This window comes from Amblyomma mixtum, chromosome 3, assembly GCF_055824585.1.
Source record: "Amblyomma mixtum isolate Tamu chromosome 3, ASM5582458v1, whole genome shotgun sequence".
Classification (NCBI taxonomy): Eukaryota; Metazoa; Arthropoda; class Arachnida; order Ixodida; family Ixodidae; genus Amblyomma; species Amblyomma mixtum.
In genome coordinates this window covers 219111772-219216730 of record NC_143014.1, presented here as the reverse complement: position 1 = coordinate 219216730, position 104959 = coordinate 219111772, and the positions used below count along the sequence as shown (strand labels likewise).

Genomic DNA, 104959 nt, shown 5'->3' with positions numbered 1-104959 from the left:
TTACGACGCACAAAGTAGAAACAAAGTGGACAGATTCTGGCCTGGCATAGTAAGATACTCGCGTAGTTTTTCGAAAGCACAAAAAACAAATGTTGAACAGGCCTACTCTGCGTAGCGCATGTAGAGGGCGGAAGTAAACATGCATGTTAACCTCGTGCATTGGCACGAAGCTTATTTGCTTGATAGCGTTCCTTTACACGCGTGCACATAATTTGCCGTGAAAATGCTTCGGCCGGTGACAGGAAAATTGGAGCGACAAACAAAAAGTACTAAACAGGAGTTTTACGCGGAAACTAAACGATCAAATGCTTCCCACAGTGCTGTTAAAGCAGGGCCGCTATAAACGTTGGAAAGCAACTGCGGTGATCAAGTCATGTCGCTAAACTTATCTCGAAAAGGTCTTGCTTTTCGGAGCAGTAAAGTTGTGACAGAAAGTCTACGAAGGCAACAGAAGGTTGACGATCGAACGACCACACCAGCCACACTTCAGCGGCTCGTCTCCTCCGTCCTACTATGTGGTTACTGATTTTAAAACCAGATGGCGCTGGGTGTCAGATTTAGGAAGGCCCCGTGGGCAGCGCAGGTTCCCTATACAGCTTAGAAGCGGTGCACAATTCTATTTCTACAGATGCGCGTTTACCAAACGGTATTAACAACTTCGCCTCGCTTCCCTTCAGTTCCAGTGCGTACGATGCAATCACGGAAGGGAAAAATATTCATAATAGTCATTGAGAACGACGGCTATCGTTGGAGAAACAAAGAGACGCAAAAAAAGCAGAGAAAATAATCGCCTACTAATACATAATAAAATCCACGAGGGTGCACTTAAAAAATCTTTACTGCGAGCTACCTGTTCGAATCATAGACTTACGAAATGGCGCACAAAGGAGACCCATTTTCCACATACAGGTGGCTCTATCCTTGAACTTAGAATCCGCGCTGTTTTAGCATGGTGCGAACACTGCAACGGAAACACGAAAAAATGGGAATATCAAGCATTACGTATCTTTCTTTAAAAAGAACACACCGAGGAGTTTTTTTGGAGCGGTGATATTTGGATTGACTGCCGCACTGTGAAATGCTGGAATACACAAGCAAGAGATGTTTAGATAATGAAAGGCGTATGTGGAAGCATCCTCTATCATAAACCTTCGGTCTGCCCACTTTGGCTATCGCCTTTCTCACCCTACACCCCAAATCAAAGGCAGAATGGCATGCTGTCAGTTTTTAAACGCTGGCTAAATTACCTGCAGCTTTAATAAAAAGTCCTCCTCTCTGTAGCTTACTCTCTGTATATACGCAGGAGCAGTATCCAACGTCAGCTTCGCCGCAGTGGCTCAGTGGTTACGGCACTCGGCTGCTGACCCGAAAGACGCGAGCTCAATCCCGGCCGCGGCGGCCGAATTTCGATGGAGGCGAAACTCTAGAGGCCGATGTGCTGTGCGATGTGAGTGCTCGTGAAATAACCCCAGGTGGTCGAAACTTCCGGAGCCCTCGACTACGGCGTTCCTCATAGCCTGAGTTGCTTTGGGACGTTAAACCCCAACAACCAAATTAGTATCCAACGTCAGACTTTTTTGAAATGCCAATGGCGGGTTACTAAGCGCTATCCGCCGTGAGCTCCCGCTGTCTTTTTATCAGTTTCTTTAGAAAGATGGGATGCGCGCATTGAACAATCACAAAAAAGAAGACGGGACGGGCGCAAAATTGCGCCCGTCCCGTCTTCTTTTTCGTGATTGTTCAATGCGCGCATCCCATCTTTCTAAAGCAATATGAACCAACTTGTCCAACAACGCATCCTGATGAATTACATTTCTATCAGTTGTTTTCTAAGTTCTAAGGGCCATGTGAGATGAGGGTGAAATGGGAAATTATTCTTTTTTTTTCCCGGGTGTTGTAATAGCTGCTGCCATTGACAAGCCGTTACAGCAGCTGGGAGTAAGCGGTGTGAGGCTGCCGAGAGCTGGCTGAAAGAAGTTTCTATTCCGCCATTCCAGCTGGTTTATTCGCTTCCTCTCCTCACAACTGCACGGGCCCTTATGAAATTATGTGCTGTGTTTCTAATTTATAGTCTATTTTTCCTAAGGGTACTTCCACGAGAATTCGAAACAGCCGAAATATTTAACATTTTTAATTTTGTAGGTCATTTTTTATATTAATTTTGCACGCAGTGTTCAGAACGCCAAAATGGTGTTTTTTTTTTGTGGGAACTCGAACATTTCGGTAGAAACACAGTGGGGATGAAGTCATGGCAGAAGCCGCGATATCGCGTAAAGTTCGCCGTATCGCAAGTTAGTAGTGACGTGCAAATTATCACATACAAGCCATGATGTATGAATTTTGAGGGCTAAAAGCAACGGCGAGAAACGCTACGCAAGGTTCGTTTCCGCAGTTTGGAGGAAGTTACTGCTTCGTCGATGAAATTTCCAAAAAAGCCACAAACCTTAAGTGAAGATGAATTTAAGCATATTTTTTCTCCGCGACTACGAGGAAGACATGCTTAAAACTTGCAGAGTCGATAACCATTTACTGGACAAAAGAAAGTACGCCAGCTTTCACTGTGTTATTCGCCGTCATCAGTGAATATTCCTTTGTTTTAAAAGTGTCAGAAACACTCAAAGTTTAATACACAGTCGTTTCAGCACTACTAAACGACCGAAATGCAGAAGCTGCGGCCGGGTTCGAAGCACCGAATTTGGTAGCAGACGCCGAATGGCATAGCCAGAGAGGCATAAGTGCCATTTCTAGTATAATAATTGCACTTAGGTAATATTATTCACTGATGAGTAAAGGCAGCACCGGTAACCTCGATGTCCGTTAAATATTTTTTTAACTGCTTTATGTCCAACACCTGCGAAATCATTGACCTTCACTCTGTTCATGTTTGTCAAAAAAAAGTCTATTCGCATGATTCTTCGAAGCCACGCAAGGGAAGCAACAGCATTTATTCCGATTCTAACTTATACGCATATTGCGCACTCCACTTAACATCAAGTTTTACACAGCGAAGAAAAACGTCTGAAACAACTCACCAGTTTCAAGAAACTAATTGACTTTTCGGGCTCAGAACACAGCTTCCGGAAACCTGTATTCCACAATTCAACCGACGCCGACCAAAAGTAAATTATATTCCTTTAAGAAATTCTGCAGTGACAGACCTCCAACACTAAAGCTTGTATTTTCCACTATCTCATTTTCTGCAGCCGACTAAGCTTTTTACATGTTATTGTCGTGTTTTTTTTGGTCTATAAGGGGTAATTTTTCTCAAACATACGCTGCTGCGAAATACAAAGCATATAGCTTTGAGAGGGCATTTTTGAATGTTGTTCGTTAACTACGTGACATGAGCTAAAATTTTGCGCTACGTTTTTCTCGTGTCCTTCTGAAGGGATCTTGGCACTTTTCCGGCAGGGTGATAAAAAACGTAGAGAAGCCAACATGCTGGCGCGAGTCCTCTGTCTGCAATTGGCTTTGATTCGTCGCCAGACTTGACGACTAACCAGAGAAGGAAAACCATAAAGCTGCCAGGCTAAACACGTGTTTTCACATGTCTATTCGGTTTAACTGCGTTAACACACTACGACTTGTTTCTTTTGCCTTTGGTGTCACTGCTGCCTTATAGTGCGCCTAGGGTGTTTCATCTAGAGTGTGAAATGTCGAAGGAACTTGCACAGGCTGCGAAAGAGCTGAGGAAAGAACGTAAATCGGAAGTTCAGGCATTGAAGGTGGTAACAGAAGGAAGCCTTCGAACAGAAGACCGCAGTTTTTATGCCGAACTGATCACCTGACAGATGGCTTATGGTTTTATGTGCGAAAGCTTAGAAGAAGCAAGTAAACTGCTCGAAGCCATATTCAACGAAAGCAAGACATTACAAAAAGAAAATGAACTACGGCAACAGGACCGCACGCTCAAAAAAGACATCGCAGAATGCCAAAACAAACTCGTCAAATCAGAGCAGTACCACAAGAACAAAAAGTTTGAAATCAAAAGTATCTGTGAAAAGCCAAATGAAAGCCTTCCTGTTATTCTAGAGAAGACTGGCAATCTATCGGCGAGCCCAAATCACAGAGGGATGCCGACATGTGTCACCGAGTGCGAAAAAATAAAGAGAAGAAAGAAACAAATATAATAGTCCAGTTCCATCGACAAAAGAAACGCGACAAGGCTTCGGATAAGGCGCGAAAAGAAAAGGCTCAGGACATCGGTTGTAACGACACAATCAGAACCAGATCCTGAGAAGGATAAACCTGTCTGCATCAATGGACACCTTTTCCGCTTTGTGAGTACGTTGCTGGAAAAGGCCGCGACGCAGGAGCACGAATTTGGCTGGCGGTTTGTGTCGACTAAAAATGGTAACATTTTCTCGCTCCTGAGAATGTTATTCCCCGTGATGCCGATCAATAAAGAATTCGATTTAATGAAGAACTGTGAAGGCGGTTGAAAGAGATGTGAGCGTAGTCTCTCTGGGTGCGAATGCCGAATTGCAGTGGCAGTTCCGGATCAAGTTTTTTTCGCTCTGTTTGGTGCAGTCATATTCCAAAGCAGATTGGTAGCGCGAGTTGCCATTTGCAATCGCAGTCACCATCCGGCGTCGATCCCGGATCGCTCCGCGGAACAACGATATTTGCAGATTTTACCGAAATCGGGAGATTTTACCGGAACCCCGCGTGTCGTATTCCTTTCCTTGCCCCGCCGTGGTGGCTCCGTAGTTACGGCACTCGACTGATGACCTGAAAGACGCTGGTTCTCTCCTTTTTGTCGTCGTTACGCCACTACGCGGTGGCCCGGGCAACATGGAAGGAATGTTTTTTACCTTTCTTTTTGGCATTCTAGGCCACGTGCAGGGCCTTCTCAAACGAAACGCGCATTGGTAACTTTCCCTCTAAATGTAATTATTTTTCATGTTGTTCGCGTCTGAATCAAAAATAATTATTGCATAAATAAAAACAAATAACACATGTCTATTCATTGTGAACGCTCTTTTGACCAAAAATGTTAACCTGTTTTGAATCTCTGGGCCTTTCCGATGTGAAACGACACGTTCTCATTAAGCCTAGCAATTCTGTAACTACGGAAGCAATCTGATAATTTGGCGCAATTAATTGCTGATAATTTGTGGCGCAGGCATCTTCAGACGAAGCGAAAGCTTCATGCATCTCTTGTTTGCCTTCAGCGTGAAAGACATAGTCGCGGCAAGGACGAATCGGTGCTGAAGCGGCAGGCCCCGCCTCGACGGGCGCCGCCACGTTGCTTGAATGTGCAGGTTTTCTTGCACCAAGCGTCCCCGTGGGGAAACACCCATTCCATTCGCAGAATGGGAGGCAGCGATCTCCACCGGAGCTACGCACTCCGTTCGTGATCCGGCGAAGCGCTCGCGATCTGCACTGGAATTCAACATTAGATTCATTTTGAACGGTGGCCGCCTAGAGCATTTCCCCGAAACTACTGCTAGCCCTTTCAGTGCAACTAAAGCACAGAAATGGTTTAAAATGTTTTATTTCCAGTTCGGCTAGTGTAGCTAATCAGTGCAGGTCATCAGTTGCTAAACCATTTGTATCTGCTATACTTAAACCATAAGCTACAGTTCTCGCTGGAATTTGTGCGCAAGCAAAACCAGTGCTTACCCAATCTTTTACTTTATGCGAAGCCTTACTCGTGTTTTTGTTAATGAAAAGCATAACGTGTACCTTTACCTGCAGAGACTTGTCATTCGCTGCTCCGATAAGCGGATCAAAGCTGGCTTTATATTTTCATGCTATAATGTGGTAATAATGGTGTAGTATGATATCGTAGCGAAGAATGAGACCCTTTTCATTCGATCTGTTCGTAACAGATCGAACAGCAAAATGCATCTCTGGAGACGACAAAACCGTACAGAGCATTTGTGGTTGTGCGCTTGTCGTTCGATGGCCTCTGCGTGAACTCAGTCCACGTGTGCTGACAGTACAGAAATATCTGTACGCCAGACATTTCGGAGGCGCACTCTGCGACACCAGCGTCGGCGACGACAGCGAACATGACAACAAGGCATGGCATTTATTTCAAGCGGGTTTTCCGAGAAGTCATGCCCCAGAGTTTCATCCATGTACCCGCTTCACTGAAAGGGAAGCTGCTGGGGGCCATTGTGATGTATGGGTTTCTAAGTGGACACAGGCCACCACCCACCGCGGGTTCGAGCTTCGCGCGAGCCAAGGGCCCCGATCAGCCGTCACCACACACGCACTGGGACACCGATGCGGTTCACTCAACCTCCGCTAGGAGGAGAGCGATTCGCCGCAAAGAAATAGGCCTCCAAGTTCACCAAGGAGACGTTTATTCACGTCGTCCTTAAGCAGTACACACACACTCAACCGTCCCCCCGTCCCGGGGGCGCGCGAGGAGCAAGGCTCCGCTGCGCGCACGAAGCGACTCGAGCAGTGCGCGCCGCTAGCACGCCGCTGCAGGAGAATGTCCCCGCGGCAGTGCTGTGATCTCTCTCTCGTGTCGACCGTTGGGCCGGTTGCGAGAGAGAGTGGGCAATAAACGCAAGGTACGCCTGTCGGAGGTCGCTGGACCCCGCTGGACAGGCTCGAGCCGCTGCAGGTCAGAGGACACGTGCGGGCGAGCTCGAGTATATGCACTGGTCCGAGCGGCAAAGGCCGGCACGGACAAACAGTAGCGTACGCACCTTACGCTGTCTCGGAGGGATCTCTCTCTGTGGGCCCCGCTCGGACGGTCGCGCGGCGCGCGGCCGCCCAAAGCGGGGTCCCGAATTCCCGCCAAAAGGCGCCAATGGCAAAGGCCCTTGGGGAGCCGGGGCGGAGCTGTGGCTAAATGACAGTGATTAGTCACCCAGCCGCCTCTCCACCGCCTGAGGCGGGAGCAAGGGAAAGAGGAGAAACAACGCGGGAGGCCGGCACAGCCGCGCAAAGGCGACGGCGGAAAGCCAGGATTCCCACATCCCCCTCTCCCCATTGGCAAAGCACGCGGCCAAAATAAAGAAATCAATACACAAAAAATAAGCTACACTTCAGTTCCGAAATAAAGAAATGAATACACAAAAAAAAACTAGCTACACTTCAGTTCCAGCCAGAACAACGTAAGAAAACAAAGGAAAAACAAGGCAAACAAACAAACACTGGCATACGCTTCAGTAAATCAAAACAGCTTGCAGATTATATACACGGTACACAAGAAGATGTGAATACAACTGTACAGCTATGTGACAGGTGGATGTCAGCCTCAAAGTTCGATGGCACGGCCCAGTGGGCTGGTCGGCGACTCACCGCTCGCAGACTTCAAGTTGAACGGGTTGGGAGGGCCGACGACTGATGGCGGTCTTCTTTCCGTTGATGTAGGGTGCGTTGATGACGACGGGGCCGCGGCAGAGCACTGACCTCGCGCCCTTGGACACGACATCACGTTCGGGCACAAGACAGTTAGTGCACCCCCTTCACGCCGGCTCAAACGGGCGAGGACGTTCGGCGGCGTCCTGATGTGTAACCTTGGCCACAGCGAGGGGTCCTTCTCATCCCCGCGCCCACTCAGAAGCACAGCGGCACAACTGACAGGCGTCGCCTTGGCTCATGGTTACGCGCGCTCACAGCCACAGTCACAAACACGCATACACCGGCAAGTGTGCGGACGCTGGTCGGCGACAACGATCCCCTCATCAGAAGCGTCCAAAGGCGCCGCGGCGAGGGTCAAAGGGTGCACTTTCCGCCCCCCATCGCCCCAAATGGCCCGCCAACTTCCCCTCCATACGGGCCGCACAAAACTCGCGCACCGCGACACACGGCTCCTTAACGAGCCAACCACCCACAGTCGGGCCGGAAATGAGAAAAGGCGCGCTGTACAAATGACACCTAATCCCATCTATTCCTTCTAGAAGATAAGAGCAAGCACGAGCGGGCTGAAGTTTGCCTATGTACATCTCGGTACGTTAGAACAAAAACAGACGAGCAAGCAGGAAACGACACTGGCTAGAAACTGACTAAAAACAAAACAAATAAATAAACTGATAAACCCACAAGGCTGGAACTGAGCATGCTGCAAAAACAAACAAAAAAAATAACACACTGTGCTTCACCTGGGTAGGGCCTGACGAGAAAGCTCGCCAGCTAGCTGAGGCTGCGTGCCTTCGGCTGCGGAAAAGTCCGCCGTCCGGCATCAATCACACCGGCGACCGTCGCCTCAGATTGTACCGGTGCTCCGTACGCTTGCGTTCCGCAGCACCAGTTGTGCCTTTGCGTTCGCCTTTGATACCAATGGGTACCGGCGCAAGCTCGTCAGACCGTGACGCGTAGGCCTTCAGGTCTGCGATGTGGGCACGGCTGGTTTTCCCCGTAAGGGGATCCTCCAGCAGGTACGCGAGTGGCGACCAGACTCTGACCACTCGGTACGGACCAAGCCACTTAGGAGCGAGCGAGGCTGAGAACCCCTTGCTCGCATCGCTAAGAACGTGGTTGCGCTTCAGGACAAGATGACCCACCTGAAAATTCAGACGGCGGTGCTTGCGGTCATGTTGAGCCTTCTGTTGGGCTCTGTCTGCCGCCAAACTCTGCCTTGCTCTGTTGAGAGCCCGATCAAGCCGGTCCCGAAGCGTCGACGCATAAGCAGAGCAGTCTGCCCGCGTCTACTCATCCCCGAGCTGGCTCTGCACGACGTTTGACATCGGATTCGCCAGCTCCCTCCCGAAATTGAGGAAGGCGGGAGAGAAACCAGTTGAGCGATTCTCAGCTGTTCGGATGGCGAACGCAAACTCGCTCAAATGGTCTTCCCAATCCTTTTGACACTCGGCAAAGGCCGCAAGCATTGGCTTGAGCGTTCGGTTGATTCGATCGGTCAAATTGGACTGGGGGTGGTTGGGTGAAGTGGTGTAGTGCTCGATTCTGAGGGAACAGCACGTGTTACCGAACACCCCAGCGGTGAAATAGGACGCATTGTCCGTGATCAGTCTTTCCGGAAAGCCGAACCGACAGAACACTTCCTGGAGTTTATCCAGCACCGCTCGCGCTGACACTTTCCGAAGGGGGTACAACTCAACCCATTTGGAAAAGTGGTCAGCGGCTACCATGAGGTAAATGAACCCCTGCTTGCTCCTGGGGAAAGGCCCCATCAAATCGCAGGTGGCCATCTGCCACAGACGCACACTGTCAATTGGTTTCATCATTCCAGGCGGCTTGCCGCCCCGTGACTTCACCGCTTGACAGACATGGCAGGAACGGCAATAGCGGAAAATGTCACGCTTCATGCCGGGCCACGTCACCGATTGACTCAGTTTTGCAAAAACTTTGGAGCCACTCAGATGACCGGCCAGTGGTTCGTCATGAGAGAATCGCAAAAGTGCGCCTCTTAGACTTTTGGGGATAACCACCTTGAACGGGTAGATGGACTCGTCATCGGTGGTTATGTACAGTCGGGGACAAAAGTCTCCGGACCACGTGTTTCTCTAACGAAGCCGATGGCTCTGCTATTAGTCGGTGGCTGGAGAGCACACTTGTGGAGGTAAGAGGTAAATTTTTGTCCTTTCATCTGCACAAGTGCGGTCTCCAGCCGCTGTCTAATAGTAGAGCTATAAGCCTCGTTTGAGGAACACGTGGTCCGGAGACTTTTGTCCCCGACTGTACTTCAGCACGAGCCCGTCATTGTCCAGCAAATATGAATCCCCAGGGTTCGCCGCGACACACGCTGGCTTCTTTCCCCCTGCGCCCGCTACAATACCAGTAGCGTCACGGCGCTCCGTCTCCCTGAGACCGTCGCTCACCTCGCGACAAAAGGGGTCATTTTGCTGGGCTTTCAGTAGCTCTTTACGGCTGAAAACGATTCCAGTCATCCCAGAGGGGAGCCTGGTCTCGTCCCCACTCAGGTTTGCAGTCAAAATTTCCGTTCGCGTCGGCAACTCCGAGGCGCTCACGAAGAGCTTTGCTTCTCGTCCGCTTTGCGAAGCGCTGCTTGCCTGGTTAGCGGAATGGGTTAACCTGTTTGCGGGCTCCCCCTCCTTGCCGCCCGGCGGCTCGTCCGCTGTTTCGCCCCCTCCGCCTACAGGCGTCAAGGCGCCGCTGGCGAGTGGGGCACGGGATAGCGCGTCAGCTACCACGTTTGTGCTCCCCTTTCGATACTGCACCGAAAAGTCGTAATGCTGTATCAAGAGAGCCCAGCGCGCCAGCCGACCCGCAGGCTCGTGGAGCCGCATCAGCCAACTGAGCGCACTGTGGTCTGTCTGCACCACGAATTGCGTTCCATCAAGGTAGACGTCGAATTTGCGCAGTGCAAACACGATGGCGAGGCACTCCTTCTCGGTCACGGAATAATTCCTCTCCGAGGGCAGCAAGGAGCGGCTGGCAAAGGCCAGCGGTTGCAGCACGCCATCGAATTCCTGTAGGAGAACTGCTCCTAAACCCAGATCGCTCGCGTCAGTCTGGACTACGAACTGTCTGGTCAGGTCGGGTAGCCTGAGCTGCGCTGTCTCGGCAATGGCACTAGACAGGAGGCGAAAGGATCGCTCTTGCTCGGGCCCCCATCGCCACGCTGCAGTCTTTCCCAAGAGCTTGGTCAAGGGTGCCTGCACGCGGGCACAGGACGGGATGAACGACCGATAAAAATTGGCCATTCCCAGAAAGCGGCGGAGGCCGCGTACGTCCTTGGGCGCGAGAAATTCGAGTATGGCTCGAAGTTTCTCCGCATCAGGCTCAATGGAGCCCTCGCCCAGCGTGAACCCTAGTAACTGAACCCGGGTCCGCGCTATTTGGGCTTTCGCAGGATTCAAAGTCATCCCAGCAGCCCGTACCCTCTCGAGCACGTCGGCAATGTGGCCTAAGTGCTCATCGAAGGTTCGTGAATAAATCACGATATCGTCCAGGTAGCACATGGCGTGGGACCATTTCGCTTCCCCCAGGACGCGGTCCATGAGCCTCTGAAAAGTCGCAGGACCATTGCAGAGACCAAAGGGCATACGAGTGAACTCAAAGAGCCCTCTGTGACACGTGAACGCGGTCTTAGACCGGTCAGTGTCAGCCATCTGGACCTGTAGGTAACCTTTGGAGGCATCTAGCGTGGAAAAGTACCGCGCGCTGCCCAGGTTTCCTACGATTGAGCTGATCGTAGGGAGCGGATAGGCATCCTTGCGAGTCAGCGCATTTAGACGGCGATAATCCACACACAAACGGTGGCTGCCATCTTTCTTAGGCACCAACACCACCGGAGACGCCCAGGCGCTGGACGAGCGGCGGATAATGTCCGCCGACAGCATCTCATCCAGCAACCCATCAATAACCTGCCTTTTCGCAAGGCTGACGGGTCTAGGGTTGCACTTCAAAGGAAGCGCGTCTCCAGTGTGGATCTTGTGGCTCACTAAAGTGGTACAGCCAGGTTGATCCGTGAAAAGCTCATCGTACTGACGCAATAGCGCTGTCAAACGAGCCTTCTGTGTGTCATCCAATGTTACCGCACAGGCGGCCAGCGGATGTGGTGCCTGGTCGTGCCGCGCCGCTCGGTCCCAAAGGGGAGGCTGAACGACGGAACGCTCGACACAAGGGCGTGGCCCTCTCCGCTGAGCGTGGCACTCTCCGAACGCCTACACTGAGCAGGCAGATACTAACGCCGATGGGCTAATGAACGGCTTAAGCTGGGAAAATGGTCCGTCGCGATAGCCGCCAATCGCAATGTCCACCACGATCCCGGTTTTCAGGAGAAAGTCCCGTCCGAGAATCATGGGCACTCTGAGCCCTGGGAGATGGATGAAACGCGTGCGTCTCGTCCGCTCTCCCCACCTGACAGTCAGCTTCGCGGCGCCAGCCGAATGGGCCACGCCTTTCGCAAGGTTGAATGCCGTACGGCAGTCCCACAAGCGCACAGAGTGCTTCTGCAAGTAGGACAACACCTCTTCACCGAACAAGGAAGCGCTGGCTCCCGTATCCAGTAACGCCGAAAATTCGCGGCCAGCAATGGTGACCGGAATAAACGGCGCGTGCGCATTAGCAAGGCAGCTTGCTCTGTACGCAGAGGGAATTAGCAGAGATTGGGCCGGTGGTCCCTTTACGATCGACCCCCGCCGCCGTTTCCCTGCCCCGCAGGAGGCCTGGCTACGGTGCATTCTCTTGCTAAGTGGCCCCTCTCTTGGCAGCGGAAACAGCGCACACCGCCGCGAGCTTGGTCGCGGGACAATGGCGCCTCTCCCTGCCTGGGTCCGCCCGCTGCACGACCAAAGGGTCGGCCGAGTCGGGTTTCCCCCTCCGCTGTGCGTTGGAGCGCTTGGCGCCCCTCAGCACGCGCTTCAGAAAACGGTGCAGCGCAGGCTGCCCGTCTCCCGTACGAGTAGGGATCGAGAGCTCTGTCGCTCAACTCCCATGAATCGTTTTGCCCGCTAACAGCTGCAAAGGCAGGTTGTGCGGGTGGTCGCCGGTTGGGTAAGGGCAAGGCCCCTCTCCATGCACAGCGTGGCTCAAGGGCCTCGCTTGCCGGCGGTGGCGGACGATAGGCGCGCGCGGCGAGAATGTCGCCTTGAATGCGCTTTGCCTCGGCGGCCAGCTCCTCCAAATCTCGGAATCGGCCGCCGCGCAGGTAAGCCGAAAAGGTCGGATGTGCCTGCCTGATCGTCCTTTCGACACGCTCCTCGTTCGAGGCTCTGGGCTCGGCGATTGAGAAAAGGTCTTCCATCGCACGAACATACTCTTGCAGCGACTCATCCGGAGCCTGAGTACGGAGCTCCAGCTCTCGCCGCATCCTACGCTCGTAGTCAGCGGGCAGGAATTCGCGCAGGAATGCTGCACGGAACTCCTCGAGAGTCGCTGCCCGGTGGCTAGAAAGCCGATGCCACCGAGCTGCCGTGTCAGTCAGCGCTGCGGGGATGATGTGTGCAAGCACCACCTGCTCAGTGAGACCCATAGTTCTCTGATAATGGGTGAGGGACTCAAGGAAATCCCGGGCACTGAGTAGGTCATCATACCCGCGGTATGTTGGCATGGGCAACTTGACCGCGGGGTGAGACAACTTCGACATGGCCAAAAGCGTCCCAACAGCCCCTGACAGCGAATGGATCATCTGGGCAGCACTGGCTAGCAGCGCCTGCGCCCCGGCCTCAGTGGAGGCTTGGGCGGGCTGCACGAACGAGGGAGGCAAGGCTCCTAGTTCGATGAGCGGCGCGGTTTCCACAGGGAACCGGGCCAGCGCCTCGCCGTTCCCAGAGCAGAATTGACTGCTCGCGGGGCACGGCTGCTGCTGTTCGAAACTGCCGTTTGCGGCAGCGTGACACGAACTGCTTTCGCACGGGGCGGAAAGCGTGCACAGCTGAGGCATGTGACCAGCGGATGCACCGCAGGGTGCTTCCGATACAGCTGCAATGGGAGCCGCGTGATGGACATTTTGGGTTGTGTCGCCGTAAACCCCAATGGGGGCCGCGGCCAACCACGGTGTCTGGCTATTCGAAGGAACAGCAGCCAGCGGATCAAACGACGCTACAACTCCGTAGGGAGCCGACATGTAGCTGCCGAGTGCCCCGCTGGGGGTGCGCAAGCGTGATCGGCAAGGCGACCTGCTCGGCTAATGTGCCATCAAAGGCGTAAGCGCCAATGACTTATCACGTTGGGCGCCAGTTGTGGGTTTCTACGTAGACACAGGCCACCACCCACCGCGGGTTCGAGCTTCGCGCGAGCCAAGGGCCCCGATCAGCCGTCACCACACACCACTGGGACACCGATGCGGTGCACTCAACCTCCGCTGGGAGGAGAGCGATTCGCCGCAAAGAAATAGGCCTCCAAGTTCACAAAGGAGACGTTTATTCACGTCGTCCTCCAGCTGATACACACACACTCAATAGTCACCCCGTCCCGGGGGCGCGCGAGGAGCAAGGCTCCGCTGCGCGCACGAAGCGACTCGAGCAATGCGCGCCGCTAGCACGCCGCTGCAGGAGAATGTCCCCGCGGCAGTGCTGTGATCTCTCTCTCGTGTCGACCGTTGGGCCGGTTGCGAGAGAGAGTGGGCAATAAACGCAAGGTACGCCTGTCGGAGGTCGCTGGACCCCGCTGGACAGGCTCGAGCCGCTGCAGGTCAGAGGACACGTGCGGGCGAGCTCGAGTATATGCACTGGTCCGAGCGGCAAAGGCCGGCACGGACAAACAGTAGCGTACGCACCTTACGCTGTCTCGGAGGGATCTCTCTCTGTGGGCCCCGCTCGGACGGTCGCGCGGCGCGCGGCCGCCCAAAGCGGGGTCCCGAATTCCCGCCAAAAGGCGCCAATGGCAAAGGCCGTTGGGGAGCCGGGGCGGAGCTGTGGCCAAATGACAGTGATTAGTCACCTAGCCGCCTCTCCACCGCCTGAGGCGGGAGCAAGGGAAAGAGGAGAAACAACGCGGGAAGCCGGCATGCCGCGCAGAGGCAACGGCGGAAAGCCAGGATTCCCACAGATGCCCGTGTGCAAAGTAGCGCTACACAAGGCATTCCGCGCATTCGAGAACACGGAGCCATGGGCCTTGATACGTGAGTGACGGCACACTTCTGCATGTTCACGGAATTTCCTGGGAGAGAAATTCTGGGGGAGGAATGAAAAAATGCAGAATCATAAAAATTGCGTATATCATTCTGACACCATATGTTCCACTCAATGACATGAAAGGCATAGAGCAATACAAAATATCACCACTAGAAGAAATTCTATGATACCCTAATGGGAATAAGTGGCATAAATGCGCAACTGGACGCGTAAAGAGTGCGTGAGGCTTCTAATTTCAATATTATGTCTCACAAATTTTAGAAGTGCATCGTACTGATAGCGCGGCCACACAACTGCTTCTAAAATTAGCCCGAAAAGGCCAGTAGAATAAGCCTTGACAGGTGCTACTTGGAACATTATTCTTAAGTACCCATGTGCAAATGTAGTCTAGCTAAATACGCAGGTCAGATTAGTGCACCGAAATTCCCAAACTTGGTCATCGCAGCACGCTTCGAGCCACGACAAGCCATCCCCGCCGCCATTCACAGAGGCTAGTGCTCCAGGCTCTTATTTTGAGTTTTTTTTTCACTGAAATAATACTGCAACCTAGAAAGATCAAGCAGGAGAGCAAAACTGTATAGAATCGGAGACAACGTGCAACACAATACCGCTAATAGGAAGGTACACATTTCAGTGACAGCGAGAAACTTAAGAAGGTAAACACACATGCTACATAAGAAAGAAAGAAAATTGATAAAGTGTGACAAGGTCTCGGTTTATTTATTAGGGTTTAACGTCCCAAAGCGACTCAGGATATGAGGGACGCTGTAATGAAGGACTCCGGAAACTGCCATGCGGTAATGCAAAGGCATACATATGCTTGCAAGCATCTTACTGGCCTTCACTGGTGCCTGCAAGTGGGTGCAACGACCACTGGAAAACGAAGCACGGGTGAAGGTCATTGGCGCTGGCACCGCTTACATGGTGACGGCATGTGCAGAGATCGAGTGGTACATTTTAAATACCCAGTTGGGCAAAGTACACAACATGTCCGGCTGATAGGGCAAATCGGAAATCCCTACTGTACGGCCACAGTCGCTTTGACAATCAGTGTCGCTTGATAATGCGCTAAGTCATTTAGCCCAGTTGCTGAGCTAGGCAAGCGATTAATTTCACTTAGTAATGCTGTAACGGCGAGTTTTCTGTTCTCGCAGGACTTTTCGGGCGGTTTCTGTCACCGAATATGTTCGTGCCGCTGAGCAAGCTTTCATGCGGCGTTTACCTCATTCACTTCTCTTTCATCATGCTCATGCTGCATGTGTACAGGGAATGTCTCCACCTTTTGCACTTCACTCAGGTGACCGCCTGTGGCCACGTTGGCTCTGCTGAACGTTATAATGAAAAAAAAACATTATTGTTTAGAAACGGCAGATTCTGCAGAAAACGTATCAGCACAAAGTTCTATGGACTGTTATGAAACGTACTGAACTTACGAAGACTTACGAAATAGAGCACGAAGGTGACTCATATATAACATGCAGGGAACTCTACCCTTCAAAATTACGATACGTGTTTTTTATTAGGGTGCTAACACTGCAGCCTATAACTCAGGGGCAATCGGAATACGATGCATTGGTACATGTCTTTAAAAAACGCACACCCAAAGAAATTTCGTGAGCGGGGATACGGGAATTGGGTGCCACACCCTGTAATGCTGTAAACAGGCCTTTTCAGGCCTGTTTGTGCAGGGGTACTGTGCCTAGAGCACCTCTATGTGAGACAGTTGGTTGCCCGTTTCATCTTTTTTCGTGAATGTTCCCACCCAATTATTGCAGCATTCTTTCATGTTAACTTCATGACTCTACTTCCGAACTTAGTCGGTTCTTCCAATTTTACTGAATGCCCCTGTTTACTAGGCTTTATGCAGGAAGTTTATGCCTCCGTGTGGTTTTTGACAGTTTATGCCTCCGTGCGGTTTTTGACAGATTGGTTTTCAAATGAGTACTGATATGGTAAATGAAAGGGGCTACTGCGCGCAAAAAGACACGGACAAGAAGGTTGCACAACAAGCGCAGACTCGCGACTAACTTTTTTTGAAAAACGACACTCCTTTTATAGCTTAAAACTGTCACATCGCACAAACGCGCAAACCAAAAACCTGTCTTCATTCTGATAAAGTTTGATCTAAGGTTCACTCACACAATATTTACCTTTCTGTTTCATATAAAAGGTCTCAGCCAACTCACGCTCCACCTGGTCACGGCTACTCCTCCTCAAAATTTTGGTGTCTGCCAGCAAAGACAGGCGTGGCATAACGCGCGTAGCATCCGGGCACGCGCCACAGTGCAGGGGTAAATTCGACCCTGTTCCTGATTTCATCGAAAGGTATACATCGGCCTGTCTGACCGATGTATACCCTGCCACAGGTGAGGAGAATTTGGTATACGACACCCGTCTGGCAACTGACGAAACGAGTGCCATGTCGCTTCACGCGGTCAGCCTTCCTCTTCCCTCCGGACATGAGCTGAGGGCACAATGAGGCCAACTTGCACGGGGCGGTAAAAACTACCGGCACACCGTAGCGTTTTGCCACATTCTTCAGGTTGTGGGAAGAGTATTTAGGTATATTCTGTTTCGCACAAAAATCTGTACAGGGATTAGATAACGCCGCTCTTCCCGCCCACACTGCATCATTCTGTCTACTTTGAGCTCACGGGTCATGATGTTTTAAAGCGAGTGCGTAAAATGCCAATTTCTCCTTGCACCAAAACATTTTTCTATAAATTACACACCGAAACTCTACCTGTCAACATGTGGCGCGATAGGAAAAACCTTTTTGTGTCTTCTGTAAACTGCCACTTCTACAATGTGTCTGAATCAATTGAACATTGTTTTATAGACTGCAAAAACGCGATTTTGTTTAGAGATGTGCTTCATAAGGGCACTACAGTAAGATTTTCTCCTAAATTCCTACAATGTGCGCTGCCTTGTTCTTTCTCAACCTGACTCGAAACCCTAAGATATGATTCTACTGATTGGACTTCATAGCCTTTGGAAAACGTGCATGCAAGAGCGCAACACTGAACCTGTTGTTTCGTCCAGAATTCATTTTAGCCAAATGTTGCTGCAGGTAACGGACATTGACGAGGGATTGAGCTTTTTACCGGATTGGTTTTCTCTCTTGAAGCGCTGTATATCCTTACCGATTTTAGTTCCGTTATGTTTTCTATCAAATATATGCCACCTACGGCTATCTTGGTGCTCTGCAACTAGTTTTTTTGTGTGTATATACACTCACATTATATATATAGCAAACAAGGGAAGAGGAATGAGGGGCTCGTTACAAATATGAGAGAAGCCAGCAGCCACAGAAACCAAGGGGCGGGGGGATTGTTAATTTATTTGTTTATTTTGTGGTGTTGATCAATTTAGAATATTACTGAATATGTTATCGGTTAAAGGCAATTGATTAGAAAAGCAGAAGAAAAAACAACATGCCGCCGGTGGGAACCGAACTCACGACCTCCGAATTACGCGTCCGGTGCTCTACCGCTGAGCTACGGTGACGGCTGTAAAATCTTCTGCATTCGGGGGTATTTATGTTTACAAGTAACCTAACCTTGAGAGTGTTCATCAGCGCCACCCACGTTCGTAAGCGGCAGACGTAGTACGTCCTGAGTTACCGCTGGTGTGACGTGGAACGTCATCAAATGGTTTGGTTTGGTTCATGGGGTTTAGCGTCCCAAAGCGACTCAGGCTATGAGAGACGTCGTAGTGAAGGGCTCCGGAAATTTCGACCACCTGGGGTTCTTTAACGTGTAACTGATATCGCACAGTACACGGGCCTCTAGAATTTCTCCTTCAAAGAAATTCTAGCCGCCGCAGCCGGGATCGAACCCGCGTCTTTTGTGTCAGCAGCCGAGCACCCCGTCATCGAACGACGAGGGTGGAAGCTGTTTGAGAACCCTCTTATGCTTCCTTTTGCGTCAAGGCTGGCAGAACCAAGGCCCTCGCTAAGCAATTAAGCAAAGATGGGAAGGGAATGAGGGGCTCGTTATAAATATGAGAGAAGCCAGCAGCCACAGAACCTAAGGGGCACAGGGGATTATGAATTAATCAACTTATTTTTGTGGTGTTGATCAAGTTAGAATATTACTGATTATGTTATCGCTTAAAGCTAATTGATTAGAAACGCAGAAGAAAAAACAACCACATGCCACTGGTGGCACATATATATATATATATATTTCCTCTCTCTAGTAGGTAGGCTGCCCACGCGGCCAACACACCTCGTGTTAAACTGCACCAAACTCTCGCGCTCTGCATTTTAGAGCGTCTTTTTCACCAAACTCCATCTGCTCCGTTCCGAGCAACTGCCTGCTCCCAGTCGTCTTTTACGTAGCACAAATCCGTGCTTTCGCTCCTTTTCGAATGTAGTAAGCATTCTCTGCAACTTTTTTTTAACGCTGGGTAAATTATCTGCAACTTTTATTGAAAAATCTCTCGCCCACCCCCTCTTTCTTTCTCTCGTATGAGCAGCAGCAGTGTCCAACGTCAAACTTTTTTTTTAGATCGGCAATGTCCAGTTACGAAACGCTGTCCGCCGCAAGCCCATGTTGCTTCTTTCTCTATTGTTTTCAACGTTCACAACGCCTGTCAGAAACGCCCGTGAAACAGAGCACTATTCTTTTAGTTCTCGAGTGTGTAACAGCTGCTGCCATTGAAAAGCCGGTATGGCACCTGAATGAATGCTGTATGAGACTGCGGACCGCTGTCTGATGGAAATTAAGACTCCGCAATACCTGCATGTTTATTGTCTCCTTCCAGAACTGCATGAGCCGATGTAAAATCCTTAAGTTTCTTATTTGAAGTCAATTTTTCCTTATTGGTATAACGAGAAGTTTAAACGCATTACTAGTTAATATTTATTTTTAATTTTCTTGCTTATTTATTGCTCACTGCTTCCTAGATGAAATTTCCAAAATGCCATAAGACACAAATGAAGATGTCTTTTTCAGGATATTTTTCTCCGCGAATATTAGTAACACGTCCTTAAAACTTGCCGAGTCGATAACCGTCTATGGAATAAAAAAGTATGCCGGCTTTCACTGCTTTATTCACTGGCGTCGATGAATGTTTCTTTAAGTGTCAGAAACTCTAGAATACTGATAGATAGTCGTTTCAGTATTACTTCACGGTCGAAATGCAGCCACTGCGACCGGGTTAGAAGCCTTGAATTTGGACTCGGTCACCGAATGCAATCGCCACAGAGCGATCACTGCGAGTTCTCCTATAATAATGTACTTTGGCAGTAAACTTGACTGTTCAGTAAAGGCGGCACTAGTAACCTTGACTTCGTCTTCAGGTATTTTTTTTTAACTGTTTTGTCTCAACCACTGGCGAAATCATTCACATTTACCTTGTTCGTGTCTTGCAGAAAAGAGCGTCTTCTGCATGATTCTTCAAGTCTCGCAAAGAAAACAACTGTGTTTAAGCGATTCCTGTTTCTACGTATTTTGCTCAATTATGTTGTCATCAAGTTTTACACAGCGAAAAAAACACCAGCAGACCAGACGCTAGGGGCGGGGCGAATTGCACAAAATGGTGTTTTTTCTACTTCATTGAGGACTTGGAGGACATTGAGACCCAGAAACTCTATTTAAAAATGGGAGTTATAAGGAGCAATATCCTCCTTTATACATTATTACTTAGTGCAGGGAGTAAAATCGGTCATTTAGCACTTTTTTACTCCATATTGGAGGAGTAAATGTTTCAGCATGGGGAGTTTAAAAGTGGACGCCAACCATTTAAACTCCCATTTGGGTTCATTTTTTTACAGTGTGCTGCACAGGTAGTGGCGTGATATGAATGTAGGGAAATATAGTCATTTTTAGCACCCCATTGCTCGCAGAGTTATATTATGGCATTCCATTGCCCGTTCGCCGTGTGATTAGTTATAAACTCTAAGTATAGTGGTGTCTCATCCTCAGTCAAGCTGCAAGCTAGGAAAACCCGTCGTCAAGCCCTTCCTTTGTGTTTACATTTCATCTGTGTTACTCTGAATAGTTGTTTTAAGCGCAGGAAACTGAAGACGTACCGCCTGAAAGCCATTGACGCAGCATATCTCTAGCAAATGTCGCCGATGCGGTTCAATTTCGTGTCACAGATATTTTTTCTTTTTTAGTAGGTAGAATTGTAGATGTTATGTGTTCTGAGAGCTTGCCCAGCCCAAGGAAAATATTCAGTGAGGCTTCTTCCCAGTGGACAGCTGTATGATGTCACTTTCTGGTTACATATCAAGTCACAGCGTAGTGGAGTGGCTGTGAAATAAGCGGCAGGAGTTGGAATTTGCTAAGCCTAGCTGCCGTGGACCAACACCACACCCTCCCCCCCCCCTCCAAAAAAAAACTTTTTAGGATCAATCCAGACATCTCGGCACCGCTAATGTCGTCCCGCATGCCGTCACGTGGAAACAGATGGATGCTTGTGAAACACCGATAACGTTGCAAACGCAGACAATAGCTGACAGAAGCGGCAGCAGCAGCCGGCAAACTCTACGTTAAACAAGGCCGTGCCACTTGGAAAGAAGGGCGAACGAATTTGAACAGGAGATACGAGGCCACCCGTTCAGCGAGTGTAGCAGATCTACTACAGCTAAACCATTTATATCCGGTACCTAAACCATAAGCTACAGCTCTCGCTAGAATTCAAGCTCACGCAAAACATGAGCTTAGCCAATCTTTCAGCTCATGCTAAGCCTTACTTGTGTTGTTGTTAATGCACAGCATAACGTGTACGTGTACATGTAGCGACTTCTCATTCAATGCTTTGACAAGAGCATGCAAGCAGGGTATATATATATATATATATATCTTTTGATGCTGTAATAAAGTTGTACTATTATATTCGTAGCGCCGAACGACAGCCCTTTCATTCGGGTGGTGTTTAACAGCCTAACAATAAAATGCACTTCTAGAGACGTCAAAAGTGTGCAGATCCATTGCGGCTGGCCACTGGCCGTTCGATGGCGTCTGCGGGAGCTCATTAACGTAGTAGTTGCCTGTAGGCATCTAAAGTCAGCTGCGAGCTTCCACCGGGTTAATTTATGCATTCATTTGACAGCCGTCCTTTAAAAGGAATTGCCTCATAACCGTTATCGGCGCTCTGTGTCCTCAGAAATAAATTACGTGCATACTTTTTTTTTCTCTCTTTTTTAAGGGAGGCTTCTGCGTCGAAAGAGTTCTAGTCCTGCGAGTATGAATGAAGCAGAAGCGGTTGAGCTCTCTACACTGGATTTTAAAAGGTGCTCAAAAGGTGTGCGTAGTTTGTTCTGTGCATAAGACAGTGCTCTCTCCGTTCATACGCAGTCAGTTTCAATAGAGAGAAAGGTAGACTGCACTGCATTGATTCACCTAGTTTCAGCTATTCTCTGAGACGTTCTCTGTAAGAATGTTTTCTCCAAACCTGGCAGGTAACGGCCAAGGCAGTTGCCCATTAACGGCAGCAAGTCTGTTGACCACATGCCTCCTGCTTTTGCTGATAACTCAGAGTTCGTGTGCTGACAGTACGCCAGATATTTTGAAGGTGCAGTTTGCGACACCAGAGTCGGCGACGACAATAGACATGATAGCAAGAGGCAAGAGTTTCATCCAAGTACCCGCTTCCCTAAAAGGCAAGCTGCTGGGGGCCGCCGTGCGGCCCGTGTGCAAAGCAGCGCTACGCAGGACATTCCGTGCGTTCGAGAACATGGAGCCGTGGGCTTTGAGACGTGAGTGAACGCTGACTTTGCTTGTCCGGTGAATGTCCGTGGGCAGAAATGCTCCGGGCGAGAATGAAAAAATGTAAACTCATAAAAATTGCATCATATCACGGTGACGCATATGTTCAACTCGATGGCATGAAATCCATGCAGCAGTATAAAATATTGCAAGAGACGAATTCTGTGTGTGTGTGTGTGTGTGTGTGTGTGTGTGTGTGTGTGTGTGTGTGTGTGTGTGTGTGTGTGTGTGTGTGTGTGTGTGTGTGTGAGAGTGAGTGTGTGTGTTACAATGCGACGAATGAGGAACTTGAATCACAAAGACTGCTTCTAATACTTGCAAGGTACATTAATGTAATTGCAGTTGTATCATACAGCGACTCCAATCGCACAATACATTTTAAATTGGCCCGAAGAGGCAAGGAGAAGTAAGCTTTGACAGGTGGTACTAAATAGAACTTTTTTTCAGGTAGCCATAGACAAGTATATTCTATCAGAATGCTTAGATCAAATTAACAAAGTCAAAATGAAATTCCGAAGCACGCTTATAGCCAAGAAAAACAATCGGCGTCGCCGTTATCAGAACCTACCTCTCCAGACTCGTGTTTTTATTTTTTTCTTTGCATTCATACATTAGCCTAGAAAGGCCAAGCAGGCGCTCAAAAGTGCATCGAAACGAAGATAACGTACAACGCAAAACAGGTAATCTGAAGGCATACATTGCAATGACAGCAAGAAACTTAATTGAAATCGAGTTCCAAAATTTGGCTGTACAGCAGTAGCAATAAAACCTATGGTCATAAAATTTGAGAGGAATATTAAAGATAGACGCAGCATTCAGTAGAGTAAAAAAAAAAGTTTTAAATTTTGAAGCAGTTTTTTTATTTTTGTTTTTTAATTTTTATACGTTTGTACCTTTTATTTAAGATCTACTACCCACAGAGTGTTCCAATTTTGTACAAAGGTAGCAACAAATGCTTCACAGAAGTGGAACTAGAATTATGTTCCTGCAAAGAAAACTAGATTTGTTACGTCTTTTTGCTTTTGCCGATGCATGAAAATTGCCACTTATGACCGGTCTTTTTATGCTAGAAAGAAATAAAAATGCACCTAGGCGATTGATTCTAATTCCAGTTATGTAACTGCCACCAATTAACACCTCAGGGAAATTTTGTTTGCTTGTGGCCAATAGTTTCCGAGAAAAAGGTACGAAAACTTCCTAAAATGTTGTTTTGAGAAAAACGCCGGTAAAGTCTTTGAAAACATTTTTATTCTTCAAAAATTCCCTAGGCTGTAGTCTTTTGAAGTGGAAGCACCGCCATATCTTTTCTCTTTGTTTCTTCGGTCCTTTCTTTCCTGTTCCGCTTCAGATCTCAGCACAGAGAGGCCCACAGAGAAACACACAGAGAGGCCCAGGGGTGGCTCCCAAATGTTTCAGCTCCCTTACTCGCGCTCCATTTCCATCATTAAAGCATGTAATTGCATCATCTACAGCTGTCTCAACTGTTTTGAGACTGGCAAAGATGGTTTTAGGACACCTCACCCAGATTAACTGTTAGTACATCGACAGCACAAGGGTACAGCGTCAAAGCTTAGCGTGGAGCCATAAACAGAAGGAGCCCTAGTGGCTTAAAAATGTACTACTCACAAGAATAAATTCAAAACCGAAACCTTCTTAGCATTGACTTTCTGCACGTATCGGAAACGAAGAGATTGCACCATTGCATCACGATCACAGAGCAGATGAGTGGTCGAGATACACCCACTTTTCCTGTCAACGTGTCGAAAAAAAAGGACAAAAAATATTTTTGAAACAGCGAATACCCAAGTGTAATATATTTTCTGAAAGATAAAGAAATCCTATATTAGATGATTTAAAAATCTCAAAACTGAATTTGTTGACCAAACAAAGTCTCACCCCACCTTGAGCAGGCAAACACACGTGCTACAAAGCAAACAAAAAGTTCATAAAGGGTGACAAGATCAGCCAAAATTCTGGGACGAAAGTTTTGAACATTAGAATATTATATGGTATCAATTCTTCTGATACGTAGTAAAAACTTTCTTTTGAAGTGTTTCCATCGATCAGATCGAACAGCTAAGACTTGATGTCTAGTGTCTGACCGAAACCGGAGTGGTCGGAATGCTACATGACGATTTGATGGCGCCGACCAAAAGAAAGGATGGAATGACGTTTCGGTTCCCCACGGGAGCCTTGTTCGCAATGAGGCATAACGTAGCTGCGTCGTTTATTTATACAAGCCGCATGAGCGAACCCAGGCACCTGGCGTAGGTTGGGGGGCAAGTTTCCGTCATTCCGGTTAAGCGCAGGCGCTGTCGTTTGAATAATCAGCGATTCCAGATAGAGCCGTGATTTCTTGTCCCTTTCTTTTGCGATCACACGTGCTTCTGCCCAGTTTATGTGTTGTGCGGCGGACACCGAATGCTCGGCGGGCCGGCCAGCTTTTGGCGCCAGATTGTAATCACGGTGGAGTGCGGTAACCCAAGTGAGACCCTTGGAGTCGTGGAAGGGACGTGGCGTTTCTTCTGAGCCAGCAAGTCTGCGTTGGCCCGGGTGCCTTATCTCTGCGGAACCAGTCAACTCAGCTTCTTGTAAAGACTTTAGCGCCGAATGCCACCATTTGTCGAAATAATGTGCAGTAGCATTTTTAGATGAAGTTAACGAGCCAGTGAGCGATATTTGTTGTGGCTGTTTATTCACACATATCCAGATACTTCAGAGACCATTTGTCTGATAGTCACAGCTGACGTGAATCCTGTCCTAACCTCTGATTAGAAACTAGGCCCGCAAACCATCCTTGTCTACTTCCAAGACATGCTCTGTAACCTCCTGAAAGGTCAGGCAGACATCGCTAACCAAACGTCGCTCAACGACATAGAAACGACGTTGAAGTGCAACCTCTCATAGGCTATCTCGAATGACGCGCCTCATCGCCATTCGGTGTCTGCAGGCGCCGGCTATCGCTGTTCTGCTTGCGGGATGGAGTCCTTTATACGAGGAAAATCTACGGGCCCGCAGACACGATATACCTTTAAATGGTTTCGACAGCACTCAGCGACAACTTTTTGCAAGCATGTCACGACGAGCTTCTTTCCAAGCACCTCGGCTTCGCTCAAACGTTGGCACAAGTACGTCGAATATACTAATGACCCAGGATTGCTGCAGTTGTGCAGCGATACGTTAAGATGTGGCGCCAGCGCAAACGTTGGAACACACCACCTGTCAAGCCAGCCGGACTGCTGAAGCTCATTGATGCGCCGCGAGGCCCCTTCCAGCGGGTGTGCATGGACTTACTCGGCCTATTTCAGCTGCCCTCTCGGGTAACAGGTAGATTGTTGACGGCACCGAATGCCTCACTCGGTATTATGAGACGAAGAAATTTCCTTGCGGCACCAATGCACAAATTTTCAACTTCATAATCTTGAGCATCTCCTCCTTCACGTTGCCTCTGCACTCGTTTTAAAAAAATTGGAGGCTTATCAAGGTTAAGCCCAGTGGATGCGAAGCATGTCCTTAGCGCAAAGACGCTGGCGCGGTTGCGGGCACAAAGACTGACGCGACGGCGGGCGCGCGCCGCCTCATCCCTGGCGTGACGTCACATATCACGTGATGCAGCGATGGTGGCGCCGCCGCCGCGTCGCGCGCGACGGCGCGAACCGAAGCGTGGAGGCCTCCGCCGGGCGACGACCGACGGCGCGATATGGAGGCCCCATCTGCAGCCGGTGTGATGTCATCAGGTGACGTCACATCATGTGATCTCACTTCAAGGTCAATGGTGACCACTGCCGGGAGGCGACCGACGGCGCGATATGAGGCCCCATCTGCAGCCGGTGTGACGTCATCACGTGACGTAATGTGACGTGACCTACTTGAAGGTCACTTGAAGGTCAATGGTGGCCACCGCCGGGCGTCGCGCGAAGGCCCGAAACCTACGTTAATATGCTTCGCATAAAACATGGGTAAAGTATTTACACAAACACTTGGGAAGCTATGCGGCGCAGTGGCGCAAGTGACCACAAAGTCTATACCTCCCGCCCTCAAACAAATGGAGTCACTGAGGGCCTCAATAAGGCCATTGTTTGTTTTTTTAGGACAGGAAATGACGCATTAACTGTGTCACAGATCTCTGTGGACACCCGTACCGCGCTGTAAGGGAAGCGATAAAAGAGCAAGTCAAAGAAGAAAGGAGGAAAGAGGTGCCGTAATGGAGGTCCCCGGAGTAATTGCGACCACCAGGGGATCTCTAACGTGCTCTGACATCGCACAGCACAAAGGCGCCTTTTGTGTTTCGCTCCCACCAAAACGCGGCAGCCACGGTTGGGTTCGAACGGCTTTTTTTCCACGTCGACGCTGAGCAAAGGGTTTGGGACTTTGTATAATACTTTACGTAATACTTGCCTAAAACACAGCGCTTTACGCCGTTCCGTTTGGCACGTGGTGGCGTAGCCATGAATATCTTGGACGCAGTGTTGGTGCATGATGTTTCACTCGTCTCTGTCGCTGATGCTGCAGTAATTCGTTCGGCACGCAGCGGCTGCCCTCCGGCTTGCTAGACAGAACCAGTGTGCAGCAAGAAAGGAATGCTCAGCGCTACAACCTTCGTCGAAGAGAAGTAATTTACTAGTCTTGCGATTAAGTTTCGCTCCTGCGAGATTCTGCGCTGCTCCTTCGGCTTATACGATGTACTGCACAAACTCAGTGACTTTAATTACAAAGTGCTCCCGAGAGGGAATGTGCTCTCCAGGCGACAGGAGTGTCCGAAATCGCACACCTCGCCAGAAGGACGCCCTCTAAGAGTTCTCCGTCCACGCCCGGCGCCAGGGACTCTGCTCGAGGATGCCGTGATTACGTACCTCCATGCCTCTCCTCGCGACAACGCGTCGATACCTTTTCATAGGAGAGGGAGAACGCCGTACTCCTAGTATCTGTGAATAGAATTGCGATTTCACCTTGTGCTGCCCGCATGCGGTGTGTTCTCAAACCCGCAATTCTTTTCTCGCACATTTTTCAGAGGTTCAAGCGGTCATAGTAACGCCGCTGAAAATCACTGTCATAGCAATGTTATGAATGTCGTCGTCATTACGTAAATCATTCCTTAAACCCGGAAGCGCTCAGCCCTATTGTCGGACCCTGAAGGTATGCGCCTGTTGTGGTTTTTGTATATAAACACTTTTCTCTGCGTCAAATGACATCTGTTCATTGATCAAAACTTTTTTGAAATATTTCGTTAATATTTAAAGAAATAACCATGAATTAAAAATATTATATAACAAAGTCAATCTCAAGTCAAGTCAAGTTATATAACAAAGCTCAAGCTAGGACAGCTGAGGAGAAAATAGCGGCGGCAGAACAGGGATGCGCGTGTCCTGTCGTAGAAAATAAGCAACGATATAAACACGGTAGAACTCAATATCTGAAGGCGGGATTTTCAGTCACATTTTATTTCTGCTTGCGTTCTTCATACTTCTCGAACTCATAAGGCCTGCACTTGCCGCCTCCCCCCCCCCCCTCCCACGCTCGACAAGATCTGCGTGTGGGCGTGTAAGTGACATGTCTTCACGCGCATAGAAGGCTGCAAGAAACCGCAGCTCTGAAGTCCTAATGCCTGCGGACACAAGGCTTCACTGCATTAACGGAAATACGCCTATTGCTATCGTTTGCCCTTTAGGTCAAGACATCGCAAATACCTGCACGCACTTCACTGAGAGCTGCAGCGACATGTCGCGCAGTGCCTCAGTGACTCTTACAGTATCTGTTTTAGTCTTCAGTTGCTTATGAGAGCGTGCTGAGTGCATTCGTTTAGTGTCTAGCAATTTTCGAATTGCAAGTTTTCGAGTTCGCTGTTTTCTGAAGGATCATTGCTTCCTGCAGTGACCAGAAGCAGTTATGAGTAATATATGAACTTGTAGAATGGAAGTCCGCAGTTGCTTCGCATGTATATTGCTAAGCGATTTATGCAGACGCAGCTTTTCTGAAGCTAACGCTAACAAGACACCCTCGCTTTGTAAGCTGATAATTGCCCACAAAGAATGAACACGAAGGATGTTTAGGTATAATAATCCACGCAATTCTGAAACGACATTTTTGAGTCCTCATAAATGCATCATAGAAATTATATCCTCCTACATGTGAACAGGCTAGCTCTTCGCTTCAATCATGTTTGTAAACCTGTCGCATACACTTTCAGAGTTCAAAACCGGGCCGTAAAGTCAGCTATTTGTTTACAATGTGCATTCTTAGTAGCTATATTGTTATATATGCATCAGGGGAAGGCATAACTTCAGCCATATATTGACAGACAGAATATAATGTCTTAAAATAAAAATCTTGATAAAAACAAAACGGATCTGAAAAGCTAAAGTGTTTACTTGGTGCTTCCTGTACAGATAGTACTCAGCCAAAAATACTTAACGTGTGAAAAAATACGGCGAATGTTTACTACATTAGAATCATTGCGAAAGCAGGGATTTTTGCTATACAAGACGACGATGAGCGGGCAGTTCCGGTTGACGGGTTGGTACACATCGGATTAGTGTTTACGAACAAAAACAGTTGAGTCACACAGTTCTCAACACTTTTTACAACTCTCAGGTTTCAGTTGCGTCTGTTTAATAAGCACTTCAATAACAATAAAAAACCTGTCATGGGCTTCCTACTCATATCAAAAGATTCTTGATAGCATTATTAGCATTTAGTCCTCGGTAAATGTACTGTCATATATTTGACACACTGAGCTGCGACTACCGCTGTAACAAAACTCAGGTCAAAACGAAAAATACTGCCTTTCCTGTTAAAGAAAATGTGTTTGAATAGCATAAAATAGACCAATGACAATTTAAATGCACACTGGTGCCTTGAGAGCACAACTGAGGCTTCCTGTTTGTAACTGTCAGTAATATCCTCTTGTTCCACTTGTTCACAAGTTTAGTGTTCAATCCCAATAGGCCAGTACGAAATAAAAAAATGCTGTATGTTCAAGGTTATCTGAAAAAATATTGCCTTGGCTCCTCCGAGCAAAAAAATACTACGGATGTTATCGCGGCGACAACTACCGTTCACTACATTGTACAATGACCAGCTTGGGCCTCGTAAAAGAAAACACACCTATTGTGCTCTTCCCCATAGCTAGTGCTTCCAGAAAAGGGCCCGAAAGGTAGCAGCGATTCGCTTTTCTCAAAACTGACTAACTTTGGAGTACTTGGCTCGAGATTATTCCTGAATTCATACCTGACCTGACGGCTCAGCCATCTCTTATAGAATGACAAGCAGCTGTCTCAGTTGCGTGTATGAAGCTGATCCATTCCAATGGACAGGAAATTAAAAAAAAGTTATTGTAAGATTTCATCGCAAGTTCAAAGACTAGTGAAGGTTTAAAGCGATCTGCAGCCGCGAGCCAGTGCATTACACATATTAGGTTGCGGAGCTCGAGAGTTTGAAAAATATTGCGAGTCGATTCCAGCGTATTAGCATCTGAACAGCCATCGGAAAACTGTGGATATTATTTCTGCTTTGCTCCGCCAGGTCATCTCGCTATTGCTACCTTTGTCATTACATTATAATATATTTTATTTTATGTGATATGAGCATGAGAATGTATTGAATTCAAGCTGAGTGCCCTTTATTGCTGTAGCATTTCAGCGGCGGTTACGTGTCCATGCAGTGTTTGATGCAAGTGGGAAGTACCCAACGGGCGTCTTCCAACTAAACCGCGGAGAGCTCGGAGCATTCGACTCGTGCATCGAAACGGAGGTACGCGGCCCATGGAGAAATGAGCTGTCAAGGGGCCAGTATTGCAACCTTGAGCTCAATTTCAACAACTTTACCACATGGGAGAGATTTCTGACATACATCTCGGCCGCCACGGAACCCTGGGTAAGTGAAACCGGCCTGTCTCTGGCGTGTCATAAAATCAGTGAACCTGCACCAAGGAAACACAAGTTTAGACCCTGCTTTTGGTTAGCGACCGCCATAGGTGGCTCTTTCTCTGAAGGGCGTTGAATTAATTTGCGGCTGTGGTGCTAGGTGAGGCTCAAGAGGTATAGTGGGTGCATATTTTTCATGCTTGGAATCAGCAATGTTGTAATGACATATTATGGATGCATCACCAAGTAGTGCAGTCAGTGTTGCGGTTGCGTCGCCCTCAAGATAGCGCATGATGTTCGTGGACGCCTGTTTTTCATAACAAGCATGTCTTGAGAAAGGTCTTCTCTAGGAAGTGCAGGGAAATTTCTTAAAGTGTATTTTATCCTAAAAACAGAAGGTGCTAAGTGTCTCAACTCGCCGTCCTCGGCGCTGTTTATTAAAAAGATGCAATATCCACTGCCTAATTACAGACGGCGAAGTCTGTTACACGCCACCATAGGAAGTTAATAGAGTGTTAGTGAGCCTGAAGGTTTGTATAGGATCTTAGGGCGTCTTTAGCCCTTACTGTGCGTTGAACATTACGTTATAATCGGCACCTTGTCTCGTCTGTGACATTTACATCTTTGCCAAACGTTTTTTTTTTGCTGTGTTTCTACTACCCCGTATACTTTGCAACCGGGACCGCCAGTCTCAGTGGTCAACTTTGCAACACTGTAATTGAATCAACAGTCCACTGCGCAGTTGCAGTACAGCCTGCCTATGTAAAACGTGGACTTACACTGTCACCGAACACTTTTTATCCAAAAGCATAAGCGGTACACTAGCAGTTCCTCTTCGAAATATCTTTTTCTTGATCCCCTTTAACTTTTTTTTCTTGCCAAAATATATTTCCTTGAATACTGCTCCAAGAGTCAAAGGCAAAAATTGACTGCAGTAAGAAATTTACTAATGGTGCTCGCCATTGATTCCTGAGAGAGCATATGTGTTAACAAAGCAATCATTACGTTGCCGCTGTGCCTAGACGAGTATACACAACTGGAAAGGACCCTGCGTAGAGCCATTCACTTGCGTTCATTTTACTCTGTCATGCTGATGGATGTATACGAGCGTCAGGCAGTAGAGTCACCACCATTTGTTTGTATTGAAGAAAAGTGAACGCAGTGGCAATCCTACTTCGAAAACTTAGTTAAGCAGCTCTGTATTGGCTTAGCAAATAGATGAAAATTTTCGATGTGCCTGAAAGATTTGATTAACTTCGGGTACAATTCTGCATTTTTATTCTCCAACCATATGGCATCGTGATTGGTATACGTTAAGCGGAAGCGCTAGAAAATACGCTTGACGGAAAACAGTCGAAACGGCTGAAGAAAGGGAACACCACAGACGCTTATTATTAACACTTTTTATATCCCCTGGACAAAAGTGACATTCAACTGTCCCCGAATCTTCTTCCTCTAGATTTGCTTTCTTGCTGTTATCGAAGTCTAGGGAAGGAAGTATACCAAGAACAACACGAACTAATATAACTCTTGTCGGCATGAAGAATATGCTTACCGACAGGCCCGCAACAGTTTTTTTTTTCAGCAAAAATTCTAAAGGAATAACGGCTCAGCCTGCGACAATCTTATTGACTAAGTTTTTAACAGTCTACGAAAAAATACCGTCAACTTTTGGCTGTCAATTAGTCCTGCCCTGTCCTGTCAGTTAGTGAAAGAAAATTGGATTCACGTTTCGGAGATCATACGGACTCCTTGCCCAGAAAGCAGAGGAGATATGGTATTCAGCTCTTCCAATGTGGAAGATTTTATAGTGAGAGTGCGCATATCCCTGCTGAAAAAAAGTTCTATGATGCAATAACCTCATAGATCATTCATCATAGAATATCATACAATCTGTATGACATATCATACGATCTGTATGATTATATGATACAATTCGTATGATATGTCATACAGATTGTATGATATTCTATGATGAATGATCTATGAGGTTATTGCATGATAGAACTTTTTTTCAGCAGGGATGGCTGGCATGTTTCTGGTGACAGTGAGAGGTGTAGTGTGAATTAGCAGCGACTCGTGAAGGCGCGTCGTCAGGTTTCTGTCGTTATCCAAATCAGTTCCACTGCATTTCTTCGTTTTCATTGCGATACCTAAGCGGATTAAATTTCATTATCATACCAATGTCGTACCATTTATGCCGTACCAACTACACAATTTGTACGCATGCACAGTTCAAAATATGTAGCTTGCGCATCACCCTTCACGAGAAAGCAAGAGTACGAATTTAGAAAGAGATTGACAGCAGGACAGGACGTTTCTTTGGCATTGTTTGAGAGGTAGGGCCTTTGGAGTGCCTGACTCTATCAGGTCTCCAGGTTCCATGTCTATTGGCTTGATAAGGACTAACCAGAGCCTGAGTACTGATAAGACGGCTTTACAGATCATTTTAATATTTGCAGATGCTAGAATGAACATGTGGCAGCATGCCATCCAGCTGGTTTTATAAGATTTGTTCTACGGCTTTACAGTTCATTTTAATATTTGCAGATATTAGAATTAACATGTGGCAGCATGCCATCCAGCTGGTTTTATAAGATTTGTTCTGCCCAGTATCTCAACTGGGGAGCTATGCTCATTAAGAAAGCTCCAATCGGCGGATCGCTCTTGATCTCGTGGGTAGCCACCCACCGCGGTATGCGTTACTGGTGTTCTTTTCTCAGATGTGCTGGTCGCGGTGGCAGCTTTTGGGTAGCGAACACTGCTCTGTCACAGTCGGCCAGCTTCTCCGTTAGCGATAGAGATTCTCCCACCGCTCCCAGATAGGTCACCGCCTTCGTACTCGGGCGCTCTGTTGCAACGGCATGGGGCCCCCGCCATCATTAATCAGGAAAAAGAAGAGGGGAGGCTCGGCTTCCCAAAAGATGCGCCGTGGGAAAGTGGATCCTTTCCCCATGCTGCCGGCGTTCCGTACAAGGGAGAAGAGACGCATTGCCCCTGTAGCGGCGAGATTAGCCTGAGTGGTAACGCGGTTGTGTCCGTCCCCGACGAAGCTGCTGGTCAGCGAGCACTTTTCCCGCAATGGAGAGACGCCGACTGTTCAAAGTCAAGTCCATCGTGTACTAAAATATCAACACATGGTTGATGTTTTTAGTTGATTTAGAGACGAGAGTCACCTACGCATATACATCTCTAATTCGTTATTTAATTTTGTATTTTCAAAGACATCGTAAGCAACCACTGAGGCACTTTGATAATAGCTCATTGACTACATGGTGTGTTCCCGCAATCGTCGAAGGAGAAAATTAAGATGGAGTGACCCTATGATATTTACTCTGTATGACGGCAGAAGGAGGAATAGGTAGGCATGCAGCTAGCCGAAATATGTTTCATTCTAATACTGAAAAAAAGACAATTTTTGTATCAAAGAAAAATAATTGGAATTGGTAAACATGCGCGATGCCCAACGTCAGAAGGACAAAGTCGTTTTAGATAATAGATCCTACTGGCAAGCTCTGCGGTTTTCCGATGTCCGCATCGTAGTCTGAATCGGCGCGTCCGTCATTACGTGAACCACTGCGCAGTTTTGTGAAGAAGAAGAACGGGAGAAGCGGAAGAGGAGGCGCCCCTCTATAGCGCGCATCAGAGGCGGATGAACAGGGTGCGACGTAACGATGCGTCATACGCGTGCCACAGTTGACGACACCGAATAACAGAAGTGCAGCGCCGGCGCAAAACACGGCGTTTGCGCGGCGCACGGCGTTTCAGGACAGTCGAACCGGATTCAGAGGCTCAGTGGGCCCACGTGAGAGACTAGTCGCGGTGGAAGCACTGTGGGGAGCAGCGTCATGAAGAAACCTGTATTACGGGATACGGCACGTGTGTTATAATACACCAGTATATGGAAGCACTGCATCTGGAAGGCGGGGGAAGCAACTGGTGCCAGCTGGTCCGTAATCGCGTTTTAGCCTTGCAGCGTTAAAAGTGCGGATGGCAAGAACGCGGCCTCCATCGGAAACTGTGTGTATTTACAGGACTACGGAGTTCACGCCCGCAAAACGAATTACTGTGCGAAGTGCACGAGGGCCACACAGTGCGGGCGTGGGAAGCTGATTCAATTATAACTATTAAGCATCTCGCACGGCCAGTGAGGGTTGAGACTCGCCGCATTAAGGAATGAACGCTGGGCATCTTTAATTTCTTTTTCAAAAAAATCTTGTAAGCAATGTGAAGGTGAATAAAGTAATGCCGTGCAAGCTCAGATGCTACAAAGTTCAAAGCGCAGTTTCAGCAGTTGCTGCTAACTGTTAACTAAAAGGGCTGCTGCTGACTCATTTTTTTTCTTTTTTAAATTTCTGCCCTTGCTTGCTTGCATGCACCTTCTCAAGCACATTGCCACATTGAAGCCTTTGCAAAAGCACACGACGCTTAATTTTGATTTATTTATTTATTGACAGTGCGGTCTTGTTTCCAATACCTTAAGAGGGTGTTTACAAAATCAAATGAATAACTAAATGTACAAAATAGAGCGGCACATCACTGAAGACACATGAGGTCACTCGCCGCGCGCAGACGCAATGAATAGCTGAAATGCGACAACACACAAAAGGCAAGGATGATGAGAGCACACAATAAAATCACTCGCTAGATAAAGACAAATGCGACTCAAATAATGCCAATGAACTTTAGTCCACAATGTCTTTAGTAAGATTATTGCATTCATTATTATTTACAGGAAAAAACGAGGCAAATCTCTCTCAGTAAGTTGTGTTATTGCAGGCGAGTGTCGTCTTGTGGCATAACTAGCGGAAAAAGTGAGGATGCACGATATCTCAATGTTATAGTGTCTCTTTGTAAGCTGAACAAAAACTTTTAAGCGGCATGTGCTGTTCATTTGTGTCAGAGACGGCAACCCGCTTGAGGAGCTCGGTGACAGAAGTGCACCCGTATGAGTTCTAATAAATATTGCTACTGTTTTTTAACGCTTGCCAATTTTATAACAATTCTTTTAGTAAAGGGATCCCATAGAGGTATCGCATGCTCTAACATTGAACGAATTATCGCACTGTTGGCAAGAAAACGCCGACATTTGTAGCAAGTTCTAGAGAGTGTCTTAAGAAGTATAGTTTCCGTAGGCAGTTACCTCTGACAACATCGACATGTTTGTTCCACGAGAGGGGGTTAGTAATCTAGAGGCCAAGGTATTTGTATACGCTTATCTCTGAGAGAACAACCCTGTCAGCATTGTTGCCGTTCAGTGGAGGGTTACTTTCGAATTATATTCTCATAAAGGCGGTTTTAAAAAAGGTAATTTTCAAATTGAAAATAATTACAGCAAGTTTTTACCTTTCAAATGTCATGATTAAACCAAACTTCATTGTCAAAAAAAGAAATTTTTTTCATAGAGCACTCAGCCGTCAGCGTAGAGCCTGGTACCAACAAAAGTATGATCGACAATATCATTTGTATCAAGTAAAAACAAAAAATGGGCCTAAGACCGATCCCTGAAGGACGCCAGAATAAATGGGCACCTTGTCTGTACAGGCTCATTTCTATGCTACAAATTGATGTCGGTTAAATAGCCTCTTATCCAGGGTATTTTGCAAAATGCAGCCTAGCTGATAAAGCATTTATGTGAAGACAGCGCGAAACACAAGCGGCAAAAAAGAAGACTGGCTGAGCTTCAGGCGTGTTTCGTCCTACCAAAATGTCCAAAATGTCCTACCATAATGTCCTACCATCCAGCTCGGCTTTCAGTGTTGATAAAGCAATTTGTTATATGAGACTTTGTGAAATGTCAAACGTCTTAGTGAGGTATTCTTCCTTCAATGCCTCTACAACTGCACCAACACCTACATAAGCTAGTGCTATCTAACGTTTGGTTGGTGTATGGTGGTTTAACTTCCCAAATCAACTCAGGCTATGAGGGACGCCGTAGTGGAGGGTTCAGGAAATTTTGACCACCTGGGGTTCTTTATTATGAAAAAACAGTGCGAAGAAGACGCGGACAACACTGAAAACGACCAAACGACAAAATTGTGGTCCTACTCTTCTCCGCGCTCTTGTTTCATACTGAACCTGTACCAACGCGCCCAACTCACTCTTCTTCTACTGGGGTTGTTTAACATGCACTGAAATTGCACAATACACGGGCCTCTAGAATTTTGCCTATATTGTAAATTCGACCGCCGCGGCCGGGATCGATCTCGCGTCTTTGCGGTCAGCAGCCGAGCACCATAAGGACTGAGCCACCGCGGCTCCCTGTCCTATCTTACATTCTGACTGCTTTGTTTCTGAGACGGAAAGAAATAAGAAAAGCTTTCATTTAAAAAAAAATTGTTCAATTGTGGTTTGAGCTGACCCTTTACAGCTGAAAATTAAAAATCTTTGTATACTGGAGTTTAAATTCTTCAATGTGTAAAGTCAACGGGGACATCAGCCAGCCTCCTAAACAAGCAGCTCGCCTGTTAAAATGCCCAAAAACGCTTCAGTTTCGTATAGCGCATGGCCTCATCTTATTAATTAATTATTGCTTGCATGAAACCCAGGTGGCATGCAGCATTCAAAGGCACTCAAAATGCGCTCCTGCAACAAATCGACATTGTGTTTCTTTTATCAAGTTGACTGTGACCAATGCTCAAATAAATATAATAAATCTGCAGGCAGAGTGCCTGTCGTTTAGATATTTCATTCCTAACCAGTAGGAAGAGTCTCGAAATTAAACAGAATGCTACGCCAGAGCTACACCCAAACTCAACCTGAAAGGCCTAAAACTGAACTCGGATGCAGCTCGGCAAAATATTGCTTCGATGCCTTGGTCCCTGTTGACCCGTTTGTACAGTGCTTGTATTCTAAAGACATTACGCCCCGTATGTTTCTCCCCGTACAATCAACTTTAGCTGAATGATTCCTGTTAAAACAAACCTCCTTCTCAGTACCCGCCCTTAGAGATCTGTCTCGACCTTAGCTTTGAAGATATGTATCTTCTTCTCTTTCTTTCAGTTGCTTGACTACAAGGACGTGCTATTTCATGTTGATACGCACTACTTTCGCTTTGGGATCTGCATTCTCGACGACTGCTCCAAGCAGGACGTACAAACTATCTTAGACTCAGGTACTTGTGACAGGTTTCTTCCTCGAAACACGATGACAAGGGGATAGAACAGTGACTACTTGAGCAATTTGTTGTATTTGGTAGCTCAGGCTTAGAGCACTGGAAATTCAAATGAGAAAAATTGTGAACAAGAAGAGGTAAAAATGTAGCCGTTAATGCATTCCTGCATTAAAGTGCGCCTTCTTAAGCGCTTCCAAGGACGAGAAATAGTGTAAGCCTTGAGTTGTAGCCTTCCTGCCAATTTTTCCTTTAGAATTCGAGGTCTGTGGCTAATCATTGATAGGAGCGTAGTAAATTATAGCTGGAGTAGTAAAAAACTGGCTAGTCTAGTTTCAGCTAAAGATATTGCACGGACAATATGTTTGAGCTTTCATAATACGCAACAATATCGAAATTTACGTAGTAATAAAGTCGGTAAATAGTTCCAGTGGCCATTAAACTCCTGCCGTAATTTGGTTCAGGGACAAAAGCGTTTTCTAGGAGTGCCACCGCCCTTCAGGCAGCAGTGAACAGTAGACTGCGCCGGCGGCATATGGTGAGTTGCAGAAAAAAAAAAGTTTCTTCCGCGCTAATGCAATAGTTTCTCCTTTTTTAATATTGTATGCTAAATTAAAGCAGAATTCCTGTATCCGCTGCAGTTTTGTAATGCTAGCCCGCTTGACACTTATTTGGAGAACGAGCACTGCTTGCATTTCTGAAACGTGCGGTGGGCTCACTAACCTATAATGTACACGTGACCGCAATGCAGTGCGTGAATACACGAAACGTCGCGTTAGCAGACGACACTCGCTAGATTTGTACTACGGCTGTGTCACTCACCTTTCTTCAGTCTACAGGACTACATGCTTAACAGTACGTTGTGTTATGCTGTGGTTCGTTGAGCCGTAGCCGGCTTGGGATTCTGATGGAGTGTTTAATGCATGGCTAAGCACCTGTGACTGTAGGGGACGAATTTGTAAAACCATCGCGCTGGCTGTTGCTACGCGCGGCACCACAGCGTTCTAATTCGCTCGCGGTACTTGCGCAGCAGATGGTACTTTCACTTTTTCATTTTTTTAGCTTAAAAAAGGTGCATTTCGGCGCGCAGAACTTCGCCATTTTGCGAGAAGGGTGGCGCTATTTGTAAACTGATGATGCTACGCATGGCGCCGTTAACTGCCCCGATCAACATCACCTAGACTACTCTAGTCATTCTAGGTGATGTTGCCCCGATCCAGATCGAATAACACCGTTCTGAACTCGGACACGCTTAGGTACGTAGCACATCACTGCATCCAAGTGTTATTTAGCACAGCAATGCATATAGTTTTCGCAAAATACCCGTCGGCGTCTTCGGCGCGGACAGAGGTAAACGCAGCGCGCCGAACAGGAAAGAACTGCGTGTCCGCGCCGCCTAGCCGAACCACACAAAAGCTCAAAATCGCCGCGCGCATGTGCACACCCCCTCCCAGCGCGACCCTCTCATTGCTCCGCTTGCCTCGCATTCCGCCCGCGTCTTTTGGATTTTGGATTGGATTCGATTTGGGGCTTCTCCCTTTGTAACGGGCGGACATTACACGAACGTCCTAGCCAACTTTGTGACGCTACGGCGAAGTCTGTCCCGCCGTGTCGTCACCACCACCTAACGCTTCAGTCCACTCCAATTTTCAAGGCGGCGCTTTGTTGTTTCGACCGCCCTGGCCTTGGTAATGGCTTCCTGGTTGTTCATTTCACTGTCGCTCGCACTGCCCTCTGCCGGTTGCTCTGTGCCAAAACCTAGCGCCTGCGGAAGGGTACATCCACTCGGTTGGCAGGGGCGGAGCGATCGACATGACAGCACCACATGCTGGATCGTCTCCTCTTCCTGTCCACACACCGTGCACAAGAAGACCGCATTGTCCTGGCCGGCAATCCGGGCTTGCCACTTCTTCGTGCGCAGCATTCCCGCCCGAGCCTCGAAGAGTAGGGCACTGCCAAGGGAGTTGTCGTAGAAGCGCTCCTGCGCAATCTCTCGTTTGTGCGCCGAATACAATCAGAGAGCTGGCTTGGCTTCTGCGTTGGTCTTCCACAGCGCTGTCTCCGTCGCCACTACACGCTGCCGCACCTTCCCTTTTCTCCAGCAGGTGCCCTCGGTGTCGGTGATCGTAGGTAGTGGCACACCGTATTTGCTCCCCAACGCTCGTACCCTCCTCTTCCAGCGCGTGCACATACCAGAGTACAGCAGACAACGCTGTACTTTATGGGCCCAGCGTTCTTCCCCAAGTGTCCACGAGCGCATCTCGAAATTGAGCTTCGCCGTCGCCTCCCGTGCCTCGAAGGTGGACCACCCCACGTCTCCCTGCACGGCCTCGTTTGGGGACGTACGGTAGGCACCCAGAGCCCGCCGTCCCACCTCTCTCTGTCGTCGCTCCAGAAATTCACGGGTCCCCGATGAGACACATAGCACCACGTTCGCATAAGTCAGTCCCGGCACCATCACCGCCTTCCAAATGGTGCGCAGTATTTCCAGTCTGTTGAATGACCATAGCGCCTTGGCTCTCAGGACACATTGGTTCCGAAGCGCCTTCGCGCGGAGGCCACTCTCATATAGCTCCAGGTATGCCCGCTGTGTCGTGAGCTCTATTCCAAGGTATCTGTAGGAATGCGCCCACGGTAGCTCACGTCCTTGTAGCAGCAGCTTCGGCTCCACGCCCGTCGGGGCACGGGACCAGCACAGCACTGCGCTCTTCCGTGCGCTGAATTGGAGACCCAGCTGCCCTGCATGTGCGGTGCAAATATCCAGCAGCTTCTGGAGGCCTGGTTCCGAGCCCGCCACCAGCACGATGTCGTCAGCGTACAACAGGACTGGGAGGACCTGTCGCACCACCAGCCCATCGTTCATGTAGGTTAGGTCGAAACCTGCACCACACCGCTCCAGTTCACCTTCCAGGTCGCTCAGCAGCAGCATGAACAGCAGAGGGGAGAGTGGGCATCCTTGACGAAGGCCCCGTTGTACCTCAATCGGACGAGACCGGAGGCCCTGCCACTCCACAACAACTTTAGTGTCTGTGTAGAGCGCGCGCAGCCGGGAGACTACCTCTTCGGGCAGTCCTTTGAGACGTAGCCTATTCCAAAGGATCCCGTGGTCCACGCAGTCATAGGCCTTTTCCACATCCAAGAAGGCCGCCCACAACTCTCTACCCTGACCTGCCGCGAGTTCTATGCACTGGGTCAGGATGAACAGGTTGTCCTCCAACCGCCGTCCCTGGCGAAAGCCCTGCTGCAACTCGCCCAGCACCTTTTCTCGCTCCGCCCATGCTTGAATCCGTCTGCGCAGGACTTGAGCGAACAGCCTGTATAAAACAGGATTCACCGTGATCGGTCTATAGGCCGCATAGCTACTGCGGTCGCCGGAGCCCTTGTACAGGAACAACATTCTTCCCAGTATCTAGCCCGAAGGTATTTCTCCGGACTCCAGGCAGGTACTCAGGGTTTCTTTCAGTGCCTGTCGCTGAACCGGGCCTAACTTCTTGAGAAGCGACGCTGGGACGTCATCGGTGCCAGGTGCAGAATCAGTTGAAAGTCGCCCGATAACGTTCTTCAGCTCCTGATCCCCGACTTGTCCCAACCATTCTCGTACGTCCGGCCCCGGTCCAATTTCCGGACCCGGCCCCTCTTCCGGTAATCCACTGCTGCTGCTGAACTTTGCTGTTACCTGCGTTGCCACCAGCTCCATGCTGTCCTCAGGTGAGAGCAGTTGAAGTGATTGGGGGTCGCGTAACTGCTTCTTCGGTGTTGTACGGCCGTACAACTTTCTCACATGCCGCCAGAATGTACGAGGCGCGTTCCGCCCGCTTCTCTTTATTTCATCCAAAAACTTCCTGTCCGATGTACGGATCTTCTGCTGTATTAGCCTAGCTGCTTTCCCCTTCTTCTCTCTATATTCCTCCCATAGGTGCAGGATTGCTTGCTCAGGCTGTTTTGTTCTCAGTGCCTGTCGATGCTTCCGGCACGCCTCCTTCCTTTCCCTGATTGCCCTTTGAGCCTCACCGTCCCACCAACGCTTGGGAGTGTGCCTGCCACGTTTATTACCCCTACGCCGCTTGTTACGAAGCACTGTCTGCACCCGTTCCACCAATCTTTCATAGTCTTCTGCTGGTGTAGTTTCCAACTCGTCCGCCAGCTGTTCGGCGTCTCGGTCAGACAGGAAAAGCCGTCTCTCCTCCACAGGCCTTAGCGTCCGGGCGTTCTCACCAAACTCCAGCTTTATTCTGTTATGGTCGCTTCCACAGCTAAACGCCCCATCCTCGTCGATAGCCATTCGCGTCAGGCATCCGTACAGGCCCGGCGACATCAGTGTGAAGTCTATTGAGGACCTCCGGTCCCTTGAAGCCCAGGTGGTCCGGCCCTCACACTTCGACAGCAGGTTTCCAATAACCAAGTCAAATTCTTCGGCAGCGCTGAGCAGCTCTCGACCGTTCGCATCCGTCGCACCGTCCAGTTCCTCCAGGTGGCCGTTAAAATCTCCCATTATCAGTACCTGGTGGTCTCGTTGAAAACTACCAATGTCATGTCTCAGACATTGCCATAGGTCTTCGTTCTTCTCCTTGCTCGAACTTCCAGTCCACATATACACTATGCCCACTGCTGTCCTCTTTCCACATAGCATCCCGGTGATCCACGTGTGTTCCTGGCACTCAGGCTTTGCCCTCGTCCACCCTCGGGCTGGGTGTAGAAGGACCCCGACTCCTCCCCCTTTCCTCTCTCCTGCCTTCCTGTTACAGCCCTCCCAGCACAGTTTGGGGTGACTTGGCCGTTCCTCCTCGTCACGCAGATGGGTCTCCACCACTGCACACAACTCTAACCCTTCCGCTTGTATTGCCTGGAACAGCTCTTCCCACTTGTGCTGGGTCCTGCCTCCCTGCAGGTTTAGAAAAGCAATGCTCACTCCCTTCCTCCTCCGTCGTCTTTTCCTCCTCTCCCTTTGTGATGTTTCTGTTGTCGCTGCACCTTTGAACGATACGTCCCGCCTAGCGTCTGGAGCAGCAACCGCCTCAGTGATACCATGAGATGATCGGTTGAGGCCTTGGGGGGGCCCTGTCCGTGTCTGCTGCGGGACGATCCTAGCGGTGCCAACCCTAAAAAAATACATAGCCGGCGACCCAATCGTTGCCCAAACACGTCAGCTGTATGCTCGGCGTAGGGCCTGCACTGCTCATTAGGTAGTACTACCCAGTTCGTGGCAACAAATTCCACCATTTGCCCCAACTCCATGCAGGTGTTCTTCATGTCGGAATTCCACTTCTCATATTTTGCACGGATGTCCTCTTCCGCAACTGCTCTCTCCGGAATAGCATAAATGACAAAGTGGTGCCTGCTGGCTCGCTCTTTCCCCTTAACGAGCGCCGCGCGCAGCTCCTGGGCCGATAGGCTAGGCTCGGCACTCTTGTGTATCATGTCGTTCAGGCCCGCGTGAACTACAACAATGGCCTCTGGCACAGCCCACAACTCCGCGTCCCCTTCAACGGCTGCTATTACATGTTGTAATGTAGCCTCTGTCTCCGTCCTGAATTACACGCACTTGTTCCACCTGGTCACCCGGAGTACCGGTTGTTTCAGGCCGCACGCATCCCGGTCCCCGTAGACGAAGGCCGACGGGCCCTGCTTTGCTCGTTTCCTTATATCACCTTCCTGCGGTCCCACCTGCGCATCCGGAGCCAGGCTGGAAAGTGGAGGCTGCATAACGCCCCCCGTTTTCCCTGCCTGCCTCTGCGATTCGCACGGAGCTGTGGTCATTGGCCGGCTAGCCACCTGCAGTCTCTTTTTTCGGTGCTTGCGACTCTCCACTGGCCGATAGCCAGCTAAATCATCTGGCAGGGGTGTAGGGCAGGCTCCCTCTCAACCGCCCCGGCTCTCTCGGCGCTCTGGGCGACGTCAACCTCGGATGTGACACCAGCCGGCAGGGGCGATTCGGACAGCCCGGTTTTCACTGCCGTGCTGTTCTGCTCCTCCTTCGATTCCTCTCCCTGCGTAATGTCGGATAGCGGCCGTTCATGCGTCGGGCCATCCCACCAGTCCCTGCCGGCCCCGCGCAGTTCCACAACCTCCGCCTGTAGCGCTTCTCGCAGTCGGCGCTCATCCTGAAGCCTCTCTTCAAGACTTTTCCTTGCGGCTGTCTCTGCCTCCAAAAGGGCCGTCAGGTTAGCTACTGCCAGCTTGTATTCCTCCGTCACTTGTTTCACCTGTAGCGTGACCTCCGATCGTAGGACGCTGATCCTTTCACACGTACGGCAAACAAAGGACGTCGACGCCTCCGCCTCGACCACGGACTCGAAGGGGGTGTCACACAACTTTACCCACGACGTGCACACTGTGCACATGACCCAGTCGTCGACGGCCTCACCGTCGCTCGCCGTCTTGCTGCCGGCTTTCCCACGCTGTGATCGCGTCATACTGTAGCTCCCCGCGCGATGACGATGGTTGCGTAACCACTGACACCGAACACACGGTCACATTTACACGCGTAATTACGGCCCGCGGCCTCAACACGACCAACACGTGCGCGTGATGCTTCTGTGCAATTTATGATGATCTATATCATGCTGATAATGATCGCGATTGGATGGCCGCTCCCTGTGTAGCGAGCGGGAATGCGCGCGGCGATTTTGAGCTTTTGTCTCGTTTGGCTAGGCGGCGCTGACACGCAGTTCTTTCCTGTGCTGCGCGCTCCGTTTACTTCTGTCCGCGCCTGTACATGTACAAAATGAAAAAGCGAATGCCTTTTACAGAATGAACAATTTATTCGCATGTACAACGAAGTGTACAACAAGAAAGTTCCAGCAGCGGTTAGTGGCTGCAGTTTTTGCCTCTACCAGCTAATCATTTGTATGTGTACGTACGCAGTTGAAATCGACACAGAAAAAATGCCGTCAATAAAATTGAGTCCGAATTTCTCCTTTGCTGTCAGAAACGCGCAGTAAGTGACGTCGTAGGCCTGTAGTCTCCTGACGATTAAATGTTACGATATCTATTAAGAAATACTGGTTGTGGCTCTTGAAGCTCCTACTAAAGTGAATCCATCGCAAGTGGTGATAAACAGGATGTTTGACATGAAGCGCATCGTCGCGTTCTTGGGTGTTAATACTGTATGTATTCATGTCAGTGGTGTCCCAATAAGGAGTCCATTTTATGCATTGTCAATACTAGAAAATTTAAACACTTGAAAACCAGCGCGCGGCTACTAGACTTACTTCGAAGCACGCCTTAACTTGTGATTACAAAGTTTTAAGCAGCATGTTCAGTCAAATCAATGTAGGAACTTAAATACACCTTTAGAACGAAAGTGGCCGCCCTTGTATATGTAAGTTTGCAATCTTGTTTTATTTTTTTCAAGAACGAACCGCACCTGTTAGGCATATGAATTGACGATGCAGTCGTCCTTCAGCGAAAATAAAAAAAAAAATCAACCCAATTTCCGTCAAAGCAGCCCCGGCAGATGGGCAGCATATTTTATAGCCTATTAATAGCTCGAATCGTCCTCTTTTTTTCCAGTGACGCCTGCAGTCATCACCGCTGAAGTGTCGGACTGCACCACAGCTGAGCCTCAACCATGGGACAAAACACAAATAGCAGTCATGTAAGTTGCTTGTGTGGAACAAGAATATCTCTGTGAAAGAGCGCCGAAGTTACACAGTTATCAAAGGTTCTCAATTTTGATCCAGGAGAGGAAACACCCGGTACAGCCTCTCTACCATGTTACAATCGCACCGTTCCGTCAAAATCTTGCATCAACTCCCCTGTAGGAGGATACTTTCATTACTTTTAAGGCCACGTTTTGCAAGTTTTTCTTGATCAAGACTCGTTAAGAAAGCATCGAAAAGGTATAAAAGAACTGACAAGCCACGGAAGCCTGCAATTCAAATGTGATTGAAAGGAAAACGCATTTTCTTTTATTTTGATAAAGCATTACTTGGGGCATGAGGAACTTTATTTCAGAACAAAATCGCATAAAACTAATCGAAGTTTCGCACCGCTGCGAAACTTTGGTAATATCTGTGTAACCCATCACAGGGCAGCAAGTCAGTAAAAAAACCGAAAGCGTTGTTCAGTGTAGCATACCTGTTAACTGTTTTGTGCACTCTTTGCTTAGTTTCATTAACATTTACACCTACATCGTTATTTTCGAGAAGCGTACACTGATATTTTATTAGCACGGAGGCTCTGTTCCGGGCACCTTCATGCCACAAAATTTAATGTAGGAAAGCTTCGTGCTCATCGACTTGACGAGTAGAATGGTGGCGGCTTGATGATAAGGCGTCGCCACGGCTCGGAGAGGTTACTGCGTTGAGCGACTTATTACGCAATGGTGAAGGTACTTAACGTTCAAGAAGCTATTCCGAAGAAAATTTGCTGCTTTTCTCATGTAATAATTGCAGAAAGATGGCATGTTTTTGCTGTGTCAAAACGAAAAAAAAAGATCTCGACCTCAAAAATTTGTTCTTTGTCATTTTAAGCGTACGTTCGGTTATAGGAACGCTGCTGAGTGGCTGCCTTTTGTGGTTCCTTTGCTGCGCCGTCCAAGACGTTCTGAAACTTACCAGGAAATACATTACCGAATTTCTCGTTTATTTCCCTTGATGACTTTCCCGCGGGGTATGTTTGCATGCTCTGGATAATCATCACCAAACATGACATAACTTGAATTTCGTGCCGTACTGTACTAAATTTCTGTCACAAAATAATCTGCGCCCAAATTAAATGAACATAGTTGACTGCCAAAAACTAAGCACCGAAGGCCGAAACTGAAAAAAAATATGACAAGTCCGCAAGTCTGAGATACAAGCTGATCAAAACTAAGATCTGAGAGTATTTTAAATTCCAAGAATGAGCCTTACACGAAAGCCATATTTTTGAGTGTAGCTGTCGCGACCTGAAGGGCAGAAATCGACAGATAATTGTCACCGTAAACGTGCTAAATACTTCAAATAAAAAAATAACCTTTTCAATCACTTCTATTAGCGCGCATGTTAATATAGCAAACTTAAGGGCGACCGAATTCACAGGCTCTTCCATTTGTAGAACTCTCTAACCATGCCCTGGTTACGACACATATGCTTCCAAATCTTTAACTCAATTCACTGAATGATGCATGCAAAGCGATGACGATGGCTACAAGACTACCTCCTATGTCACCAAGCTGCTCCTGGTGGAGTGTCATCTGTCAATGGCGTGCAGCAACAGCTGAAGCTCATAAATGTTCTCCTTTCAGTTTTAACGCCTGTGCTCAAAGAAACAATATCAGGAGCAGCTGTTTTTCACTAAACTCCGACCTGCAAAGACCGAAAAACCTGCGATTAACGCGAGAACACGGCTGCCTCAACCCTATGCGCGCGGTGTGAAAACCAAATGTTTGCCATAAAATACTTGGGTGAACTATTTTCGCCTGGCGTCCACCTCTTGCCGGCGCGGCGGTGGACAACAGCCTATCGGCGCACATAACTGGCTCTTGTTGATCGTCCTCCTGTTGTCGACCTGTCCGATGTTATTATCCGCCAGTGACCCAGGCTTTAATGCAAAAAGAATGGTTTCACGACCCTCCTAATGAACACTGTGCAAACAACTGTTTGGTTTGGTACGACTAATGTTTCTTTTCAAATATAACCAACTATCAGATGCTAGCTATCACATGTATTCGCAGAGTCAAAGGCGTCACCTGAAAAAGGTGCGAGACTTAGCGCAGCGCGGCGGATTCTCAAGTATTGTGAATGAGAGAGTTTCCTCTCTGCAAGCATTCATAGGCACGCTCAGTTATTTTCTGCAAGCATTGCTGTGACGCTGGCACCATCTACGTTGCCGTGGTTTGTTGTCAGGTTTCGAATCGCGTGCAATAATGACGATTATGCTTGCTGCCGCCGGAGTTTGTATGAACTGCGTTGGCCATAATTCCAGGTGTACGACTCAGGTGAAATGATGCCTCAAAAAGCCGACGTAAAGTTAAAGCTTATGATGGATATTCTAGATACTTCACGCAAGCCCGCCACTAACGTTTAAAAGTAGCCTTTTTAAGACAAAAATATTTGCAGATACTGCAGACCATACATATACATGGCCCAGGCAGGAGGGGCATCCGCGGCAAAAACATGAGTACACATATATCAAGCATACAGCTGTTCAGATGTATGGCTGTTCAGATGTAAAATATGGCTTTTGCGGCATTGTAAACCAGTGTTTGCGAACGTGAGAAACTAGCTGAGTTGTGTCTACTAGTTTTCCAGTCACCTAAACAACAATAGTTAACTTTAGAGCTAATAACACAGAGACTTCTAGTTGCGATTATATATTAGTAACTGGACAATACCAATGACCGTATAGGTTTTTAGAATTCAGAAAGCGTGGTTACTACCGGCGTGCTGGCTGAACAAATTTCGTCAATTTGTTGCTTGATTCGTGAGTCACGCGCCCGCGTTGCGGGCAAAGCGTCGACCACGAGAGAACGTCACATCTGCAGTGAGGTCAGTGTGGAGCGGCAAGCAGCACAGAACGGGTAGCGGGAGCGGGAAGAGGTCATGTAGCACATGCGCACACCGCGACGACGCGCGATTTTCGAACTGAGTGAGAAATAACTGAAACTTGTTGAGTCCCAGCGCCAAGAGCAATTGTGTTTTCGAAATTAGAAAAAAAAAAAGATATAACTAATTGCAAAATCTAGTTGTAACCATGTGCATATCTGCAATAGTTCCAAAGTTAAGTATTAGAGTTTTGTAAGTCAGCTTAATAGGTCCAGCAAAGCGGAAAGTTGGGCAAGTTGGATAACGTTCATGATGTAACATCATGAGCTTAATAGGTAACATGATTCACCTGTTTCCTGACGCCGACCAGCGGTGGTATTGCTTTAAAGAACAAACCATCTTCATAGCTCGGAAAGCCTATTTTTAAAAATCAATGGCCGGCTCTCCCGAAATACATTAACAGACACCTGGTACAGCGGTTAAAAGTCGTAGATCCCAGTAAAAGCAGTACTTTTTGCCCACTGCTGCTCAAACAGAGGGTACGATGCTTTTTTCTTTCTTTACGCTATTTTGCATTTTTGCATACTCTTTGCTCGTATTCTTGGGCACCTCATTTCGGCCCGCAGCCATTGCGAGTAATGGTAGCGTCCCTGCAACGGTCACGCAGTGTGCCTGGCCGCATGGCGATGTGTGCGAAGGCGTTCGTTCCTTCCTCGCATGAAGGATCGTGCGACGAATTCGAGGCTGCGCACAGATCAATGTCTTTCGCCGCGACAGTTTCTTAATGAAAGATCACCCCATGGAGGCTGGCCTTTAAGTCGTTAATCAACGAAGTCATGGGCGAGGAGTAGCAGTGTTTAAGTCGCAATTCGTAAGGCGTATATCGCGGAATGATCTCATGCTATGAGAATTCGAGCAGATGGAATAGTAGAAGAATATGATGCCCTGTGCGTTTTCAACATAAAGATGCATGCTAACTGCAGTGAAGAAAAGTGTACTAACCGATTTTAGTGTTCTAGGAAACTGGCGATCGCAAATATCCCTCTACATTGGCCTGCCTGGTCCCACCAACTACTTGCGCAGGCCACTTTCGTGCTCTGCTTATCGTTTGTATTAAAAAATGCATGGAAATAAAATGATGAGTTCCAGTCGCAGTGTCCAGCGCGGTCCGCCCGTTTCGCGACAGAGCGCAAAGACAGGCGAAGAGTACTCGGCCCAAATCTATGGTTGGACCACTGGAACTCAGGCCGCGCCAAGTCGTGGAAGGGCTGCCGCCGCTTACGAAGAAAGTACCCGGTAATCCTTGCGCTTTCACGCGCATGCACCGTCTGCTCCAAAGCGGGAGGCTGCCATTAGGAAGGCGTCTGCTCCCACTCTATGGCATTGGAAAGAGCGACTCGCAATCCCAATCTGCGATTTTTGCACGGTTGTTTCCAAAAGAGCCAAAATAGTAGATCCAGAAGTGCTCCGAATCTGTAATTGGAATTCATCATAATTCTAGTAGCGGCAGCCTTCCTGTGTGTACGTGCCACCTCAGTGCGTAGGATAAAGCTCCATAAACGGAGGGACTATACGTGGCCGTTGCCGGGTAGACGGCCTACCAACCTTTAGTCCCCTACCGCGAACGTCTACTTTGTCTGCTTTTGGAACTAGAGTTCCCCTTTGTTTGCTCGAGCGCTGGTTGCGATGGACGCATTTCGGTGGAAGCGGAATCGTAAAGCAGTCATGTATAGCGGTGCACTTTAAGAATTCCACGCGATCAAATTAAATCTGGAGTCTTCCGCCGCAGTGTTTACCGTATGCCATCAGCGGCTTTTTGACGTTATGCCCCAGATACTAACTTTCATGGTCGACTCATAAAAAATTATGTAGTCGCTTTGCACCTAACAGATTTTCCCCAATATGACACATTTCCTCCGTTTGTCTTCGTTATTCTTTCCTTCTTTTGCTTTATTGCCCCTTCCACATTTTCCTTCTGCCTGTTCTACAAATTAGGTCCAGTTAGTTACAGACTTCCGTTTTATTTCACCAGGCGTCGCACGAAAGGCGACGGCACAGAGGTATGAATTATTTTTTTTTTTCATTTTCAACCATTCACCAATTGCCCGGACCACGAATATGTGGGGGTAGGTATAAAGTGGCACCCAGTCATGCAGAGAAATAACCGAAAGACAACACCGCAATACGGGAATATCATGATTCGTGTGCACAGATGCCAGGCCAGTACCAAGCATGTTATGCATCCTAATGACTCTGGTTTGTTTTGCAGCGCATTCTTGGGATTCCTTGCCGTCATTGTAATTGGCGCCACGTCGATCGAGCTCGCCATGCAGTCCAAACAAGAACACCCCGTTAAAAATGGTCAGTGCCCATTCAACGGATGCAGTTTCTGCTAACTGCCGTTTGCCTTCCGATGAGTTTTTTTAAACACCCGCCAGTCTTTTACTGTGACGGCAAGAAATACACAGTTCTAGTATTACCTACTTACATAGGCGCCGTGAACAATTTACACCACCAATGCGAGTAAGAATTGTAACTTCAAGTTAGATGGACATCAAGAGAGCCTTCACCACGAGATTTTTTTCGTAAGATGTTCAAATAAATGTCGCAACGAACCGAAAATATTACAATTTTCAAAGGCACAGGTAGTATTATACTGAATATTTCTGGAGGCGCGCAAAACATGCATGGATAAAAATTATGCGGTCGTTTCCCTCTTGAAAGCGTCTGCAGCGCTGCTAACCCATGGGCGCTAATTCTACGGCTAGTATAAGGAGCCCGGGATGTTCAAAACACATGCTGCTGCAGTTAAAATTTAAAATTTTGTCTGCATGTGGCCAGTTCAAAAAGCTATGTAACATCTACATTTGTGCCGTCTGTGGGTTGCCTATATCTTTCAACCTCCTTGAACTGTATGAAAATTTAAAGGTTGTTCTTTTTTCTAGTTACCTAAGCTAGTAAATAATAAAAAGGCGCTCTTGCCCAGACGACTGTCAGCAGTGCTGCTCCGGTGCCATTTCTACAACGCACTTACCCCCGCGCTAATGCAGGAAACCAACTGTGTTCCAGGTTTGGTCCACGGTTTTTTGACAGCGTTCTCAGCGGCGGCGAATACGCGGACATTATTGCGTACGGCTGGAAAAACTGACTCCAGTCACCGTCTTCAGTTTCTGCACGGTATACGATTCTTCAGCATCTCCTGTGCCGTACTTGGACATACATACGGCATCGTGTCTGACGTTTCTGGTGAGTCCGTTATGATTTCCGAGGAATTGGATACGTAGAGGCCGCGCTCTGCTTATACTCAGGAGCGCGTTCAGGAGATCAAACAGAATTCGACGAAACAAGCAAAAAATTTGGCGCTGTCTGCTGACGCTATTCCAGATGGAGATGAAATGTGACAGCATAGATAAGCTCACTACGACGCTTCCAGCAATCTCAAATCGACAGGCGGACGCTGAGTGCACCACGGCTCGCTACAACGCACGCAGCAGGCTTGGCAAGGCACGCTGTGGCCAGGCAACATCGTCGGGGCACCAGCAACGTAATGCTCGCGTTCGGTCTCTCGACAGCGCGGAGGGGAGTGGTTGTCCGTGGAAGGCGCTGAGCTGCTGCATTCGCGATTGTGTGAATGGTCAGCGAGGTACTTAACTTTGAAAAAACCCCTAAATTTGGCGTTTATAATTAAACCTGCCGTACTTAAGCTATAGTTCCCACCCTAAATATTAGAGCAGCTTAGCAGTATGTTTATTTCCATCGCTTCCATCTGCGCGAGTTAGCCACCAACTACCCATATTCATAGGTTGCTCTTGACTTGAACGCCAAAGGTCCCATTTCCGGCGATACTTGTCTAGTGGTGGGTGTCTAGGGCGGACAGTTGGTGCAGATTTTGAGATATAACAACGGGCTGCTTTCTGGTTAAGTGGTCTAAAAATCCATGCCGCTTAACAAATTACGGTTTACCTCCGTATTTTCGTGCGTGTCCGATGCGCGTTACTTCTTGACTGGGTAACTCACTTCCACAAATTTGTCAACACCTGTGGAATAGCCATACACCTCAAATCGTAGGCGGGTCATGCCTTGCAGCCTTGCTTGCCAACCGTTGTGATTGCAGAGCGGGAACTTCTACACTCAGGTGAAACGGTTAGTTGAAGCCACTTGAAGAAATCAAGGGCACGACGCTTATGTCCGTGGCGTGCTTAGACGAGTGCCAGCCATGGTTTTCCCACCACACTTCCATGCTCACCTCATCTCAACCACCTCAGGACGTTGACACGGCCGCTTCGCTGTGCTTTCCGTCCATTCTTGAGAAAGGAAATCGGAGATTGATGGGTAGCCATAGTCTTGTGACGTTCTGAGCGTTGGCAGGAGGGCGTAACTTAAAGCACCTTTAAAAAAACTGTCTAGAGCAAGGTTGTGGGTCAGATGACTGCTACACCTTTCAAGATTCTTACATTCGGTGGCTGTGATGCCAGTCTAGAGTCAATACCTCCGGTGAGTTTGTTTATGGTGGTTTAATGTCCCAAAGCGGATGAGGCTATGAGGGAGGCCGTAGTGAACGGCTTCGGAAATTTTGACCACCTTGGGTTATTTAACGTACACTGACATCGCAGAGTACACGGGCCTCTAGAATTTCACCTCCATCGAAATTCGACCGCCGCGGCCAGGATCGAACCCGCGTCTTTCGGGTCAGCAGCCGAGCGCCTAACCACTGAGCCACCGCGGCGGCACTTCTGGTCAGGGCGTGTCTTTGGCTTTCATTGATATTCGCTGGTATGAAATGTATTCAATGTATTCAATGTATTTAATATTTAGGGTACTCCTGTAAACAGGGCTTGCCTCTTCTCTGCCAGAGTGACAGCGTCCTGCGGTGTCAATATGGTTTCGTTAACGCTCCGACTTAAAAAAAGGCATGGAAGTATGGACAGCTAAGAAGTATTGGCTGTTGATGCTCCTTTGGAAAATGGCATATATGCACGAGGGGGATTGGCCACAAAAAGAAGGAATAAACTGGTGTACCATAAAAAATTTAGTTATAGAACCGAAAACAAAACAAAAAAAGAACCAACGATTTTCGACAAAAAAACAAACAAAGAAACAAGCATAAGCTTAGTTCAGAGCGACGTAGGAAAGTGTGGATGAAGCGAAGTAAAAAACAAAACGTGATTGGCGCTCCCAGGCATGGAATCCTTCCTGAGGAAAAATGAGCTTTGAGCTGCGGAGCGAACTGTCGCTAATTAGAGCAAATTTGGAACTCGCAGAGACCGTTTTAAATTTTTCAAAAGGAATTTCGAAGAAATGTGTGCAGAAGGAGGCTTACCGACGAGAAGGCGGAAATGAACAGAGGTTGTTCCTTGTCGAAAGAGCACATGGCTGACGGTGAACACATAGATATAGGTTGGTAGGTATTTAGGGGAACAATACTGCACTGAAAGCTGGTCGAAATCATCTCGCGTTGAGGATGAAGGCATGGACACGAATTCTGCATGTACTTCGAATACCGGAGGTCACTATCAGAAATTAATAGTGAGATAGGGTGCTTTAGCAAAAGAAACTGCTTGAAACCAGCAGCAGGCCACAGTAAAAGCAATGAAATTAGTGCGCAACAAGCCAACTCAAGGAAGACAGTGTGAAAAATTTCGTTGTCTCATTCATGTGAATTTCGCTTTAGCTGGAACCACCAACAAACATGACCCCATGACAGAGCACGAGAGAAGAAATAGAAGACGCAAATATGTAGAGACCGAAGATTGGCAAGGCTGCAAAAACTGAAAGTGCATAAGTATCAATGAGGTGGTTACATTATTCAGGACACAACTTTTGGACGGCCAAAGCCAGGGCTAGGAATTCTGGGAGGAGAATAGGAGTATAGTCACGCAAGCGAGCAAAGAAAGCCCAGTGAAGCTGGGGTGCATAATGCCTACGCCACCCTCTTCCTCACATTCCGCTGCATCAGTAAATATAGCTCTATAGACGGGTATATGCTGGATTGCAGTGGTCCTCTAAGATGCTAGCCCAGGTAGCCACAGAAAGTGATTTTTCGTGGTTTATGAATGCGTGAAATGTTAAGACAAAAAAAAATTGAAATGAGAGGACACTGGCAGGGGCGAAGCAACCTACGTCTCCCTGCAACGACAAGAGAATTGTCTGAACGAAGACCACTTGCGGTTTTGCGAGATGGGTCAACTCTAACTAGATAACTAAAACTGTAGAAGAAATTAAAATAATTAGCGAATGAGGCAAAAAAGAATGGTAATTTTAAAAACGGATTAACCGTAAGCTGTTGAAGCCGGATTTTTAATGCAAAGACGCCAGCCTCAGAGTAAAGAAGACTAACTCCCGCGAATCTAAGCAAATAAAGGCACATCCGCAAGGCCAGTTTCTCGAGAAATAGAAGACGACGAAGATTGTAGGCAGCACACCCAGGAAAAACAGAAGCAGCCAAAGCCAAAGACAGGGTAGACGTAAATCTCATAAACCATAAGAAATGAACCTCATTGCATGCCAGACCATCTGTTGCGGACACTACGCAGCATACCTAAGGCGCGTTCCCCTTTCTGCAAGATGCGCTCGACATGAGGTCGGCAGTTCTAAGATGCATCGTTCAAATCCTATGTACTGATGCCATAAACACCGCTCAATAAAAAAAAGAAAACACCCAAAAACGTAAGGGAATCAGCCTGATCAATAGGCTTCTGGCGGCACAAAAGAGGTTTCGACACTGGATGAGGAACAGAAAAAGCAGGAATCGAACATTTGCGGATATTAAGCTAGAAGGATAGTGAAAGAGAATCCAGATCTCTTGTTCGGAGAGATAAAATTACAAAGCATGGTACAAGGAATGGGCTTGTGTGGGCGAAGAAAAAAAAAGCGAAGGCTTCTTCTACCCATAAAAAGAGACATCATCACGTAGATCAAAGATGAATCAAATATAGGCGAATACTGAAAGGAAACGGGGTAAAGACCGAACATTCAGAAACACGTACAGGCCACTTGTATCTGGTGTAATAGAGAGACCCTTAGAAAAAAAATAAGTTCTTTAATGGTTTATGGTTTATAGTAGCTTAAAGTCCCAAAGCGCCTCAGGATGTGAGGAAAGCAGTAGTGAAGGGCTCCGGAAATTGCTACAACCTGCTGTTCATAATAGTGCACTGACATCGCGCAGTACATGGGCCTCTAGAATCTCGCCTCTATCAAAATTCGACAGCGTGGCTGGGATCGAACCCGCGCTTTTCTGGTCAGCAGCCGAGTGCCACAACCACTGAGCCACCACGGCGGCTTGTTCTCTTAAAGAAATTCATCAACCCTTGAAAGAAGGCAGTTGAGAAAGTGACAGTTTATCAACAGAAAGACCAAAAGCCTGTGGTCGACGTTGTATGTGCGTTAGCAATGTATTTGTACACGAAATCAGAAATTTTTATCGACAGCGCAGCTAGCTGTATTCTGGTCTATGAAATCAACATGCACTGACCACGTAGTCCACATAGTAGGAAGACAATCTGCCGTAGAGAAAGTAGGTCCCTACCGGAAATAAACTAAGCTGAACGGACGGGAATGTGAAGCTCTGAGCTGGGCATACGTAATGAAAATCTTCCAGGAGTTGGGGATGCAAGCATACCTCCGGGAGTAGTTAAGCATGCTTAAGGGGACAGGCTGAGCCCTACTCTCCCCACGTATTTTAGGGCATGTTGCGGTGCACTGTTCTTGAAAACGAGTTGAGGTAGCGCCTACTTGTTTTTTATCGTTACTTAATGCCCTTTTGTGTGAACCAAAACTGCGTAACACAATTAGAAAACCAATTTTTATTATATTTTCTTCAAAGACTTGGTTTAAAGCCGCTTTTGGCGTCATTTTTGTATATGCAATCAAAATGATTCATTGCACATACCTAAATTTGGGCCAGTGTGTGTCCACGGGCTCGTGTAAAGCACGGAAAAAGAATTATCCTTCTGCCTCGTAATATTTTGAAGATAATGGTACCGTCGTAACAAGAAAACTTGTTTTAAGATAAATGAGTTTAAAGCAAAAAGTAACATTATCAGGTTTTTGGCTTTGCCAACATTTTCTGAGCAATTAATTCCATAGACATGACCTGCAAAGTTATTATTCAACTAATCTGAGTGCTTTTCTACCAGTCGTTTAGCTTCCTAGGCTTCTTTCTTTATTTGCTATGCTGCTCAGCCAGCAGAGGAAACCTGTCACCAGACGACTTTTCTCAGTCGGTGGTGAGTGCTACCGCTTCAAATTAGCCATATGGGCTCCAGAACCTTTGTTCTAGCTAGTTTACCCCTATTGAATGTTATGAGAGCCGCTGCTGTGCACTTCTTTTGTGCCTCTGGTACTAAAGTGGCATTTTTTTGGAGCTTGCTCCCAGATGATGCTAATAAAGGATTAAAATGGTAGCATGGAGACTTATAGCTCCAAGATTGTTGCTAAATTTGTTTTTACTCTAACTGAAGTAAGAAACATTCAGTTCCAGTCATGAAATCATGTTTCAAATGGCTGGTAAGACATTGCCTCTGCAAAAAATATGATCTGGCAACTCAATTGCTCCTTTTCAAAGGTGGTCTTTAAAAGAAAATATAGAACGCAGGAAGAAGGGCGATACTGCAAAAGATGCAGAAAAGAAATCAATATTAAATATTAAACAAAAGTAAAAATTGAAATTTTTTGGATTTTTTGCTCACCGTGTTCCCTAAAGCACCTGTGGAGAAATTGAAATCAAGCTCCTAGTATGTTGCAAGTTGCACTATAGCTATCAGAAGCGGAGGGTCAGGTTGCTGAGATACCTGTCAGATACAGCACTGTCACATCGACAAAATCTGCGCAGCATTTTGCCATAGAGATGGCATTAGGCGTACGTTAGAGGCTTCGTCTTCCTCCAAGACTTGCCTGTTTCCTCAGCATAGAAATGGACATTCTCAGTAGCAGTAATCGATGCAAATCAAAACAAAATAAAGAAGCTAATACATGCAATGCCTTTGACCGGTCGATTATGACGCACAGTGTATTTGTAGAATAGGAATGGGCACAAGGTAAATATGTATTGCTGAGGAAAACAAGGCACAATAGGCAAAATATGGCGAATTGTTGTTTTTATTTTTTCATACTCAAGCTTACCTCTCATTTAAATTTTCACATGTACTGTTGGCTACGATGACAAAATTGATTTGTCTTTCAGGAAATCCAGTGTCTTTGCTTCGTTTGACTCAAGGATGGCGCTCCAGTATGTTCACGTCCTTTTTCAACACTGTTGACACGATGTTTTTCCTAAGGCAAGTAAATTATATACGCGAAAGAAAAATTCTCCAAGCAATTTGACTATTTATATGATACTTGGATAAAGTGTTTCATCCTGCCCTGAACTGCAAAATGATGATAAAGAGGAGAAGCGCGGCAGAGGGCACATTTTACCATAACATGCATTATCCAGTAGGACCGTGTTTGCAGGTTACTAAGGAAATAGAAGATCATATGCTGTCACTACGAAGGAGTCGTATTTTTTTTTTATACCCCGCCATACTTGACTTCCCTGTCGTTTCTAAGCCTAACGGAAGCTGTAAGTTCCGAGTAGAAATTAGCATAGAAAGTTTTTGTGTATTTATTATTTTGTTCAAATATTCAACCGAACCTAGATGTTTCAGATTATTGAATGAATCGAACCCCGAGACGAATGTCGCGGTGTAAGTACTATCTCGAATTCCTATTTCGCCAGTCGTTCGATATGTGAAGCGTCATGCAGCGCCTCTGCAAGTGGCGCTTCTGGTGACGACGCTATTCGGTCGCTTTGCGCACGTGGAGGCTTGTCTGCTCGGCAGCCTTGGGTCCCTGTTGGCATCAGTAGCGGTGTGAAACCGCTTGACGAGGTGAACGTGAACTGTGCTTGACGGTAGCCATTGGTCTCCTCTACTCGTTTTCCTGCCCACGTCGCTGTCATGCAGTCAACCTAACCTAAGTGAAGCCTATCGGCGCGGAACTCTACAGGCATGCTTGACTCGTTTAGCTGTCGAAGGCGTTGGGGAAGCCGACGTTCCCTTAATTTTAACGCGATTATCTTATTCATAGCCTTCTGATAACTGGATTCGACATCTTATGATGCACAGAGGATAGCACCGAAGCACCGTCAGCTGTGGCTTCGACGGGGATGGGAAACCTCCATAGACACCGTTGTCCAGGTAATTCAGACGTCAGCGCCTATTCTTCCAATAGCGGCCGGTGGAAAGCCAGCGTCGTATTGCTGTCATGGTAAAGATATTGAGCCGCAAAAAAAACTTGCCGACAAATACGTTACTTCCTAATGCGAAATTTGAGCGCAGCTCATCAGCTGTTTCAGCGTTCGGACAGATTGGGGCAAAGAATTGGAGTAAGACATGTATGCATACAATTACAGACAACTTGTTATTTTTCACATGTATTCCTTTTTCAAGAAACACTCGACAAACAGTTCTTGAGTGAAAAGAGCAATTAAGTTATCGGGAGGTCGCGGGAGGCAGCGCGTGGGCGCATAGGAACGTTGCGCGGGGTAGAGATAGCAGCGACTAACTGATGCTGCTGACGCTACTAGCCAGTCGAGTGAACATGGCTCTCCATTTAGGCTCGGGATGTACTCACCGGCGCTTCGGCAACCGGAGAACACCACGCGCTATCGCGTGGCCCACGGAGGAAGACGGCGGGGGGGGGGGGGGGGGGGGGGGCACACGCAGTGGCGAACGGCGGCGGCTATGCGTTTCGGCTTGGATGTGCGGGAGAAATGGCGCCAGGAGCGCGCGCTACCATGGCTGCGGGGCTGGTTACGAGGGACAACGGCGACGCCGCACAACGCAGGAACGGGCTCCAAAGAGCTGCGCTCAAAAAATATTCATACCCGAGTGGGTTTCGAACCACTTCGTTAGCTGTACGTGGAACCGCTTGCATGCATAGGAGTTATTCATTTATAGCCATCGGTTCTCCTTCAGTCACCAGGGAGCGCTGAAGAACTTCAAACCGAAACTATCTAGAGATTCCTACCTCTGGCTTCGATGCCTCGCAGGTAGGCCTAACAACACCGCTGATAGCACGTGAATGGGCGCGCCGCAAGGAGCCCGTCACAAGCGTCGATGCGATATATTCTTGCTTTTAGGTTACAGATATGCTTACCTCTTGTCATTGTTTAAATATCGAATTATCCGTATATCAAACAATTCGCAATCCCAGTCGCATTCGATATATTTGGGTTCATCAGTACTGCTGGCCCTATCGGACTCATGCACCAGTAGTGAGAAGATAAAATACAAAATATATGTATGAAATACTTAAAGAAACACAGTACAGAAATATTCATCTGCAGCAAGAAAAAGAAATTGCCAGCTAGATGGAGCAAGCAAGGTCGGAACTGGAACAAAGCTGATTTCTCTTCTCTTTGCACGAACGATTGCAGAAAGTTACAACGGTGTACTTAAAATTTTTTACCAGTGAATCGCCACAAATTTGCGACCGACCCTCTATAGTTCTTCTCGAGGCAACTAAAACCTAAAGGAAAGCGTGAGGCGTGCAGGATTAGTTCGTGTGCATGGGCGCTTACGTCTCCAGAATAAACACACACGGCGGCACGAAATACCTTATCATATCTAGAGATTCCGCATAAAATACACAGCCCCAAAGGTTGCTTTTCAAGCCGTACTGGACGTACGCATGGAAGGCGTTGTCATCTTCGATCGTGGATTGATCAACCAACACGATGAAAGGCACAAAAAACTGTATAACACAAATTCAACGAGGACTAGCGAGTGCCAGCGTGTTTTCGCAGCTAACCCGACCGCAGGAAAGAAAAACCTGTTCCAAACAAACGCGACCGGACACAGTGAACAAGTAGAATCGGAGCCCCCTCTCCACTTCATGGGGCGTCGCGGGGAGTGTGGTAGGGAGGGTGGCTTAAAATGTTCGGTAGTGGGCTGTAGAGTGAGTGCCTCCTCGCCATTTCGGGGAAGGGGGCTGGGAGGGACAGGACCGACACAAAGGAGACCTCGGGGAAGGGACAAAGGCCGAGAGAAAAAAACAGGGTTGAGCAGGTTTTTTTTTTTTTGAGAGTGGATTCAGGAAAAGCAGGGAAGGCGGTGGTGAGAGGAAAGAAAAAAACTTGAAAAAAAAGTGCGCAAAGACTGGTTACTCGTGTGACGTTTCTACGGGAGTTTGTTTTTATTTTGTTCTCTCTAGCAACTGTACCTTTTCACTAGCTAATATTTTCTTGTTCGTCGATAGAAATGTTCTCGGCGATTTGTGATTAGTATCTCTTCCTGATAGAGTGAAAGGCGGGGCCGCTCGCGATGGCACTTGGACAAGTTGAGTTATCAATGGGCAATCACTTGACGAAGAAGAAGTGCAAAGAATTCCTGCACGAAAACCAAGAATTTTCTTTCTTCATCGATGCGTCGCTACAGACTGCCGCTAGCGAACAGCTGCTGCAATGAACGCGACAGTAACAAACCTTTTGGAGCCTCTGGCGCAGTCACCGGAGGCTCGCCATGTTTATCAGCCAGTCGTGAAGTTCTGCACTGTGAAATCCAGAGTAATCTGCGCAGGACTTAGGAAGGCTGCTGGCGGATGTATACTAGCCGTTTGCCCGCACACAGCCGCCCTGGCTTTGTCAGGGTGCTGCACGGGAAGCCAATATGGCGGTTGCCCGCAAAACCCCTTCATGCAGCCCCCGCCTTTCATGCACAAACTGCATGTTTTGCCACTGAGAAGCTCACGCTTAGCCCTTTTCTTTTCCTAGCCCTTTCAACAAAACCGTGTATGTGTTGATTATCGCACTTATGCGCACGCTGACACCCCCCCCCCCCCCCCCCCCCGTTCCCCTAAAAAACATCTGCTGGCGTACAACAGTCAATCTGCAGACCAAGCACCAAAACCGCAGCACATATCGCTCTGAATACAGGCTGGTATGTCCGGTTTAAGCTCCGTACCGGACTGGTCTGTCCGGTTTTAGCTTCGAACCGGGAATGGACTGTCCGGTATGAGCTCCGTACCGGAGCGGTCTGTCCGGTTTGGGATCGACACCGGACCGGTATGAACCGGTATAGCCATCAAACCGGACGGGTCTCGCCGGTATGAGAGTGATACCGGACCGGTATGAAACCGATATGTTCCGGTAAAATCCGGTTTGCCGCGATACCGGATTTTTCAGTAGGGATGTAGGGGTGCTCGCTAGCAGGGCTGGAAGACGTAGGCTTCAGAAGGGGGAGAAAGGCAGTTCGTCTCACCTTCAAGACATTTGGAGAGCACGACGCAAAATTGAGCCACACAGCAACGCCCGCAACCAAACTTGGTCGCTTTAATATTCTTGGAAAGGGCTGTACAATTTTTGCACTGAATGAACCTCAAAAAGGGGCGCACTCTAGAGGGGCAACAGGGCTTCTTTCGGCAAAGCTAACTAGGCACTCGAGCGGATGAAATCGAAACTAAAATACAGTCGAAGTACGCTTCAATAGTACATTGCAAAGTGAAAGAGCCTTCAGATCTGTACACAGCGCAGGCGATGCACACAACAAGCTTCGATGACTCGTGCCGAGAAAAGTTTTTTAGCCATCTAGGATCCAAGATACGTCGGTCATTGTCGGTCGTGAATTGCGTTGTTCCGTTGAATAAAGTAAGTTCCGGCCCTCAAGCAGCGCCACTTTGTGGTTGAAGAGCTTCTCTGTAAATTGTTAGTTGGGCGCATTGTTTGCTTGCGTCAGGTAAATGAAGTTTGTGGCTATATAACTAAGGCTAGTTGTGGAACGTGTATGATTTAAAATGCGAAGAAAGTTTTGAGCACTGCCGAAGTAATCTTTTGAAGAATTTGTTTTCATTTCCAAAGCACATTCAGAGTGTCCAATTGCCTATGACACAAGACCGATTTCGGCCGATGCGTAACTGTCTCAGAACCCGGAACAGGCAGGGAGCCACTGTAACGAAATGACAAAATCAGAAGGGCAGCGGCTCAAACTCGATTTCCTGAATGCGTCTTCAGTCCACAAACAAATATTATTTTACCGTGTACTCTTAGAGCGAACGTGTATTCTTCTGGTTTACGATAAAAAGAAAAAGATTATGCAATCAGATAATATAATTGGCGGTGTAATATGCTAATTTGTGTGCCGACTGGTACCCTCGCTAGATGCTCTGACACGACCCTTGTGTTGGTCTTGCAGCGGATTCTTGCTGTGCTTCGCTGTGATGAAGGAAACGAGGAATGGGCCCCTTGTATTTGTTGTCGCCCTGTTTCGAAGGCTGATCAGGTGAGATTTCACGCACTCGCGTGTTTGCAGTGCATGTGGGATGACGACGAGACAGGTGATGCCATGATATACGACGTCTGTTAGAAAAGTATCCGACTTTATTTTTTTTGCGAACACCTGAAGGATATGAAACAAGCGCGCTTACAGCAGCCGACCTTGAACCCTCGTGCGCATGCACGAATTTTTTCCCGCCTGCCGATTGCGTCACTCGCTGGGAAGCAGCGTTTGAGGGAGGCAGTGCGCAGTGCTCTCGTCGGTTTTTTGTTGCAAGGAAAATGGCGGCGCGAGAGGAGCAGCGCTACTACCTCAAATTTGGCCAGAAACTTGGCGATGGCCAAGTGGAAACCATTCGAAATGTTCAGGCGGCTTTCGGTGATGATGCTATGAGCAGCACACAGATTAAGCAGTGGTGCAACTGGTTTAAAGACGGCCGCACATCCGTGGAGAGAGAGCCACGCTCCGGTCGGCCATCAACATGCCGAAATGACCAGGTAATTGCCGAAGCGAACGCTATGGTGATGCGGGACTGTTGTGTGACTATCCGAGAAATTGCAGAAGAGGTGGACATCAGAAATTGTTCTGCACATTCCATTATCACCGAAGATTTGGCCATGGAGAGAGTTGCGGCGAAGTTCGTGCCGAAGCTGCTGACTGTGGAGAAAAAGCAGCTTCGTGTTGAAGTCTCACAGGAGATGCTGGATTCCACAAACAGTTACCTTGACTTTACCGACGCCGTAATCAGTAGTGAAGTCTTGGGTGTACGGGTACGACCCGGAAACCAAATCCCAGTCGTCACAAAGTACGCATTCCACGTCACCAAGACCAAAGAAGGCCCGCCAAGTGCGCAGCAATGTCAAAGTGATGCTGACTGCTTTTTTGACTCCCTCTGTCTGGCACACCACGAGTACGCACCCCACAGGGTCAAAGAATGACTAAAGAATACTACAGAAATGTCCTCCATCGCCTACGTGGTGCTGTGCGGCGCAAGAGACTGGAATTGAGGTCAACAAAAAATTGGCGCATCCCTCGCGGCATTGCTCCTGCACATTCCTCGCATTTGATTTAGACTTTTATGACGAAAAACCTTACTCCTGTAGTTCAACAGGCTCCTTACTCTCCTGATATGTCCCCCTACGACTTCTGGCTGTTTCCTAAAATCAATGTGCCATTGAAAGGAGCGCGATTTTAGAAAAGAATGGACATTATGGCTGCAACGACAGCAGAGCTAAATTCCATTCCGAAAAGGGCTTTTTCGGAATACTTCCAACAATGGCAGCACCGCTGGGAGATGTATATGGAGCCCCAAGGAGACTACTTTGAAGGTTATTAGGTTTTTAACGCTCCATTTATGCCAGTTTTTTTCTTCGGGCAAAGGTCGGATACTTTTCTAACAGACCTCGTATGGTATGCCGCACTGTCACGATGTTTGTGCATGCCTTGTCTTTCTTTTTTCTTTTGCGACCGAGGTGGCCATGGCGCCGGTTGTTCGCAGGCATGTCGCAGTACGGCGGCTGGGACTTTGCCTTCCCCCCCCCCCCCCCCCCCGCGTGGACAGTTGACCCCTCGCGACGCTGGAGTGTCAAGGCTACTCCGCCCCCTCCTAGTATTACCGACGGGTAGCGAGCGCTTACATGTTGTGGGGTTGGGGAACTGTCGGTTGAATGCCCCGGCACCTTCCCAACCTTCGCAAGTTAGCATCGCTCATCGTTAGGACCGTGGCCTTCCCTCGCGTTCCTCTACAGTTTCTTCGTGTTTCTTTTCCCCCCTTTTTAACATCTGAAAATCGTTTGCGCACTGGGCCTTGAGGATTAGTTTGTTTCTTCTTGTTGTTTGTTTGCCATGAGAACGCGGCGGCTGGAAAACCGCGAGCCGGGCAGTTGGCTTGGAGATTTAAGTACGTGCTGACGTGTGTGAGGTCAGTCAGGGAAGTGGTCGGCAAGCGAGCCTAGGCGGGTGTCTGACGCTTAGAGCGCGGCGACGGCGGCGCCGAAGTCGCGTGGCCCAAGTTAGCATGTATCCGCGATACCCCATCAGCCTCGCGCGCCTCCGGAGCCAGACGCCCACTGCGACCGGACCTTGCCACTTCGCAGCTAAGCCCCCGTTTCTACCCATTCGCTTTTACCCTTTTTCTTTGTCCTGTCGCTCTTCTCGTCCTATTATTTTGTACATTATTGCTTTAATCGTGTAACGCTGTTTACTAGTTCTCGCCTTGATGTTTTCTTTTTCCTCTTAATAGTTGTTTGCGTTCTCATTCTGTGCTTGTTATTTGTGTAGCGCCTGTGAATTCCCGCTACTTTGTTGGGCTCATTTTGTAACCTTTTGTGGGTGTTCTTTGCCAAGTATAAAGGTGTTTTATAAGGAACTTGCCTACGCCTCATGCCTCCGGTCTGCGGCTAATCAGGCGTGGCCCCTATCGCCGGTCCGCAGTCGAACCTCTTCTTTCGCAAGCGGGGTGGAGAAGTTTGTCGCTCCTCCCCCTCCAAACTTACGGAGAGTGCAGTGGTGGGCAGGCTGGCCCGATTAATTATAATTTCGGCTCCAACCATTCAACAAGCGCCCACGATATCCTGACACGCACCTGAAGGTATGCGTTGCAGCCTACATAAACAAGATGAGAAGCACGGTTTCGCTTTTGGGTACTGCACTAATTTCTGTTGACTATGCTGCATCTACAAGAACAGTTACTGCGTAGCATATATTCCAGCACAATTTTATTTTTGTCCCTGGAATGCTTAAAAAAAGCTACGACAATAAAACGAGTAAGATTTTGAAACGAGATTCTCGCAAAACCAGTTTCAGCCATTGTCACGAGGTTTTTGCACAATTTACGTGTTGGAGCTTGTATAAACGGAACACATGGAATCTAAATTGTAAAATCAGTACTGGCGAATCAGTCATCAGTACTGCCCAAAGAAACCTTTTGCAAGGTTAGTTTCCTTGTTGTACGATGAATTTCACATAGCAGCACAAAGTCGGAATTTTTATTGAGCTTTAATGCTGGTGAAGACACAGCCATAATACTGTGGGGAGGCCTCACGGGAAAAAAAATGCAGGCTTGAAAAAGGTGCTCGCTAACTAGGGAAGACGCTGACGAAAAAAATATGAAAGGATACACTAGCTGAGATGCTGAAGTGGTCGAGCTGATCGCGTCTGTAGATCTTTCAGTGTGCGGAGAAAATGCAAGGATGCTGTTTCGTTGTTGGATGCGCACGCAGTGACTGGAGTCGAACTACGATCCGGCACAGATTGCCAGGAGATTATGAGTTGAGCCGTGTCTGGCTCCAACGCATCGGCCTTCCAGACAGAACGGTAAAGAATGTGGTGGTTGACGGAATACGCTTTACTCAGGACGACTACGTGTATGTCGCCGTACGGTTCCATTTGTAGGGGCCAGTCTTTCCAGCCGTTCACGCACGGATTGCGAGCTTTCAAATCCCAATGATAAAAAAGAGTCCGTTGACAACTTCGGACAGCAGCGCGAGAAAGACAGGACACAATGACAGAAATGGCCAGCGCTGGCTTTCCACTGAAAATTTATTTCGTAGATCGAGTAGCGGAAACAGAGCCTGACAAAGAGCAAGACTGCACAGGGTGCTAGAAGCAGCAAAACATAGCTTAAAGAACAGAAACATCATAAGCGCGGGGAGAAACCACGCACGTGTTGACTTCTCAAAGGCCTGCCGCTAAAAAAGAAGTCGCCAAGGATAAGCAGTCTCAGAGAGCACGGAAGGCACGGAGTGCAGAAAAGTATGTAGGAGCACAGCGGAGCAAGGCAGCAAAGGCACGCGCGCCAAGCAATGCACAATGAAGATGGAGAAGCGGGGGACGAACACAGGCCGGTAAAAGACAGGGGTCAAGCAGATTTGTTGCACACCCAACCAGGAACGGCAGGGAAGTGAATTGAGAAGGCGAAAAAAATGAAAAATGCTTCAAACAGACAAAAAAAAACTGCGGTGAGGAAGGACAAAAAAAAATGCGAGGAAACACCGCAAAGAGACTCAGAGCAAAATAGAGAGGGTTTTGGGAGACACGACGTCCCCCCCTCCCCCCCCCCTATCAAATAGACCGGGTAGCAAAAACCAAGAAAAGAATTCTTTTCAAGATGGGGCCATGACGTAGACTTGTGATGCACTCCACCAGACACCATGCCTCCGACTAACATCGGAAGAGGAAGGGCAATTTTCCCTTGCGGAGCCTACTCGACGAAGCGCGACACAGAAAAATCTCGAGTCGAGAACGGAAGGAGAGGAGCATGGCGAAGTAGCTTGATTGCAACGGATGTTACTACGCTATTAGTGAGTCTTTTAAGAAAATATATGCGGCCGCGCCTTCCGGGGACGACACCTCGCTACCAGAGAGGTAGAAAATATTTTCGACCAAAGGGTAGTCAGTTGCCCTTTAAAGGACCAGGTTTGGGAAATATGCAGAAAACAACCGGAAGGTGATGAAAAAAGACCAGAATTTCATATATTACGAAATCTTGTCACGGCAAAAATACGTCAGGCTAAAAGGGGATACTTCTTAAATAAATTCGCAGTGAGCAAGCACGTCGGGAGATTGACATGAAAAGTAGCAAATGAAGTAACGGGCAGGCAAAAACAGGTCAGCATTGAGGGTACAATCAAAAAGCTTTTCAACCATAGAATGTGGGTGATATGTGAAAAGTTCAAAGATACGTTCGTAAGAGCAGTGGAAAACGTAAGAGAACAGAATGGCCGCTACTCGGATGAGCATAAGCCAGTACGTGTGTGTGCACGCACGGTCTTTCTACACCAATAGCTGAAACAAAGTTTTTGAACATCGTGAGTCAGGGGAAGCCTACAAAGCCACTGGAATAGATAAAGTACGTTTTCGAGATATATATATCCATTTCAATAAGCTAAAAGATCTGATGCTAAAGATACTAAATGGCATATTTGAAACCGGCGGTATATACCTCAAGATCTAAAAATATCGATCATAAGGCCTGTTTATAAAACTGAAAACGGACGACTACATTAACTATAGACCGATCGTAATTTTATGCTCTTTAGCGCAAATAATGGAAAAAGATATCGCATCTGCGATGCACTCATTTTGTGAAAGATTTTATACAAATACTGCTGACTTTTTGGGGACACAGAAAGGAGAACATTAACACCATATGTATTAGCCACATTTTTTAGTTATTGCGATAACCGATGAACGTAAGGAAGAACAGCAACATTTTTCTTTTTCTTCACCTCCTCTGAACAGTATTCCTCTCAGCAGTATTTTTTCCGAAGGTTGCCGCGCGCTCTAGCACTTGCGGGCGTGATAAAAGGAAGCGGCGCACCGTGAATCACGGGAACGGCTATGTCAGATGCGCAATATATATCCGCAATTATATATATCCGTAAGAATGAGCACACGTGTGTTGATGACCAAGTGGTGGTCCTGCATGAGAAGGAAATTTCTTATCTTGACTTGCCTACGTGACTCTTAACCTGATGCTCTTGCGTCATGGCCTTTGTTTCTGTTTGTAGTTTTTTTTACCTTTCTCTCTTTATTTTACGTTTTTGAATAAACGACCAGTTGCGACTAAGCGCTTGTGTTGTTTGGTCTTCCTTCTTTGTGATCCTGAGTGCACTATTTTTTCCCCATGATGTCTTAAACATCCCGCACGCGAACTTTAACGACAAGACAAAGCTGCAGGCTGGGCGTTAGCCTAGAGTCTTTCCAAAACGGTCCAAACAACGTCGCTGTTTACCCGGAGGTGCATCGTTCACGCCTGTGAATTACCGGTCGTTCCCCTGTGCACTGCGGTGGAGCTCATCTTCACCTCGGCAGGCTCGTCGGCCTGGTGCTCGCCGCTATACCAGCGTAGGCCTCAAATCGATTCGACATCCAATTTCCCATGGCTGTAAGATAGAATGCAAATATTGAGGTGATGGACATCCTATTTGCTCTGTTTGCCGGTAAAGAATAACACAGTGTAACAACGCTCTAGCTGGTTAAATTATGAGCAGATGGAAGTGGCAGATTTCGGGACTGTTTGCTAAGTGTGAAGCCAATTCATGTAGCAATTGCATATCTCTCATGATGATTGTTTTATGGCGTAAGGGCAGCTTTCGCCAAAGAGCGCCATGGCAAAAGGCAGTTTTCATTACATGAGTTGCTGTCAAGACCCTTTTCCGAAGCATTTCACCCCAAATAAGTCGAGACCCAGGCAGGGCAAAGCCTATACCCATTCTATCAACGGTGGGTCTCAGGCGGCACTGGGGAAATGCGGATCGCTGCTGGGTCGCATCGCCTGCATGCAAACTGGTCTCAGTGACAGCGGTGTTCGCTGTTCGCAACTGGGTGTAAAGACACCGATCCGTGTCATTTTACGGGAGTGTGGAGATGTAAAAAAAATGGCTGAGGCTTAGCTAAGGTTAAGCCTAGTCAGATGCGAAGCATATTGATGGCTAGGCTTGGTAATACATGGCTTTCCTTGGTTGAATACTTGGTCATTTTAATACAACCACTAGAAGTGTAGCAAGGATTGTGGCACGCTGAAGCTTTTGCTTCTCGTTCAAATCAGCCCTGCTTCTAGGCGGCATCCCAACACCTGGCCGCCTCGTAGTGCCCGGAGAGCGAGGCAAGCTCAGCTTTATACCGCTGCTGTAGCGTCACGTGGTCAGCTGTAGCGCCTCTGATGTGGAGCCTCCACCGCCGCGGCCGACCGCGCGAGCCGGCAGCCCATCTCTCCTCTGCTGTGACGTCATGTTGTCACGTGGTCAGCCGCCGCGCCTCTGATGTGGAGCCTCCACCGCCGCGGCCGACCGCGCGAGCCGGCAGCCCATCTCTCCTCTGCTGTGACGTCATGTTGTCACGTGGTGTCACGTGGTCACGCTAAAGGTCAATGGTAGCTCCACCGCCGCGCTCGACGGGCTGTAGTGTAGCTCCTCGAAAGTCGCGAAGTTTGAGCTCCGTGTATGTGTAGCGAGCAGTATGTCCGGCATACGTTAGAGTTGACTTTAGCCATTGGTCTACTGCGACGTCCGCCGCGCCTTTAATCTGAATAGACTTTGAACGTATCTTTATATTCATAGTCCCCTGGAAGTCCTCATACCCCTCCTGGCGCAGTGGTGCAGCGGTTAAGTGATACGTCACTGCCCTGCGATAGCGGGTGCTCCTAGCGGTAGGCCTTGGGTGGTCCAGGTTGCTCTTCCCGAGCGACCAATCATTAATTTAACTGCCACTTGCCACGGCGGGCAGTTTGCTTATTAAGCGGGGGGAAGGTTGGGATGACGCCGCAAAGCCACATGACCTATCTGGCCCACTTGACTCCTAGACCGCTCTCCGGGGGTAACCTGTAAGAGCCATGCCCACGATTTTTCGCCCACAATGCCTACAACGCCAGCGCCGACGCCGACATTGGATTTCTTGGGGAATGGGGCCTTTAACGCTATCGCGTTAGTGGTTATCTTGCGGGAGCCTACCTCTCCAGGCGGGTTGACGAGAGATCGCAGCGCCCGATGAGTAACACCCACGAGCAGCAGTCATAACGCCGTCTATTAAGAGCTAACAGAACAACAGTGTATTGTACAACAAAGGCAGTCTACCGCGCTGCTGTGCACAAAAAGTAAAGCGCTCACACTAGCGTGAAACCACAATAGCGTCAGAGCAGCTCTGCTCTAAAACAGAGGGGCGAATCTGACAACGCTGGGTTACTAAAAAACAACACTGTATCCCCTCCAACAAACCCCGCCGAGATAACCGAGCCTCAACGCTACACACTATTAGGATCGGGTGAGCGTGGTCGGGCCGGAGAAGGGACGAGGAAGGCGGGAGACGGGGTTACGAAGAGAAAAAGAAGGAAGGAGAACTTTATGCAGGAATATTTACATTATTTACATAAGAGAGCAACTGAGAGGGACTCTCAGTGTGAGGGAACTTCTTGAGGAGTCAACAGGAGTGCTCTGGAACCCCAAAACAACTTCCCGTTAAATAACGCACGGATTCCCCAGATCCCTGTCTGGGGAAATAGTTCGAAGAATGACGTGTCCAATCAGACGGACCGTTGTGGATACTGTTGATACCGCCCACGGCAGGGCGGCGCTAGGCCGTGGGGCTCTCCCGCAGCTCGGTTGATGGGAGAGGGAAGAGGCTCAGTAATTAAACACTGCTGTCTTTCACTCAGCACACCACCACTCTGTTCGTTGACCCGAGGGTCGACTCGGCCACGGAACGCCGCCATCGTCGCCGCATCTTCGGCCTTCGGCGGTCTTTGACTTTCGCCGCTGCCATCGTGATCCCACGGTCCTGGAAGGTCGCTGCCTTAATCCACTTAGGCAGGAGGGGAGCGCGAGCTGCCTTAATCCACACAGGCAGAGGGGGGGGGGGGGGGGCATCCCAAACCCAACAACACATGACGGGGCCGCTGGTCTCGCAGCCACGCATGCCCCGTAAAGCTTTTTTCAAAAGTTTAGTGCCCTCGGGGGTTTGCTTGTAAGACGTCTAAATAAGCTATGCGCGATCCGCGGAAGTCGTACCCTTTGGAGGGCGGAGGACTGAAGATCCTCTTTCTTTCAAAAGATTTGGAAAGCTGAGAATGCGAGCTAAACGGTGTGGTCAGGAAGCACACTACTTTGGTCTCTAAACTTATGCCAAGGGCTGCACTTCTTACCTTTATCGTAGACCGCCGGGTTAGAGTCAGGACAGACGCCGCTCCCGCCGGGAACGAACTAGAACCACTACCGTCTCGCCGGTGGCTGGTCCGTGCCGCTGAACCATGCAATGCCCATGCAGCGCTCCAGGCCTGGTCTCCCTCCATGTGCTGCTCGCTCGGCCCTTATCTAGCAGCTGGCAGTATGACGCACATGCTCATCGCGCTTCCGGTGATGACCTTGCCGGATATGCGCGGTGCTGTTCTACCTGGATGCATCCGCTCGTGTCCGAATGGAGTAGAATGACGTGATCTCGGCCTGCGCACCCTTACGCGCCTATCCGTAGGGGGGGCGTGTACCAAAAAAATCTTAAGGCACTATATTGGATATGTCGAGCGACTCCTGAATCCGAAGGGAAGGGGGGGGGGCGTTCTTGTCAGCCGAAGACATTCTGCTTGCGAACTCGGTTACGTCGGGAAATTGAAATGCTTGCCGAGTTCTTCATTAACGTAGGTAGGGAAGCAATATATAGGCTATTTCGTTTTTGTTAGTGCGCATCATGACCTTCACAACTGAGAGACACCACGATTGCCATGTCCGTCCCCTCGTAGGCCATATTGGGAAAAGGGGGTACTGGCATTAAAGCGCTGTTCTCAGTTCCTGAGCCGCTGCCTGAGGACGTCGTGTTCCATCAGATTTGTGTTTACTCTGGCAGTGTGCACTGAAATGTGTTGTATTGTGCGAGTGCTAGTTTTATTCTGGCAGAGTTGCAGTGTGTTTAGTGTCTCACTACTACCTGACACAAACAAATGTGTTTAAAGTGTTTGCCCGTGTACATTATATTTTGGACACCACCGGCGGCTCAATGTATATAGCAAGTCACTCCCATCTTCGCTTTCAGTTCCTCTTTCTCTCCTTCACCGGTCTCTTCTCCCAGTGAGCATTTGCACGCCAAAGGGCCACGGCCCATCTGTCCATTCTTCCTGTCGTTAAAGGTTTCTAGAACACACATGCCCGCACACGCCAGCACAAATACGTACAAGCGCACTGACCCATTGAGTCACTGACTTAGCTACAAACGCGCACGCACATGCAGGCGCACGTTTCAGAGTAATAGCTGCATTTCACGAGAAAAACATTCTTCAACCTATGTGCAGCCATTGCCCTCACCGTTGGATAAAACTAGGCTCGAATAGAAAAGAAAAGGAACGTGCGTGTGTCGAAGATTATTGTGAGAATACATATTTCAATGCGACTCTGTACCGTTTTCTTTCAAAACGCATAGTCAATTGATGTCTCTAACAAAGTATTTAGAATGCCATTTTCTATTTTACTACAGGCTAAGTTGAATTCTCGCGCCTAGTGTGGCCCGATCAGTTTGCTGACAGTATGCGGCTGAAGGCTTACAACGTATAGTGTCTTACTCTGCTTCTTTTCTCGTTCCTTACAGGTTGTGCATTCCACTTTTCTTTGTCATCATGTGCTTTTACGTCATCCCATGTTTCGTCACCGGGCCCTATACCAGAGCGTTCCTCAAGAGTCTTCACGTCGAGGTTACGGAAGGATGGTGGCTCCTGCTCTTTCAGATCAGAAACTTTTCCGAGTACCAAGCTCAGGTAAGCTTTGCGGGACACCTTAAGAAAACCTAATTCCAAAGCTCCTATTGCTATCGCTATAAAAAAAAAGCCATTCAGCCCCCGGAAAAAAAGAGGAATCTTACTGTCCTGCGGTTGCGTTCATTTGCGCGAGTACTGTGATTACGAAAGTTTCGCTTTTACAGAGGCTTGTTGTTACTTCGTTATGCTCCGAAATATGAAGCAATTATAAGGTGACACCGAATGGTGGACTCTTAAGGAGAACCCTGGTTGCGCTAGAGATCCAAAGTATGAGAGATGCTTCGCCTTTGGAAGTCCCTTGCATGAACATATAAGCGACTATTCATAGCATAGCATCCACCATCGCCAGCTCACTACAGCTCCCTACCACTGCTCATGGACTCCGCTGCTCCACTTTGGCGCAGATTTCTACCTTGCGGACTGTCGCGACATTCACGTCGTTACAGTGTAGTTACGATGCATTAATGGAGTGTATTGCGATCTGCAGTTCGGGGCTCTTGGGAAGGGAATTTTTTCGTGGGTAGGTAGGTCCAATATTTCAAAGCTGCACAATAGTTGTGAGAGACGCCGTAGTAGAGGATCCAGATTTATTTCGGCCTCCTGGATTCATGAACACACAAGCCTTCTTGTACTTCCCCTCCTCACAAATGCCGCCGTGGCGGCCGAGACTCGATTCAGCGGCCTTGGGATCAGCAGGGGAACGCCACAACCACTCAACCACCGCGACGATTTTGAAGGAACGTTTTTAGGTCAGGGATTATTATGCATTGCATTATGCAAGAACACAGTCAACCGCTAGGGTTAATTTCATGATAACACATCTATACTGGAAGCAGCTGTGGCGAGTGGATGTAGAGTTTAACTCCAGGAACTGGGTGCACAAGGCAACTGTAACCAAACTGCTTGCAGGAGCATGTTTGCTTTCCTGTGGTCGCCCAGGTAGGGCTCGCTCAGTAGCCGGTTCGTATGCTGTTCCGTGGATTCCGGATCCCGCTACAAATTCGCCAGCGAAAGTTACAATAAGTGAGCTTCCTTATATGGGCATGACAAGGAGCATGACATTTTAAGCCACTCGCGGCTGAGAAAGAGGAGGATGGTGACAGCCAGTTGTTCTACCCGCAGTTTCTTGCTGCTCTGTGTCACACTTACGCATGCGTGAAGTTAATCTATCTTATTTATATACTGGACAAAAGCTTACTCACGTATCATATGTGAGTCCACTGGGACGTGGTATTTTTCCTTCTGGTCTAGCCTCCTGCTACAACAGGGTTCCTTCATGTGGGACATCTGTATATTTGACAGGCTTTTAGGCTTGATGGGATAAATACCGTGAGACAGGAGGTATGGAGCACGAGAGGTTGTTTGCTGACTAGGTTTGTCTGTCTTTGCTCTCAGTTATCATTGCCAATTCTAAAAGATTCTCTAAGTTGAGAACACATGTTTTTTACTTGGCAGATGATCCTCATGCATACGTGGCACCTGTCCGCAGACTTTCAACTCTGTGCCGTTTCTCTTCCCGTTTTATTGATGCTGAAAAGGTAAGTGCTGCAAGTCAAAAAGCAAACATACGTTTTTAAATATCTCTGGCCTGGTTTACGAAGTTTTACAGCGCAAGAGTGCTTGGCCGATGCACGAGTTTTTTTTTCTCATGCGGCCAGCTCAGGAGAATGGATACCAACCATGATAGTCAATTAGAAGGCAATCTGAGTCGCGCGAAGCTCGTATAGCAGTCAAAGGTTTTAATTATGAGCCCTTCTCGACTGAAGTGCCATAGGACGCGCAAGTGCACTGATATAACAAAGGCTTATCGACCTATGCTGGGCTGCTGCGCCTATTTTCGAAGTTTTATTTTTAAATGTTCCTTTCTTTTACAGTGTTTCTCATGGAGCGTACTAGCCCAGAAATTGTCCTCTGTCCCTTCCTTGGCTTCAAGGGGGAGGAGACCTCTTCACTGAAGTGGCGATGGAGTTAAGCCGAGGGGGCGTTGCTCTGGATGGACATTCGAGACCTGTTGCCGCGCGAATCAAAAGCTAGGGAATGCGTTGCAGCAGCTCGACGATTCGTTTGCATGCACATACAAAGCGCAAAACGCTTGTCTAGAGCACCATGAGCGTGTTTCGGTCGGAACACGCGATATCTAGCCATAACGTTTAGCAAAAATGGTCCGTATGGAAGCATATGCATTTAAACTTGCAGGTTTTCATCGTCATTTTTTGCCTACCTGGCCTAAGCGATTTTCGGAACAGCGGAATACAGAGCTTGGTCCTTCTTTGCGACTCGCCATTAGTTCCCGAGCGTGAGCAAAATGTGGATTGGGTTTCGTGAATCAGTTTGTGATATTGGAGGGAGAGGAAGGGGCGCATCGCACTTGGTTTTCTGTAGGACTGTTGGTCCAAAATCCTAGGAGGAAAAACACGTCCTTTTGCATGCGAGTCAGTAACTGCTGATTGTCCGTAGGTCTTCGCTAAGCCCCACTCGGGTGAGAGAAGTCTTTTGCTGTTTATTGGTAGTTTAATTGCATTTTTTTATTTATAGCAATATCTGTTGGCATTTCGGTTGTACCACCGGGTTCTTAAGAAAATATCACTGAGTTTGGGAAGAAAATTTAGCATGATGAGGAGCAAGAATTATCAAAAGAGATCAAGAGACGCAGAAACTTTACTGCCAATCTGTGGCCTATAAAACAGCACAGAACACTATTTCGGCAAGCCCGTATCTCGCGGTAATACGGGAAAGGCATAAGCATTTTGCGCACCCGCTGACAGATTTTATCACCTACCACGCAGCAACTGCTGCTGAACTCTGGCAGTTTGCCTTGGGTGATAAATAAATAGAGTCTTATTTTAGTTATTTCAGTTCAGAAATTAATCGCGCGTCCTTGTGGTCCCATTATGCTACGTGCATCATATGAGAAGCTGCCATCGGCCGCGACAGGCTCTTCTGTTGCGTTTATGCTACTCTTCTTAGGTGGAAGCTTAGTGCATCGTTCTTCCGTCATTACCGCGTTCGTTTATTCCTAGATTGTACTTCTGATGATTATGATTAACTTCGATGCGCAAGGGCATCTGTGGCCAAAGAGCGCCATGGTACAAGGTTGCTTCTTTTACTCAAGGGGGGGGGGGGGGGGGGGGGTCAAAGACCCATTTCCTAAGCATTCCACCATAAAGAAACCCAGCACCATGCAGGGGAAAGCTTGTACCCATTGTATCTCCGGTGGGTACCCAGTGGCACTGGGGGTCGTTCCCCGCACCTCCCGAATGCGAGGCGGATGCTCACACGACTAGGCCATCGCTGTGTTCAGAACTGTACTACTAACATTCCAAAAATGCTCTGTTAAAACTTTTATGTTTAAAATTGGGACCCTCCATGTCAAGTGCAGTGCCTGGGACGGGAAACTGGATTTATGGTTTGTCCAGTATGCTGTACGTGTTATGCCAAATATAAACGAATATTTCAAAGTAATTTGTACATCACACAGACCTATCCCGAACTCAATGACTTTTCCTCGTTTTCTTTTATCACGTTGCCGTTATACCTCAGTTATACGCAAAGCTCTTTTTATAAAAGTTGTTTTAATTTTTCCTCGGGGTAACAGGGCAGCCTGGAAGTGCAAGTATTTCTTTGCTTCGGTAGTACGTTGCATATCGCAGTGCAGAAAAAACGACCGCTACTAGAAAATATGCCATATACACTCTCGTAAGGGCCGCTCCTTTTATTTGTTTTTAGATTTCGGTGCTATGCGGTCCTTACACGAAAGCGATATATTTCCACGCAATTTTTCAATCAGAGTGAGACTCAGATTGTGCGCACCGTTCTTGAGCGATGACCCACATTTTAGGACGACTCTGCTTGGACGTGGACAATCCTTCATTAAGATAACGCACTAAAAGCCTGCATGAAACGACCACGCCGGAAATCACTTGCAATGAAACAGGCTGGAAGGGAACTTCTATGGCAGACGTAACATCCCCCTCAGGTTATTGCGAAAAAAGTTATTCCGTATAACAATTAACAAGAGTAACAGTTTAATAATATTGCCGCGAATCTTTGTAATGTTTTGTAGTGTTTGTTTGTTCATGCTTCAAGGATGCCGACACGCCACTTTATCGCTTCGTTTGTGACGCAAGACGCACCTAGATTTATCTCGATTGATCTCATCCAGGCGGAGCCGATTCTACTTCGCGCCAAAATGTTCTAGTAACTTTCCAAGCTTTATCTCGAATGTTGGCTATCAGCTTTAAAAAGAGCACGGCCGACAGCGGCGGGGATTCTGTTCGACGACCGCCGAGCACACTTGTTGCTACGCCGCCGCCGAGTGATTCAGTTCTTTGCGGGCACAAGTCAGCCCAAATAAAGAGTTCCGTTTCGAAGACATCCTCGTTGTTTTCCTGTTCGCCGAACTGCAGTCACCACTACGTGACATCTGGTGGAGGTGCTAACGGATGTCCCTGTCGCCCTCACCCCCTGGGAGCCGTCAGAGCAGCCCGAGCCGTCTCGAAGAAGATCACGCGAAAGCCGCAGAAGCCGTCCCCCCCCCCCCCCCCCCCCCCCCCCCCGAAGGCGAAGGGCGAAGCAGCCGTCGTCTCCAGAGATGTCCACCAGCATTCGGACTGCTACCGGACCGCACGCGAGCGCAGAAGGCCCCCTCAATTTCGACTTCAGCCATGGCTACGACACCAGCCCCCATTATTTTACACCAGCCCCGACTGCCGCCCGCGTTCAACGCTTCACCGGGCGAGGATCCCGAGGGATGGCTGGAACAGTTTGAGCATGCCGCCGTGTTCAACAGTTGGGACCACCAGACCAAAATGAGCCATGTTTCCTTCACCTTGGAAGGACCAGCGAGAATTTGGTTCGAAAACAACGAAGCTTCTCTAGCGACGTGGGAATTACTCAGACGGGAGTTCCTGAAGGCCTTCACGAGCATCATCAGGAAAGAAAGAGCTCACCTGCTTCTACAGTCACGCAACCAACACCCGAACGAGTCAGTGACCGCATATGTAGAAGATATGAAGCACCTTTTTCGACGAGTCGATCCTGACATGGTGGAGGAGAAGAAGGTGGAGCTATTGATGCGTGGTGCTAAAGAGGCACTTTTCGGCGGTCTGACCCGGACCCACCGAAGACGGTCGCGGAATTCTCTAGTGAAGGAGCCGCCATTGAGAGAACCTTGGAAGCACGAGCCCGTCATTTTCCTCGAGAGCCCCAATTGACCTCGACTGCCCTCTCGGATGGCAAGTCATTCGGAGACAACCTCCGGGATGTTATCCGCGAAATTGTACGGGAAGAGCTGCATCGCCCGCTACCATCTTCCAACCAGCCTCAAGTAGCGACCCTTGAGGAAATCGTACGCGAAGAAGTGCAGCATGCGCTTGGCACTCCATCTTCTTCGCCTCCAGCTGAAGCTCCAGCCTTGACCTACGCCGCTGCACTACGCAGTCATCAGCCCCAACGCGACAGCAGAAGTCCGCCTCTTCGACGTGAAAAAGCTGTTCCCGAACGCCGTCCCCCTGCCCCCGCCCGCCCAGCCTACGAACGACGCCCAAGCCCCAGGAAGTGCGACGCCTGGAGGGCTTCCAACAACCGCCCGCTGTGCTTCCATTGCGGCGAAGCCGGTCATATACTTCGCCACTGCCCGTACAGACGCATCGGCCTGCGTGGTTTCGCCATCGACGCCCCACGACCATTACCTAGCCAGCGGCCATGGGAAATCGACGACTACCTGCACAGAGGGGAGTACGTGTCGCCAAACCGTCTTTCCCGCTCGCCGTCGCCGTCCATCGCACGTTTTGCATCATCGGGCCGCAGCTACGCCGCGGCTGTCCGAGGAAGGTCCCCTACCCCTGTAGGGGAAACTAAACAAAGCAACCTGTGGAGGTCAGGTTGCTTGCCGAGGAAACGACGAAGATCCTCCAGCGACCACGCCGTATGAAGACGCCGCACCCACTACTCCGACACCGCTTACAAAGACAACCTCGACCACGACGCGAACCACCTTCAAAACGACGCCGCCATCAAGAAAAGCTTCGACCACACGCCCCACCCACGATTCACATACCCGATGAAGCCGTGACCCGAAGCGGAGGACGACGTTCAACTCCAGAGCCAGGACATCCGACTTAGAAGTGTTTATCGACGGCCGGAAAGTCACTGCTCTAGTCGAGACGGGAGCCGATTATTCGGTGATGAATGGACCATTCGCTGCGCAGCTGAGGAAAGTAACGACCGCTTTGGACGGCCCACAAATTCGCACCGAAGGGGGCCACATCATTATGCCATTAGGACGATGCACAGCGCGAGTGACTTTCAAGTGACATAGCTATCCCGCGACCTTCGTAGTGCTACGCCAATGTTCCCGAGAAGTGATCTTGGGCATGGATTTCGTCAATGAGCATCAGGCGATCATCGGCCTGCGATCCAAGTTGATCGCACTTTCCACGGACGAGGCCATTCCGTCGATGAGAACTTCGGAACATCACGTTGCACTTAGTGTCCTGGAGGAACAAGTGAGTGTCCCACCCCGCTCAAGCGTCATCGTCACCGTACGCGCCACGGAAGCGAATAACACAGAGGCCATTATCGAGGGGAACATGCAGTTGCTTCTCGACCGAGGAATCAGCATCGCCAGAGGCATCGCACATTTCCGGAAAGAACAAGCCGAAGTACTCCTGACTAACGTCAGCGAAGAATACCGGCACGTTAACAGAGGAACGACGATTGCTTTCCTCGACAAAATATCCGACGTACGGGACTCATTCGCCCTCTCCGATCCATCCGTAGAAGATTCGTCTGACCAAGAGAACTCCCCCACTTTCGACATAGACCCAGCCCTGCCCCGGACCAGACAAGATCAGATCCGCAATCTCCTTCGAAGCTACAGCGAGTGCTTCTCGTCATCGCCTAAGGTCCGACAAACGCCGATTGCCAAGCATCGTATTATAGCCGACCAGCACGCCCGACCTCTCCGCCAAGGCTCCTACCGAGTGTCGCCGTGATAACGACAAGCCATCCGGGACCAAATGAAAGAAATGCTGCGCGACAACATTATTCAGCCTTCAAAGAGCCCCTGGGTGGCAGCGGTTGTTCTAGTGAGAAAGAAAGACGGAGCACTTCGATTCTGCGTTGCTTACCGGCGGTTGAACAACATCACAAAGAAGGACGTCTACCCCCTCCCCCGCATCGACGACACACTGGACCGGCTCTGCAACGCCAAGTATTTCCATCGATGGACCTCAAGAGCGGCTACTGGCAAATTGAGGTCGATGAAAAAGATCGCGAGAAGCCCGCATTCATCATTCCAGATGGCCTCTTCGAGTTCAAGGTGATGCCGTTTGGTCTCTGTTCAGCACCAGCGACATTTCAGCGAGTAATGGATACAGTGCTGGCAGGCCTGAAGTGGCAGATTTGCCTGGTATATTTAGATGGCGTCGTTGCCTTCGCATCTAACTTTGAAGAGCACCTGAAAAGGCTTCGAACAGTGCTAGACGGAATCAAATCGTCCGGGCTAACCTTGAAAGAAGAGAAGTGCCACTTTGCCTATGAAGAGCTGCTGTTTCTAGGCCACTTTGTTAGCAAGGAGGGAGTACGCCCAGACCCGCAGAAAACAGCTGCTATCGAAATGTTTCCGCCACCGGCCGATAAGAAAGCTGTGCGCAGATTCCTCGGACTGTGCGCGTATTACCGACGTTTCGTCAAGAACTTTTCGCGCATTGCCGAGCCACTGACCCACCTGACAAAGGCAGATGTGCCATTCAAATGGGAAGCGCCGCAAATAGAGGCCCTCAAGGAACTTCAGCGCCGTTTACAGTCGCAACCGATCCTCGCGCACTTTGATGAAAACGCCGAGACTGAAATTCAATCCGACGCAAGTAGTGTGGGCCTAGGTGCTGTCCTCGTTCAGAAAATTGACCGAGTGGAGAAGGTCATCGCCTACGCTAGCCGTTTCCTGTCCAAAGCCGAAGCTAATTATTTGACAACTGAGAAGGAGTGCCTTGCCATCATCTGGGCTACGTCGCAATTCCGCCTCTACCTGTACGGACGACCGTTCAAGGTGGTCAGCGATCACCACGCACTGTGCTGGCTCGCCAGTTTGAAGGACCCCTCCGGCCGCCTCGCTCGATAGAGCCTGTGGCTCCAAGAGTTTGATGTAACCGTCGTTTACAAGTCCGGACGCAAGCGTTCTGACGCCGACTGCCTGTCACGAGCTCCTGTAGATGCACCACCGCCGGACGACGATGAGGCCGCCTTCCTGGGACCTATCAGCTCCAGCTCTTTTGTACAACAGCAACGTGCGGACCCCAACATAAAATGCCTCATTGAATACTTGGAAGGCAAGGTTTCTTCACCCACCCCGCGCTCGTTCAAGCGAGGATTGTCTTCGTTCTGTTTACAGAACGATGTAATCGTGAAGAAGAACTTTGCAGCGAGCAAGACAGCATACCTCCTTGATGTACCTGTAAGCCTGCGCGGAGTTCTTCAGGCTTCACACGACGAGCCGACAGCTGGACATCTCGGGTTTTCTCGCACCCTCCGCCGCAGTCAAGACAAGTCTTACTGGCCCCGACTGTCTGCCAACGTCGCACATTATGTGAAAACCTGCCGAGATTGCCAGCGACGAAAGACCCCTCAACCCGACCAGCAGGATTTCTGAACCCCACTGAACCCCTCTCAAGGCTCTTTCAGCAGATAGGCATGGACTTGCTTGGTCCTTTTCTGTAATCAACATCTGGAAATAAGTGGATCATTATAGCGACCGACTAGCTGTCCCGCTACGCCGAGGCAAAAGCCCTACCGAACGGAACAGCAGCAGAAGTCGCCAAATTTTTCGTGGAGAACATTCTTCTGCGACACGGCGCCCCCGATGTGCTCATCACTGACCGAGGAACAGCATTTACAGTGGAACTGACGCAAGCCATCCTCCATTACAGCCAAACAAGCCACCGGAGAACAACTGCATACCACCCGCAGACCAACGGACTGACTGAGCGCCTCAACAAAATTATCGCCGATATGCTCGCCAAGTATGTCGATGCCGAACACAAGACCTGGGACGTCATCTTGGCTTACGTAGTCTTCGCCTGCAACACCGCAGTGCAGGAGACCACCCATATGACGCATTTTAGGCTCGTCCATGGCAGAGAGGCCACGACCACGCTAGACGCCATGCTGCCGAACGTTACCGAGGAAGACAACGTCGACGTCGCCGCCTACCTTCAACGCGCAGAAGAAACCCGAAGACTTGGCCGATTAAGGATCAAGGACCAGCAGCGCACATTCGCCAGACGCTACAACCTACGAAGACGCAACGAGGAATACAAGCCAGGAGACCGAGTCTAGGTTTGGACGCCCATTCGCCGCCGAGGATTGAGTGAAAAGCCTTTGCGCCGCTATTTCGGCCCGTACAACGTTCTTCGTCGGCTAGGTGAATTGAAATATGAAGCCGTCCCTGACCAAATGACAGCATCCCAGCGACGCCGCGTATGACCAGAAGTAGTCCATGTCATGCGCCTAAAGCCCTATCATGCACGTCAAAGGACGCCGTGTTTCCACATTTGGTGTTTATTTTTGCACAATCCTTTTTTCATTGCTTATAGCCGCATTGTGTTCTAAAGCATCGCGTCGATGCTTCTTTGAGAGGGGAGTAATGCCGCGAATCTTTCTAATATTTAGCATTGTTTGTTTATTCATGCTTCATGGCTGCCGACACGCCTCTTTATCGTTTCGTTTGTGACGCAAGACGCGCTTAGATTTATTTCAATTGATCGCATCCAGGCGGAGCCCATTCTACTTTGCGCCAGAATGTTCTAGTAACTTTCCAAGCTTTATCTCGAATGTTCGCTATCAGCTTTAAAAAGAGCGCGGCCGACAGCAGCGGGGATTCTGTTCGACGACCGCCGAGCACGCTTGCTGCTACGCTGCCACCGAGTGTTTCAGTTCTTTGCGGGCGCAAGTCAGCCCAAATAAAGAGTTCCGTTTCGAAGACATCCCCGTTGTATTCCTGTTCGCCGGACTGCAGTCACGACTACGTGAAAATATTTTACTGCCACATTAATTGCTTACAATATTTTAAGGCGGAAGCCTTTAATGCCTCATCGTTGTAAGCAGGAGCTGTCGACAGAAAATGTCACGCTTTTCAGTTGGTCGAAACGGTCGTGACGACACAGTGCGCGAATTTCAAACGAGGCCAATTGTACTTCGGCTACTAACCATGCAACCAATTAAAGGGATCGTATAGTGATGCTCCAATAAAGTTTGACTGAGTTTAGTTAATTGCTTACTTAACCAATTAGTCAAATTAACCTTTCTAGTCAGACCAGATAAATAAATAAAACTGAGTAAGAAATTGGCCGAGCTTGGGAATCGAACCCCGGACTCCGCAGTGCGAGTCGAGCACGCTGCCACTCCGCCATGCCAACTCGATGGTTTGGAATGAACAAAGGTGCGTCTAGTGAATACGGTATCTTCGTTCACTCCCATCTTCCTCCCTTCCCGTTACGGCGAGGTTTAGGTGTCCACCGAGATATGCGAGACACATTTCCTTTCCTCAAAAACCAATTTACCGACGAGCAAGTCGTATTTGTCCGCGTTTCTGATTGGTCCAAATTGTCCTGACGTCACCATGCGCGAATTTTGACGGGTGTCCACCGAAATATGTGAGACAGTTACTGCGCAACTGCCTTTCCTCAAATACAATTTTCGTTTTCTTCACTACGGCTCCTCTTTCTTCTTTCACTCACACTACCTCCCTTCCTGTACAGTGCGGCTCAGGTGTCCACCGAGATGACAGAGAATTACAGCGCCATTTCCTTTCCTCAAAAAGCGTTGTGTTCAAAGGGCAAGGCATCGCGCCGAACGGATGGTGGCGTTCCGTGGACTTCCTGGCAGCGCTGCAACACGCTGTCGCGTTCCACTCCTAAAGGCGAAGCTTAAGCGTCATTAATGAGCAGTTAATTAATGCACCAACAAAATGGGAAGTGAACAATCGGGTAGCAGAATGCAGCACTCAGGCTTTCGCCTTTCACTACTTTAGCCGCTAAAGTTCCCGTAATATTTGGGTCCGTCTGAGAGAGGAAATCTACAATGCAGCACAACATGCAACTCCTACACTCAGGTTCGTACAGATACCGTGGACTCGAGCTTATAAAGCCGGTAGTGAAGGGTGTCCCAAGAGTGGTATTGGCAAACGAGTAATGAGCAAAATTTTTAAACAAAATAATGGGGCTGTGCATGCAATTTATGAGTAGTGCTATTTAAGAGCTTTACTTTCTTAAGAGCTTTAGCAACCTGGTGTTGATAAAATATTCATTCTATGGCTTGCTTAAAAAGGTCCGAGTTTGTATCAAGGATGATAGTAGTGGGAAGACAGTTCTAGTCATGCGCTGTTTGGATGAAGAAGGAATGAAGATGGGTCACGGTGCGAGCAGGAGGTGGGTAAACGGCCTTGTGGTGGCTTGTGCTGGCTGAAGAACGATGGGCAGGCTGGATAAAAAAGTTGTAAGAAAAGTTGTGATACATTTTGTGATACAAGCATAGCCTTGAAACTATACGGCGTTGCTTGACGTTAGGTAGGCAAGTATTATTTTTGAGGGAAGTAACACTGTTGGAGTATAAGTGGTTTCAGTAGATGAATCAAACGGCGCTATTTTGAGCAAGTTCAATACAGTTGGTTAGGCTAAGTTGAGCGCGGTCCCAGATGGCAAATGCGTGCTCTCTGACCGAATGAATGTTTTTTAAGCTAGTAATTTAACTGGTGGTGAAGCTAGACGTAAATTACGACGAAAGTAGCCGAGAGTTTTGTGAACATTGTTAATTATCCGCGTTATATAGATAGACCAGTTAAGGGTACCCGATATGTCAGCACGATGATACTCAATGCAATTGCGGGGTAAGACACTAGAACCGTTCAGAAGATAATTGTGGCTAGGGTAATTTTGTCGTCTGGGGAAGGAAACAAGCGCGGTTTTGTTGGCCAATGTGGCTGCGCTTCCGTTGGACGTGGCAGCACCTGTTGGCCGCGTGTTCTTTGTGTTCCATCCGCTTTATGGGCAATGCTGGAACTGTCTCTAGGTTGAAATAACATGTTTTAAATAACCGCAACGCTATTTTCACCGGAAAGTAAACCTTTAAGTGTTTTCTTTGGTGGAAGACCGACAAAAAAATTTGGCGAACGCGTACATACTGATGCCAAGAAAGATTCTGTTGAAGAACGCCTTACGGTGTAGCAGCCATGAACGAGATAAAAAGGAATGCTTTATGGCTTTATACATACATATAAGCCTGTAGAAGAACTCAGAGCAGTCTCCCAAAGCGGAGTAGGGATTATGAGCACAGACACGGACTAGATAAAAATTATTTTGAAGGCGATCATCGAAGAAAGAACGGTCAGATTTGAAGCGCTAAAGCAATTTCATCAGCTTATCCCACATAAGTTAGCGTCCTTATTGGTCGTTGCATTTCAGTGCGAAAGCACTATTCCCGACCTACCAGCCGAGAGCAAGGATTGTGTCTTGTGTGCCTTGTCTTGGTTGCGAGAGATTGCTCGGAAGAGGAACATGTGTCGCGCAATACCGGTGGTTGATAGAAATAGCCACCTGCTAGTGCAGTGGCGCTTCTATTAACCGCTGCGCCACTGCGCCACTGCGCTGGTAGTGGTATATGAGGACTTGCTGCCATCTATGAATCTTAAGTAGAGAATGACCACTTCTACATATATGAGCATTAACTCACTACAGCCCCTAAGGCGGAGCTTAAGTGCCCCTACTTTCACACGTTCACTGTGTTTAACTACGTTAAACCCAGACCACTTTTTTTCTTGGCTTACATGATTGGATTGTCGTGCCGCTGACTTCATGAAGGGCCGCTAGTGGTGTGATAGCTAATTACGCAACCATGCAATCGCCCCACAACCTCTAAGCCACAAAATAAGATGAGAATGCTTAGTCAAGGATATGCTGACAGAAAAATAAATTAAAGAATGCCTTTTTATCATTACTCTTCACATGAATGCTATGCAGCCGGAAAGTGATGGCGCTAGGAACGTTTGGAGCGCTGTCTCTGCTGGGTTGCTTCATGACAGCGTGGACTGTGGCTGACTCCGAGATTATGCCTTTCTTGGTGCTTCCCGGCTACAAATTTAGGTGAGCGTGTTACGTACTGCACGGGTATGGTTTATGCATGCTTTATATATGAGTCTTTATTTGTTCTCTACCTGAACCCTACCGTAGAATAGTGGAATACCTGTGGAATAGTAGTGATCCCTGCCGTAGAATAGTGCATATGCCAACTTCTTCGCTTGTGCTGCCTTCGTGCTCGACTAAGCGTTAAGATCAGGACGTTTGTGCGGAGGAATTCTTTGCGTATCATCATTCGTGTCTGACGCTTCCACCTCGAAAAGGTGCCTCTTGATAATTGCAAGCGCATCACTGCAGCTTACCGCAAGTCCTGGCTGATTTGTATGAAGTCTAGTTCCGTGATCATCAAGTTTACGACTGTTGCATGTTTTAAAAACGCACTTTTGGTACTTTCTTGCTTACGATATTCATTTCCACAGAAAATGCTGCAGCCTCGTGCCGTTGTCGCTAGGAGAGTTTATAATTATGGTTTATAATATATGTGGATATAACGTCCCAAAGCGACTCAGGCTATGAGTTGGTATGGCATTCTATAAACTTAAATTTTTAAAACTTATCTGACCTCATGTTCGCCACGGTCACATACGGGACATGCGTGCACCGGCAAACATGTGATGTCAGTCAGTGACACGGGCAGAAAACACCGCACGACGCTGCCGCTCGTCCCTCACCGCAGCCGCCTGGGCTTGTTGCCAGCAAAGCTTCACACCCGGGGAGGCAACGACCTGAAAACCTCTTATCCGCATTGAGAAAAGCAAAACGAGCGGCTGCATTTAATATTTTCATGCCTTGTAATTGTATTGATCGGTGAACTTTTGCCATTCCGATCGAGATTCTTAAATTTCCGGCTCCTTTCATAACGAGGCCTAGCGAGTTCGCAAGATTCGTGCGTGTGATTTCGATGATTGGGGAGAGTGAATTCATACGTTTTAGCGGATGCAAACAGGCGCCGAGCGTAGTTTCGGCTACAGTGGCCTCAAAGTGACGACCGCCTACATCGCTTGGCGCGCGTATACAATAAGAGAGAAGTGCCGATGTGACCAGGTCTGCAGAGCATGTGCTGAAGGCAGCCGGCAGCAGCCGTCAGCTTCGACTGCTGACAACAAATTTGGCGGTTTTCATTAATGCAAGACGTGTCCGAACGTAGTTTTCGGTAAAGCGATTTAAAATCAAGTATCGGTGACATCGGAGGAAGCAGATAAAATTAGCAGGATGTGCCGGTCCTACGCGAGCGTTTCCCAAGCAGGCGATAACATCATCGGCTTTTGTTGCAGTGTTATCGTATAGTCTGTAAACGAGTAAAACTGCAATTTGTGATTAAGTGCAGATAATATTTAAGAAAAAGAGAGCCCACCTAGCGCTTCATGCAAAGCAAACGAGCAGTACAGTTTTTCACAGCTATGTAAAAAACCTGCGCATGGCTGCGGTTGTCATAATCGTCGCATTCCTGGGGGACTTCGTGCACGCGCAGTAAAAGCTTAGTGATGCACTATTATATTGAAGAACTAATTTAGGCGGCGGCGACTATTCGTCGGTGCGGGCCGTGAAATAATTAAGTCGCGTTGGGTTTTGCCAGAGGCGTGGTTCTGCAAGAGGGTTCTACGTATGAGCTCAAAGAAATGTATGTTCGACTCACACACATACATGCAGCGGGGAAGCCATCGCATTCGACACTTTTCTCTGCTATTTTCGAGTCGCAAGCTGAGTGCAGTACCACGTTGTGATAATATGAGTCTAATTATCGAGCCGACGAATAGTGGGTAACAACTTCGTAGCAAGTAAAAGAATTCCACGCCTTTCACGGCGCATATCGGCGGAGGCATGCGCGGCACGTGCCGCTTTTCACATATGGCAGCACTTTACTGCTCAAAAGAGACCACACTCATAAATAGCGAATAATATTCTTCTGGGTATAAATATTAAAGCAGGGGTGCATGCATTTCTATTTCCTCAACAATCGAAAACGGGTGTTACGAGCAAGTCCGCTTTCCCAAGAATCACTAAGCTCGTGTACTAAGGTGATGTCTTCCGAAAAGAAAACACAGAAGAGGCGTTTTATTTCGCTAAGCTAAAAAAAGACTTCGAACTGCGCTGTCCAAGGTCTGCAAGCAAGCATCTCAACGTAGCCAACCGCGCGCAGCAGACGAGGCGGCCTGGATATACCGTTGTGACGTCAGAGATCAGAGGTTGCCTGACCAGCATGCAGTTCCTAAAAGAAACGAAATAAAAATCGTTTTAAAAATATCTACCGCACAGAATAAATTCAAACTTCTTTAATTGTAACTTAACGTGTTGCAAATTAAATGCAATAAGCAGGGTACGCACGAAAATAGGCCGTCATGGCCCCTTTAAGGCGGAGCTTAATTTTCCCCACTAATTGAAGAATGAACACCTGTTTTCACACGTCTATTCGCTTTAACAACGTTAAACCGGTAGCAATTTTATAACGGCATAGCATCAAAGGCCCCGTCACCCAGGAAACCTGGCGTCGGCATCGGCGCTGTGAGCGAAAAATCACGAGCTTGACTCCGGCAGGTGGTGCCCGAAGAGCAACCCGGGAGGCAGGTGGGCCACCTAGGTCACGTGACCTTGCGGCATCATCACAACCTGCCCACCGGATAGTCAGCAAACTTCCCACTGTAACAGCTGCCAGTTAAATTAATGATTGGTCGGTCGGCGTGATCAACCTTGTGCGCACAAGGCCCACCGCTGGGAGCACCTGTCATCGTAGGGCAGTGGTGCACCACTGCGTCAGGAGGGTTGTGAGGGCTCCCAGGGATCGATCTATGTAAGGTAGAGATCGAGATTCTGCATATATGGGAATTAACTTATTACGCTATCATGTCATACCCATCAAGCGGGTTTTTGTCCCCTCCAGTTTATAAATTTCTTTTAGAATGTTGTACGAGCAGATGCACCACAATAGCAGCCAAATAGAGTGACGTATTTGCGCACTTGCACGCATTTACTCTGTTGTCAGTGAAACTAGAACTAGTTCAAGGGAACAACCAGTTCCTTCCGGCTACACCGACGGCTGCAGAATGTGGAAGCCCAGGTTAGCTGTTCGACCGTAACATCTGTGGGGATACACATGAATCCCCTGCCCCATAGTAACGGCCGCGCGTAATTATCACGCGATGTATGCTTGCGCCGTTCGCAAGGTTTGCGAGGTAGGGCACTCTCGCCGCCCCCGCTTCCTTTCGCGCCCCGCCGCGGAGACTCTCCCTCTTTCCCCTCTTAGAACGGAGAGACCTCCTCTCTACAGCCCGGGAGAAGGCGCGTTTCTTCCGAGGCTCGCTGGTCTTCTGGCGGGAGCCGTGCCCACGCACGGATCAGAGAGCTGCCACGGAGACCGCTGCTCTACCCATATCGCCCGGCCACCGCGTGTGACTTGACCACCGCGGGCTGTGAGCGAGGAGCCACGCGAGGTGAGCGGAACCTTCTTCCCCCACATTTTTGCGTGCGTTCTTTCCTGTTGTGCTTTTCACCCCTGTACGCGCACGAAACACTCCCTCGTTACGACTGTGGTATTGTTGCTGCTGTTCTGTAGCTCGGGAGCAATAAACGCTCATCCGAGTAGAATACTCGTGTTTGTCCCCTCTGGCCCGAACCCACCGTGGTTGCGACTTACCGCACCGCGGGTTGGGGGTCACAGCTTTGACTGCTGGGGCTGGCACGCTGGTGCTAGAAAGCGACAACTGCTTCTAGCCCTTTGAGCGTTATTACAAAAAAAAATTCAGGGGCACTTTGACTGTCTAAAGTGCGTAGAGGCGAAAGCGTTTCCCGCACCACTTTGCCTATGTGGCACTGGTGACTTCACCACTGGATGACGTCACACATAATTGATGACGAAGTAATGTCAAATTACTCATTAGTGACTAATTACCGATTAATGACTAAATAAAATCAGCTGCTAATTAATGACGCTTAAGCTTCGCCTTTAGGAGTGGAACGCGACAGCGTGTTGTAGCGCTGCCAGGCAGTCCACGGAACGCCACCACCCGTTCGGCGCGATGCCTTACCCTTTGAACGCGACGCTTTTTGAGGAAAGGAAATTACGCAGTAATTCTCTGTCATCTCGGTGGACACCCGAACCGCACCCTACAGGAAGCGAGGAACGCCACCACCCGCTCGGCGCGATGCCTTGCCCTTTGAACGCAACGCTTTTTGAGGAAAGGAAATTCTCTGTCATCTGGGTGGACACACGAACCGCACCGTACAGGAAGGGAGGAAGTGGGAGTGAAAGAAGAAAAAGGGGCCGTAATGAAGAAACAGAAAATTGTATTTGAGGAAAGGAAATTACGCAGTAACTGTCTCGCATATCTCGGTGGACACCCATGAAAACGCGGACACATCTGCCGACACGGCTGCCGACACGGCTGCTAACGACAGTATGAGGCATTAAAGGCTTTCGCCTTAAAACCCCCATACACCAAGGTGCACTCCAGACCTGGCGCCGTCCGAGACCGAAGCTGGCGATACAAAATTGTTTGTGATCCAGTATTCACACTGAACAGTGGAGTTTGGAGTTGATTTTCATAATTTCTAGGTCTGTATGCCTGTTTCAATATGAGAAAACAAACCACTTAAAACTTTTTTCTGCACCCCTTTAAGAACAATCAATTAGGAGAGGGATACACAGTAGAAAACCATAAACATTAATGAGTGCGGTGTAAGCAGTCAGAAGGGAAAGAAAATACCGAAGCTAGATACAACTCCAACTAAAGCGCAAACACGAAGAAAGCGACGAAAAGTACCGACAAGAAATCAGGAGAAAGTGAGGGAAGTTCAAGAACGAAGCATGACCCCACGAACGAACAGTGACGACCAGGGATTAGCTGACATCCTTTGAGGGGTGGAAGTGCAGAGTAACGATTTGATGACTGCCGAATTATGAAGACAGGAACGCCTAATCCATCAAGCTTGCTTTTTTTATTGAAAAAGAGTAAGGCGCACCAGTTAGTAAGCAACTCGAGTATTTACGAGCTCAATTATGCCCAACAATTTAAGTCAAAAACTTTGAATATTGGAAAATTGTAAGGTGCTGTTATGGATATATTGAACGTAATGGCCCATTCTTCCGATGTGTGGCAGAAAACATCTGCGAAAGTTTTTTCATTCCTTGCATGGGGCAGGTATGACTGCCATGAGGAACCAATGTGAACGCTTTTGACGATCGCAAAAACGTTAGTAGCAAAATAAATGTAAGCCTTTTGAAGGGAGATCGACGGATATAGAGATTCTCATAGCGAATCTTACAACTTTTGAAAAAATTGCGTTCATAAGCGCTTTGCCGTTCAAAAATGATTTTGTCCAGAATTGCTGGGTATGAACCAGCACAGCAAAGAATACGAAAGTCAAGGCAAGTATGGAAACGGCGACATGGTCGCAATAAATAGAACAGTAATGGTGGTCGTAAGGCACAAGGAATGGAAGCCAGAACGTCACACGAACTCCTGAAGCATAGAGCGTCTGGCACATTAGGTACACTCGACTGCAGGGGTGAAACCAAACATTACAAAAAGAAAAAATCTAAATACGAAAGTTCTGCTTGTGGGAAGCAGTTTCGAGAAAGCACACTAGATAGGCGATTTGTAGATGCTGGGGAAGTGGCGTGGGTATAGTGCACGTGAATGTTTTGCGCGTATGTACACGGCAATGTTATATCACGCAACAAAGTACAAAGACAAGGAACAACAGCAAAATTGTGTTGCAAATTTGTACTTCGCGAAATATGATTATTCCTGAATAAGATTATTTGCGAATAAGATTATTAGTGAATTAGGCTCCACGGTTAAACAGCCTGAAATAGTTGTTAATTTTTATTCCTTGATGGAATCCTGGTTCAGGGCATTAGAAGGTAGTTGCTTGAAGTGAAATGGAAAGTAAAAGTTTCGTCACCCTTTGCAATGATTCGCGTATATCCAGGGGAGTGCGTACTCTGGCGCTCTACTGAGTACTCGAACATTTGTCTGATATTTCTTGAAGGAAGAGGGAAAGCAATTTCTTGTATAATCACGCGGCTTAATAGATATTGTAGAGTGTGAATTTTGGCGTTTTGGGGTCTTATATATTAGTCTGATGACTCCAAGCGCGTGGCACGTAATATGTGAGCAAGCAACCGGGATAGCACTTTATCCACACGATAGATCGTGGATTGCGCACAAGAACGATAGACGTATGGGAATACCATACCTAAGCACATACTGTCCAAGGGCTCTAGTCAAGTCCAGTCAAGTCGTCTTTACTTATATCAGAACGATATGGTAAGATCCCGGCAAAAAAGTGAAACACATTTAACTTGAAGCAGCCCGGGCCCTCTTGTACAATGCAAGATACCGTGAAAAGGACAGAGCAGGCTGGATAACTGATGTACGCTACAAATTAGCTGGGCAAGAACGAATATGAAGTCAACAACATTTAATAGCCTGGGTAAATCTGGTAGGAAAAAAGAAACAATACGCAGATAAAGAAGATTGCTGACTAGTTACACGTCATATTATGAGATTAAAATGTATTCATAAACCGTAAACTAAGCAAAAAAAAGAATTAAAATCTCGTATCTCAGCAGAGATATCAAAGAAAGCATGAAAGTCACCGTATCAGGCCGTCACAAATTTCTCGCTTGCTGGTCTTTTCCTGAGATTTGCATTTACTCACCAGTTTATTTAATAAATGGGGAAAAGCAAAGCGCAACATCAAACGTCCGCATTCTGTGCGGGAGAAGGGGATGCACCAAAATGATTGATTGCAAAACGCATATGTTGCAATGGTTGCTTTAAAGCAGGATAGTTCTAGAAAATTATTTTCATGGTAATGGATACATATTTTATATCACATTACTAATTTATATTCGTATAGGTCATGAACTGGGGTGATGTGAAAGCGAACAAACAATTCCTGTGTGTGCGCACGGTAATCCACACCTGCTAGGTGTCGGAACACTTTCTTTTGAAGCATGAAAATTTTATTTATGCTTGCCTGCGTTGTATTTCCCCATACAAAGAAGCAGTAATTTAAGTCAGATAGAAACAGTGTATTGCAAATCATCATTTTTATAGACGTTGGAAGAAAGTACCGTAATCTTGTTAACGCACCTACACACTTTGCAAGACAACATATAACAGTACCAACGTGATCGCCCCAGACCATATTCTTGTTGAAAAATACTCCAAGTGTTTTCAGGGTATATCTACAATTTCTATGACGGAATTTCCAATGGTAAACTGAAATTCTGACATGGTCCCCTTATTTTTAGCGCGAAAAATAAGAGCTTTTGTCTTTTTTGCGTTTAGAACTAGGTAGTTTTCTTCGCTCCAGGGTTTCAGGTCATATAACGTGCTGTTAATTATTGGAACAAGGGATTATATAGTACTGCCCTTCACCCATTAGGGCTCAACAAAAGTCTAATAAAGGGATTTTGTTCATTTTTAGCGCATAATTCTCTCTTATAAAGAAAAAACAGATTACTTAAATTTCGTTACGATTGCTTCATTCGTTCCGTAGTTACGCAGGTGTACTTTTTACAGTACGCTGGGTCTTCCCCATAGCACATGTGGCTACTGCGCTCCACTCCGACTCAGTGGCGTGAATTTTGCTAATGTGTCCGTGATTTTTACACAGGTTGATACAACACTTCTTGCAGGCCCTCATGAATCTTTTCTGGCTATACTGGAACCGCAGTTATTCCAATTTGCGCGGCAAGCTTTCTTGTTTTCAAAGAAGCATCATACGTGTTTGAGGCAGAGTGCCTACGAACCTCTGGTTGCGGCATGTCAAGGCGTAGGTAATAACGAGTAACGTTCTTACCATGGCAAAAATAGTCAGCAGGCTCGTCCGTAGCAATTTGGTAGATTGTTCAAGCGTTCACAATTGCAAAGTTGAGCTTTCGTGTCAACAGCCCCCCCCCCCCTCCATCGCTTTTGTCTCTGATGCCGATGTAGCAGCAGTTGATGGCTTTATCCGAAAGGTCGACACCTGCCATACGTCTGTTGTAAAAGGAAAGGAGTTTTGGCTGACAAGAGACCTGTTTTTCTTGCGCTCTATGCAACCACCTCTTTACAAAACATATAGACTCAATGCTGGTACAGTTACAGGCCATACTGACTACTCTTGTCCTTAGACTTAAAAAAAAAGCACGTAACCTACACTATTGATGCAAGAACCAATTTTTCCTGGCTGCTTCTATGCCATTGCTTTCTTTGGGCCGAGTGGACACTTCCTAAACCCGTTTGCCAAAAACAGTTCCTATAACCCGAAATTCCACCCTGCGGAGCGTTATCACAATTTCATGACTAATTCAAAAATTCCCCAAAAAGATGAAATGGCCATTAAGCATTGAAATCACTTCAGGCAACGACAGGACACCGCGTGCTAACAAAGGTTTCTTTTCCGAACTCAAGGACGTTCCACAGTAGGTGTGAAATGCATAGCAGTAACCGTGTGCTCTGCAGAACCTCCAGTTCTTATAACAAAAACTTTATTATAACAAATTAAAATCACACAACGAGAAGACAAAGTGGTTTTTCCAAAGAATTGCAAGAAACCATAAGATCAATGACCTGGAATAAATAGTCGCCGTTGTGCACACATAAAGGCCCAGCGTAGTATAGAAAGTACAACAGCATATGATTCATCAGAGCGCAAAAAAAGTCAAAGGTGCAGGACATTCAAAGCATCCATCGCTTACTTTAGTCTTTCGTGCTGCTCTATACATGAAACTAGGGTAATATTTGCACAAACATGGCCGCGAGAAAATTACAAAGAAGCGACTACCGGTGCAGTTCATGGGAAACAAACATCCAGAAGTTTCACCATGGAAAGATGGCATACTTAAAAAAGGAAACACGCCTTCTTAGTTAAAGGCCATCGGCCAATCTCCTGGTGACAAAACCATTACGTACTTGAAAATAAGAAATTAATCTTTCATGTTCAAATCACAAAAAAAAATTAACTGTACTTTTAAAAGTACGTTGGGTTAAAAAAAGTGTCGACTGCACCAATGACATATTGTGGCATATTACTTGTTTTGGTGATGTCATTATTGTAAAGGATGAAAAGTAATGGTTCTAAATTACTTCCCTGTGGAACGCCAGTCGTTATTTACTGAAAGGAGGAAAAGTTTTTTTCCTATTTCCACGCATTGGAAAGGGTGTTACAAATAAGATTCTAGGAGGAATGTTTTCCTCCGTAAGCCATGGAGTTCAAGTTTCTGTAGTAGTCTATGATGATTGAGGCGATCAAAGGTTTTTGAAAAATATAAGAAGATTCCTATGCATACCTCTTTATTTTCAAACTCGTTGAGGATTATCTCTATTTGTTAGACGGATACCATTGGACGGATATTTACAGGACTGGTGAATTCATTCTTATATAGTGGGACTCAGATGAACTTTAGACGTTTTGTGACACGATCAGTGTGTTTCAGAAAGTTCACGCGCTCATCACAGGAGTGCACGAAAAACAAAGAAAACTTTCCAAAGCGAACAGACTATTGCGTACAGTCACGACCGCTATAATACGCACCACGCTTCGGCATTCTAAATCCTCACACACTTTTAGCGGCGAAGATTAGTCGGTAGTGAATGCATCTATAGCAAATGCCACTGTAGCGCTAAGGTTGAAATTCAAGGAACTTTCATAGTTAATTTAAGAAACGCGGCAGAAAGAATCCAATACAGGTAGTATCAGTCTGGCCGCGCATGCATAGCACGGTTCAAAATAAGCTGCCCTGCTTTCTAAGCCATTGTTTCCATGCTGATAAGGGTGTAATTTAAAGTTTTCGATGATATATTTACTCCTCGTTCTCTTTTATTTCAGCGTTTCGTTTAAGACCCTCAACACTTACTACGTGCGCCCTTCCTATCACGCGGTATGCTACTTCAGTGGCTGCATAACATTCCTCATCATGGACGATTTCAGGCGCCTGAAGTTGTCAACGGTAAGTTAAAATTAGCGAATATAAGTGCCGTTTAGATGCTTACGAGTGGAGAATAACCTGAAACACAATATTTCTGGTTGAACTTTCCTTTAATACGCACAAAGGGCGCTCTGTAGTTGAATTTATGTAGATGTCATTCTGAAGGGTGCGGCTTCCGGCCCGTTTTACACGTATATCGCCGCTGGGTATCATGGCAATGCATGAAGCGTAGTGCGGCACCATTGCTGTGTTCCGGCTAGTGATTACCGTGACTGTATATCACGGCCAAGATGTTAAGAACTCGGAAGATGTCGGAAACACACGTGCAGAGAAAGTTTAGTTTTTACCGAAATGAATTTCGTTTTAGACGCAAGGTGCTCATGCATATTAGTACCATGCATTAGACAATCAGGTCGAAGCATATCAAGGTGCGTTAAATGGCCAGTGAAGCCCATTCTCTTTAAAAATGCGAAACTGAACAACATAGAAGCATGACGTTTCAGTGGGGTCTGAAACTAAACTTCACGATATCAGAGTTATAGGTGTTGTACTCAAATGATTTCGCATTTTTCGCGCAGACGTACACTGAACACTTTCTTTTTGTCGTACGATGATCATCAACCTCTGAAAGTTAAATTTTTATTTTTCCTTCTCAGAGGAGGCGAGAGCCAAGTCACAGGTGCACTTCTACTCCATGCTTGCGCCTGCGCCCTGCTGGCTCTGGCAGAAGCGCAGAGGCTGTAGCGCAAGACACTATTGAAAGCGAAACTTTCTCGTAAGGAAACGTGAGGCAGTGTGCTGGCGACCATATGCCGGGGAAATAAAGCCATGTCAGTGAAGATAGTAGGAGGACAAATATTCTTGTTCTTTTCTTACATAGCCAGTGCCTTCACTTCATCACTGGAGCACTAGTGGGCTTTGATTTCAGATTTTAGCTTCTTTCGTTGTAGAGCCTGTCTTGAAAGTTTTCAGAAATAGTTGCCTAGATTGAGTCAACAACGTACATACAACCTGTTGCTTAACGTCTAAATCCGATAAGACGGCCTTTTAGCTTCGTCGGGATTCGCCATCTTCAAAATTAATCGCCAATTAGCGACAGTGTATCGTCTTCCCTTTCTGTGTTCTTTGTGAAGTTCGCGCTTGAGATGCGTTATTCAAGTTCTCCATAGGAATGCGCCACCTTCTCTATTGCACAATATTTTCACGGAAAAGCAAAGTCTTATTCTATCTTCTGCCACAATGCGCCCTTTTAGCGGCTGAAAGCCAGGTAACTAGTTTGGCCATACCTCGCTTCAGCTTCTTAATTTCTTACACTGAGATGAGCTGAACTTTTAAAACTCCTCCACTGTCTGCAAAATGAATATTTCCGCTACAACTTATTCCAAGTGGCCACAGTTTAGGACACACGCTCGTCGGTCTCATTAAGCGAGTTGTGTTGCCTTAACTGGAAGAAAATGAGAAATATTTTTTAGAGGTAGTGCCTTCTGTTTTCATGCTATTGCGAATTAGTTGCTTATTTTCTGATCGAGCAGAAATCTATACTGTCTATTGACGCTTGTTTTCCAAATGGAACCATTAATACAGGGTGGATGACTTGTAATGAAGCTGGAAACGCGTGTATATACGTAGTTCGCCTATTCTAACGTCTTCACCATTACTCCTCATTGTTCAACAGGCAAGCGCTTTTGGCTCAATCGTGAAGCTCGAGCCATCCCTCGAGTTGCGCCTGTGCGGACTCTAAAATGCTCAAGGGGAATTTTCGGCATTCCGGCGTTGTAATCTGCACTGCAGCGTCAAGTTCACAAATGTCGCGAGTTCATTTTCGCCCAGTTCTTCCTATGGAAGCAATTTTTCTTTTCGCAGTACCGCTGCTAGCCACTGCCCTCTCACCTTGTCTTTCATTGAATTCTCTCCTCTCCAATAGTTTAAAACCACCAATATTCTCATGGTAAGCTGTGAAGTTCTAAAAATCCCACTGCACCCCTTCAACGCTTTAAGCCACTTCAGGAATCATCAGAAATCATCCCGTATAAGTGCTTTCATTCGATCTCCTTTGCTAACGATGACTGAGTGCCGAGGAAGCGGCAGCAAATGTAGTCCTGCCAGGAAAAGCGATAAGCTGGAAAAGTTGCCACTTCCGTGGCCAATCAAAATTCAGGATGCTGTCTATATTTTTTTTTGCAAGTGAAACAATGAACTGTAACAAAGTCTCCCTTAAACACATTTGCAGTGGTCCTCGTACTGCGTGACAGCTTTTCGAAGATACAAAAATGAGGCTCCTTGCTGGCGGCTAGACTCGAACACGTGGTCTAGTAATGTCACCAAATCACGTGACACAAAAATATGCGTGACACGAGAATATACTCGCTCGCGTACACTAACCCCTCACCGGCTTGCAGTTTGCTAGTAGCTTAATTACTACTGCCGTAATTAGCGTCTCTCTAATCACACACATACTCATTAACAGGCAGGTGTAACCTACCACATTTTGTGAAAGTTACTCGAAATACGCGGGTGCGATCCCGGTCTCGGTGGTTGAATTTCAATGGAGGCGAAATTCTAGACACCTGTGTATTGTGCGATGTCAGAGCACGTTAAAGAACCCCAATTGGTCGAAATTTACGGAGCCATTCACTACGAAGTTTCTTAGGGCCTGAGTCGCTTTGGGACGCTAAGCCCTGATAGACCATAAACTAAGCATTTTTGAAAGACCACACGACACAAATATAAAACCTCGTTTTAACCGCACCGTACCAGCGTGCCTGCATGGCCTAGCGGTAACATACGAGGTCTGTTAGAAAAGTATCCGACTTCATTTTTTTTAGCGAACACCTGATTGATATGAAACAATTGCGCTTGCATCAGCCGACCTTGAACCTTCGGGCGCATGCACGAATTTTTTCCCGCCTGCCGATAGCGTCAATCGCTGGGCCGCAGCGTTTAAGTGAGACAGTGGGCAGTGCTTTCGTCGGTTTTTTATTGCAAGGAAAATGGCGGAGCGACCGGAGCAGCGCTACTGCATCAAATTTTGCCAGAAACTGGGCGACAGCCAACTGAAAACCATTCGGAATATTCAGATGGTTTTCGATGACGACGCTATGAGCAGCACACATATTAAGCAGTGCTACAATTGATTTAAAGACGGCCGCACATCGATGGAGAGCGAACCACGCTCCGATCGGCCATCAACATGCCGAAATGACCAGGTCATTGCCGAAAGGAACGCTGTGGTGATGCGGGACCGTCGTGTGACTATGCGAGAAATTGCGGAAGAGGTGGACATCAGCAATTTTTCTGCACATTCCATTATCACCGAAGATTTGGCCATGGAGAGAGTTGCGGCGAAATTCGTGCCCAAGCTGCTCACGGTGGAGCAAAACCAGCTTCGTGTTGAAGTTTCACAGGACATGCTGGATTCCACAAACAGTGACCCCGACTTCATCAACACCATAACCACTTGTGACGAGTCTTGGGTGTATGGGTACGAACCGGAAAGTAAATCTCAGTCGTCACAGTGGAAGCATTTCACGTCACCATGACCGAAGAAGGCCCGCCAAGTACGCAGCATTGGGAAAGTGATGCTGACTGCTTTCCTTGACTCCCTATGGGTGGCACACCACGAGTACGCACCCCACAGGGTCAAACAATGACCAACGAGTACTACAGGGATGTCCTCTGTCGTCTACGTGGTGCTGTGCGGATTTGACCTGATTTGAGGTCAACAGGAAAGTGGCGCATCCATCACGACAATGCTTCGGCACATTCCTCGCACTTGATCCAGACTTTTTTGGCGAAAAACTAGACTCATGTAGTTGAACAGACACCTCACTCTCCTGATATGGCCCCCTGTAATTTCTGGCGGTTTCCCAAAATCAAGAGGCCATTGAAAGGAGCGCGATTTCAGATAAGAGAGGACATTATGGCTGCAACGATAGCTGAGCTAAACTCCATTCCGAAAGAGGCCTTTTCGGAATACTTCCAACAATGGCAGCACCGCGGGGAGAAGTGTGTGGAGTCCCAAGTAGACTACTTTGAATTTGATTAGGTTTCCAACGCTCCAGTTATGCCAGCTTTTTTTATCTTTGGCCAAAGGTCGGATACTTTTCTAACAGACCTCGTATTTCATGAACACTGCAATAGGCATTGGTACGATTCACCATTATTTGTCTGAAATTTATTTTTAGCTCAATTCATTTCCTTCATGTATTCGTCGTAATGATTTTTGGTTCATATTGTGGCCTTGTAATCACAATATTCGTGATGTTTTATTAACTTTTCAATTCTGCTGCTTCACGTGTGACCTGAACCGTTATCGATGAATCCAGAGTTTAGCGATTCTACAGCGCCAGACGCCGACGAGTCGACACCTGCTTTTCAAGTGAACGCAACCCGTAACGTTACCGCGTTGAAAGTCTGAGATAAGAAGCAACTGCACCGTGAGTGGAGCGTGTTGTGGCCCATTTAAGCCGCGTTCCTTTTCACCTGTTCCAGGGGGCTAAACTGGCGGGCTGGTGCGTGGCAATCAGCTCTTGTCTCTGCGTCATCTTCATGAAGGTCCCTTGGTACCAAAGCCCGGATCCCCCGTCTTCGCAAATTGTTAAAATACTGGCAGCAATCTTTGACCGCGTCCTGTGGTCCATTTGTCTTGCCTGGATCACGCTTGTTTGCTCCACGGGCAGGGGTGGTAAGAGTGTTACAGTATATCTCTAAGGAACTGCATGGCTGTGTGAAAAAGCTCTCGCTCGTGTCAGCATGTCAATTTCGCAAAGCTTGTCGCGCTCCGAACGTTTCACAACTATTGCCTTCAGCCAGGCTCTGGGCGTCCAAGGAGCAAGATATTCGGTAGGCAAAGTGTCGCTATGAAAGAACTATTCATGCAAGCGAACGCCTTCATGAATTCATCCTTTGGGTGGACTCCACGAGCGCTCCACTTAGAAAAGATGCTACACATTTGTGATAAAAAGTATTCAAATACTAGTTTTATTTATTTTCGATAGGCTGCTAATGTTATCGCCGAGCGCCAAGCATGAACGCAGGAGCGGGGTTCTAGCTGACAAACGTTGCTAAAATAAAAATGAAAACTTTGTTGTACACTTAAAGTATACATATCAGAAGAAAAAGAAACTGCACATAAAAATGTTATCAGCAGAAAATAGCATCTTGCATAAAAACTTCATGAGAGGAGCGCTGGAAAATTATGTCAGATAGCACAAACCTATTAAGAACTTCTATGCAAAGCCGTAAAGTATGCCACAGTTGGCGCGTTTACAGAACTCGCCTTAAGGGCATTGCGTTCCCGTACAGTTTACTGGAAAAAAAAGAGTTTGACTTCAGAACGCCTTTACTTTTAATGAGTGGTAAGACCGTGTGGAGCGCCGAGCGACTTGTGAATGCGTAACCTATCATGAAAATTTAAATACATCTGCTTTAGTTTTCCTGCCTTCTACTAAAGCGCAAACACTATAAATTCTCTTTCTTCGGTGACGTGGGAGGGAATGTCCACCAACAGTGTGAATTCTATATGAATCGCACCGACTTTGTTTCTAAAACTGCGCGTTTTTTAATGTTTTCCTTATTATACGAGTCCCATGAAACACATGCATATTCCTTTGTTGATCAAATAAAGACTCGGTAGGCTAACAGCTTAGTTTCCTGCTTATGGTAGCAGCCTATAGATCTTCATAAATATCGAAGTTTTGTGATTTTATTTTGAAAGTTCTAAATGGGGCCGTTCCTGGTAAGTCCGAACCAATCGTTAATCCCAAGTACTTGTAGCTCTTCACCGTGGACAGTAAATTACTATTGGCTGCTGCTTCCGCTTGATGGCCATTGAAACAGTTTCTTCGGCATTATTGCTCATTTCTCATGTAAAGCACCAATCACGAATTTCAGCTAAAACCTCATTAATAAAAAAAGGACACTAGGAGTTCGTATTTCGTGATATAGCATACTGTCGTAAGCGAATAGCTAGGTTTTCACAAGGATTATTTAACAGTGTCATATAAAAACATTAATAATAAACAGTGGCCCAAAGACTGATCCTCGAGGAAAACCGGATTTTACTAAAGCTGGGCTCGAGCATGTGTTGTCAGCTGATTTGGATTGGCGCCGAGACGACAGGTATGCCTGTGTTCATGCCACAGAAAGCCCTTCTTCAAGATATTCTTCAATTTCAGAAACAACTTTTGTGCCAGATGTAGTCAAATGTTTTTTTTTTTTAAATCGAAAGAAAACATCAATTTCTCACTGCTTATAACGGCTGCAGCAACGTCTTGGGTCGTCTCCAGGAGTTGGTCACTGCCTATAACTCCTGATGGAAACCGCGTTGCCGGCTGTTAATTATATGATTAGTTTCCAGGAAAGTTCACAGGAGCTTAAAAAATACGTTCAAGCATTTTTGATGATCTACCTCTTTTGTCAAATGTCACCGAGCAACAGGGTTTTGCTTCTCAACTGTATAGTAGAGCCTGCACGACACCCCTAAAAACCGAAGAGTGTCAGAACGTGAGAACACGGGCTCACCTTACTTTACACAGATTCGAGGTTAAGTTCTGCCGTAAGAGCTTCGCTACATGGCTAAGAAACAAACCACTGTTGCCCGGTTACTTTTGGCAAATACGGTACATGGTAATGAGACTGGCCTGCATTAGCGAAACAGGGATGAGTTTTTAGTTTTGGAGATCAGAATCAAGTTTTCTGCTGCTACTCCCGTGGGAGCTCAGCGCGCAGCAGAGACCAATCAAAAGTAAGAACACTTTTTGGCGTATCTTACAAGGAGTGCATTCGGTATCCTTTCGAACGCTCGTGTCCTTGTTTCGTCCCTACGTAGAAGGAGCGACAAAACACCGCCTTCAGAAAGAGAAGCGTCAGTAATAGCTGAGCAGTCCAGTTAATATGAGGCTCCCTAACACCATCGTCCGTAAAAACACAAAAAAAAAACGGAAAAGGACGAGACCTATTGCGACACATCAGTAGCCTCCCTACCGTCAATAACCGCTGTGCGCAGACTTCCTTTTTTTGGATAACTGCGGCCAAAAGTTGTTGGCAAGGGACGAAAGAAGAAAGTTTTTCCTGGGCTAAAACATTGCTATTTTTGTTTATTTATTCTCTCTTTTATGCGTAAGCGTATACCCGAAAGTTTCACTGCACTAACTGCTCACAGGGATGGTCGATTTGCTTACGTACTCTCTTTACCTTTCGTCCCTTGCCTACAACATTCTTCGTCATCCAAGGAGTACTGGCGCGCAGGGTTCATACCATAGTAGGTACTAAACGCGAAACGCAATTCAGGAAGAAATTATTAAAGAAACCAGATTGATCTTCTACAGAGCAGTCACAGCACATTAAAACACCAGAAAATCCGAGAAAGAAATGCAGAGCACATCTAAGATTGCAGCATCATCGGAACGCAAAATGTTTGGCACAACATTTGCCTCTTTCTTTTTATTTCGCTCAAGAAGTAAAGGAATGTTCAAAGATTTCGTGACATTACGTACAAATTGTGTTCGGGCTAGTAGGCGGTTTAACAGGCGCTGCAAAATTTTAAAAGAAAACGCTTCTCTGCCTTTTCTTATTTTAGTTTCTTGTATAACTATACATCGCCTTAAATTTACTCCGATGATATCGTGACATTCAAAATAATGAAGCAGTGTACCGCGGCTAAAAGCAAAGAAAAGACCGAAAATGGAGATGTAACGACTAAACACTTGTGAGCAACTGTAGGGCTATGTACTCAAAAGCGTATAGTCATTTCGGAAATTCTTTAGTCCCCCAGTGTAATGTGTAAGAAATGCTTTCCTTGGGTTCTGCTTAAGTTTTTCATACCACAAGCTTTCGCGTAGATCCCGGTGCAGCGAGGGCGTGACCCCACTTCAGCCATACACACAGAACAAAAAGAATACCAAAAGAATAGATTTTTTTGAAGTGTTGCGTTATACCGGCTCCGTAATGCTCATCGCGATTATCTATTATATAGAGCAGAACGGCCCACCAGCCCTATTGCCAATCCCGGTGATGGCGGCAGCTTCGCAGCACAGGAGCCAATGGTGAAGGATGAAACGTATAAAATTTTAAGCACTTTTTAAAATATTTTTATTACTCTGCTACTGCTCACGAAGTCTACGGCAAGCAAAATTAATTTTGTGGCACTAAAAAAAATTGAAGAAAACTGCATTTGGATGAATGCACTCTGTGGATGAGGCTTTGGCACATTGCACGGCGAGGACTGTTAAACCACCAAAATACACAGTGCACAGTTTGGGAGTGTGAAATGGGAAGAATCCTGGTCCTATGTTTTGTTTCAAAGCGTGAACAAAAGTCTTGCAACGTGTTATGCAACTTTCATTGACGCAGTTGGCTGAAAAATGTTTGCAGACAATGAGAAAAACTCATCGCCGCCCGGGTGTAGACAGGCATACACAGACTTGCAAGTGTCTTGTTGCCCGCATTGGTGCATGCAAGCGGAAGCAACGACCGCTAGAATGCGAAACAAGGGCTGAACGCCGCTTGCGCCTGCACCTCTACCTATTGCATGATAATGGCTTCTGCAGTAATCAAGTGGTATATATTAAATATACAGTTACATCCAGCACGCAGCATGTCCTGTTGATAGTTCTTATTGAAAATCACTACTGTCCGGCCCCAGTTGCTTTTACAATCATCGCCTTATGAAAATGCTCCTTTAAGAAAGCGTTTTCAGACATTTGAAGCTTACCGTAGGTGTTCGGGTAAACTAGCGACTCATTTCACTTATTAATGCTCTCACAACGGTTTTTCTGTTCCCGTAGGAGTCCTCGGCCGGTTCCTGTCGTGGGATGCGTTTGTGCCGCTGAGCAAGCTTACATTCGGCGTCTACCTCATCCATTTGCCTCTCATCAGGCTCATGATGCACGCGTCCAGGGAGCGTCTATATGTTTCGCACTTCACACAGGTGACCTCCTCTAGTCTATATATTCACTGATCGAACTGTTAGACGCAAAAAAAAGCACCATTGTTTAAGACGCACGCACCCGAAGCAAAAGCATCAAAGGACACTTCTTTGCGTTGTAAAAAAAGACTGTTCTGAGAATACAGAAGCAGTTTGCCGCGAGCAATTGCGCTACCCTTTCATGTGCGCACCATCCTTTAATACGGTTCATTGTTTCGTAAGCAGTCGGGTGGAACTTTCACTTGGGAATTCTAGAAGCAGTTTACCTCCCTACATTGCAGAGGGAGAAGACACCTTCTTCACATTTTTTTTTATTTCAGGTGACTCGGTTTTTTGGGGTGCTGACTTGGAGCTTCCTGCTTTCATACCTGGCGTTCCTGATGTGCGAAGCTCCGACAACCACCCTGGACAAGTCGGCTTTTCGATTCCTTTCTCGAAGCGAAAAAAGGACACTCCGTATCCAAGGGCGCCTGGAAGGTAGAGGCAGTGCGTCCACGGAGGAGAACTTCGAAACCAACCACGTTCATTCACAATAGGCCACACTCTGAATAATTAATTGCCTTCTGGGGCGATTATCCCGCTAAGAAAGTTCCAGAAAGATCCTGGACACTTGTGCAGCCTATGTGTGACGAGTGGGATTCGAGCTGGTATAGCCATGACAGCTGTCATTCTTGCAACCGAAATTATCATCCACATGTTCGGCTTTTATTCACAATTGGTGCTTGTATTAAATCTTAGGACAGAAGTTTTGCGTTAAAGATAAACGTGCACCCGGTTGGTACTTTAAATAATTAGTGTGCCAGCTGTGGGGCATCATTATAAACGTTTTAATTATTTTTATTTCTGAAAACAATTTTGTGAATTATGGTTTGA

General features: G+C 47.6%; 1 protein-coding gene across 1 annotated transcript; it reads left to right on the top strand.

The window, feature by feature from the left end:
• The first annotated feature begins 14340 nt into the window (after nucleotides 1-14340).
• LOC149353724 (nose resistant to fluoxetine protein 6-like) lies at nucleotides 14341-104622 on the top strand. The gene is made up of 17 exons (XM_089575851.1): nucleotides 14341-14455; nucleotides 15296-15325; nucleotides 21880-22176; nucleotides 29847-30058; nucleotides 37051-37162; nucleotides 44672-44756; nucleotides 49898-49989; nucleotides 50698-50874; nucleotides 56810-56903; nucleotides 61797-61883; nucleotides 71946-72111; nucleotides 73567-73649; nucleotides 85125-85247; nucleotides 95061-95181; nucleotides 99652-99844; nucleotides 103947-104089; nucleotides 104407-104622. The coding sequence occupies exons 1-17, from the start codon at nucleotides 14341-14343 to the stop codon at nucleotides 104620-104622; spliced, it is 2346 nt and encodes a 781-aa protein (XP_089431977.1).
• The last annotated feature ends 337 nt before the right edge of the window (nucleotides 104623-104959 follow it).

Coding starts and splice junctions, on each gene's coding strand:
- LOC149353724 (XM_089575851.1), top strand. CDS start 14,341: ATGCCGCGCAGAGGCAACGGCGGAAAGCCAGGATTCCCACAGATGCCC. Junction 49,990..50,697: donor AGAACACCCCGTTAAAAATG/GTCAGTGCCCAT, acceptor ACTGTGTTCCAG/GTTTGGTCCACGGTTTTTTG. Junction 73,650..85,124: donor GTTTTATTGATGCTGAAAAG/GTAAGTGCTGCA, acceptor AATGCTATGCAG/CCGGAAAGTGATGGCGCTAG.